Source organism: Lithobates pipiens, unplaced genomic scaffold, assembly GCF_037356315.1.
Source record: "Lithobates pipiens isolate NorthernLeopardFrog02 unplaced genomic scaffold, aLitPip1_a1.2 Scaffold_25, whole genome shotgun sequence".
In the NCBI taxonomy this organism is placed as follows: Eukaryota; Metazoa; Chordata; class Amphibia; order Anura; family Ranidae; genus Lithobates; species Lithobates pipiens.
In genome coordinates, this window is record NW_027507787.1 from 158,523,509 (window position 1) to 158,656,220 (window position 132,712).

Consider the following 132,712-nt stretch of genomic DNA (forward strand, 5'->3'; position numbering starts at 1 on the left):
ATATATATATATATATATATATAATATATATATATATAAATTGGTAATTAAATACCACCCAAAAAAATCTCTGTCTCAAAAATGATAACAATTTAAATTGGGTACAGTGTTGCATGACTAATTGTCATTCAAAGTGTGAGAGTGCTGAAAGCTGAAAAATGGCCTGGGCAGGAATGGAGTGAAAGTGCCTGGTCTTGGCGAATGATGCGGTTAAGTAAAATATCACCCTGACATTGGCCTATCCACAGAATGACCCTAAACACTGCCATACGCTACAATGTACAGAACATAAATTTGATTCAATATTTAACACTAGTGATTTCGCTTTTTTGTGCGACTCCAATTCAAGTTTTTGCAGAATACTGTTACAGTACAACTCCACCATTTTTTACTAAGTGATGCCCTCTAGTGGCTACAATCAATAACTACCTTTTTAGAGGAATTTCGCAGCATAAACACAGAAATTCTGACCTTTCCCCACTCTGTCCAAAACACACAAAAAAAAGTTTTGTGCAGTTTAAACCAGTGACTATTTTAAAGGAACAAAGCCTATGTACCAATTCTTGACCCCTTTCAGTAAATGCTACATCATTGGTTGTCATCAGTGGTGAAAGATCAGTCACAGATGCGTTCAGGTTTTGGCACTGGCAGGGCTGGTTCTAGACAGCCTCCTTTCTTATCCTTGAACTTAGCCTAAATATGGCAATGGCCAAACTCCTCAGTGCTCAGAAGGAGGGGGGGGGGGGGGCTATGCTCCCATGTAATGGACGCTGCAGTATTTCTTTGGATATCACTGGACATTCCTTTGGGATTGATAACGTATTCTGAATCTGAACCTGGAAGGTAAATATTAGTTAAAATTTGATTTAATAAAATGCTTTTTAAATAGTATGGTCTATTTTTTTTTAAATTACATTGGTCTAGTTAGGGGTTCAAGGTAATCACTCTCAAAAGCAGTCCCTCTTCCGGTGCTGAAAAACATATAGGCTGAAATCCAAATAGCTGAGGGCTTGCACATCATTTTCAAAAGGTTAAACAAAAAAAAAAAAAAAAGTTAACAAATAATTCATGATATATATATATATATATATATATATATATATTTATATATATATATATATATATTAGGGCTGTTACTGATTAAAATTTTCGTCATCTTTTTTTTTTTAATCGATTAATCGACTAATTTAAATTAATTATAACACACATTTTATCTGATCTCCTTGCATTGCAACTCTGCATTAGTCAGTGGTAAATGTGGTATACACTATATACAATCCCCCGACACTAGTTAGTTTCCACAATCCATGACTTAACTTCACAGTTCACACAGATACATTTTATATTCAAACTGTAGCACTGACGTAATTTTTTGGGGATTCTGTAGTTTGGAGATCCCTGAGAGTCATGGGTGGGACGAGATCTCAAACCCTGTGTCTGAGTCTTGAGGACAGCAAGCAGGGTGTGTGCCCAGCTGCACACAGCCCATATAACGAGGGGCTGGTGAGAGCAGAAGGTGGAAGGAAGGTGGAGTTGGAGCAGTGGCTCCTAGTGAGTGTCTCTGTGTTAAGACAAAAGCTGTGTGCATTGAGGGGCTTGAAGCCTGTGTGCGTTTAAGAAGCACGAAGCTATGTGCATCCAAGACCGTGGGCTTGGAAGAGCTGAAACAGTTTGCACAAGTCTGCCATCACCTTTGACCTTTGACATGAAAGGGGTGCCCTGGTCCGTCAGTATCTCTTTGGAACCCAATTCCTGAAAACATTTGAAACAACTCCTGGGAGATGGCTTTAGAGGAAGTTTTCCTTAAAGGGACCGCTTCAGGATACTTAGTTGCGTAATCCAGGACTACTAATATATATTGGTGTCCCCTGGCTGACTTTACTAAGGGCCCCACCAGACCCATAGCAATCCGTTTAAATGGCACCTTAATTATGGGTAGGGGTACCAGGGGGTTTCTGTAGTGGGACACTGGGGCAGTAAACTGGAAAGTGGGGCAGGATGCACAGTACCTCTTCATCTCAACCTTTACCCCTGGCCAGTAAAACCTGTCAGTTATCCTGGCTTCTATTTTTTCAGCATCCAGGTGTCCCCCCAGTGCATCTTTGTGGGCTAAATCAAGGAGCATCCGCCGATATGACTGGGGAACCAGCAACTGCTCCAGTTTCCCCTTGGCTTTCAGCTACTCCATAAAGCAAATCCCCATTCAATGCAAAGTGTGGAAACCTTTGTTCGGCACCAGGCACTAGATTAGAGGAAGTCTCCCCCTCATCCTCCTCAACCAAGGTCTGCAATGGGGAAGATTCCTCTTTGTCTTCCCCCAACATGACCTGTAGCAGAGAGATGCCTTTGGTGTGGGTTCCCGACGCTTGGCAGGCCTGAGCAGGTCCTCCACCACAATGTACCTTTCGACCAACTCTACCAACTGGTCAACAGTTGCAGGGTCTCCATGGCTTACCCAGCACTGTAGGTAATCTGGCAAGGACTGCAGGTACCCGTCCATCACCACCCGTTCTACCATTTGCGGGCCTGTCAACTTCTCTGGTTGCAGCCATTTTTTGACCAGCTGTACCAGTTCGTGCATTTGGGACCTGAGTGGTCGGTCAGGTTTATACCTCCAGTGGTGCACCTTTGAGCCTGGATGGCTGCGGTCACTCCCAGGCGGGCTAGGTTCTCTGCCTTCAGATGCTCATAGTCACTGATGTGCTCAGCCAGGAGGTCAAAGTAGGCCTTTTTCGGGTCACCGGTAAGCAAAAGGGGAGATAATGCCAGCCCATTGGTCATGGGCTTCCCCTCTCTCTCTCCGCTAACCTCTTAAAGGTAGTGAGAAAGGCATCTACATCATTGCTGGATGGCAATTTTTGCAAGAAATGCCTGGCCCTCACGGATACTTGCTTGCCAGCAATGACGACTGCTTGCTCCCACCTCGGAGCCAGGCGCTGCACTGCCTACTGCAAGGCAGCCACCTGTGCATGAGTGTAATCCTGCGCAGGAAACTGGCCGGCTAGCGACCGTGTGCTTTCCTGCTGGCAACTACAGCCTGTACCAGGGCCTGCTGCTGCTGAGCCATCGCTTGCTTGAGGCTTGCTGTTGGGTCACAGTGGCTTGCACCAATGCCTTGATGACCTCCTCCATGTATTTTTTCTCTGCTGTTTGTAGTGTCTGAGCTGATTTCACCCAAGACATACCATAGGTACACTGTCTCTTTAAATGTCAGTTTTCAGTTTTAAAAGGCTTTTGTGGCTGCAAATGCACTTCTCCACATCCAAGACACCAGTTGTAAAGTTTGGGGGATTGTAGCTGCAGAGGACCGAGTGCAAAGCCATTAAACTTTAAACAAAAAGGCTTTCATTTTCAGCAAGCAAATCAAAATAAGGCTTCCAGCAGCACACAAGCAAAAATGCAAAATAAAGTCCGCTTATTTTCAGCACAAAATTAAGAGAAAAAGGCACCTACATTTCGTGGATAGGTCTTTATCCCAAGATTTTAACAGGCCTTGATTATTTTAGTAGACTCCAGCAGATGCACGGCTTTCCAAGACAGGTGTATTCACCAACTCCTCCTCACCACCACACCTAGCACTGCTTCCTGTCTTTTAAGAGCTGTTTCCTGGAGGCTGCAATCACTGTAGTCAGGGATGGAGGCTCAGTCCCACCCGAATATCACTTCAGAGCCTCCGAAATTCCGGCTCCCAAATATCTCTTTATTAACACAAGTCAGTGCTCTCCTGATTAAAGCTATTCCCTGGGAATTCCTCACCCATCCTGCGTGACCCCTGAATACTGCCACACTTCCCTTAAAGGGACCATAACCCAAATATCGGTACTATGCTATATAGCACCCGTCCAGGACCCAACCTTGGCGTCCTGTACATATCACCCCCCCCCCCGCCTCAACGCGGAGGTGTTGGAGGCACCATTCAACACCATACGATACAAAGGGACCATAAGCCAAATATCAGTGCTAAATATCGGTGACTGTCTAGGACCCAACCTTGGCGTTCTGTACACTAGGAAGCTGAGAGTGGTGTTCGGGCCCTCTGTCTTGTCCTCCGCCAGCGGAATCTACCCGCCATGTGTTACCACGTGGATAACAGTACCGCACACACATTGAACGAAGGAGGACCCACGCAGAGGAAGTCATCCAAATAATGAATGACGGAATTAAGCCCTGAAACGTCCCGAACCACCCACTCTATAAAGGAGCTGAATGTTTCGAACATTGCACAGGAAATGGAGCAGCCCATTGGCAAGCAACAAACAACGTAAAATTCCCCTTGCCAGCACCACCCCAACAACCAAAAGCTGTTCGGATGGACTGGAAGCAAGTAGAATGCCGATTCTATGTCAGATTTGCCATTATCGCTCCCTTTCCGCAGCGGCGAACCCAACCCACTTCCACATAAAAAGGATGTGTAAGACACCGCGCACTCTTCCGGATATATCGAATCATTGACACTTATAAGGGCTAATTTTTGGGCACCACGCCCAGCAGGAAAACCACCAGCTCTGGAAGAGGCTGCTCCTGAAAAGGCCCGGCCATCCAACCCAATGCCATTTCCTTTCCCAATTTTTCCATGACCACCCCTGGATGAAGCAAGGCTGATCGCAAGTTCTTTCCACCAGTGGCACAGTAGAAAAGGAGCACGGGATACAAAAACCCTCAGAAAATCCCTCCCCCCATAGCCACCTAATCTGGGTACCCATTTCCCCCCTCACTCGTGTCATCCCTTTTGTTACTAAATTCCCCAGCACAGCCCTTGCCTTTTCTAAAACGGCAGGACATGGGATGAGAGCCGCCGCAACTGGAGCACTCATGTTTAAAAAGACATGTCCTCTGAATTTACAGGTTTCCTCCCTTCCTGTACTGCCAACAGACACCCCAGTTTTTGGCGGCCAGTTGTCCAGTAGAAGCTGAACCCTCGGGCATGGACCCTCGCCGAGGACATGAGCCTCATCCAGGGGCTGATGTCCTTGTGATCCCAACGCAAGGAGGGATGAACAGCCCTGTGCTGCCGGAATTGTTCATCATACCTTAGCCACGCAGATCCACCATAGACTCTGCAGGCCTCACCCACTGAGTCCATGTTAAAGAAAAGTGCCGAACAGTGCTCAGGGTTCTTTTCCCCTATAACACTCACCATGATGGCGAATGCTTGCTTTCCTTCATCCTCTTTCTTGCTATCATCAGGCTTAACCCTATCCAGGTTAAACTTTTCCAGGGGCAATAGGGAAAATATCTCCATGTACTCACTTTTGCTGATCTTCTCCCTGACTTCAGACGAGCTCCCGAGGGCCCCTCAAAGCATACGTACACCTCGCATTTTGCCACATCCACAATATGCAATAAATCCATCTTACCCGCACTTTCCTTAAACAACTCTATCTTCTCCCCTGCCATTGTACCTGCATGCCCTGGAGCCGGGGGCAACCCTGACAGACCTAATGTACTATCAGGCGCATTGGGGACCAAGATAGATGGGTGGGGGGAGGGGGATGGCCCACTAGACCCCGCCCCGTGCCGTCAACAGCTGACCCAATACCCGGAGGTACCCACGCTGCCACCTGTGGAGCCTGCAATCCTTTTTCTCCTGCAAATTGCTGTGCCAACTCCCGCATTCCCCCCAGCAAAGCTTGCAGCTGAACATCAGAACCCGCAAGGGTGGGTGTAGAGCCCTTCGCCCGAAGGTCCCCTGCTGGTGCAACCGTATGCTGTAGAGCCTTTCTTGCAGCCCCCCTATCCCTTGCAGCTGCCACCCCTAACAACCCACATAATCATAAGGCAGAACTAAAAGCCAGATTAAAATGGGAAGATGACTTACTGGGCTGACCGGGGGGATTTTGCAGCCGCTGTTTCAGAATCCCCTGGCGCTGGACAGTCTCATGTTTCCTCCACCTCAGAACCAGACAGCTCCCCCCTCGGATCAATCACCTGGCGACTGCTGCTGCAGATGCAGATGCCTGCCGCTGCTGACTATGCCTCCCGGCACTAGCTCCGCCCACTGACCTGGCCTTCTTCCGTACTTTGCGGCCTGGGCCTTGTGCCTCCACTGCATGTCCTCTGCCAGTGCCACTCTGATGCCTGACCTTTCTGGCAGTGGGCATTTCTGGTGACCCGGGGCTGCCGGCAAGGACTGGTAAAGGCCCGAACAGAACTCCTCTGCCCGAGCTTCGCCAGTGGTAAGGATTCCGTCCAGGCCCCATTACGGCACAAGCAGGCTGGGGTCCCGATCGGGGCTCCTACCATGGTGCGAAGCTCGGGGGGGAAGGTCCCAGGGAGAAACGCTCCAGAGGCCTAGACCTCAGAGCATATGGGAGCTCCTGCACCCCCGTTGCCAAGCCGGATGCCTGGTCACAGAGCAGTGGGGCCATCTGGCTGTGCAGCCACTCAGGGCCCCTGCCAGCGGCGGCTGCCCGGGGCTGGGCCAAGAGCAGGTCCATATCGGCCATGGCTGGTGAACTACAAGTGCCACTGCTCTAAGCTGCTATAGGACTCGGGAACGCGCCCACAAGGTAACCCCCTTGGGAGAGCACTTCCCAGAGGGGGTTATCAGAAGCGGGGAGGAGCCGAAACAGCCGCCGACGGACCCCAGAGGACGAGGATCAGGGCCACTCTGTGCAAAACTAGCTGCACAGTGGAGGTAAGTATGACATGTTTGTTATTTAAAAAAAAAAATTCAAACCTTTAGTGTCACTTTAACCCCTTAATGTCCCCTTCTCACTCCTGTCACGCCGGCCCTCTGCTAGCTCCATTACTCTCCACTCACTCCGGGCCACAGTAATAAGACTCTGGATCAAGGTTCACTGACAACTATCAGACAACAGGTATTTCTGCTACGAAGGATTAAAGTGCAAATCTCTTCTCTCCAAGCAGCTGAACACTGGGGTAGCAAAGCTACGAGACTCCTCAGTCAGGTAAGAAGAATAGATTTTGTGTGACCTGGCCAAACCCTAACTCCCCTGTAATCCTAAAACTATCCCTCCCTGTATCCATAACACTGAAACCCTCCATGTACCCCAAGACTAACCCCCCTGTACCCCTAACACTAACCCTGCCTGTACCCCAACACTGACTACCCTGTAATCCTAAGAACAACCCTCCCTATGCCCCTAACATCAACCCTCCTGTACCCAAACACTAACCCTCCCTGTACCCCAACAGTAACTCATCTGTAATCCTAACTGTAACGCTCCCTGTACCCATAACATTTACCCTCCCTGTACCCCAACAATAGCCCTCCCCGTACCCTTAACACTAACCCTCCCTGTACACCAACACCAAATCTTGCTGTATCCCTAACACCAACACTCCCTGTACCCCAACACTAACCCCTGTTATTCTAACACTATCCCTACCTGTACCTATAACACTAACCCTCCGTGTAATCCCAACACTAACCTTTCCTGTAATCCTAACACAACCCCCCTATGCTCCTAATATTAACCCTCTCTGTACCCTTAACACTAACCCTCCCTATACCTCAACAACAACCCTCCCTGTACCCCAACAACAAGTCTTGCTATATCCCTAACACCAACCCTCTCTGTACTCCAATACTAAACCCCTGTAATCCTAACACTAACCCTCCCTGTACCCCTAACATTATCCCTCCCTGTACCCCAACACTAGCCCTCCCTGTACCCTTAATACTAACCCTCCCTGTACCCCAACACTAGCCCTCCCTGTACCCCAACACCAAGTCTTCCTGTATCCCTAACACCAACCCTCCTGTACCCCAACACTAACCCCCCTGCTATCCCAACACTAACCCTCCCTGTAACCCAACACTAAAAATCCCTGTACCCCAACACTAACAATCCATGTACCCCAACACTAACCCTCCCTGTACCCCAACACTAACCCTCCTGATAACCCCAACACTAATCCACCCTGTAATACTAACACTGATCCAACACAATCCTTCCTGTACCCCAACACAAATGCTTCCTTTTAAGCCTAGTAAACGCAGGCCGAATGCCAGGCAACATTGACCAGTTCAATAAAAACAGGCCGACATTATGACAGTCGGTCTGACAGAAGTTGGCCATTGGCCGGCTTTTGTCCTCTGAGCATGCTGGAAAACAAGCAGCTGACCGGCTCCTGATCAGCGCTCTCAGGCAATGGCACGGAAGTCGCATCGTGGCAGCTCACAGGGTGGGCGGTAAATGTGGTCTGAGCTGCACATGTATGGCTCAGATCATATCACTCTCTGGCAGACGGGGGAGATTTATGACGGAAGAGACTTCTATAAAAACCCTGCCTGACAGTGATTTTTATAATTTTTATAACTACTCCATACTAGCATATTAGGTTAAACTTACCTTAAGCTTAGGTTTACACTGAATGCGGGTTTGAAATTATGCGAGTTCAGCTGAACCAGCATTTCAGTCTGACTTTGGGGGCGATTTGAGAGACATATATGCGGGTTCATGCACAGATGTCTATTGAAATTGCCCCCGAAGAAAAATATGGATTTATGGTGTTTCCGTTTTAGCAAATGAAGTCAGCCGACCCATATCCCTAAATTGTATGATAAATCACTGAAAAATGGTTTCCTCTAATTGGGACTTTGAACAGGATGCTGCTTCAGTAAAGTTATTGCTTATTTATTAAGTGCAGTAAAAGATATCACAATTGTGCAAGACATGAAAATACATGATGCAGAGGGACAGACACAGAGGTAAGAATGACAATGCATGTAAACCAATACTCAATTGAAACAATTATAACAAAAGAGATAACCCAACGCGTTTCGAATCCATCGTAATAGTTCTCTTCTTCAGGGTAAGGGCCGGTTCACACTGCAGGCGAGGCGAGGCGACTCCGACTTGCCTCGCCGCGACCTGCCGCGACCTCAGAGGCAACTTGCAGATGACTTCTGTATAGAAGTCAATGCAAGTCGCCCCGAGGTCGCCCAAAAGTAGTACAGGAACCTTTTTTCTGAGTCGGAGCGACTCGAGTCGCTCCTCTCAGAACGGTTCCATTGTACAGAACGGGGGCGACTTGCGAGAGCGAGGCGAGGCGAGTCGTGTCGCCTCGCATCGCCCGCTGTGTGAACCGGCTCTAAGGGGTTACATCTGCAATTGAAAAAACATGAGTGTAAAAATACATAAGCATGACATTGAAATGATAACAACAGAATCATTTGCTAGGTCTATATTCAAATATTGAACAAACACCGACCCTGCAAATTGCATGAAGATTTGCCACAACTTTTTGCATCCAGATTAAAAACTATTTGAGAAATGCTGCGGCCTTGAGGGCGACCATAGGAGCTCGGAAGGGATGGACACACTTCTGATGGAAAAGCCAGACTGCTCAGAGAAATCATCAATTCACAAAGGGCGCTCTGGGCAGCACCCCCTGGAGGACCCAGATACTAAGTCCTGTAGGCGGCCCAAAGTTGCTAACAATGGAGTAAATAACAATTGGGTAATTATTTGGTGTGGGTACCAGAGGATTACACAATGTGTCCCCATGAATGGGCATACATATACCTACCCGGCCAGACAGGCTGCGAGGTATGTGAGAGAGAGGGACCTGATTGCTATAGGATGAAGCAAAGCTTCAGAAAACAAAAGGTAGACTGTTCCCACTCTCTCAAGAAAGGACGGAACATTACCTCAATAAGAAGAAGAATCTACATAGGTCCATAACCCTCACAGTATGCCACATAAAAAGGACACCTTGTATTGTGTCTGCTTATATTGGTCTACCAGCCAATAAAGACCCTGTGAACCACCCCCCCCCCCCCCCAGAGTTCAATGGCGCATTGCGGCGTCTACGCCATGTTGCCTAGATGGAGTGAGAGAGGATCGGCATCCTGAGATGTCCACACCGCGTGGTGACTTCACGATGCTATGACGTGACCACAGCGAACGTGTAGGCTACACCGCCCCGTATCAGGGTCTCGCAGCGCAGGCCCGGCATCGTGGTAGCCATGGGAAATGGCTCCATAGATGCTGGAAATGGGAAGGCCAAACACATCAAACAGACATTATAACGGCTCCCCCTGCGCCGAGTGAATTGACAATGAGAGCTGGGAAATGGGTGTGAATATCCATCCAAAGTCGCCAAAAGTAGTGCAGGAACTGCCTTTGGGAATTGGTAAGGCGCTCCGCACTGATTTGGTTTGGACGGTGTCATTGCCGGCAATAGGCTCCTATTTGACATGCGATTTGACATGTCAAATCGGCCCGGTGTGAACGAGGGCTCAAACAAAGCTCTTCCAACACCGAGATGTCAGAGCTGCAGACGCTCCCATTTTTACGCGCCTTGCTTCCAGGTTCATGGAGTCCGGCTGTGTGACTCGCCGGAGTCGCTATAACGGCATACCTGCACATGCGCATGGAAGCCACCATTCACAGCACATGGATCTGAAGGAACGCCACGGGTAGCCGTTCCTTCAGACCTCATGTGCCAGTGATGTCACTGGCTACACGTACAGTATATATCTCCTAAATGGTGCACGTTTAGGAGACATTTACACTACTCAAAGTGCCTGTAAGCCTTATTTTAAGCTTATCTATAGGGAAAATTTAGTGATGGAAGTTTACTTTCACTTTCAATACCATGCCTGGGGGATGCCCTGAACCTACCTGTGAAGTGGCTGATCTGTATGATGTATTCAACCTACTGCAGCAGCACTGACCTTTAAGACCAGTTCACACAAGGAATAGCACCAAAAATCGCAGAAAAAACATTGCACCTGGTTCAGGGGCAAAATTTGGTCCTGGAGCTTCTTTTGGGCGACAAACATGCATCAGGCAGCCCATTCAAGTGAATGAGCAGCCATATGCATGTCACAGAGAATCCCATGGAAATCGTGCTCACAAAATTGCGAGAAGGAACGCTTTTTCCAGCTACAAGATATGTTAATGGGGCCCTATGCAGCTCATAGATTATTTAATTTTTTTGTTAAACCACTCTGCCCATCCATGGATCAAAATACAGCTGGCCCCTGCAGGACTGGTCAAACTTTGATCCATGTATGGTTGACTTTATCCTAGACGATCATCATAAATATATGCCAGGCCTTTATCCTCAATGAGGATTTTAGGGCTGAACACCAAGCCAAAAACTAGGGAAAAAAAGTGCGGGACCTCCCCGAAATCTATACCAGACTATTATCCAGCATGCAGCCTGCCAGGGCAGACAAAGGGTGAAGGCGAGCGTGCACCCTCCTTTCACTTGCATGGTGGTGGGACCTTGCCAAGGGGGACTGGCAATGTAACCCTAACACTAATCCTCCCAGGAACTCGGAAGGCCTGGTTCACACTAGTGCGATGCCAGACATTGCATGTGATTCACACCGCATTGCTGTGCAGATCTCATGCAATATCTGTGCGATGCGATTTTAGCCATACAAACTGCATGGCTGAAATTGCATTGCATTCGCACCAAAATGGTGCAGGACCCTTTTTTTGGTCTACACTGGAATCAGATCACATGAGTGTTCACACCCATGTGATCTGATTCCTGCACCATTTCAGAGTTTGCACTGCAATCTGCAAACCGATCTGGGGGTGTCATTATCATTACATTGATACCCCCAGCAGTCCACAGATCTTAGTGTGAACGACTGTGCGATTCAGGTGTGATGCGGGAACCTGCACCAGTGTGAACAGAGTCTAGGGCCACTTCACACAATAGAAATGCAGTCCGGATGCATTCCAGATGCTTTTCTGCATGCGCGTTTTTGATGTGTTTTTGGTGAGTTTTTGATGCAGTCCAGTGCATTTTTCCCCCCTCTTTTTTCTTAACCTAAAAATAAGGACATGTGTGTTCTCATGCGTTTTTCGTGCATTCTTGAGCATTTTTTATGCGTTTTACAGTGTTCCAGTACAGTGTAGGAAAATTCGGCATATTCTACTTTTTTTTCTGGAACGCACTGGAACTGCAAGCACTGATGTGAACTATGCCATTAAAAACCATATAACCCACTTTCCATGCGTTTTTAATGCAGAAAAAAATCCACTGAACTGCATATGGTGTGAAATTGCCCTAAGGCTGCCTTCACACTTGGCTTTTCCTGACAGCGCAAAAACCCCCCCACAAGAAATGCACGTCGTCCTTGCTGTATACGTTTTTTTGCATTCTCAGTCAGGTGGGTGTACGGTATTAAAAGAGAGGTAGGTAGACTAGATGATAATAGGTTCATGGTATTATTGCAGTCAGGTAGGTACAGGTATTATTGGAAAGGTAGGTCCATGGAAGTATTTTAGAGATAGGTAGATTGTATTGCTGTATAGCAGTTGGTACACATTATTATAGAGGTTGGTAATTGGTATCATTATAGAGTATAATATGGTATTATCGTAGAGATAGGTACACAATATCATTATAGAGGTAGGTAGATGGAATTATAGATTTAGGTACATATTATTATCAAAGTGGAAGGTACATGGTGTTATTATTGAGGTAGGTACACAGCATTAATACAGAGGTAGGTAGGTTGAATTATACATTTAGGTGAATTAGGTAGTATTATATGGTGTTATTGTAGAGTTAAGTGCGCTGTAGTATTATAGAGGTAGGTACACAGGTATTTCCAAATTGCTAGATACACAATACTAGACTAGAGGTAGGTTGATCGTATCATTATACAGGTAGGTACTTTGTATAATCAGAGGTAGGTGTGCACAGTAAATGATGATAAGTAACTTGAACACCACTCTATCATCTACGACTGGGAAGACTCAGCTGACTTCCCTGCCGTCACATGACATGGTGCTGACAGTCCGGGCTGGCCGCGGAGGATGCTGGGGTTGTAGTTCCTTGGGCTCGCTCTGCTCCTTCTCATGCGGTGTTAGGAGGAGGAGAGCGGACTACATTTCCCGGCACCCTCCGCGGCCCCGGCACTGATCGCTGGACAGAGTGCTGAGCACAGCACGCGAACACCCGGCGACGCTGACTGCACTGTATGGTAACAACCGGGACACACCACTGTACGCTATGGGGGGGAGGTGATAACTGGGGGAGACCACTGAACTCCAATAGGGGTATCTGTGTTATACTATATCTGGGACACACCACTGTATTGTATTGTGCGGATGAGGGGGATCCACCTCACTTCATGGGGTTGTTATATGGTAACCTAGGAAATGTCTGCACCATATGGGAGGGAGGTGTTCAGGGCTGCTTTAAGACAGTGTACAGAGAAGGGAGGTCAGGAGTATGTAGTGTACAGCATGATGTACGGAGGTCAGGCGTATGGAATGTACAGCATGATGTACGGAGGTCAGGGGTATGGAGTGTGCGGCACGACGTACGGAGGTCAGGGGTATGCAGTGTACGGCACGACGTACGGAGGTCAGGGGTATGCAGTGTACGGCACGACGTACGGAGGTCAGGGGTATGCAGTGTACGGCACGACGTACGGAGGTCAGGGGTATGCAGTGTACGGCACGACGTACGGAGGTCAGGGGTATGCAGTGTACGGCGCGGCGTACGGAGGTCAGGGGTATGCAGTGTACGGCGTGGCGTACGGAGGTCAGGGGGTATGGAGTGTACGGCGCGGCGTACGGAGGTCAGGGGTATGGAGTGTACGGCGCGGCGTACGGAGGTCAGGGGTATGGAGTGTACGGCGCGGCGTACGGAGGTCAGGGGTATGGAGTGTACGGCGCGGCGTACGGAGGTCAGGGGTATGGAGTGTACGGCGCGACGTACGGAGGTCAGGGGTATGGAGTGTACGGCGCGACGTACGGAGGTCAGGGGTATGGAGTGTACGGCGCGACGTACGGAGGTCAGGGGTATGGAGTGTACGGCGCGACGTACGGAGGTCAGGGGTATGGAGTGTACGGCGCGACGTACGGAGGTCAGGGGTATGGAGTGTACGGCGCGACGTACGGAGGTCAGGGGTATGGAGTGTACGGCGCGACGTACGGAGGTCAGGGGTATGGAGTGTACGGCACGACGTACGGAGGTCAGGGGTATGGAGTGTACGGAGGTCAGGCGTGTGCAGTGTACGGCACGACGTACGGAGGTCAGGCGTGTGCAGTGTACGGCACGACGTACGGAGGTCAGGCGTGTGCAGTGTACGGCACGACGTACGGAGGTCAGGCGTGTGCAGTGTACGGCACGACGTACGGAGGTCAGGAGTGTGCAGTGTACGGCATGACGTACGGGGGTCAGGAGTGTGCAGTGTACGGCACGACGTACGGAGGTCAGGAGTGTGCAGTGTACGGCACGACGTACGGAGGTCAGGAGTGTGCAGTGTACGGCACGACGTACGGAGGTCAGGAGTGTGCAGTGTACGGCACGACGTACGGAGGTCAGGAGTGTGCAGTGTACGGCACGACGTACGGAGGTCAGGAGTGTGCAGTGTACGGCACGACGTACGGAGGTCAGGAGTGTGCAGTGTACGGCACGACGTACGGAGGTCAGGCGACGTGCAGTGTACGGCACGACGTACGGAGGTCAGGCGACGTGCAGTGTACGGCACGACGTACGGAGGTCAGGCGACATGCAGTGTACGGTCAGGCGTGTGGAGTGTACGGCACAGGGTACAGATGGGGGGCAGTCAGGAGTATGTAATCTACAGCACAGCCTACAAAGTGTAACAATTGGGAATATGTAACATACAGTACAGAGTTGGGCTACCGCAGCTATGTATTGTATAACAGTGTGCAATCTTGGGTAGTCTAAATTATGTAGCACTAGTTACACAGTGAAGTGGTCAGGAGTAGGAAATGTACAGCACAAGGTAGACAGCAGAGTGGTTAGTTCTATAAATAGTACAGTGCAGTGGTCAGAAGTATGGATGATTGGGGCATTCAGGAGTAAGAATGGGCTCAGGCTTGTTCACAACTCCAGGCCCCCCCACGCCCGCCAGGAAGCTGACACTCCGCAGGCAGTGAGACATTTCCCGATCTATACAGCCGCGGATTGGGAAATGTCTCACCGCTTGTGGGAGTGTTAGCTTCCTGGGGGGCTTGGGCACATGGAGTTGCGGACACGCCTGAGCCCATCTTTAGTCAGGAGTATGTATTGTATAGCACAGTGTAGAGCAGCCAGTTGTAAGTAACTAACAGAGTGGGGCAGTAAGTAGTATGTAATGTACAGCACAGTGTACAGGGTTGACATGGTAAAAAGACCTTCAGCCTTTAGAACTTTCATTCTCTGCATTATTTTTTTTTTTTAAAAACACCCGTGGGCAGCCCCCCCCCCCCCTTACTTGAGCCCAATTTCAATCCAGCAATGTGTGGGAGAACGGTATCGCTTCTCCTCATTGGCACACAATAAATGAAGCATATACTGCTGCAAACACTGAAGGTAATATCGGGACCTTAGTATGATAAAATGTGCAAAATAAAGTGACCAAGTACAAAATACCAAATACTCATAGATAGAGGTGATGCCAGTAACTGATCAGCAATAGGTAACCTCAATTGTTGATAAAGGCAGCAGGTATACAGTACGGAAAGGTGTCGCATACTGTCCTAATTTTTCTCATATATGAAACAACAATAATAATATTAAGCATCACAAAAGTCAATGTAAATGTTGTATAATGCAAAATCCTCTTTTCATACAACTTGCACAAGTGAAATAAGGTGCTGATATATCCGTGTTAGTCCGTTTTTCTATAAAGTGCAAGGTAAAAAGTGATTGTATATTTTCAGTGTCAAACAATCATGTAAAGTGCTGGTGACCACTCTCTTGAATGGAGTGAAAATAATTCCACGGGTTGTTCCGTCCACAATTCTGCCCGCCCTGCTATCCAATGGCTGCACACAGCCCGACGCTGGCTTCACAGCGCCCAGGGAGGGAGGCGGGCAGAGAGCTGGCACCGGCACTGCTCAGATCCCACACAGGGAGGGAGGAGGAGAGGAAGTGAAGATGGCTGCTACAGGCCGATTGAATGGCTGTAAATCTCCCCCCTCCTCCGCATATATCAGCACTTTATTTCACTTGTGCACATTGTATGAAAAGAGGATTTCACATTATACAGCATTTTCATGGACTTTTGTTATGCTTGATATTGTTATTGTTTCATATATGAGATGAATGGGCATACAGAGCCGGCTCGGGAGTGATCCCGCACGAGTGCTCTCATAACAAGCGGGTTGCTATGGGGGCATTAAGGAAGGGGGAGGGGGCAGGAGCACCAGCAGGTGACCCCAGAAGAGGGGGATCGGGGCTGCTCTGTGCTAAATCAATACGCACAGCAGGTAAGTAGAATATGTTTGTTGTGTTTTTTTTTTTTTTACTTTCCACCTTTAGAATTTTTTCAAGACAGTTGGTGGTGTGCAATTCCTAGCAGTGTGCAGAGTGCGACAGGTAGTGTGTTATGTATAGCAGTGTATAGAGTTGTGATGGTAAGCATTATGCAACATAGTTGGTAGTATATAATATACAGCATAGTTTGCAGAGTGGGGCAGTCGGTAGTATGTAATGCACAGCATAGTGAGTCCATGTATAATATATCCTGATATTTAACAACACATCTGAGATCTCCCACCCTCTCTTGCCTATGACAGACTTGCTTGCAGGTCTCTACAAATCTTCCTCCTGAAAAAGGTAATTTGTCAGTTCTGTATATTGTAGAAAGTTTATATACTTCTCATTTATTTCTTTTCTAGGCAATAAGAATGGCACCAAAGATAACCACAGAGCTGCTGCGGCAACTGAGGCAGACCATGCGGTCCTCCCGCAGCGTGGTGGAACCCGTCCAGGCATACATTGTTCCTTCTGGAGACGCACACCAGGTATTGTGACTTAGATGTCACCTCCACGAGTCAGGCTTGACAACTAAGGGATCTGTTTTTTGTTTTGTTTTTTTGCTCATTCACAGGAGTGCAGAGAGCCATACGTCATGAAAAATGAGCCTCTCTCTGCACCCCAGGGTGACGGGCTTGTGTTTATGTATAAATCAATGACAGGCTGTGGTAGTATGATGATCACCGTATATCCTCTGGGACAGGGGAGCACGTCCATCCTTAAATAAGAGCTGCTTGATTCTGGCTAAAATGAGAATCACGTTTTTTCTTCTCTTACGATTCTCGCGGCGTAACATCATCTTTTACATTGTAAAAAAAAAAAAAAAAAAAGAAGTGTTTTGATTTTTAAAAATTCATTAAAGTGTATTTTTTCCAAAAATATTGTGTTTAAAAGACAGCTGCACAAATACAGTGTGACATAAAATATTGCAACAACTGCCGTTTTATTCTCTAGGGTCTTTGCTAAAAAATTATATATAATGTTTGGGGGTTCTAAGTAATTTTCTAGCAAAAAATTCTGATTTTACCTTGTAAGCAACAAGTGTCAGAAAAAGGTTTAGTCTTATACGCTGCTTTCACACTGAGGCGCTTTACAGGCGCTATAGTGCTAAAAATAGCGCCTGTAAGGAAACTCGCACTCCAGTGTAAACTGCAGCGGTGCGCTGCCAGGATGCCAAAAAAAAGCCCTGCAAGCTGTATCCTCTCAGCACTGTAGGTGTGGTGTATACACTGCTCTTAAAGCGCCCCTGCCCATTGATTTCACCACCAGTGCTTTGCAGGCAGTTTTAACCCTTTTTTGGCCGCTAGCGGGGTTAAAAAGTGCCCTGCTAGCAGCCAAAAACCTCTGCAAAAACGATGGTAAAGCGCCGCTAAAAATAGGGGGATGGGGGTAGAATCACAAAATTGATTCTTTAACGATTAATAGTGCATCTCTCCGACAAGTACTACAAATGCTTGGATGTGCAGTTACCAGATTATAGATGCAGCCTGCCATTGATTTGTACAGGTAGCTATATGTAAACACCTGTCACTCCGAGGTTCAGAGAAATTCTCATTTTCTTTTTATGGTGCATTCCTGTTAATAAGAATATGTAATGATTTTGACTATGATGATCTTATTTTAGCTCCCTTTTTTGTCAAAGAAAACTGGTGTGTGTGTATGTATGTGTGTGTATAATATATATATATATATAATGTAATTTTTTTTTCTCACAAAAGTGAGTACACCCCTCACATTTTTGTAAATATTTCATTATATCTTTTCATGTGACAACACTGAAGAAATGACACTTTGCTACAATGTAAAGTAGTGAGTGTACAGCTTGTATAACAGGGTCAATTTGCTGTTCCCTCAAAATAATTCAACACACAGCCATTAATGTCTAAACCGCTGGCAACAAAAGTGAGTACACCCCTAAGTGAAAATGCCCAAATTTGGCCCAATTAGCCGCTTTCCCTCCCCGGTGTCATGTGACTCGTTAGTGTTACAACGTCTCAGGTGTGAATGGGGAGTAGGTGTGTTCAATTTGGTGTTATGGCACTCATTGTCTCATACTGGTCACTGGAAGTTCAACTTGGAACCTCAGGGCAAAGAACTCTCTTTGGATCTGAAAAAAGAAAAAAAAAGAATTGTTGCTCTACATAAAGATGGCCTAGGCCAGTGATGGCGAACCTTGGCACCCCAGATGTTTTGGAACTACATTTCTCATGATGCTCATGCACTCTGCAGTATAGTTGAGAATCATGGGAAATGTAGTACCAAAACATCTGGGGTGCCAAGGTTCGCCATCACTGGCCTAGGCTTTAAGAAGATTGCCACGACCCTGAAACTGAGCTGCAGCACAGTGACCAAGACCATACAGCGGTTTAACAGGACAGGTTCCACTCAGAACAGGCCTTGCCATGGTCGACCAAAGAAGTTTAGTACACTTGCTCAGCATCATACTTTTTGGGTATAAGTCTATCAGCATGGCACATCTTGACTTAGCAATATTTGCCCACTCTTCTTTGCAAAAACACTCCAAATCTGCAAAAACATATTCAGATCACCCCACAGATTTTCAATCGGATTCAGGTTTGGGCTCTGCCCGGGCCATTCCAAATCTTTAATCTGCTGGTGAAACCATTCCTTTGTTGATTTGGATGTATACTTTGTGTCGTTGTCATGCTGAAAGATGAATATCCTCTTCATGTTCAGCTTTCTAGCAGAAGCCTGAAGGTTTTGTGCCAATATTGATTGGTATTTGGAACTGTACATAATTCCCTAATACCTTGATTAAGGTCCCTGTTCCAGCAGAAGAAAAACAACCCCAAAGCATGATTCTGCCACCACCATGCTTCATGGTGGGTATGGTGTTATTTTGGTGATGTGTAGTGTTTTTGCGCCAAACGTATCTTTTGGATTATGGCCAAAAAGTGCAACCTTGGTTTCATCAAACCATAGCACGTTTTTCCACGTGCTTTTGGGAGACTTCAGATGTGTTTTTGCAAAATTTAGCCAGGCTTGCATGTTTTTCTTTGTAAGAAAAGGCTTCTGTCTTGCCCCTCTATCCCATAGCCCAGACACATGAAGAATACAGGAGATTGTTGTCACATGTACCACACAGCCAGTATGTGCCAGATATTCCTGAAAAATGTTGCTGTAGGCCTCTTGGCAGCCTCCCTGACCAGTTTTCTTCTCGTCTTCTCATACATTTTTGAAGAGACGTCCTGTTCTTCGTAATGTCACAGTTGTGCCATATTTTCTCCACTTGATGATGACTATCTTCACTGTGTTCAATGGTATAGCTAATGCCTACAAATAATTTTGTACCTTTCTCCTGCCTGATACCTTTTTTGCAATGAGATCCCTCTGATGCTTTGGAATAAGGATGAACTCAAGCGTGTTTGCATACTCCACGTGCAGAGCTCGCCAGGAAGTCGGCGCAGCGCTGAGCTAATCACAGGCAGTGAGACATTGCCCCGATGCGTGGCTGCAGAGATCGGGCAATGTCTCACTGCCTGTAATTAGCGCAGTGCTGCACCGACTTCCTGGCGGGCTCTGCACGTGGAGTATGCAAACATGCCTGAGTTCATCCTTACTTTGGAAGCTCTTTGTGGACCATGTCTTTTGCTGTAGGATGTGACTAAGAAAATGTCAGGAAAGACCTACTAGAACAGCTGAACTTTATTTGGGGTTAATCGGAGGCACTTTAAAGCAGAGTTCCAGTAGTTTTTCTGTTATTAAAGGTCAGCAGCTACAAAAAGTGTAGCTGCTGACTTTTAATAAACACACACTTACCTGTTCCACGGTCCAGCGATGTGGCTGGCTGAAGCCTTGCTTCTCTCCCTCGTCTCTCCATGGCACTGGCAAAGCAAGTGTGGGCACCTGGCTATGACAGCTTGCGGCTTCACAGCCGGGTGTGCCCTGCGCATACACGAGTCACGCAGCGCCTCCCCATTGGTCGGGCAATTTTCTGGGACCTGTGACGTGTCCCAAAAGATTGCAAGGAGGGAGGGGGAGAGAATAACTTTGACTCGAGCTGCCTAGGCAGCTCGAGCGGAAGTGGGAGCAGGTACCCTTCAAAGCTAGGTACCTGCTGGCATATTTGGGGGGGGGGGGGGGAGAGAGAGAGGAGTGTTTAAATTGGAACTTTCCCTTCTCCACTTTAAATGATGGTAGTTGTGTACTGACTCCTATTTAACATGAGTTTGAATGTGATTTCTTAATGCTGAACACAGCTACGTGCACACTTATGCAACAACATTATTTTATTTTTTTCATTTTACTAAACGTGCACCGTTTAGGAAATAGTTACTGTAGATGCAGCCGGTGATGTCACAGTGCATGTGTTCTGAAGGAACATCATACGGCGCTGTTCCTTCATAGTCCTGTGTAACATCATCACAGCTCCGGTCACTCACACAGCCGGAGTCCGCAAACCCGAAACAAAAGAACGGGTAAAGATGGTAGAGACTTAGGCTGGATTCACACCTATGCATTTTTAGAGCTTTTTGCATTTTGCAGATTTGCACTACAGAACGTGTTCCATAGGAAACCATGGTAAATGGACTGTAGTGCAAATCTGCAAAATGCAAAAAGCACTAAAACTGCATAGGTGTGAATCCAGCCTTAAGCAGTGACAGTTTGCTGCTGGAGGGCTTAGTTCTAAGATGAGTTTCACATAACGTGCAAGCAGGTTTAAAAAAAAAAAGGCAGCAATTTACTACCCCTTTTAATGACATTGGCTGTATATTTGGGGTCATTATTCTGTTGCAGAATACATTGGGGGCCATTCACATGCCTCCCTGAAGGTATGGCACAATCTTCCTGTACTTCTCAGCATTGAGGACACCATTGGTACTGACCAAATCTCCAACTCCATTTGCAGAAATGCAGCCCCAAACTTGCAAGGAACCTCCACCATGCTTCGCTGTTGCCTGCAGACACTCATTATTGCACCGCTCTCCAGCCCTTTATCAACAAACTGCCTCCTGTTATAGCTAAATATTTCATATTTTGACTCATCAGCCCAGAGCACCTGCTGCCATTTTTCTGCACCCCAGTTCCTCTGATTTCCTACATAGTTGAGTTGCTTAGCCTTGTTTCCACATCTCAGGTATGGCTTTTGGGCCACAATTTTTCCATGAAGACCACTTCTAGCCAGACTTCTCTAGAAAGTAGAAGGGTGTACCTGGGTCCTACTGGTTTTTGCCAGTTCTGTGCTGGTGGCACTGTTGCACATCTTCTGATGTGGAAGGGAAGTAAGCATGATGTGTCTTTATTCCGCTGCATTAGGTTTCCTTGCATGACCACTGTTGCTTCAATAAAAGCTGGAACTCACTGATTTCTATTAACAATGGGATGCTATCAGCAAAGATGAAAAGGTTACAATGTATATCATGTGAAAAAGATACTAGAGTACCACTTGCTGGCTGTATAAGGGACTGCATACAATTTTACATACTTTTTACTTGCCTGTTTAAAAACAAAAAAACCCCCCACAAAACTAGATTTTATTACCGTTTGATGTGAAGCTGTGTTCTACTTAGGCAGGGTAAAGAAACCTGCTTACTTTAACTGCATCCTCACCAGCTGCACATACTAACCGTGCCTGCACTATCTTGCCCCTTCGTTTTCCACCGGGAATGAGGAGAGGAAGCATACGTAAGTCAGACCTTACTCGGGAATGATGACGGGTTCTTCAACACCTTTTTATCTTAGAGACCCTGTCACCTTGTGTATTCAAGGCATAGTGACAAAGCTTGCTTAAAGCCCGCACACCTGCTTATACTTATCTTTACACGCAACTCCTTCCTATATGGCTGCCACTGCCAATTACCAGATGATTCCAGCTGTAGGGGAGCATGTGATCCCCTTCAGCGATGCAGTGCTTAGACCTAGCAGCCAATTGTTAGACCCAAGCACAGTCACATATTATTGAGGGTTTGATGTCACCGGGTGACAGGGTCACTTTAAAGTGAATATGTACTCCCATTTTTAGACCCCTTTTACACCAAGGGTGTTTTGCAGGCACTATAGCATTAGAAATAGTGCCTGCAATCTGCCCTTAAACCGCTGCTCCGTTGTCCGAGGGCTTTCACACTGGAACAGTGCGCTGGCAGGACATCAGGAAAAGTCCTTCCAGCAGCTTCCTTGGAGCGGTGAAGGAGCGGTGTGTTTACAGCTCCTCCACCGCTGCTCCCCATTGAAATCAATGGGGCAGCTCTGCAATACCACCAGCAAAACGCCGCTATTGTGTTGTATTGCGGGCGGTTTTAACCCTTTCTCGGCCGCTAGCGGGGGTTAAAAGCGCCCCGCTAGCTGCCGAAATGCGCTGCAAATCCGACAATGTCCTCCATGTATGCATTATGGGTTCTCATGTAATTTTGTGTGTGTTGTCATCGGTTTGCAGAGTGAGTACATCGCCCCATGTGACTGCAGACGGGAATTTATATCTGGATTCAACGGTTCTGCCGGTGAGTACGGTGCTGGATTGTTTTTTTCCAGGAATGTGACTATAATTACGTTTATTCTTATATCATGTCAGATCAGGTGCTACATTATTTAGTTGGTTATTTTGGATGAAAGCTCTTCACTTGTGCATGAATGTTTATGTCATGGTCAGCCCCGCACTTGGGTGTCTTCAGGATCCTGGCTTTAGTTCCCACCAAGTCTCTATGTGCATGAAGTTTGTATGTTCTCTTGTGTGAGGTTCATTATGGGTGACTCAGTTTAATCCGACAGCACAATGTGAAGGGATATTAAAGCGGTATTAATATAATTGTGAAGTCTTGTATTTGTAATGTGTAACAACTTGCGTACCGGGCACTTATACCCCTTCCTGCCCCCAGGCCTTTTTTTTTGTCAATTTTTAGTGCTGACGCACTTTGACAATTGCACGGTCGTTTCTTTTAGTGCTATTTAATGGTATTTAACCCCTGGATTTTTTTATTTTTAGCTAAACAAACAAACAAAAAATGTTCTTTTCAAAAATATTTTGTTTTTTTTGTTTTGTTTTTAGCAAAAAAATTAAAAAACCCAGTGGTGATTAAATACCACCAAAAGAGAGCTCTATTTGCGAGGAGGAAAATTATAAAAAAGTTAGTTTGGGTACAGTGTTGTGTGACCGCACAATTGTCATTAATAGTGCGACAGCGCTGATAGCTGGAAATTGACCTGGGCCGGAAGGGGATAAAGTGGTTAAAAACAGAGCTTAGAGTGTTAGGCATTTCGTTGTCTGGTCACCCTTTAATTAGAGATATATACTTTGGAATTTATAGTGGGAACCCCCACTGAGGGGAACAGGAACACATCACTTTGGGGGTCTAGTAAACAGCTATTTGTAGAGGTTTTATGTCTGCTTTCACTGTTGTAGCTGGCTATTATCTGACTTTAGAATTTATGGAGTGGGCCTCATTATCCCGCGCTGTAATAAATCTACCCCCGGAATCTGTTTTTCTATGCTTGTCCGAGTTTTGGTACAAGCAGCAGAATGTGGCGCCACATTGAAAAACCTCAGTGTCTTTGTACAGCTGACACCTTAATGAGCTTGTGGAGTCATACGAGGACTAGGGTGTTCTTTGCAGATTATATTGAACATGTATATTATTAGACCAGCTGAGATCTCTGAAGACTGAGGGTGTCCAATCTTTCTAATCAATAAAAAATAACTCTAATGAGAGTAAACGAGGCCTCAGGCTTGGTGGGAGTAAAAAATTACATGGAGCCTATGAACAGTAGTTGGAGGAATCGTGCCCCATCATTGGTATTAGTGGGAGGAATTGTGCCCCATCATTGGTGTCGGTGGGATGGAATAGTGCCCCATCATTGGTGTCGGTGGGATGGAATAGTGCCCCATCATTGGTGTCGGTGGGATGGAATAGTGCCCCATCATTGGCGTCGGTGGGATGGAATAGTGCCCCATCATTGGCGTCGGTGGGATGGAATAGTGCCCCATCATTGGCGTCAGTGGGATGGAATAGTGCCCCATCATTGGCGTCAGTGGGATGGAATAGCTTATAATAAAACAGCACTACATGCATCACAAAGTCCCTGACTTCTTCAATTAATAAAAGTCCATAGCGAGATCTTTGTGATAGATGTGTGGAATCACTGTGGTGTGTCAGTTTTTGAAGCTTAGTGATTTTCATTCAACACAAAGATCTTCTCGCTATGGACTTTTATTAATTGAAGAAGTCAGGGACTTTGTGATGCATGTAGTGCTGTTTTATTAGAAGTTATAAACTATTTTTATTTATTGGTCGCAGCACTTTTCTTCTACTTCCATTGTGTGTGTGTGTGTGTGTATCCCACAGTGGAGCAGCAGCCTTGTGATTTTCAATATTCATTGTAATTTTTATTTTTTTATTAATGCTTATCTTACTCTTGATTTTGTATTGTTATATGTATTATTATTTTTAGGTCTCAGCGCGGTGTTACCCCCCCCCCCCCCCCCCCCCCCACGTTTTGAGTTTTCACCTTAATAACGGCTTTAATAGAAATCTCTCTATACATTCTAAGCTCCCGCAGATATAAACTTTAAATAAAGTTAGGGTCATCATTTTTTATTCCTTTTTAGATAGAGCAGAGAATGGTTAGAATCTCTGCCAGGTTTTTATTGCTGTATCCCTGCTGTGGGGATTCATATTTTACAAGGACTAAAAGTAATGGTAAAAATCTTCAACCTGTTCTGGTGACTACCGCCCTAATATGTCAATCCCTGGCTTTACTGACCAGTGTGTGAGATTTTGCACTGATGGCTTCTGGAGCAATAAATTGTTCTGCACCTGGTTTCCATTATTGCCTTTTTTTTTTTTTTTTTTTATAATTTTAAATCAAGTTGCTGCCTGGCCGGTCTCCTGGGTGCTGACAGGCAGATGGTTATATTGCATAAGGTGATTAAAACGCCATTCAGACTTCCACTTTGGCAGCAGAACAATGCTGACTCTTCAAGTCTATTTTTTTTGTCTTTTTTGTAGTTTGGTCACATGCTATAAAGTTTTCTTAGAATTGAAATTTAAAATGTCTTTGAAAACACAAACGCGTCTTTGCTCATCATGCGTTTTAGTACACTGATGTGGGAGGTATGCCTTGCCTGGCTCATGCTTAAGTTAGCCATATACTTTAAATAAAAGTTGGGTGAGTTCAGCCCTAGCCTGCAGTATAAACGGCTGTTGATCATCGTGAGCGGCTGTATGGCCGGTCCCGCCACCATCACAAATGCAGGCGCATTACTGTGCTCAGCTAAAGCGGAGTTCCACCCAAAAGTGGAACTTCCACTCATTTGTTTTCTCCCCCCTCCGGTGCCACTATTGACATTTTTCGGGGGGGGGGGGGGGGGGACAGGATACCTGTCTTAGCCCCTGTACACACGGTCGGAGATTCTACCAACCAAATCCGTCGGATTGTGTCCGAAACTGTTGCATGCACACGGTCGGACTAAGTTGTCAAAAAATCCGATCTTTCAGAACGTGATGACGTAATTTCGTTACGATGGGACTACATTCAGGCTAGTAGCCAATAGCTTTGATGTAGGAATTTGATCTGAGCATGCGTGGCACTTGGTCCGATCAAAATTCTCTACACATGATCGGAGTATGTCCAATCAGCCCAGTTGGTCGGGAAATATTTCCAACATGTTGGAAAATTGGGTCGGATGGAGATTCGGACGGAATCAGTCCGATGCATACCACACACAGTCGGATTATCCGACGACGCGGTCCGATAGGACACATTCCGATGGATTCTCCGACCGTGTGTACAAGGGCTTAGACACACATTCTGTTCCCTCTTCCGGGAGTCTGGGCTGCGGCCGTGTGACATCACTATGTGACTCCATTCTCCCTCCTCCTCTCCCTGTGGCCAGGCCAGTAGTAGAGAGGAGCAGGGCCTCCCGTATGTGCAGTAGTGTTCCCTGCTCGAAGCCAGGTACTCTCACCAACAATGGTGGCAGCTGCACCCGACAGCTAATGGAAACAGCTGTGGTGCTGACATCACGGGACTCCAGGACAGATCAGTGTCACATTATTAAAAGCCAGCAGCTGCAGTATGTGTAGCTGCTGGCTTTTAATTTTATCTTAATTTTTTTGCCGGAACACCGCTTTAATATACTGAGGGATAAGAATTTTTTTTCAAAAATGTGCGTGGATAGCTGAATTCTTTTATGATGATTTCCTTTGTGGTTGCAGGGACAGCAATAGTGACGGAGCAGAGCGCCGCTATGTGGACGGACGGACGCTACTTCCTGCAGGCTGCTCAGCAGATGGACAGCAACTGGACACTAATGAAGATGGGTGAGGTGGATCCCAGTTTGCTACATCTCAGACTAAAGTTGAACTCCAGGCAAACCACTAAATACACAGATGAGCATGCATATAAAAGAGCTATTCTACCTGCCAAAGGATTTGCATTTCTGTCCATCCAGTCCTTAAATGTACACAGCTCTGCCCTGTCTGGCAGGGAGGGGACCTGGTTTAGCTCTTCTACAGTTTCACTTTCTCTTACAAATCTCCTCCTCACTCCAACCTTGTTACTGGGCAGCAAAAGGAGACGCAGGACACTGATAAGCTCATTGTTTTCACTCTGCCCTCTCCTTATATGAGCATGTTCTGTGCACTGCAACACACCTGATTGGGTCTGTTTTCTTCCCCCTAGAAGCTTTGCTGTACTTTAAGTTGTTGATAACCAACTGAAATGTAAATTATTGCATTTCAAAACATACATTTAATGAGTACAGAGCTGCATTATATGTGTCTTTTATATCTGCCTGGAGTTCAGCTTTTTTCCCCTAACTTTTGTCAGGCTGTTTTATTTTATCACGGTGTTCCTGACAGACACCCCCTGTCCTGGGGTGAATGTACTCTACGTAGCAGCAGCGTTGTCACCCTATCCTCTTGCCGACTGCACTATAGCCAAATGACCGCTACAGCATGGGATGGCCAGTTAACAGAGCGGGCGGTGCGCTCTGGGATTGCAATGTCCTCGGGACACTGCTGATCACAGATTGAGATAAAGAGCCAATCAGCACCTCTTTACCATGGGATCAGCTGTGTCCAATCACAGCTGATCACAATGTAAACAAAAGCCGGTTATTAGCACTCATTTCCTTGTGCTGACAGCGGAGAGGAGAGCTGATAACTGGCTTGTGTAAAAGGGACACTGATAATTGGGGCATTGATTATCAGTGCAGTCTCAATGGAGGTCCGTGCCCATCAGTGCCTGCTCATCGTTGTCGCCCATCAGTGCAGCCTCAGCGGTGTACATCAGTGCTGCTGATCCGCAGTATCAATTCCGTCAATGAAAAAGTTTTCCTCCAAATTTTCATCAGTGGCATTTTTTCTGTGACGAAAACCAACAGTACACCACATTTTCGTCCACTGACGAAAACTGTGACAAATCAATTCTGTTTTTGTTAACGAACGAAAACAAAATGAAAATTTGAGGCAGGGACATTTATCCTCGTGAACTAACTTCAGGTTTCCTTGGAGCTCCGCCTGCTTCCGCTCCCAGCACGCAATCGTCTGTGCAGCCAGCAATACAGGCCTCCAAAACCGCAAACAACCGTCCAGAGCAGCACTGTGTATTACAGGTCTCCCGCGTCCCGAAGAGAGTCCAACTCCCGAGTCACAATGACGACCGTCCAGAGCAGAGAGCACCTGAGTGTGTACATTACAATTAGAGGCCTAGGGCCTTCCCTCAGACCACCATCCATCCAGAGCACTGTGTGTGCATTACAGGCCGCCTCTGACCACCGACATCCAGAGCACTGTGCAGCATTACAGGCCTCCTCTGACCAGTGACCACTGACCACCGGCATCCAGAGCACTGTGCATTACAGGCCATCCCTCAAACCTGAGACCACCATCCAGCGCTGTGTGCAGTAGTACAGACCTCCTTAGACCACCGTCTAGAGCACTGTGTGCATTACAAGCTTCCTCAGACCACCGTCCAGAGCACTGTGTGCATTACAGGCCTCCCAGACCATCCAGAGGGGCTAAATCTGTATCTGTGAGTTTGATCAAAACTTTAATACCATAAATAATAACCAATTCGATTTTCTTTTTCATACATCATGGGACACAGTCAGGCTACTATTCATTACCTACTGGGTTATACTCCATCTCAGGTGAATGGACACTGGTAGACCAAAGGTCTTCAGACAGGAAGTGATCCCCTATGTAACCCCTCCCACACAGGAAGCACTTCAGTTTTTTACCAGTGTCTGCAAGGTGGATGGCATGGTTTGTTTTGAGCTCTCTGAGCTCCAGGTCTCTAGTCCCACAAACGGTTCTTAAATTAATCAAGGTATTGACCGATCCGATCCATTTGACACAGGCTTTATATGCTTAGATAAATGGTACCCAAGCCTCGCAAAGAAGACACAAGATCCTGCAAGTTTTTGCCTGTAATGTGGCCTCCAGGGCGCTGGACCCTGGGAAGTGGAATCCTGGACACCACAGCGCAAAGCCATTCCAGCAGGGTGCTGTACAGGTCCAAGGGAGTGTACCCTACACATGAAAAGGGTACCCAGTCCTTGAAGGTCCTCAAGTGACAGGAACCCATTGTGAAGACTGGGCTCTTAGTTTCTAAGCTGCCCTGCACTTGGACAGGTAAGTGAAACCCCTTTACTTATTATTGTGGGGTGTCAGTCAGTCAAGCTAGCTAGAGACTGGACACCTGTGTGCGGTGACCAGACGGGGGAGTTTTGGGCTAGCTGTGGGTGTTTGCAAAGTGTACCTTTTTTTTTTTTTTGCTTGTCTGGCAGTTTTTTTACCTGTATAATGGCGCATGACTGTGCGCCATTTCGCCTTGGTTCACCAGGGCGCCCATACGTTCCCAAGAGTGCCGCTATGCTCAGTTAGCAGTTTGTTTGGCGGCTTCGCCGCACATGCGCAGTGGCCTTTTATCTGGACGCACGAGGATTCGCATCATATGCGGATACAGCCATGCCTGTTTGCCGGGAGCACACAGAGAATGTTCCGGTACACACACCCAGCTTATTTAAGATGCGTAGGCCACACATTCAGTGCTTCCTGAAGGCAGCTGTGGGACACAGAGCAGGCTCGGAACAGACACTTACAGCGCTTAATTTTTCCTTACCTGGGTCACGTGAGTCACCAAGTGTTGCTTGGCTGGCAGGCTAAAAAGTCTCCCTTCTGAGGTGTTTTAATACTACACCCAAGTACTCTCTTTTTGTGGCTGGTAAATGTCTTCAAAAAAGACAAGCGGGACCAGCACTACAGGGAAGGGCACACCGATGTCATCAGTAGTTCGTGACGAACCTAGTCATATCCCTAGTGTTGTATCCCCTGAAAGACCAGAGGCTTCCTGGCAATCTGAGCTGCTACGCCTATCTGGTATTGTGCCTACAGTAAATGCTACTACTTGACCTTTTTATCACTGAGGATGAACTGTCCTCGGCCCTAGCTGGCTTAGAGCACAGGATTGCTGGCATGATTCCCTCCATCTTGCAGGGTGGCAAGAAGAGTGACAGATCCTCCTCCTGGAAACTCCTAGTCTGGAGAAGGAATGGGTTGACGATGGGGAAGAGCTTAAAGCTCAGGACTCTGTGGAGGGCACGGCAGATGAGCCTGCTTCCAAGCAATATGGACAAGAAGATATCCAATTGATGTCTGCCTCTCATTCGCAGAGGCTTTTGATCCTGACTCCGACTGAATTGGTTCGTTCTGCCTTTAAGTTGCATTTCCAGTCCTTAAAGGATCAGGTCAAATGGCCTGATAGGCCTAACCAGGAGGATGATCTGCCTGAAAGTAAGACCAATATTTCTCAAGTGCTGTGTTTTGCTATTGACGCCTTAAAGGATTCAATACAGCAGGTTTCTCGTTTTGGCTCTCTCGTCTGTACATATGTGCATACTCTTGTGGCTTAAGAACTGGTCAGCCGAGCTTACTTGTAAAAAGTTATTGGCAGGTTTCCCTTTTCGTGGTGAACGTTTATTTGGTGATCACTTGGACAAATATATCCAAAAGATTTCCGGAGGGAAGAGTTCTCTACTTCCTGTGATGAAAAGCACCAGACATCCCTCATTTAAAACCACAGGGACTGCTTCCTCAAATGTCTTGCCGTCAAGGCGGTTCCACCACAAACAGGGCGCTAGGGTCAGGGCCAAGCCGCAGGGCCAGGGCCAGATAAAGCCCTCGGTCCAAGATTCTACGAAACCCAGCACCAAGCCCTCCTTTTGAGGGGACGTCCCCACTCCATCGAGTGGGTGGAAGGCTGCTGCACTTTGCGGACATTTGAAGAACAATAATTCAGGATGAGTGGGTCTCCTCAATTATATCTCAGGGTTACAAGCTGGAGTTAAATGTGTAGAAACAGAACGAAACTCTGGATAGCCGCACTCCGGATTGTGTAAAAATTAGATGCTTTTATTTCTTCAAGTGAGAGTGCAAAACTCCATTGAACAAAACATCACAGCAAAAAGGGAACAAAAAAGGATTTTAGGACAAAGTTTTCTGACGCGTTTCACGCTACAAACAGCGCTTACTCATAGCTCACGGTTACAAGCTGGAGTTGTGGGAGGTTCCCCCTTAGAGCTTTTTAAGATCCAGTGTTCCCTCGGATCCTCCAAAAAGAAACTTATTGCTTCAGGCACTACATCTAGTGCATCAAGGAGTGATTGTAGAGGTTTCTGTATCCGAAAGGGGCACAGGGTTTTACTCAAACCTCTTTACGGTTTAGAAACAAAATGGGGACACAAGGCCCATTTTGGACCTAAAGATGCCGGAACAAGTACCTACTGATACAGTCCTTTCGGATGGAGTCTGTCCGCTCAGTAGTAGCCTCACACCAGAGGTGAGACTTTCTAGCTATCAATATAAAAGATGCGTATTTACACATACCTATCTTTCAGCCCCCATCAGAGGTGCCTACATTTTGCAGTAGAGGAATGTCCTTTTTAGTTTGTGGCTCTAACCTTCGGGCTGGCTACAGCTTCCCGGGTGTTCACAAAGGTCCTAGCACCAGTATTGGGTCTTTTAGGGGCCCAAGACATCCTAGTGCTTGGGTATCTGGACGACCTCCTACTCTGAGATCACTCATTACAGGCTCTAGAACCGAGTGCGGTATTTGAAAAGCTTAGGCTTGATCATAAATACCAAAAAATCAGCCTTGAAACCAGCTCAAAGTCTAAAGTATTTAGGTCTGATCCTAGATATGGTTCAAGCAAGAGTATTCTTGCCACCTGTAAGGATCTGTGCTCTGAAGGTTCAGGTTCGTCAGATAAGGGGAACTAGACAACACTCCATTTGGCTCTGTATGAGTCTTCTAGGGAGGATGGTATCTTCCGAGTCAGTGCCTTATGCCAAGTTCCATTCCAGGGCTTTACAACAAGACATCTTGTTGGCCTGGATCAGAAGAGGAATAACCCTGGATTATCCAATGTGCTTATCTCCTCGGGCATGCTTAAGCCTAAACTGGTGGTTGCATGATCAGAACCTGTGAAAGGGAAAATCCTTTCACCTGGTAAATTGGAGAGTATTGATTACAGATGCCAGTCTCTCAGGCTGATGAGCGACCCTAGAAGGGCTCACAGCTCAGAGGAAATGGTCAGGGACAGAACAGATCCTGCCCATCAACGCCCTGGAATTATGGGCAGTACGTCTGGCCCTACAGTCCTGGATGGGAGAGTTTCAGGACTGCTCTATCAGGGTTCAATCCGACAGTGCCACTGCAGTGGCCTATATAAACCACTAAGGCAGTACCAGGAGTCGTTCAGCTCTGAAGGAGGTGAACCACATACTAGCCTGTCCCAATTTATATCTGCAGTCCATATCACGGGAGTAGAGAACTGGAAGGCAGATTATCTCAGTCGCTAGCAGATCTGCCCAGGGAATGGTCCCTCCACCCAGGGCTATTGCAGCAAATTTGCCAGCGTTGGGGATGGCCAGAGGTCAACCTATTTGCATCCAGGTTCAACAACAAGCTATAGCTATTTGTGTCCCGAACAAGGGACCCTCTGGCAATCTGAGCAGATGCACTGATAGTTCCATGGAGACATTACTCCCTGGTTTATGCTTTCCCTCCAATCCCTCTCCTTCCACATTTGTTGCGCAGGATTCGGAAATAGGGAGTTCCAGTCATTCTGGTGGCATCAACCTGAGCCAGAAGGCCCTGGTTCCCAGAGATAGTGAGACTGACAATATACAGGCCATGGACGCTTTCACGTCGCCCTGATCTACTGCCTCAAGGTCCTATATTCCATCCCAATTTACAGTCTCTAAAGTTGATGGCATGGCCATTGAAGCCAGGGTGTTAAAGGACCATTGCATCTCGGGAACAGTAGTGTCTACCTTAGTGAATGCTAGAAAAGCTGTCACTAGGAAAGTTTTACCATAAGGTCTGGAAGACTTGTATTGCTTGGTGTGAAGCCAGAAAATGGCATCCTCGGAAATACGTGATTGGAGAAATCTCTTTTCTACAGTCAACTGTGGAAATAAAATTGGTACAATCAGAGGTCAAGTTTCGGCCCTATCAGTATCCTTCCAAAGGCCTTTAGCCTCCCATTCGATAATCCAAACCTCTATTCAGGGGCCAACTCGCTTGCTTCCCCCCATTAGGTCACCTATGTGTCCTTGGGACTTGAACTTGGTGCTGTCTGTGTTACAGAAACAACCATTTGAACCTGTCAAGGAAAATCAATTAGACTTGCTGTCACGAAAGCTAGCCTTCCTGATGGCCATCACCTCGGCTATAAAGGTGTCGGAGTGGGTGGCCCTTTCACGCAGGGAACCATACTTAATCCTTCACCATGACAGAGTTGTGTTACGACCTGTTCTATCACTTTTGCCAAAGGTGGTGTTGGCCTTTCATTTAAATCAGGACATTATTTTGCCTTCTTTTTTCTCTCAGCCTCGCTCGGCAGAAGAGAGACAACTGCATTCATTGGACGTTGTCTGGGCAGTCAAGGTTTATTTGTCTAGATCTGCAGAGATCCGAGGATCAGACTCCTTTTTTGTTTTACCAAAAGGACCCAAGAAGTGGCAGGCAGCTTCCAAGGCTTCCATTGCCAATTGGGTCTGTTAATGGATCATTCAGGCCTATGGTCTGAAACATGAAGCTTCTCCCTTTAAGGTGAGAGCTCATTCTACCAGGTGTGTAGGAACCTCCTGGGCTTTTCGACGTCAGATATCTGTGGCTGAGATTTGTAAGGCTCCTACCTGGTCTTCATTGCATACATTCACAAAATGTTGTCAAGTGGATGTTCGCGCAGCTGAGGATTCGGCTTTTGTCCGCAGTGTGATGCGGGCTGCCGTATAAGTTCTGATGGCTATTTTTTGGCAGGGTGTCTCCCTCCCCTCTTGGTCTGGGACGTCCCAGTAGGTTTTCATCATATTTACCTGTAAAATCCTTTTCTTTCAGTACATCATGGGACACAGCGATCCCTCCCCTCTTTTTTGAGGATTCAGTGCTTGCTACAAAACTGAAGTGCTTCCTGTATGGGAGAGATTCTATAGGGGATCACTTCCTGTCGGAAGACCTTTGGTCTACCAGTGTCCATTCACCTGGAGATGGAGTATAACCCAGTAGGCAATGAATATTACCCTGATTCTGTGTCCCATGATGTACTCAAGGAAAGGGATTTTACAGGTAAGTATGATGAAAAAATCCTATTTTTTTTTTTTTTTTTTTTTTTACTCCAGGAGTATATAATGAGTTTGGAAATTCTTAAATAATGCATTACTATTTAACTTGACGCATTTGATTTTAGTTGACTGAAATTAATTTATTCAACTAAATTACTAGAGATTTTACTCGACTAAAACATTTAGCAGATAACTAAAATGACATTTTAGTCAAAAGACTATAAAACGAAATCAAAATTCAATACCAAAATTAACACTGCCTATCAGTGCACATCAGAGCAGCCTCATCAGCGAAGGAGAAAAATTACCTGTTTGCAAAATTATATAACAGACGTTTATTTAGCAAAAAATAAGAAAACCCAGTGGTCATTAAATACCACTAAAATAAAGCTCTATTTTAAAAAAATATATATATAAAACTTTCATATGGGTACAGTGTAATGTGACCGCACAAATGTTATTCAAATTATGACAGCTCTGAAAGCTGAACGTTGGGTCTGGGCAGGAAGGGGGTAAAAGTGCCCAGTAGGTAAGTGGTTATTAAACCCAAAACCAAAAATATAATATGTTGCAGCTTACCAATCATTAGATGTGGTGGTTGCATTTTTTTTTTTTTTTATTTTTTTTTTCATTTATTGGCTTGAGTAAGTATCAAAACACAGACTAGTAGTCAAAGTGGCCCAGAGGGCCTCAAACAAGTGCCAAAAGGGCTGCAGGTTGGGCACCAGAGCTGTAAGTGAAGGGAAGACTCTTTAATAAAGCCCTGGAAAGCAGGAAACGCTGGTGTTCTCATCATTTCCAACTCTACTAAAAAAAGCAAATAACCCCACAAAATCTTGGCTAGACATAACATGTTCTTTCTTGTTACAGGTCTAAAGGACACGCCCACACAGGAAGACTGGCTAATCAGTGTGCTTCCTGAAGGCTCACGGGTCGCTGTAGATCCTTTTATTATTCAAACAGGTAACATGTTTTTCCAAATGTTACTGGTGATGCCAGTCCTCCGATACACTGGTAGTAGGCTTGCCACCTTTCGGTTTGCCCCTTGGCATCCACTGACTTGCTGGCAGGTAACCTACGTAAAATTTGTACATATCCAGAAACTCAGCACAAGGATAGTAGGAACCGCAATAATAGGTGCAGCAGGGGTACAGATTTGGAAAATAGGTGCAGGGATGGTGGAACCACTTATGAGAACAGTAGGTATGTGGACCCAGGAATGCAGTGCAAGGATGGTGGACAACTCTCATAATGGGCATAGCTGATGTGCAGACCAGGGAACTCAGCAAAGGGAAGGGGGGAACTCCTCATAATGGGCAAAACAGAGGTGTAGACCCTGGAATAGTGGGAACCTTTCATAATGGGCACAGCAGGTGTGCACACCTGGGAACCCAGTGCAGAGATTGTGGCTATAATGGGCACAGCATGTGTACAGACCCAGGAACTCGCAAATAGTCTTCGACCGATATGAGGTTTATTTTTTCATCTATCGGACACTAAAACTGGCCTTAGCTGGATCGAGTCTCAGCTGGTTCAGCAGGGACCAGCAAAATTTCCATCCATCTATGGCCAGGCTGGTTGTACTGAGGATGATTCATTGATTTGACTTCAGTACAACCAGCATGCCAGTTTTTTTTTGGATGCAATCACTGCTGGTGGCTATAGCCGCTAACAGGGAACATTGTGTTCTGCTGGCAGGGAAGGGCCCCCCACTGGTAGAACACGATAGTGCTGTAGGTCAGATGCCCCCATCAACACTGGCTGTGTTGATGGGAGAATTGAGTGATTTTGCAGGAAAGAAAATGGCATAAGCTATGGCTTGCTTGGATATCACTTTTGGAGAGGCTATCCCTTTAAGTTCAAATCAATGTGTAGAATGGAAGCTTGTGTTTAGGATGAAGCCTCAGGGGGCAAAAAATTCAGTTTCTTTTAGTTTATATCCTTAGTGGAGTGTCCTTTTAACATGGGATGTGGGTGGAGCTTATTGGAAGTATATTAAATGAACGTTGCGCGTATATTATTGCTATTATTATTATTATTATGTGTTTTTTTTTCCATCTTTGTTTAGACCAGTGGAAGAGTATGTCCATGGCATTGAAGAACGCTGGACATCTCCTTGTACCTGTGCAGGAAAACCTCATAGATGCCATCTGGACAGACCGCCCAGAAAGGCCGTGTCAGCCGCTGATAACATTGGGTCTGAACTACACAGGTTCGTGTTATTGCCTTCACTATTCCAATTCTAGGCCGCTGAACTTAAAGGGTAAAGCCCCATACACACTATCAGATTTTCTGCTGAGTTTTGTCTTCAGATTTACCAAAACCATATAATAGGAGGTCAAACCTTAGGAGTTTAAATGTGTATGCAATCAGGCAGGCCCTCGCACTACATGGTTTTGGTAAACCTGAAGGAAAAACTCAGCAGAAAAACTGATAGTGTTGTATGGGGCTTTAGTTTACCTTTTCATGAAAAAACGGAAAGGCTAACTCACTCCAAATATCCCAGCCACTTCTAGGCTTCTCTGCACAGTGTCCATAATGTCCCGTCCTGCCTGTACACCACTATACACAGCCCCGGAGGGAGTATTTATCATAATGTTAACAATGACAAGTTTTCAGAAAAGATAGGAGGAGAGGTGGGTAAGAAAGTAGGAAAAAGGGGAGGAGGTGGGGAAAGAGATGTGGTGGTTGCATTACTTTTTAGGCTTTTTTGCTTTATTTTCACCTTGTAATCCTGACAGTAACTCCCTGTGCTAGGGTGACAACGCTCACTCAATGTACTGCATCTCTGGAGGACAGCTTTGTCACCTTTTGGCTGCTCTCCTGATTATGACAAAAAAAATCTCTTCCTCTACTTATATAGAGAGCATTGCTTTGCAGTTAAAGAAGGTATTCAAGGATAAACACTTCTCCCCATGCGGTAGGGCTTTGCAGTGAAAGGGTTGCTTACTCTTCACCCTTAGACAAAAACGAGAGCAAAGATATACAGTGCCTTGAAAATGTATTCGTACCCCTTGAAATTTTATAGTTTTGTCATTTTACGAACAAAAATGTAAATGTATTTTATTGGGATTATATGTGATAGGCCAACACAAAGTGGTACATAGTTGTTAAGTGGAAGGAAAATGATAAATGGTTTTCAACATTTTTTTTTACAAATATGTGAAAAGTGTGGCGTGCATTTGTATTCGGCCCCCTTTACTCTGATACCACTAACTAAAATCTAATGGAACCGATTGCCTTCAGAAGTCACCTAATTAGTAAGTAGAGTCCATCTGTGTGTAATTTATTCTCAGTATAAATACAGCTGTTCTTTGAAGCCCTCAGAGGTTTGTTAGAACAGTGGTCATCAACCCTGTCCTCAGGGCCCACTAACAGGCCATGTTTGCAAGATAACTGAAATACATCACAGGTGACATTATTTGCTGCTCGGTGATTGCAGTATTGTAGTCTGCATCTCCCCAAGGTTATACATAAAACCTGGCCTGTTAGTGGGCCCTGAGGACATGGTTGATGACCACTGTGTTAGAGAACCTTAGTGAACAAACAGCACCATGAAGGCCAAGAAACACACCCAGACAGATCAGGGATAATGTTGTGGGGAAGTTTAAAGCAGGGTTAGGGTTTAAAAAAAATATCCTAAGCTTTAAACTGCTCACTGAGCACTGTTCAGTCCATCATATTAAAATATAAAGAGTATGGCACAACTGCAAACCTTCTAAGACGTGGCTGTCCAGCTAAACTGACAGGCCAGGCAAGGAGAGCATTAATCAGAAAAACAGCCAAGAGGCCCCTGGTAACTCTGGATGAGCAGAAGAGATCCTCAGCTCAGGTGGGAGAATCTGTCCACAGGACAACTATTCGTTGTGCACTCCATAAATCTGGCCTTTATGGAAGAGTGGCAAGTAGAAAGCCATTGTTAAAAGAGGAAGTCCTGCTTTGTTTGCGAGAAGCCATGTGGGGGACACAGCAAACATGTGGAAGAAGGTGCTCTGGTCAGATGAGACCAAAATTGAACTTTTTGGCCTAAAAGCAAAATGCTATGTGTGGCAGAAAACTAACACTGCGCATCACCCAGAACACACAATCCCCACCGGGAAACGTGATGGTGGCAACATCATGTTGTGGGGATGCTTTTATTTAGCAGGGACAGGGAAGCTGGTCAGAGTTGATGGGAAGATGGATGGAGCCAAATACAGTGCAATCTTAGAAGAAAACCTGTTAGAATTTGAAAAAGACTTGAGACTGGGGCGGAGGTTCACCTTCCAGCAGCACAATGACCCTAAACATACAGCCAAAGCTACAATGGAATGGTTTAGATCAAAGCATATTCATGTGTTAGAATGGGCCAGTCAAAGTCCAGACCTAAAGCCAACTGAGAATCTGTGGCAAGATTGGAAAATTGCTGTTCACAGACTGAAATCTAATCTGACAGAGCTTGAGCTGTTTTGCAAAAAAGGACGGGCAACAATTTCACTCTTTAGATGTGCAAAGCTGGCAGAGACATAGCCAGAAAGACTTGCAGCTGTAATTGCAGTAAAAGGTGGTTCTACAAAGTATTGACTCAGGGGCTGAATACAAATGCACGCTACACTTCTCGGATATTTATTTGTAGGGATGAGCCAAATGCTCCCCGATTCAGCAGAACATACGAACAGGCCAAAAATTTGTTCGAGCACAGTTAGTCTATGGGACACGAACGTGAAAAATCAAAAGTGCTAATTTGAAAGGCTTATATGTAAGTTATTGCCATAAAAAGTGTTTGGGGACCTGGGTCCTGCCCCAGGGGATATGTAGCAATACCAAAAAAAAAGTTTTAAAGAGGTTGTTTTTTTGGGAGCAGTGATTTTAATAATGCTTAAAATAAAACAATAAAAATGAAATATTAATTTAAATATCGTGCCTTGGGGATGTCCTTAGTATGTCTGAAAAGTAGCGCATCTTTCCTATGTTTATAACCGTACCACAGCAAAATTACATTTCTAAAGGAAACATTTTTAATTAAAACTGCTCGCGGTTGTAATGTATTGTCGGATCCCAAGAATATAGATAAAAATGCCAAAAATACCCAATAAAATGGCGTGGATGTCACCCTCAAAATCCATACCAGGCCCTGTTATGGGTATTAAGGGGAACCCCGCACTCAAATTTTTTAGAAAATGGTGTGGGGGTTCCCCAGACACTAAATACTCTGAACAGCAGTATATATACTATATGGCCTGCCCTATATACTCTGCTGAAAATTGGGCATTAGGTGTTAGGTGGTACCTGAACATTGTAAGCTCTGTTACTCTTGTTGGGTGCAGGAACGGGCCCTGCTTTGAAATATTATATCAAAAATTGTTATTACATGCCCCTGTTAAACAGGGGCATAAAAATTGGGCCTTGGGTGATGGTGGTGGTGCCCTAAACCAAAAATATCGTTGGAAGCTAGCATCATCAAGATTGAGGAGGAATAGGATAGTCAGCGTAGGCAGTCTTCAAGGGATCCCACATCCATAGCAAATTCAATCAGTTACATCAGCATCAGGTGCTTGATAGCTACTGATTAATTTTTATGAATGTGAGCCTATCAACGGAGTCCGTGGACAGGCGCACTCTTTGATCCATTACAAACCCACCAGCAGCACTGAATGTGCATTCAGAAAGCACGCTGGATGCAGGACAGGCCAGTAGCTCAATTGCATATTGAGCAAGTTTTGCCCAGTGGTCCATCCTCGAGACCCAGTAACCCAGTGGATGCTCTGTTGGAAAGGTCTCCAAGTCTGCTCTTGCTCCTAGATCTTCCTGCACCATGTAATGCAGACGCTGGTGATGGTTGCTTGAACCGATCAGACCTTTGCGCTGAGGACTGAAAAATTAGAGTTACGCTTACCGGTAACGTCTTTTCCAGTAGTCTTTCAGGACAGCCACTATGAGAGATAGACTCCTCCTCTTCCTCTGGAAACACTGCGCCAGCCCATAAATTCTTACTTCCCCTGCCGGACCTCAGTTTATATCGAGATTCCCTCCGGCCAGCTGGGGAGACACAAGAACACATTAATAACATATTTATCAAATACCATTATCTTGCTGCGCTCTGGTCTTTTGTAAGACTCCCCCCCAATTTTCGGGTGGGAACTAGGGCTGTCCTGAAAGACTACTGGAAAAGACGTTACCGGTAAGCGTAACTCTAATTTTCCCTAATCGTCTTTCAGGACAGCCACTATGAGAAGATAAGCGAGCACTTACCAGTTAGGGTGGGACTACAGCTTGCAAAACCTTTCGCCCAAAGGTCTGCTCACCTGCCGACACCAGATCCACTCTGTAGTGTTTTACGAAAGTGGAATAGCTGGACCATGTTGCTGCTCTGCAAATCTGCTCTGGCGTTGCTCCCGCTCTTTTTGCCTGGGAGGCTGCCATAGCTCTAGTGGAGTGTGATTTAATACCCACTGGGATTTCTTTCCCTGCAACTGAATAAGCCTGCTCGATGGCTACTCTGAGCCATCTAGCAATAGTGCGTCGGGACGCTTTACAACCTTTTCTGGCCCCGGAAAACAAAACAAATAAGGAATCTGACCTTCTGAATGTCTTGGTCAGTTCCAGATAGTGTAGGATACATCTCCTAACATCCAAATAATGAAATTTTAGTTCCTTCTCACCGGAGGGATTGGGACAAAAAAAAGAGGGCAAAACAATTTCCTGGCTTCTATGAAAGCTGGATGCCACTTTCGGCAAAAAGGCTGGATCGGTCTTTAAAACTATCCGGTCCGGAAAAATAACGCAAAAGGGAGCCCTGACTGATAAGGCCTCCATCTCACTGACCCTCCTGGCAGTTGTTACTGCTACCAGAAACACTGTCTTCAGAGTAAGCTCTCTCAGAAAACACTCCTTTAAAGGCGCAAAGGGGGGTCCAGTTAAGCTCTGTAAAACTAAAGATAAATCCCATCTGGGAAAGGACAGACCCTGGACCGGTCTCTGTCTGGACAGGGCCCTAAAGAACCTGACTACCCATGGGTTGGCAGCCAAATGATCTTCCAAATAAACACTGAGGGCTGATACTTGACCCCTAAGGGTACTAATGGATAAGCCCTTATCTGCCCCACATTGTAAAAATTCCAAAACTGCGGAGGAGCTCCGTACTGGGAAAGAGCTCTCTGCGCACCACTTGTTGAAACGTAACCAGACCTTTTCATAGATCTGGCGAGTTTCCTTCTTCCTACTGTCCAGGAGGGTAGAAACTAGTCTCTCTGAAAATCCTTTAGATTTTAATAAACCTTCCTCAGTAGCCAGGCCGCTAACTTCCACTGGCGTACTCGTGGGCAGAGGACTGGCCCCTGAGAGAGGAGATCGTCCCGAGGGGGCAAGAGTAGGGGAGGTTCTACCGCCAACTGCTTTAGCATTGAGAACCATGCTCTCTTAGGCAAATGTGGAGCCACCAGAATCAGAGATGTGCTTTCCATTTGAAACTTTCTCAGAACTGCTGGCAACAACGCTGGAGGTGGGAAGGCATAGCAAGTTCTGAAGTGCCAATTCTGGTTCAAGGCGTCCACACCTAAGGCTCCCTCTCCCCTTTTTAGGGAGAAAAAACAGGGGGTTTTTGCATTGTTTTTGGACGCGAACAGGTCCACCTCTGGAGACCCCCATCTCTTTATTATGAGATTGAAGACCTCCTGGTTGAGAACCCAATCGCCCTCCCTCAGCCTCTTTCGGCTGAGAAAGTCTGCTACCACGTTTTTCTCTCCCCTCAGGAAAACTGCTGAGAGCGAAAGGGTGTAGGTTTCGGCCCAGGACAGGATCTCTGTCGCTAAAGACAACAGGGCTCCGCTTCTCGTGCCACCCTGCTTGTTTAAATAGGCCACTACGGAAGAGTTGTCCGACCGCACCTGAATGTGGTGACCCCGGAGCTCTTTTTTGAAGAATCTGAGGGCTAGTCCCACTGCCCTTAATTCTTTCCAGTTGGACGATCGAGTCAACTCGCCGTCCTCCCAAGTGCCCTGGGCTAGGAGGGAACCCAAATGTGCCCCCCAACCTTTTCCACTTGCATCTGTGGTCACTACCCGAGAAACCGGGATGAGCCACAGACGCCCCTGCGACAGATTCGTCATTTTCCTCCACCACCAGAGGGATCTCTTTACCTGGTGTGGAATATGTACTAGGGTGTCTAGAGCCTCCTGACTGTGGTCCCACACCCCTAGGATGAAGGTCTGTAGGGGACGAAAATGTAGCCCTGCCCACTGCACTGCTGGGAGGGTAGATGTAAGGAGACCCAATACTGACATCAGAACCCTTATGGAAACCAGCTGGTTGCTCTGAAGAGAGGCCACCGCTCTGTCCAGCTTTTGTACCTTTTCTCTTGGTAGAAAAACTCTCAACAGTGTTGAGTCCAACAGGAAACCTAGATAGGAGATCTGTTGTGAGGGGATCAGGTTGGACTTTTCCAAGTTCAGAAGCCACCCCAGGTCTGTAAGGACCCCTTTGGTTAGATCGAGATCCTTGACCAACTGTGTTGGGGATGCTGCAAATAAAAGCAGGTCGTTCAGGTAGGCTATTATACATATCCCCTGGAGCTGAAGAAAGGCCATGGCTTCTGCCAGGACCTTGGTAAAAATGCGGGGTGCAGAGGATAGCCCGAATGGCAGGGCCTGAAACTGAAAATGTACTGTTTCTCCCCCTAAATCTATGGCAAGGCGTAGAAACTTCTGCGAGGCCTCCGCTATAGGGATGTGTAAATACGCGTCCCTTAGGTCCAGAGATACCATGAAACAGTGGCGGGGCAGAAGAGCCCTTACTGAAAAGATCGACTCCATGCGGAATCTTTTGTATGTCACTGAAGCATTCAGGGGCTTTAAGTTCAGAATCAATCTGAACCTTCCAGAGGGTTTTTTCACTACGAAGATGTGAGAATAAAACCCCCTTCCCTCTTCTGCTTTTGGGACCCTGAGAATAACATCCTGATTCTCCAATTCCCTCAGAGCTTCTAGCAAGGCCTCGGCCTTTACCATGCACCTGGGTAGATGGGTGACAAGGAGCCTTTGAGGGGGTGGTCTTAAGAATTCCAAGAGGTACCCCCTTATTACCCCTAAAATAAATTGATTGGGGGATATTGTCTCCCACTGTGGTAGAAAGGCCCCCAGTCTTCCTCCCACTGTAGCTGGAATGTCACTGGGTTTTACGGGGCTGGACAGGAGGGTGAAAAATCGCCCCTCCTATACATCTGCCTTTTTGGGGCCAGGTTTTCTTTTTCCCCTCTGGTTTAGGGGTTTCCCTACGTCCTTGCAGACGAAACCCCTTTTTAGTTTGTACGGGGGTTTTCCGTTTAAGAGGAAAGGATTTTTTCCTGTCCGCTGTCCGGTCTAGAACAGTCTCTAGCCCTGGGCCAAAAAGGAGGTCCCCCGTCAGGGGTATCCCACACAGTTTTATCTTTTAGGCATTATCCCCTGGCCATGTTTTTAACCAGAGGGCCCTTCTGGCCGAATTGGCTAGAGCCGCCGTTCTGCCCGACATGCGGACGGACTCAGCAGAGGCATCTGCTATGTAAGTGATCCCTCGCAGCATAGTAGGGAAGGATGGCAGAATGGTTTCCTTATCTGTGCCTGCCTCAATATGTTGTTGGATCTGTGAGAGCCAGTGCTCTAAATTGCGAGCCACAACTGTAACTGCCATTTCAGGCTTTAGATTGCCGATAGCCGAGTCCCACGTTTTTTTAAGCAGAGAGTCAATCCTTTTGTCCATGACATCTGCCAAGGCCCCCATGTCTTCAAACGCCAAATCTGTGTGTCTGGAGACCTGGGAGAAAGCGGCATCCAATTTGGGATTTTTATTCCAAAGGCATGCCGGGTCCTCTGAAAATGGGAACCTTCTTTTGAGGGATCTAGATAAAAAGGGTTTTCTCTCCGGATCCTGCCACTCCTTTTTAACTGTTTCCATTAAAACTTCGTGCACTGGAAACACCCTTCTTTTTGGTTCCCCCAAACCTGAATACATTTGGTCATGCAGGGTTAGGGGCTTTTTATCCGTCTGGATACCGAGGGTTGCATAAATTGCCTTTAAGAGGTCCTCTACCTCATCAAGGGATAATTTATATCTGGAGGCTTTCCTGGACCCCCCGTCCTGGTCCTCCCCCTCTGAACCCTCCTGGGAATCGGAAGAGGAACTGTCTGGAAGTTCCCTACCTGTCCCTGAAGGGCCTGCAACCTCTGTCCCCCCTGTACTAGCAGGTTGGACCGGAGCAGAACTCTGTGCTAGAGGTGGGGTTGTATCCTGGGGAGATGGACCCGTGGGAAGCTGAAATTTTTCAAAAAGGGACCTAAAAAGAAGAGAAGGTGGACGAGAGCTCTTTGACTGAAGCTGCTAGTCCTGACTCCTGTTCAGATTCCCTTTCCCTAACGAGGGAGTCAATACAGCCTTTGCACAACACTTTGGTCCAAGATTCCCCTAAAATGTCCCTACAGGAGGCACACTTCTTTTTAGAGCTATGCGTAGACCTAGTTTTTTCCGTAGCTTTCTAAAAAAAAAAGGAAAAAAGAAAAAACAGAAAAAGACAAAGTCAATCCAAAGCTCGGGATACAACCCTGGGAGTGCACTAGACCCTTTTTTAAAAGAAGGAATCTGAGCCTCCCCTCCCCCCTGGCCACCCAGGGGGTCTGCCCCCCCCATGATAGAACCATACATTGGGGTGGGGGGATCCTAGATAGAGAGTACCCCTCCCCAGGGTGCTCTTACCTTAGGAATGCTGGAGATAGAGTCTGTTGTTTGAGCCTCAGCTTCCGACATGACTGCAGGTGGCTGCTTACTACAGAGTTCCACGCTGCCTGTGCGCGTTCCGAACTCATCTCCAGCTTGTGCCCGGCCCTCCTATCAGCTCCACGACCCGGAACCGGAAGTCGATCGTATTCGAGGTCAAGCCTTCGTTTCCGCCGGATATGACGTCGCCCGTCGTTCGGCCCGCTCGGTTCAAAGAAAAAAAGGGGCGGACTGTACCCTTGTACAGGGAAATCTTTCGAACGGCTTGCCAGCTGCGTCCCTGTAGACGCGATAGGAGTCCCCCATGACCTGAAGCCGCGCTCGACTCGGAAGGGGTGTCAGTACCTGGTGAGGTAAGTAAACCGTTCGACCCGCCCGACATGCGGACGTTGTTTTTTTTCGAACAGTTTGAACCCAGCTTTCTCCAAACGAAGCCCCTGCTTCTTTCAACCGGGTTCTTTAACGACAAAATGGCCACAGCCTCCCCGACTGATCGGCCTGGTTCCTTGCACAGTGTCTCCCCGCCGGAGGAAACACTAATAACTGAGGTCCGGCAGGGGAAGTAAGAATTTATGGGCTGGCGCAGTGTTTCCAGAGGAAGAGGAGGAGTCTATCTCTCATAGTGGCTGTCCTGAAAGACGATTAGGGAAAATTGTTTAAAGGCATCGGTCAGCTGGCCACCTTCTCTGCCGCTCTTCCTCTGACTGAATGAAGCCTCAGCACCAGGAAATTGTAACCTCCCAGGTTCTAGAAATGCGTTGCACAAACCTTTCTTCAAGGCCTCTTGAAGACGTTTCGTCCTCTGCTCCCTCTGTGAAGGCAGGAGGAGTTCTGCAACCTTACCCTTGTAACTTTGATCAAGAAGGGTTGCCAGCCACTAATGGTCCCTCTCCTTGATACCACAGATTCTAGGGTCCTTTTGTAGGCTTTGCAGAATCAGGGAGGCCATGCAGCATAAGTTTGCAGAGGCGTTCGATTCTGAGTCCTCTGAGTCACTAAGGATCACATGGTGCGTAACTACCTCCTCCCAGCCACGTACAACTCCCTCTGTTTCTGGGGACTTAAAGCCCTCCATTGAAGCCGGCTGTTGAGCGTTATCCTCTACATCCATGCTGACACAGTCCTCCTCCTCCTCCTCCTCCTCCTCCTCCTCCTCCTCCTCCTTCTTCTTCCTGTGCGTTTGGTGTGCCCACAGGAATGTTATGTGGATAAAAGGGGCCTTGAGAGGAAAGGAAGTCCTCCTCTTCCTCCCACTGTTCTGTCTTAAGTGCCCTGTCCACGACTCACACAGGTACTCATTGATGGCCCTCTGCTGTGTGTGTAGCCGCTGCAGCATTGCCAACATTGAGTACCACCTGGTGAGCATGTCACAAATGAGGCAGTTGGTGGGCAGGTTGCATTCCCTTTGAATGTCAGCCAGCCGGGCACTGGCATTGTATGATCGGTGGAAAGGACTACAGACCCTTCTGCCTCAGGAGATCCTGTAAGCCTGGGTACCTGCTCAAGATCCGCTGCACCACCGAATACAGGACATGTGTCAAACATTAAACATGGGTCAAGTGTCCCTGGCAGAGAGAAGGTTGGTGCCATTGTCGCATACAACCATTTCTGGCTGAAGCTGGCGTGGCGTCAACCACCTCTGAGCCTGCTCCTTCAGAGCTGACAGATTCTCTGCTCCTGTGTGGCTCCTGTCCCCTAGGCAGACCAACTCAAGCACCACATGGCATCTTTTAGCCTGACTGCTTGCGTAGCCCCTTGCACGCTTACAGAGCACCACTGGTTCAGAGGACAAATCTGCAGAAGAATCCTTAGAGGAAGAAAAAAAGGATGAGGTGGAGGAGAGAGCTGTGACCACAAGCATTTTGGAGGTGTGGTGGCAGAACAAACTCCAACAACACTGAACCCTGTCCTGCATCCTTCCCAGCTGCCAGAAGAGTTACCCAATGCGCCGTGAAGGAAAGGTAACATCCCTGTCCATGCCTGCCATGCCTGCATTACCATGAGTCAGTGGTAATATGAACCTTATTGCTGACCGTCCTGTCCAACGAGGCCAAAACATTGCCTTCCGCATGCTGGTAGAGAGCCGTAACAGCCTTCAATGAAAAGAAGTAACGTTTTGGAACCTGCCACTGAGATACAGGACATTCCACAAATTCACAAAAGGGGGTTGAGTCTACCAGCTGAAAAGGCAGTGCTAGCAATTTGGCCAAGCTAGCATTTAGACGCTGAGCATGTGGATGGCTGGGACCAAATTCCTTTTTACGGTTCAGCAACAGAGGTAGGTAAATTTTGCCTGCTAAAATCAAATGATGGTGTACTGCTAGCAGATTGGCTGCAAGTACTTGGGACACCTATTGCTATATTCCTCTCAGTGCAGGTTTTTGAGAGGACTGGAGGCATAGTAGAGTTGAAGATCTCAGATGAGGAGCGAGGAGAAGTCTGCCTTTTTCTTTTATGTGGGTCTTTCAAGTGCTGTTGCCAACGGACTGCATGGCAGGTCATCATATTTCTGGTCAAGCATGTGGTGCCCAAGCGGCTGCTCTTCTGACCACGCTTGATCCGCTTCACACATTGGTTGCAAACAGCAACGGTGCAATCTGCTGCACACGTGTCGAAAAAGGCCCACACCAAGGAACTTTTAAAAGTCAGCGGGGAGTCAGCAGCACCTGCGGAGTGATGCAATAGGGTGGCTCCTCTTAAGCTGCCCCCTAGAAGACATCCTGCCTCATTGGAATTGTTCCTCCTTCCCCCTCCTCCTCACCCAAGTACAGTCAATGACCTCATCATCCCCTCCCTCCTCGTCATTGGCTCATACGTGGCAGTATGCTGCAGCTGGGGCAACTTGACTGCCAGTTTCTTGTCCTTCTTGGGCACCCCCCAGGCTCACGTTGCTCCCTTCCTCAACCTGGAAACCAACATCGGAGCCTTCAAATCGCTGTATTATAGAGAGAGAGAGAGAGATATCTCTCTGCACTGACTGAATATCGAGTAAATACTGAATTTATAGTCTATGCTAAATGCAGAGTGTGTATGTGTGATAGCGATATCTCGCTCTCTCTATCTATTTATCTATATATATGTATATTCTCAAATACACTGCCACTAACTGAATAACCTGCCTGCTTAATCTAAATCAAGCTATCTCTCTGTCCACGACAACACTACACACTGACGCCATGTAAGCAGCCTCATATAGTGTGGCCCCCCTGAGCCATGATTGGCCAAAGACACCCTGCCTTTGGCCAATTATGGCTCTCTTAGCAGAACGGGCTGTGATTGGCCAAAGCATGCAGGTCAGGTGCATGCTTTAGCCAATCATCATACAGCAATGCACTGCGATCTCGCAGTGCATTATGGGGCGGTCCGCAGCACTTGAATTTTCCGCGAACGCCCCATAATGTTCTCCGTTTGGCGAGTGGGCGAACACCTGATGTTCGAGTTGAACTTATCTCTTACTTATCGAGCTCATCGCTATTTATTTGTAAGGAAATTGGAAAACCATTTATCATTTTCCTTCCACTTAACAATTTTATGTGCCTCTTTGGGTCTATCACATGAAATCCCAATAAAATACATTTTTGTTTGACAAAATGTGGAAAATTTCAAGGGGTGTGAACACTTTTTCAAGGCACTATACATACTGTACCTAATCTGTCCCTGCTGACGTGTGAACCTTACAATGAACATGGTGCTATATGTGATTTTACATTTTATGTACAATACATTTTGTGTTTTAATATAAATGTCCATGTAGTGTCATTTCTATATGCCCTATATAAAAAGGCCATGGCTACAACTCTGATGTGATGCAGGTTTTTTTTCCCCCTGTTTTTGCCATAAATGTCCTTAGCATTAAAAAAAAAAAAAAAAAAAAAATCCTGCCTAAGAGACCATGCAGCTGTAATGTAATCGAGGTTATGCCCTGCCTGCCTTACGTTCCACTGTCCAATGGGAGTTCTCCAGTTACCAAAAAGGATGCTGATGTTGCTATAGGACAGGAGATGGCAGGTGAGTAAAGCCTGTCCCCGAAGTCAGGGAATTCAAGCCGGCCATAAAGTGTTTGAATCCTGGCCAGTTCAGCGAGGACTGGCTGAGATTTGAAGCATGAATGGGAGGCTGATTGCTGGATCAACTTGGGGACAACCAGCCTGTCAGATTTTACATGCGATTATGCTAGCAGCTGTTATAGTGGTTAGCAATAATCATTGTGTTCCCCCAGCATGGATGACTTCACCCCCCCCCCCCCCCCCCCCCCCCCCCCCGGGCAAACACAATGGCTCCGCGGGAGGGATTCCCCATTAACACTGACCTGTGGTTGCAGGATAGGAAATTGCTCTGTCCACCTTAGAAGTGAAATCAATTTTAACAGGGCTCACAGAGCTCTCTGGCTAATAAAGAAAATAGCAGGTACATTGCAGTATCTACTCTAAGGCAGCCCATACGTTTGTTTTTTTTTTTGTTTGTTTTTTTCTTTATTCAACCAGTGGGTTGAATGGAAAAAGATTCACGTTCAATGTGGGGTATCCTCCCACTGTACTATTGTGTTCTAACATTGGAAAGCTTTCCTCATTATCCAAATGCAATGATCAGTGCCGCTAGCTATAGCCAGGATCACTGATCGGTATATTAAATTCTGTATAAGCAGAGTGCCCCTACATGGATTGAAATTCGATCAGTTCCTGCTGAACAGGCTGAATTTCGATCCATGCATTGTTGGCTTTGGACAGGACTCTGTTTTGCCTGTTATATGATGATCCTGGAACACATCTGCTGGTGATGCTAGAACACCCTCCATGATGTCTCTCACACACAGGAGAAAAACAACCACATACTAAGAAGTTTTGCACTGTTATTACAGGTGTGTCGTGGCAGGATAAGATTGTGGCGCTTCGGGCCAAGATGGCAGAGAGAAAAACTTCATGGATCGTCCTGACTGCACTGGATGAGGTTGCATGTAAGAGATGTTTGTCCTCTCATATGGTAGATCTTACTAGGCATACACACAAGATCTTCCAGCAGTGCCATCTCTGATGTTGAAGGCAGATGTCTGACGTCAATACATGCAGTATAAAATGAAAATAGAAGGTCATCCAAAAAATATCTATGCTGTAGTTAGGTTCTGCACCCTCGCCCCTTTTTTTTTTTTTTTTTAATATAAATTCTCTTTTTTTTTTTTAAGAGTTTTTCTATGTTCTAAGGTTTAGTTTGTAGGTAACAATTGGCATGCAATATGACTAATATGTCTGAAAGTGACAGTGAGGGAGGGAGATGGTGTTTTTATTGCGGTATTATAATTGCCCCGTTAATGAGGGGGAGGACCTGGCAGTTGTGAGAATATACTTGATGACGCTGGGGTTAGGTGGAGATTCCAGGAATCTACTTGTGATTCTTCCACTTTGGTCAATGCAGGATTTGGACAGTCAAACCTTAGTCCAGGGGTCTCCAAACTTTTCAATACGACGGTCACATCATAAATGTTACAATATTTGCTGGTTAAAAGTAGGGATGCACTGATACCATTTTTTTTTAAATTTATTTATTTATTTATTTATTTATTTTTTACGAGTACCGATACTTTTTTTTTTTTTTTTTTTTAGTACTCGCTGTTACTAATTACCAATACCTACCACAACTGTTTCACTTTAGCTGTCAGCAATGGTACAAAGCATTGAAAAGTTATTAATAAATGGATTTTTTATTTTATTTTTTATTTTGCGGTATTTCAATGTGAAATTTATAAATATATGTGTAAAAATATTCACCAACAAAGCAAACAAAAAAAAATGTTTTAATTGTTTATATCGTTTATAAAATAGACGTGAACAAAAAAAGCAGGAAAATAATAATTAAATGGAGGAGAATAGGGAGTTAATTAAGGCTGATTACAGTAAATTTAAGGTTAATAAAAGGTTAAACAGAGGAACATTTGTTCATCCCTTTTTGAACTGCAGATGAAGAAACAGGAAGATACAAACAGAAACAACAATGTTTCTTTTTATTTTAGTGTTTCAGCGGCTGAGCAATGTTGTTAATAAACATTGCCGGCTGCTTTATTTGAATTTTTTTTTTTTATAGCTCCAATTACTGGACTTCTTTAACACTGTCAACAGGGGAGACCTACTGACAGCTCCAAGCCTGAAAGTATCTGTTTCAGGTATCAGTGCACTTTCACGAGTACCGATATTTGTGCAAATACTCAGTATCTGTACTGATACTAGTATTGGTGCAACCCTAGTAAAAAGTCCCCATTGCCCCCCCCCCCCCCCCCCCTTTTGCATAAGGTTCACCATCCAAGTCATTCCTCATTCAGATCCCTCCCCCTTGACATCACGTTACGCATCCGAGCCCCCCCCCCCCCAACCATTCCCTTACATCAGGTTCCCCATCAGAGTCTGTTCCCCCCCCCCCCCCACATGAGGTTCCCCATTAGAGTTTTAAACATAACCCCACTTACATCAGGTTCCCCTTTAAAGTCCCGTCCCCCCCCCCACTTCAGGATCGCTAGCAAAAGTCCCCCCAACATCAGAAGCAGGCACAGTAAGCAGCTTCTACTGACCTTAATCTTCAATCAATGCACACTACTGACCCTAGCTGCAGGATGTGGCCCTTGGTTCATAGTTTGGAGGCCCCTGCCTTAGAGGGGTTTTGAGTTGGTCACCTTCTGCTGTTGTAGGACAAATGTAGTACAGGATTGACCAGGGATGTCCAGCAAGTATCTGCGTTGGTGAATATGTTTATGGCTGCTGTTCCAGTAGCTGGAATTTGACTCCGCACAAAAACGTTAACACCCTGATAGAGGTAAACTAGTATATTTAGTGATATGTGTGTCTCCTGATTAAGGTTTTTAGCATGTGTTCACTTCTCTCTGATTAGGGTTGTTTAATCTCAGAGGCTCTGATGTGGAGTATAACCCAGTGTTCTTCACTTATGCCATTGTGGGAGCAGAAGCAATCAGGTGAGACTGAGCTTTGATTGTTTTTTTATGTGGAGACACCTTTTAAGATGGTATACCAGTTCATCGGGAACCAGATGAAATTCGCTCAGTGGGAGGCCCTGCTTCATTCAACAAAAGCTAGATCATTTGACTTTTATAGAAGCAGCCTGCTGTAAAAACACTGTCCAAACAGTAGCTGTGTCCAATAAGATGCAGCCACTGGTTGGGTATTCTTAGAGCTATCGGAAACTGTCAGAATACAATTTGTCGATCTTCACTGTTTAGCGTGGATGGAGGAATCTGTTAACTTCCTTTTATTCAAGGAATCCACTACTCTCCTAGTAAAATAAGGTTAGTTGTGCCAAGTAAGTTGTTTGAACTTTGCTCCTGATATTTTGAGGTCATGTCCCTTTGTTCCATCCTCTCCCACCACCACCTCTGCCACTTACTGATCCCATCCCCCACCACCACTGATCTCATCCCTACCCTATCCCCCCTATCACTTCTGTTGTAGAAGTGATGGTGGGTGGGTAGGGATGGGATCAGTAAGAAGCAGAGGTGGTGGAGAACTTGGGATAGATCGATTGCACTTCAATTAGAATCATCAGTCACTTACTTGAATGCCTCCAGGGAAGCCTTTCCTCATGGGGAGAGAGAGACCCTCCCCTTCACTCGATTGGTGTCAGCTGACTTAATTTTTCAGTGTCTGCCCCACCTCCCTACATTCTCTCTCTGGATAGGTGTGGCGGGATGGGTCGGTCCAGACAGTCTCAGCCTCTTCTCAGCTCAGTGGGCGAAAGCCCCCCTCCCCGCGGCAGAATGAACGGCCAGGCAGCGCGGCCACGGTGGGCCTCCTGGGAGGTAGATATAATTGAGGTAACTCTGCCCAAGTAATGAGAAGTGAGTTACCATGAGGGGAAGAGTAATCAGTTAGATTACTCGTTACCCTCTAAAGTAACTCCGTTTAACTTAGTTACTTACATCACTGGATATCCGTCCCCAAAGTATGGATGTACATCGGCGTGCGGCGGTCGGTAAGTGGTTAAAAATGAAATATTTGACCAAAATAATGTCTGTAACCTTGTCTAATAGCACCTTTGCATTAAGCTACAGCTCTGATCTATTGGTGTGAACCCTTCATTACTGGGTCCGGCTTTCATAAATATATTACAATGGCTTGTTTTCTATCATGCTGTTTGTGTAAGAACTCCAGTTTCGTGTTTCAAGAAGACCACTTTTTCCTGGCAAAATTATATTTTCTCATTGATCTGTTGTTAGTTTTAGCTAGATAACACAAGTCCTTGGTTTCCATCTTACATTATTTTCCTGATGTCATAACATAATAAATAATCACAATACCCTGCGGTCATGCAGAGATGTCCAATAAATCCAAAGTATTCTTCTGCTTATACCGCTGCACTTACAAGGAAAATGGGCACATCATTTCACAACCCACACATTCTGCTTTGGATTTCAAAAATAATAAATAAAAACAAAAGGACCAACAATCTGTATATGACAGAACAGAAAGCGCTCAGCCAGATCAAAAAATATACAATTGGCTGCAGGTGGGATCTATCCTAACAGAGTGTGTGGACTTGATATGATGGGGCTGTTATATTTAAATTTGATTTATTATTGCGCTTGCATCATGGACCGCACATCAAGTTATTATCGGACCTTTAGATATCATCTTTGTAGAAAAACGTCTTATTTATCCCATCCATCTTGGCTTTGTTAAATGTTTTGGCAGTAGTTATTAATTTGGAACCACTAATCAATATGAGGATAGGAGTTGCCTATCTATAAATTCCCATGTCAATATTAAGTTCCTGAAGGCGCTCTCAATATATTTTATCCCCCAGACTTTCACCATTTTTGTTGCCCATCTCTGGACTGTCCTTCCTTATGAATATCTCTTTTGTAGGTGAGGTCTCCAGAACTGGACACAGTAGTCTAAAGGAGGTCTAACTAAAGATCTGTATAGAGTAATCGGGACCTCCTTCCCCCTGCTGGTGATCCCTCTAGTAATATAAAAATTAGAGGTGCACCAAATGGAAATTTTGGTACCCAAAATGACAGTTTAAAAAAAAAATGTTCTACATAAAATGGTATACAACTTTTTAATTAATATCAATTTAAATAAATATGAATTTATTGTCGGCCATTATTGGCACTTTTAGCACAAGAAAAGCTCAATAAAAATGTATAGTATTAAATTCCATATATGTCTTCACAGTGGTCCATTGCGCTTCCATTGTGGTGTTAAAAATCCAGTTTGCATCTTTTGGTCAGTTAAAAATACGCACCTTCCAGTTCAAATGCATTGAAAATGCAGCAAGAGAGCTTCATAACACAACTGTGTTACGTTTTTGATGCAGTTTTTGAGTCACATGACCTATGAAAAACTCACCATAAGGCACAGTAATCATGGTAAAGCTGGCCTAAAATCGTTGTGAATTCGCTATAAAATCGCGGGAAAAATTCGCATTTTCAGTGCCATTATTGCCACATTTTCTATTACGGGCATTCTATGAAATTACGGTGCATCTTTAATAAAAATCTCTATAGGGGAATCAGTACCTTCTTCCTCCTGCTGGTGACCCCTCTATTGATATAAAAATTTAGAGGTGCACTGAATGGAAATTTTGTTGTATATAGAGGAATCGGGACCTTCTTTGTCCTGTTGATGATCCCTCTAGTGATAAGTAAAGCTCTATAAAGAAGAGCCATCTGGTGATGCACTCCAATAAATTCACAGTTTGCTCATTTTGCAATCATCTGAAAAAAAAAAGCCTAAATAATTTAGTGTACTCTATCAGAGAATTATTTTTCCCTAATTGCATTATTTTGTATTTAGATATGTTGTGCTTTGGCATTTGATCTTCCATCATGTTCTATGTTGTGCCCTATTTTTTTTTTCCACAGGCTTTTTATTGACGGTGAGCGTCTGGCTGACCCAGCAGTCCGGGCGCACTTACAGCTGGACTCGTCTCCAGCCGCTGAGTACAGGATCCAGCTGGAGCCATACGGGTCAATTCTGAGCGCTCTGCAGGGTGTTTGCACTGGGCTCTCCCCCAAGGAGAAGGTGTGGATTAGTGACAAGGCTAGCTATGCACTATCTGAAGCTATTCCCAAGGTACATGCTAAATTCTACAAGGGCATATGTATGGCCAACTGTCCCTTATCTATAATCTCTGTATTTAATACTAATTTTTATTTTTTCATGTGTTTTGAAATACTCAGACTCAAAGGTACCTGTCGCAGTACACGCCGATATGTCTAGCAAAGGCTGTGAAAAACTCTGCAGAGATTGAAGGAATGCGGAGAGCTCATGTAAGTCTTCTTTGACGAATGTTAGGAACAAGTACCAGGAACCGTTAAAGTCCAAGTCTTGCACCTTGACACACAATGAGGTTAATTTCCTAAAACTGGAGAGTGCAAAATCTGGTGCAGCAGTGCAAGGTAGCCAATCAGCTTCTAACTGCAGCTTCTTCAATTAAGCTTCAACAAAAAAAACTTGGAATCTGATTGGTTTCTATGCAGAGCTGCACCAGATTTTGCACTCTCCAGTTTTAGTAAATCAACCCCAGCGAGTCACCTTCTTCCATTGTCCACATCGCTGCTTGGATGACATGGACATGTCCTATTGGCTGTCCAGCTGCAGGGTTGTCTTAGGCACAGAATGATGTCACTAAGCTAGGGATGGTCAGTAACGGTACACATTGCAGCACTGGATTACCGGCATCCACTCCTGAAAGCTAGTATGGCAAAGTTTACGTACGACAGACTGAGGGAAGGAAAAATGCTATTAGGGCCAGTTCACACCACATGCAGTGCGTTTTTTTTTTTTTTCTTTTTTTTTTCCTGCATCAAAAACGCATAGAAAGTAGGTTATATGGTTTCCAATGACATAGTCCACACCAGTGTAGTCAGTTTCAGGGCTTTCCAGTTCTAGGAAAAAAAGTAGAACATGCTGCATTTTTTTCTGCACTGGATTGTACTGGGACGCGGTAAAACACTTCAAAAATTCACCAGACCCCAGTACAGTGAAAAAAACAGGAAGAAAAAAAGCATCTGGAAAACATCCGGAAACACACAGGAAACACGCCAAAAATGCGTTAAAAAACTTACATACATAGATGGAATGGATCTGGAGTGTGTTTTTGCATTGTGAACCAGCCCTTAGGGTTTTTTTTTTTTTATAAATGGGTGGGAAAGGAGGGGCTTTGTGTGTTGCTGGAGATGGGCTCTAATGTGAATCTGACACGTTTGGAACATGCAGTAAAAGCTTTTTAATACAAGCCCTCATTCACCCCTGTAGCTATAGATATTGTAGAGAAATGCACAAAAGAAACCCTGGTATGGGGATACATGCAACTAACCCCCTTCCTCCTAGGATACAGTGCTTAGGCTGCAGTGGCCATTCTCCAAGCCCAAACACTGTTGCGTTGTTTGGATTTCCAGCCCTGTAGGAGAACTGTGGTATAATTGGTGGGTAGGGGGGGTTATTCTTTCAAGAGAACCTTTTCAAGGAGATCATACTACCATCAGGAACTTTTATTATAATTTTAGGCCTCATGCACATGGGCAACTGGAGCTGTATGATGTGAAATACGGGTGTATTCCCCAGCATGGAGTTGCAGGTGGTGCATAAAGCTGCCCATAGAAATAAATGGCTGTACGCTAGTATACTCCAATATGTGTGGAAACGCATTCATGTCTCATGCATACAAATGTACAGCCATGGATGCAGTGTAAGTGATTGTGAACATTTTTCGTCTATATTAAAATAGTCAATGTTGATTAAAAAAGGGAAGTTTCTACTTTAAAGGCGTTGTAAAGGCAGAAGGTTTTATTATCTTAATGTATTTTATGCGTTAAGATAAAAAAAACTTTGTGTGTAGCAGCCCCCTTAATTACTTACCCGAGCCCCATTTTTCTCCAGCGATGTCCACGAATGTCTAAGCTGTCTGTGACAATTCTGATTGGCTAAGACACAGCAGTGGTGCAATTGGCTCCTATGGCTGTCAATCAAAGTCGGTCAGCCAATCAGGGAAAGAGAAGCGGCGGTGCTGGGTCAGGGCTACGTGTATGAATGGACACAAAGAGCTGTGACTCTGCTCCAGTGCCCCCCATAGGAATCTGCTGACTATGGGGGCACTCGATAGGAGGGAGGAGTCAGGAACAGCGAAGAGGGACCCGATAAGAGGAAGATTGGGGCTGCTCTGTGCAAATCCACTGCATAGAGGATGTAAGTATAACATGTTTGTTTTAAAAACAAACCTTTAAATCACAGTTCCCCTCACAGTCTCCCTTACATCAGTTTCCCATCAGAGTCCCTCAAATCAGTTCCCCCTTAAATTAGGGTCCCCATCAGAGCGAAGACTATGCACATCAACTGCGGGCCAGATGGAATTGTCGCAGGCTGCGGTTTGGAGACCCTTGGCATAATTTAAAATTTTATAAATTATTGAAATCATTTGTTATTGTAATAAATCAAATACAAAATATAATAAAATATAATTTTGATTTTAACTGTTCTACTTTGTGCTGAAGGTAGTGACAGAGAGAGCACAAAAAAAAAGTCTCAATTCTTGTACGTATAACCTCGGTATTGTTGCTTAGTTTGTGCCATTAGGATATCACTTGTCTGTGTTTTAGATTAAGGACGCCGTGGCCCTCTGTGAGCTGTTCTGCTGGCTGGAGAAAGAGGTAAGAATACTAATACTGGGAATGTGATCATCCTCCCTCCTCTATGGGAAATCATTGTGTTATTGTTGATGTTTGTTTTCTGTTACAGATCCACAGTGACAGTATTACAGAGATAGGAGCTGCGGATAAAGCAGAAGAATTCCGAAGGTAAAATCCCATAATCACAGCTACATTTCTTCTTGAGGAGGAACTTCAGTCCCCTGTAATTTAGCCCACCTTCCCCCTTCAGTGCCACAATTTTTAAAGATCTGTGTTCACGGGCTCTGTTTGGTCCTCAGGATCTTGAAGAGACCTGCGGCACATCTGGGGAAGGGGTTCCTGCACCCTGATAATTGTGTCATCTTAGACCCAATACAAACTTAGATTTTCTGCAGATTTTTGTCTTCAGAGTTATCAAAACCATATAATATGAGGTCAAACCTTAAGAGTTTCAGTTTGTATGCAATCAGGCAGGCCCTTGCACTACATGGTTTTGGTAAATCTGAAGACAAAAATCATCAGAAAATCTAATAGTGTGTATGGGGTCTTAGTCATGTCCTGAAGTTCTGCAGCACATCCTGTGCATGCGTGAAATCCAGAACACAACATCATTCTTCCTTAGTTCAGGAGTGTTACAACGCTTTAAAAATAAGAATCATTTTTTAAATCTAAATATGGAAGAATAAGGGGGGAGGAGCCAGGTTTAAATATGTCGCTTTATTGGGTTAAAGCGGAACTTCACTCTCATAATCAGAACTATTTTTCTTATGCTGCTAGCATTAGTAAATAGATAGGAAGGTATATCATACTTAATTATTTTAACCAGTTCCGGACTGCCCCATCAGATATACTGCCCCAGCAGATATACTGCTAAAGGGCGGCCCTCCTAGGCAGGATTACGTGTAAGATAGATATATATATATATATATATATATATATATATATATATATATATATATATATATATATATATATATATAATATATATCTATCTAATATTCTGCACTTCTGCCAACGAGGGGGGTGGGGGGGGGGGCGCGCGTAGTATCTGCCTATGTAAACAAGAGATCTCCATTCTGATGAGGGTAAGTGATGGACAGTGCATATAGCACTGTTCACTGTATTAGGCCACTTTCACACTTGTACGACCTGAAAGTCGCGCATCTTTGACACGACTCTGCCACAACTTCAACGTGACTTGAAGCAATACCAAGTTTTGGGATAAGTGGCACAAGTGTGAAAGGGGCCTTCGTGTTACTGGTTCCCACAAAGTGTCAAACATCCTGCTATAAGTCACTAATGTCAATGGATGCGCAAATAGGAGCAGTAGTCAGTGGATCTTACCATCTACTACGCATGTTTCGGAGACTCATCCCTTTTATCCCAAAGAATGACAAAGCAGTGGTAGTTGGAACAATCATTAATTCACGACTGGACTACGCAAATTCGCTTTACATAGGATTACCACAATATCAACTTGCGCGATTACAACTGATCCAAAACACGGCGGCAAGGCTGATAACAGGAAAAAGACCCTGGGAATCCATCGCTCCTTCGCTGAGGAGCTTACATTGGCTAACGGTAAAAAATTGGATCACGTTCAAGACCCTTTGCCTCACCCACAAATGCATGCATAGAGAAGCTCCGCAATACCTAATGGAGAAAATAAATCCTTACACACCAAACCGCAGTCTTCGATCAGCCAACAAAAACCTCCTCGTGCCCAAAGCCCGGTATAAATCCAAGGGAGATCGGACATTCGCTGTCCAAGGTCCTCGGCTATGGAATGCTCTACCAACCAACATCCGCCTGGAAGAAAACCACCTGGCTTTTAGGAAAAAACTCAAGACCTTCCTCTTCTAGATGATGATCAAAGCTCTTCACAGCTCCTTGAGGCGATTCAGTTCGCATTATGCGCTATACAAGTATTTCATTCATTCATTCATTCACTAATCAGTACCATTATTTAAAAAAAAAAAAAAATCCATAAAAATATACCCTAGTTTGTAGACGCTATAGAGTTTGCGTATTGGCCTAAATTTATGAATAAATTCGATTTTTTTTTTTTCCTAAATTTATTGGATGTGTTTTTAGCAGAAAATAAACAAAAAGAATTATTTTTTTTTCAAAATTGATGCTTTTTTTGTTTATAGCGCAAAAAGTAAGAAATGCATTGGTGATCAAATACCACCAAAAGAAAGCTCTATTTATGGGGAAAAATGTTGTTCAATTTTGTAAATGTCAGTTAAAGTAACGCAGTGCCATATCAAAAAAATGGCCATGAAAGGGGATAAATCTTCCGGAGTTCAAATCAAAGGGGGGCTGAGCGAGAAGGGGCTAATATGGACTAACCTATTACACACGTTTTATTTTATTTTGCTAATTTCTTTTTCATTTTACTTAATGTGTATATATTGTCACAGCAGAGAGAAGAATGTCATGCTGCTTTTTTTTTTTTTTTTCTAGCCAACAACATGACTTCAAAGAGCTCAGCTTTCCCACCATCTCCAGTACGGGACCGAACGGGGCAATCATTCATTACAAGTAAGATCTGCTTTGCTTCAATTTCTTGATGGTTACGAGAGATTTGTACCGAAAATATACAAACTGCCATTGCTTTCCTTGCTCTGGATCAGTAGCTCAGAAGGAATTAGAGCCAGTCAATTGGCATTTTCATAGGGAGGTCAGCGATGGCAGCACCTGTATTAAATTTACAGCAAAGGCCGCCTTATAAATGGGCATCCAGTGCAGCTCAGCACAGCAAACACCATACCTGCAGCCCAAAGGAAACGGAAAATATGCTTTCATAATATCATGTTCTGTACACTGGTGTATTTTTTTTAATTTTTATTGTTGGGTAAAGATTTCTTTATATTTGCAGGGTTATCTTGGTTAACTCCTTCCTGCCGAGTGTATGCACATATGCAGCCTCAATGAAGTGGGTCGTCTTCTATGAGGCTACTTATGTGCACTGCTCTGTTTGTGCTGGGAGTGCGCAGCTCAGTGCTCACCCAACACAGAGACCCAGCTGTCACTGACAGATCCAGGTCTCGTACTAATGATCCTGAGGCAGGAGGACTGGCTCTCAATCACATGACCTTGCACTACATGGTTTTGGTAAATCTGAAGACAAAAATCAGCAGAAAATCTTATAGTGTATATGGGGCTTTCTTTTTATTTGCTATCAGTTTTAGCTGGCATCCCTGTGTTTCAGGTACAATAAAAAAAAAAAAAAAAAAAAGAGAGCAAGATGCACACTATTGTTTCCGGGCTCTAGTTACAGGTAGCAAACAACAAATACCATCCACATATGTTTTATTGCCGCAATTGTCAGAAGTGGGATCCTTTATTTTGGTTTGTGTTTTGGTGGTAAAAGTTACAGTTACAATGAAATACTTTTTGGGCCAGTTTTCTTTGGATGATAATAAAAAATAAAAAAAAGAGTTTTACCATTTACTACAAAATGAAAGCCCAATTTGTCGTGTAGAAAACAACGCGGTATGTTTCACCTGGGTATAATAGGTAGCTTTGGTGATATATTTAGTTTTACTAACACAATGCAAGGTTGCAAAACTGGGTTCCGGCATTAGGAATTGTTTTTATGTTTAAGTACATTTTTATTGAAGTTGGTTCAGGAATCACAATTACAAACATAAAGAGAACATTTAGTCTCACAGATACATATGGGGGTTGATTTACTACAACTGGAGAGTGCAAAATATCATACAGCTGTAGATGGTAGCCAATCAGCTTCTAACTTGAGCTTGTTTATTTAAAGAGGAGCTCCAGTCTGGAAAAAATAATTAACAGTCAGCGGCTACAAATACTGTAGCTGCTGACTTTTTTAATATAAGGACACTTACCTGTCCAGGGATCCCGCAATGTCAGCACTTGAAGCCGATTTGTCTATCTTCTTCGGGTCCAGGCGCCAGCATTGTAAGTAAGGAAATGGGCGATAATGCCTTCAGGCTTCACAGCCAGTTTCATACTGTGCGTTTTGCGAGTCACCCTGTGCTTTCTATATGGTCCCGTCGTCGTCTGGGACCTGTGTGTGTGTCCCAGAAGGCGACAGGAGGGAAGGAGGAGGGACCGGATATGCTCAGAGATTGCCACAGCGAATAGGGTGGCACGGTGGGGAATAGGGTACAAACAAGCAGAGCTTCCCCTTTTTGGGTTGAGCTCCGCTTTAAGCTTTTGACCAAAAAAAACACTGGAAGTTGATTGGTTTCTATGCAGAGCTGCACCAGATTTTGCACTCGACAGTATTAGTAAATTAACTCCATACTGTCACACAGGCATTAAGAATTTTACCTTTGTACTGAAGGGGTTAATAAAAGGCAAAGGTTATAAAGATAAATGGTAGAAATTTTTGGTTGAGCAGAAGGCGGAACAAAATCCCTTGTGCTACTGCGACTAATTGTACCTCTTGTCAGGGAGGAATATTTTTTTTTTTTCCACTCAACACAAAGACAGTAGGATTAAAGGCCCAGATCAAAACATTCTCTTTTTTTATTCTTTAGTTCCTATACTTGTGGGATACCTCTGTGTTTTGATGCAGAGAGCGGAAATGCAGAGAGCAGCTCAGGGGTGATGCACTGAAAGGAGAGGGGATTCTGCTGTGGGTTACAAGTTGCTGAGTTGCCAGAAGTGGTATTCCAGACTATACCTAGCTAATCTTGAAAAATGCTCCCTTGCCCCTCTTATTACGTGTGCTGACTAATCTGTATAAGAAAGATGTATATACTTACCTATTTACATGCTTCTCTGGCTTGATAATGTTGTCGTCTCTCCCGTGTAAGTCTGCAGGGGAGAGGAGGGAGCACTCGCATCAAATGGGCCATACGAGCCTATGGGTGATGTCACCAATCCTGGGCATTACTAGCCATTGTTCCTTCCTCTCCCCTGCAGCTGCCACTGGCTGAAATTTGGGATTGCATGACCAGACAAGAGCGGCCTGAAGATAGCTAAGTATAAGCATCTTTCTTACACAGGTTAGTCCGCATAGTTGGGAAGAGCGAGGGAGCGTTTTAAGATTCGTTGCCTGGGATTTTACTTTAAATTGGTTGCTCTCTGCATCAGTATTGTCTCTGTATCATCCTGGACCGGCCAACCACGGGAGAAAACTGAACAGGATTCAGAGCAGCAGCGCATGACAAGCCAGAGGACATCAGAAAAAGGTAAGTATAAAATAAATAAAAAAATACTGCTAGGGGAAGGGGGTGCTTTAGGTCAGTGTTTTTCAACATTTGTGATAGTAGGGCCTAGTAGAGCCTGTAGTTATCATTTATGTGTGTCCGCCTTATATGCATACTAACTGCTTTCCCACCTGTAGGACTGCAGCTTGACTGCTAAAGCTGTTAGTCTCTGCAGAGCTGGTGCGGATTGTTAAGTGTGCTTGCCTGGTAGGTAGGTAGGTAGCAGTTAAATGCTGATTTAGAAACTATCATATAGGAGTACAATGATCTTGTTAACCTGCTCTTCAGCCTCATTTGATAGGCGGTCTTTGAGATAGGCACCACCTACCCACCAGGAAAGGATACTTCACAGTAAGAGCTATGAAAATGTGTCATTGACTTCTACAGGATCTACTTTTTGCCATCTATATCCAGCCGTGGCCAAAAGGTTTGACAATGATACAAAAATGATTTTCTCAAATTCTACTGCCTCAGATTTATGATGGCAATTTGCATATACTCCAGAATGTTATGAAGAGTGATCAGATGAATTGCAAGTAATTTCAAAGTCCCTATTTGCCATGAAAAATTAACTTGATCCCATCAAAGAATTTCCACTGCATTTGTGAAGAAGGCTTCAGGGTGCCAAAGAAAGTCCAGCAAGCACCAGGATTGTCTCCTACAGTTGATTCAGCTGCAAGATCGGAGCACCACCAGTGCATAGCTTGCATAGCAGTGGGCAGATGTGAGTCCATCTGCATGCACAGTGAGGAGAAGACTTTTGGAGGCTGGCCTGGTGTCAAGAAGGGTAGTAAAGATGCCACTTCTCTCCTGGAAAAACACCAAGGACAGACTGATCTTCTGCAAAATTTACAGGAATTGGACTGCTGAGGACTGGGGTAAAGTCATCTTCTCTGATGACTCTGATGTTTGGGGCATCCGGAAAATGCCTTGTCTGGAGAAAAAAAGGTGAGCGCTACCATCAGTCCTGTGTCATGCCAACAGTAAAGCAGCCTGAGACCATTCATGTGTGGGGTTGCTTCTGAGCCGAGGGAGTGGGCTCACTCACACTTTTGCCTAAAAACACAGCCATGAATAAAGAATGGTACAAAAACATCCTCTGAGAGCAACTTCTCCCAACCATCCAAGAACAGTTTGAGGAAAAATGCATTTTCTGGCAAGATTGAGCACCTTGCCATAAGGCAGAAGTGATAGATAAGCGTTTTGGGGAGAAAAACCTTGAAATCTTGGGTCCATGAATAGGAAACTCCCCAGACCTTAATTCCGTTGAGAGCTTGTGGTCAATCCTTAAGAGGCGGTGAACAAAAAAACCCACAAATTCTGACAAACTCCAAACATTGATTATACAAGAATGGGGAAGTCATATTGAACATGGTGCCACTGTCATTTTCTCCGTAAAGTCAGAAATCAAATAGTCATATTTAAATCTTATGCCTGTGGTGGAGAGAAGCACACATTATCCGTAACTGTAAGAGTGTGTAAAGTCTCTTAATGCAACCCTGTTGTAAATGACATGTTGTAAACCTGTCTAGTAAAGAAATAAACATTTATAAATCTGGATTTTGTCCTGAGATCAAACTTCCAGATCCAAACTCTAGACGTAATCCATAATTCCTGCTTTGATGGAGGTACGTTCATATCATGTGGAAAATAACAATCGGACACAAAACACGCCTGTTATATAGGGTGGGGAAGAGGTACCGTCAGTTTTGCTGTACTATTAACTAGCAATTATAGACCCTTGTCCGGAAAATCTGAATTTTCTTCTCAACAAAAAAAGAACTGCTTATATGAGGAATAGAAGATGAGAAACAACAAGGTGCTCTGACGAAGTGCAGTATTTTGAAATAAACAGATTTTATGGGTATAGTCAGCCAAATGGCTACTCACATGACAGCTGTGAGGAAACGGGCATGGGTATCTCTGTATAGGATATATAGTCACTGTAGGGTCCGGAACTCCATCCAGGCTGCTGTCCCAGTGAGCTGCAGCAATGCGTTGGCAGGAGGATCAAGGAGATGGAGCAGGCCGCCCCGATTCCTGCTCGGCGGCAGCGTGCTCAGTTTCTGAACCGGAAGTGACGATGGGGCGTGTCAGATGGCGCTTTTTGAAAACTACCGATTTTTTCCTAAGATCTGATCAATTTTCATCATTATTACTGATGTTGCTATAACTTGTGTTCATAGTTTTTAATATCTTTTGATATTGTATATGTATTGTGTGGTTTTAGTTTACTCGTCTCATAACGCAGTGTTTGCCCCTATCTTTGCACCATCTTTCCTTTTCCAGTTAGATGCGGAATAGAACTGATGTGTATGCAATGGCTAGTTTTATGTCCCATAACATAAAAAGAGGGTGTTGTCATGCGTAGGTTTTTAATACAAAAATGTGTGGTGCTGTTACTTTAAGTGAATAACATTTCAAATTAATATTACTGAAAGTGCATATCACAATTACGATTAAAGGCCACCAAGGATAAACACCACTGCTTAACAGAAAGCTAGACTCCAGATGCAGGGAGGTCTAACAGCACTTTAAGGGAAAAAACCCAGCTCCAGGTTCAGTTCGGCATAGGTTGCCAGTCAGAGTATTAACCAATTCCACAAAGGAAAGGGGAAGGGGAATCGCTATAGTGCAGTATAAAAACACAATTTATTACAGGGGGCTAAGAATATTCATGCATCATACATACTAGGAGGAGTACAACTGGGGGAATCCATAGGGGAGAAGGATCTGGGGGTTTTGGTAGATCATAAGTTCAATGCCATGCACGCAATGCCAAGCTGTGCGTGCATGGCATTGATAAATGATATCTCGGAGAGAGAGATATCATTTTGCCCCTGCACAAATCATTAGTAAGACCTCATCTGGAATATGTAGTCCAGTTTTGGGCACCAGTTCTCAAAAAGGATATCAGGGAACTGGAGAAAGTGCAGAGAAGGGCAACCAAACTGATGTGGCATGGAGGAGCTCAGCTATGAGGAAAGATTAGAGGAACTGAATCTATTCTCTCTTGAGAAGAGGAGAATAAGGGGGAATATGATCAACGAACAAATACATAAGTGGTCCTTATAGTGAACTTGATGTTGAGTTATTCACTTTAAGGTCATCACAGAGGACAAGGGGGCACTCTTTACGCCTAGAAGAAAAGAGATTTCATCTCCAAATATGGAAAGGTTTCTTTACAGTAATAACTGTGAAAATGTGTAATAGACTCTCTCCAGAGGTGGTTCTGGCAAACTTAGTAGATTGCTTTAAAAAAGTCCTGGATTCTTTCCTAAATGTACACAATATAACTGGGTACCGACATTTATAGATAAAGTTGATGCAGGGAAAATCTGATTGCCTCTCAAGGGATCAGGAAGGAATTTTTCCCCGCTGTAGCAAATTGGATCATGCTTGCTAGGTTTTTTCGCCTTCTCTGGATCAACTGTGGTTATAGGATATTGTATATGGGATTGTATTTTGTTATTTGGTTGAACTTGATTGTGTCTTTTTTTTCAACCTGACTATGTAAAACAAGACGTGTTCTCGCATATAAGCAAATGAACACAGCATATCAAAAGCCATCTGCCAAAACACCCTTGTAGGCATGATGACTTAATAATAATAATAATAATAATAGCTCCTCCCTATGCATTTCGCCCAAAAACACGTCTTCACAGGGGCTTTTGGAGATCAGTGGGCTTTTTTTTCTGTTGCAGTCCAAGCAAAGGGGTCAAATAGGGTTCCCTATTTTACCAGGAATGTACATTATCATCCTAAGTTTGAGTTGCAGAGTTGTTGTTGGTAATAGTGGTTCTGTAGCATTTAAAGTCAGATATGAATTGGACAGAGAGGCTGCTAGTGTGTCATTTACTGAATTTGTTTCTCAACAGCATTTCTAAAGAGTAGCAACAAATAATGACCTTTTATTATACACTGATCTCAGTGCTTCAGTTTAAAATGTAAGCTCTCAGGGGGCAGAGCCGCCTCACCCTCATGTCTCCCTTTGTATTGTAAAGTGGTGTGCAGACTGTTGGCACTATATAAATCCTGTATATTATTAATATAGAACTAATTTTTATAATATATATTTTTTTCTTTTAGACCGGATGCTGAGACAAATAGAAAATTGTGTGTTAATGAAGTTTTCCTCTTGGATTCTGGTGCCCAGTACAAGTAAGAGGATGTTTTTATGTTTCTACAGGTTTTTGTTAGATGCTTTGATGGGATTAGCATCCTAAAAAAAAAAAATACACTATAAGGCAAAGTGTTTGACACCTGACCATCACATTTACCTACATAGAGCAAAAAGAAAAGCAGAGGTGATCAAATGCCACCAAAAGAAAACTCTATTTGTGGGGTAAAAAAATGACATACATTTTATTTGGGTACAGTATTGTCAATTAAAGTAACGCAGTGCCGTGTCCCAAAAAATGACGTAGTCATGAAGGAGAGTAAATCTTCCAGAGGTCAAGTAGTTAATTGAAGAAGCTGAACTTAGAAGCTGATTGGCTACCAAACGCAGCTGCACCAGTTTCTGAGCACACCACTCTTACCCTCTGTTCACACTTATGTGTTTTTTAGTGCGTTTTACAGTTTGCAGAAACTCATTACAGTCGATTTAACATGGTTTTCTATGGTACACGTGCACATCTATTTGTTTTGTGGCCGGTACGTTTTTGGAAAGGGTCAGGAACTTTGTTGCGCGTAATAGACTTGGAATGGAATGGCGCCAAAAAATGCAAGTGTTGTGTAATGTGATTTTTGATGTGTTTTGGTCTTTTATTTTTCTGTTTAAACGCTGTAAGTAGCTGGTTGCTAAGGAGGGGGCTGGGAAGCCGGCCGCTGCGACCTTAACCAATAAGTCATCAGCTGTCAGTGGGGTTCCCCGCTGACAGCTGAATGTAAAAAAATTAAATAAATTGGCTGCAAAAAAAAAAAAACACATGGGGTACCAAAAGACAGCTCTGTTTGTGGGTAAAAAAGACATTAATTTTGTTTTGGTACAGCGTTGCATGACCGTGCATTTGTCAGTTAAAGTGACGCAGAGCCGTATCTCAAATGACCTGGTCAGGAAGGGGGTAAATTCTTCCGGTGCTGAAGTGGTTAAAGAGGGGGGGAAAAAAACATAAAATGCAAAAACGCATAAAAAAAAAATGAGTTTCAAAACGCGCTGCAAAACCTTCCTGAAAAGTGCATCAAGCGTCATAGATGTGAACCTAGCGTTAGGCTCCATTCACACTTGAGCAATCTACAGCTCCCTTTTTTTTTTCTTTAGTGGAGCATTTTTGGAGCGGCATCATTCGTTTGAATGGTCCTCCCTCCACTCCTGAAATGCTTAATTTCCAGAAGCTCATGTACCAGATCTTGGCACAGAGCCATGTGCATTTGTATTTTATTTTGTCACTCAACAATATCGGCAAATTTGCAGCGCGTTTGGGGTGCCGTTAAGAAATAGTGGCATCGCAAGCACGTTCTGTGTTTTGCTGCAATTCTGGCATCGTGGCGATTCCACCAGTGATTCAGAACGCTCATTTGTGAATGGAGCCTCACTTTCATCTGACAGAGGATCCCCAGTTGTGTAAAAATATACCAGGGATATGACCCCTATCTGCTGCCATAACCCCAAAGTATAACGTCAAAGTAATGACATGCAAATATACAGTGGGCGGTCCGGAAGTGGTTAATGCATTCTATGGAAGAAGGTAAAAACCTTCTGCATGCAGCTCTCTCGAAATACTTACCTGAGCCTGATCTTGATCAAGCGATGTGCATGAGAGCAGTGACTTGCTCTCTCTCCTCATTGGATAGGGAGGCAGCAGCGGGAGCCATTGGCTCCTGCTGCTGTCAATCGCAGCCAGTGAGGAGGGAGCAGGAGGCGGTCCTGTGCCATGTTCTGTTTGTCAATGGACACACTCAGCATGGCTTAGGTGTAAGCGCACACGAGTGCTCTGCGGGCACTTGGCAGAGGTAAGAGCCAGGAGTGTCAGCATGGGACCCGGGAAGAGGAAGACCAGTGCTGCTCTTGTGCATATATATATATATATATATATATATATATAATATTTAAGTTATAAAACATTTTATAATTTTTAGTGAGTTTTAAAAGAGAATCTGTTTATCTCTGCCTTTGTTGATTATTAGGGACGGTACGACAGATGTGACCAGAACGATGCATTTCGGAACTCCATTGGAATACGAGAAGGTAAGGGATATCTTCCTCCTCACAATGATGGCGGAAGCGTTCATTGACAGCTGTGTGCTCCTTGGCTGTTATTGAACACAGATTGTTCCTTTCTGCCCATGTTTATGGTAGGTTTCCCTGCTTTTCTCTGATCACAGTTTTTTCTTATGTTGTTTGTCTATAGGAATGTTTCACATATGTTCTGAAAGGCCACATAGCCGTCAGCTCTGCTATTTTCCCTAATGGGACAAAAGGTAGGTACTTTGCTGTCTTAAAAGAAAAATTGAGTGCATTTCTCTGTATGGGCTCAGTTGGAGTTATGGTAACATTTGCCTGAATATATTTGCATGTTATTATTGTGCAGACTGGAGAGGGGGGCTCATATGGGGCTTCTGTACTAAGCATTACAGTTATTGTTTAGAACTCCATCTAAGTTTATTATGGCTGTGTGACCCCCATTGGTTTACATAGTGGGGAATCGGCATCTGATACACCTAAAAGTGTTGTCAGATGCTGGAGATTCTTTATCCGGTTTAACTTTCAAGAGAAGGAAGTTTCGAGGCACAGGTGGCAGGACAAGTAAGTGTTGCTAATCTTCTTTTGCAGGGACCCTTTTTTTTAAAGTTTTTAAAGGGATTGTAAAGTAAGAAGGTTTTTAATCTTCATGCATTCTATGCATTAAGAGACAAAGCCTTCTGTGTGCAGCAGCCCCATAACACTTACCCGAGGCCCTCTCTGTCCAGCGATGTCAATGAGTGTCTCAGTCATCTGAGATTCTCCCTCCCGATTGGCTGGGACACAGCAGCAGCGCCATTGATTGCCGCTGCTGTCAATCACAGTGAGTGAACTAGCCAATCAGGGAAGAGCTGGGGCAGGACTTTGTGTTTCAATGGACACAGGGAGCTGTGGCTAGGCTTGGGTGCCCCCATAGCAAGCTGATTGCAGTAGGGGCAATGAACTTGAGGAGGGGCCAGGATTACAGAAGAGGGACCCGAGAAGAGGTGGATCCAGGCTGCTCTGTGCAAATCCACTGCAACAAAGCAGGTAAGTATAACTTTTGATTGTAAAGTCTTGTTATAAAAATAACACTTTTAACATGGCAGCAAAGTCACTTTAATGCCTAACTAAACTTTCAATATAAAACAACTAAATAATTTCCAGGTGCATTGAAACTTTTAGAGCTCCCCCTCTCAGTAGAGGTCATTACATTCTCTCTGCTCAAGCAACGAAAAAAGACATTATCCTTTTTCACAATTCTTTAATAAGTAAAAACGGTAAGTATACTCACAATTAAAAGCAACTGTTACAGCTTTTCATAAATAGGCAGCAGCTTTAAGATCCACGATAAAACGTGTCACACAACAGATGCAGTTCAACAATACAGCAGGCTCACTCGTTTCAAGGCCTTTTCCTCAGAGCCAACCTCCACTGAGTCAGATCAGAAAAGCTCATTCCCCCAGCTGATTGGAAAGTTCTAGCTCTCAGGGGGTGTGACTAGTCGCTGCAGAGAGACAAAGAGCAAGGGTCCTTCTCCTGCAGCAATGCTGGCAGGAGAACAGGCTTTTCTACTCTGTGGCTACTTTTCTAAAGGAAACAAACTCAAAGTTCAGTTGGTCTTAAAGATCTTTTTTCCGTGTAAACAGCAGGTTGAACAAAAATAACGGAATCAATTTGCCCATTCATATACTCCATGGGTTTGGGGGAATCCTCACTCACCCCGGTGTGGACGGGGGGGAATCGTCACTCACCCCGGTGTGGAAGGGGGGGGAATCGTCACTCACCCCGGTGTGGAAGGGGGGGAATCGTCACTCACCCCGGTGTGGAAGGGGGGGGAATCGTCACTCACCCCGGTGTGGACGGGGGGGGGGAATCGTCACTCACCCCGGTGTGGATGGGGGGGGGAATCGTCACTCACCCCGGTGTGGACGGGGTGGGAATCGTCACTCACCCCGGTGTGGACGGGGTGGAATCGTCACTCACCCCGGTGTGGACGGGGGGGGAATCGTCACTCACCCCGGTGTGGACGGGGGGGGAATCGTCACTCACCCCGGTGTGGACGGGGGGGGGAATCGTCACTCACCCCGGTGTGGACGGGGGGGGGGAATCGTCACTCACCCCGGTGTGGACGGGGGGGGGAATCGTCACTCACCCCGGTGTGGACGGGGGGGGGGAATCGTCACTCACCCCGGTGTGGACGGGGGGGGGGGATCGTCACTCACCCCGGTGTGGACGGGGGGGGAATCGTCACTCACCCCGGTGTGGACGGGGGGGGGGAATCGTCACTCACCCCGGTGTGGACGGGGGGGGGAATCGTCACTCACCCCGGTGTGGACGGGGGGGGGGAATCGTCACTCACCCCGGTGTGGACGGGGGGGGGAATCGTCACTCACCCTGGTGTGGACGGGGAATCGTCACTCACCCTGGTGTGGACGGGGGGGGAATCGTCACTCACCCCGGTGTGGACGGGGGGGGGAATCGTCACTCACCCCGGTGTGGACGGGGGGGGGGGAATCGTCACTCACCCCGGTGTGGACGGGGGGGGGGGGGAATCGTCACTCACCCCGGTGGTGGACGGGGGGGGGGGGGAATCGTCGCTCACCCCGGTGTGGATGGGGGGGGAATCGTCACTCACCCCGGTGTGGACGGGGTGGGAATCGTCACTCACCCCGGTGTGGACGGGGTGGGAATCGTCACTCACCCCGGTGTGGACGGGGGGGGGGGGGGGAATCGTCACTCACCCCGGTGTGGACGGGGGGGGGGAATCGTCACTCACCCCGGTGTGGACGGGGGGGGGGGAATCGTCACTCACCCCGGTGTGGACGGGGGGGGAATCGTCACTCACCCCGGTGTGGACGGGGGGGGAATCGTCACTCACCCCGGTGTGGACGGGGGGGGGGATCGTCACTCACCCCGGTGTGGACGGGGGGGGGGAATCGTCACTCACCCCGGTGTGGACGGGGGGGGGGAATCGTCACTCACCCCGGTGTGGACGGGGGGGGGGGAATCGTCACTCACCCCGGTGTGGACGGGGGGGGGGAATCGTCACTCACCCCGGTGTGGACGGGGGGGGGAATCGTCACTCACCCCGGTGTGGACGGGGGGGGATCGTCACTCACCCCGGTGTGGACGGGGGGGGGGGGGGGAATCGTCACTCACCCCGGTGTGGACGGGGGGGGAATCGTCACTCACCCCGGTGTGGACGGGGGGGGGAATCGTCACTCACCCCGGTGTGGACGGGGGGGGCGGAATCGTCACTCACCCCGGTGTGGACGGGGGGGGGGGAATCGTCACTCACCCCGGTGTGGACGGGGGGGGGGGGAATCGTCACTCACCCCGGTGTGGACGGGGGGGGGGGAATCGTCACTCACCCCGGTGTGGACGGGGGGGGGGGGGGGAATCGTCGCTCACCCCGGTGTGGACGGGGGGGGGGAATCGTCACTCACCCCGGTGTGGACGGGGGGGAATCGTCACTCACCCCGGTGTGGACGGGGGGGAATCGTCACTCACCCCGGTGTGGACGGGGGGGAATCGTCACTCACCCCGGTGTGGACGGGGGGGAATCGTCACTCACCCCGGTGTGCACGGGGGGGAATCGTCACTCACCCCGGTGTGGACGGGGGGAATCGTCACTCACCCCGGTGTGCACGGGGGGGAATCGTCACTCACCCCGGTGTGCACGGGGGGGAATCGTCACTCACCCCGGTGTGGACGGGGGGGGAATCGTCACTCACACCGGTGTGCACGGGGGGAATCGTCACTCACCCCGGTGTGGACGGGGGGGGGGGGAATCGTCACTCACCCCGGTGTGGACGGGGGGGGGAATCGTCACTCACCCCGGTGTGGACGGGGGGGGGAATCGTCACTCACCCCGGTGTGGACGGGGGGGGGAATCGTCACTCACCCCGGTGTGGACGGGGGGGGGAATCGTCACTCACCCCGGTGTGGACGGGGGGGGAATCGTCACTCACCCCGGTGTGGACGGGGGGGGGGAATCGTCACTCACCCCGGTGTGGACGGGGGGGGGAATCGTCACTCACCCCGGTGTGGACGGGGGGGGGGGAATCGTCACTCACCCCTGGTGTGGACGGGGAATCGTCACTCACCCTGGTGTGGACGGGGGGGGAATCGTCACTCACCCCGGTGTGGACGGGGGGGGGGGAATCGTCACTCACCCCGGTGTGGACGGGGGGGGGGAATCGTCACTCACCCCGGTGTGGACGGGGGGGGGGGGGGAATCGTCACTCACCCCGGTGGTGGACGGGGGGGGGGGAATCGTCGCTCACCCCGGTGTGGATGGGGGGGGAATCGTCACTCACCCCGGTGTGGACGGGGTGGGAATCGTCACTCACCCCGGTGTGGACGGGGTGGGAATCGTCACTCACCCCGGTGTGGACGGGGGGGGGGGGGAATCGTCACTCACCCCGGTGTGGACGGGGGGGGGAATCGTCACTCACCCCGGTGTGGACGGGGGGGGGGAGGAATCGTCACTCACCCCGGTGTGGACGGGGGGGGGGGGGAATCGTCACTCACCCCGGTGTGGACGGGGGGGGGGGAATCGTCACTCACCCCGGTGTGGACGGGGGGGGGGGAATCGTCACTCACCCCGGTGTGGACGGGGGGGGGAATCGTCACTCACCCCGGTGTGGACGGGGGGGGAATCGTCACTCACCCCGGTGTGGACGGGGGGGGAATCGTCACTCACCCCGGTGTGGACGGGGGGGGAATCGTCACTCACCCCGTGTGGGGACGGGGGGGAATCGTCACTCACCCCGGTGTGGACGGGGGGGGGGGGGGGGGGGGGGAATCGTCACTCACCCCGGTGTGGACGGGGGGGGAATCGTCACTCACCCCGGTGTGGACGGGGGGGGAATCGTCACTCACCCCGGTGTGGACGGGGGGGGGGGGGGAATCGTCACTCACCCCGGTGTGGACGGGGGGGGGGGGAATCGTCACTCACCCCGGTGTGGACGGGGGGGGGGGGGAATCGTCACTCACCCCGGTGTGGACGGGGGGGGGGGAATCGTCACTCACCCCGGTGTGGACGGGGGGGGGGAATCGTCACTCACCCCGGTGTGGACGGGGGGGGGGGGAATCGTCGCTCACCCCGGTGTGGACGGGGGGGGGGAATCGTCACTCACCCCGGTGTGGACGGGGGGGGGAATCGTCACTCACCCCGGTGTGGACGGGGGGGAATCGTCACTCACCCCGGTGTGGACGGGGGGGGAATCGTCACTCACCCCGGTGTGGACGGGGGGGGAATCGTCACTCACCCCGGTGTGCACGGGGGGGAATCGTCACTCACCCCGGTGTGCACGGGGGGGAATCGTCACTCACCCCGGTGTGGACGGGGGGGAATCGTCACTCACACCGGTGTGCACGGGGGGAATCGTCACTCACCCCGGTGTGGACGGGGGGGGGGGGGGAAATCGTCACTCACCCCGGTGTGGACGGGGGGGGGGGAAATCGTCACTCACCCCGGTGTGGACGGGGGGGGGGGGGAAATCGTCACTCACCCCGGTGTGGACGGGGGGGGGGGGAAATCGTCACTCACCCCGGTGTGGACGGGGGGGGGGGGGGGAAATCGTCACTCACCCCGGTGTGGACGGGGGGGGGGGGGGAATCGTCACTCACCCCGGTGTGGATGGGGGGGGAATCGTCACTCACCCCGGTGTGGACGGGGGGGGGGGAATCGTCACTCACCCCGGTGTGGACGGGGGGGGGGGGGGGGAATCGTCGCTCACCCCGGTGTGGACGGGGGGGGGGGGGAATCGTCGCTCACCCCGGTGTGGACGGGGGGGGGGGGGGGGGAATCGTCACTCACCCCGGTGTGGACGGGGGGGGGGAATCGTCACTCACCCCGGTGTGGACGGGGGGGGGGGGGAATCCTCACTGATGAGCTTTTTTATTCTTACAGTGTGGAGACTTCCCTGGCGTCCGAATACACTAAGTGTTGCAGGCTATAGTTTGCAGCACTGATAGTGCATACATTTGACAAAGTGCTTGGTCAATCGACTTCTGTACAACCACCTTGACATACATAGATTGAAATTGGGACAGTTTCTGCTGCCTTTTGCCCAATGTTATATGCTACGCCCATATTTTGGATGAAACAAATGGGACCCCCTAGTGACAGCATGCAAGGGTTCATCTCCCCCGCAGCAGCTGTCACTTTTGAAATCGTCAGGCTCTGCCTTTTAAAGTGATTGTAAACCCTTACAAACCACTTTGACCTACAGGTAAGCCTAGATTAAGGTTTACCTGTAGGTCCAAGAAATATCTCCTAAACCTACACGGTTTTAGGAGATATTTACTAAAAGACATTGACAGCGTAGACAGCGGCACGCAGGCGCACTATCGCCGTTAGCAGCATGCCACTGCTAACGGCGATATGCCGTTAGTTGCAGCTCCCGTGCGAATGCGCAGGAGTGACATCATCGCTGCTCCGGCGCTGTGAGTGGCCGGAGCAGCGATACCCGGAAGAAGATGGACGCTCCGGACTACAGGGGACAGCGGTGGCTTCGCTGGCTCCTGTGTCAGCTAAGTGACACATAATGGGCTACTATGTGATGCATATTAGTCCATTATGCTTTACCTTTGCAGGGAGACAAAGTTTACTTCCGCTTTAAATCCACCTCATTCATTTAAAGAGATCTGTGAATGAAAGAACTACAAGTCCCACCACAGTGGCAGACAGACTTGTAGTTCTCAATGGATCACAAGTGTGGTAATCACCATCGACTCTTCCTCCAGCTCTCCAACTGGAAGCCTCTACTTCAGTACAGACCTAGAGCTGGAGAAATACTCTGTCTGCCATTGCACCCGCTATACACTGATCAGGGTGCAATACTTTGCAGGCTCCAATGCAAAAAACAATAAATGCACATTTTGTTCCTGCAAACATATGTGCATTAATTATTTATATTTCCTAAAAGGTGTGTTTTAATAAGACACTCAGTGGAATAAAATACAAATTGGAGTGTACGAGCAATGTTCCTTACCCAAATTTTGCCTTCAGGTGAAAAACCAGTGACTGAGACGAAGGTTAATATACGGTATTCAGTTTCAGTACTTTGAGTCTTCTGTATCATGTTTCCTAGAGGAACTAATTTAAAATGTAGGCGGAAGATTCAGTCTACAGAACAGTGGCTTTATTGGCAGTTATTATAAGGCTAATTTATTTTACTAGAATTGTCACACTTGGTGATCTGTAGCGTATTGCTGGGAATGTAGTGAGTCTAATTAGTCCTGTGGCACATTCTCTCCTACACATTATATCTCTATCCCAATACCAAACATTATCCTTCGGTGGGAGGAGATCCTATGTTAAAGTTCTACTTTCCCTGCTAGATTTATATATTTAACATGTTAAAGTCCAACTCCAACACAGACACTCGTTTATTGTGGATAGAGTAAGGAAGGGGTAGAGTCTCCATTAGGTCTTTATTGCTCAGATGAAGGAAGGAGGATGCCATACACATTATATTGTCAAAAGTATTAGGACATCTGCCTTTACATGAATTCTAATGGCATCCCAGTCTTAGGACGTAGGGTTCAATATTGAGTTGGCCCACCCTTTGCAGTTATGACAGCTTCAACTCCTCTGGGAAGGCTGTCCACAAGGTTTAGGAGTGTGTCTATGGGAATGTTTGACCATTCTTCCAGATGCGCATTTGTGAGGTCCAGCACTGATGTTGGACAAGAAGGCCTGGCTTGCAGTCCCCACTATAATTTTTCCCAAAGGTTTTCTGTTGGTTTGAGGTCAGGACTCTGTGCAGGCCAGTCAAGTTCCTCCACCCCAAACTCGCTCATCCATGTCTTTATGGACCTTGTTTTGTGCACTGGTGTGTGGTCATGTTGGAATAGGAAGGGACCATCCCCAAACTTCTCCCCCATGTTGGGAGTTATGCTGATGTCCTTCGCTGGAACTAAGGGGCCAAGTCCGACCCCTTAAAAACAACCCCACACAATAATCCCCCCTCTACCAAATGATTTGGAAGAGTGCACAAAGCAAGGTCCATAAAGATGTGGATGAGCGAGTTTGGGGTGGAGGAACTTCACTGGCCTGCAGAGTCCTGACCTCAACCCGATGGAACACCTTTGAGATGAATTAGAGCCAGGCCTTCTCGTCCAGCATCAGTGCCTAACCTCACAAATGCACTTCTGGAAGAATGGTCAAACATTCTCATAGACACACTCCTAAACCTTGTGGACAGCCTTCCCAGAAGAGTTGAAGCGGTTATAGTTGTTATATGCGTCCAAAGGCAGGTGTCCCAATACTTTTAGAAATATAGCGTTTCTGAAGTATATTCCCAGTCTTCAACAATTCTTATAGCATAATCACAGTCTCTGATCATCCTTTGTATCATGTGCACAATCACTGACCAGCATCTGTATTATGGCCATTTCTTGTATCCTGCCCATAGTCTGTCTATATCCTGTTGTGTGTCTGCTGGAATGAATTGGAGCAGAGAGTGCGAGCCAGGCCTTCTCATCCAACATCAGTGCCTGATTTTACAAATGTGCTTCTGGAAGAATGGTCAAGCATTCCCATAGACACACTCCTAAACATTATGGACAGCCTTCCCAGAAGAGTTGGAGCTGTTAAAGCTGCAATGGGTGGGCCAACTCGAGTTTGAACCGTACAGACTAAGACTGGGATGCCATTAAAGTTCATATAAAGGCAGACGTACCAATACCTTTGACAATAAATAGTGTAGCTATAAAAGGAGATTTCAGTACAGCTTAGCCCCGCTGTACGCACTGATTGGTGGAGACCTCTTTTGTTTCATCCTCGCAGACCAATGAATCATCTGTTTGCGTAGCTGTGTGCATCACCTGCCAATGCAGGGAAGAGGATAGGGAAAGAGGCCTGGCGTTGGGGGTCCTCGCACCCTCCTCTTTCTTTTCCTAATGCTGAAGGCTTAAAGTGTCTGGGATAAACCGCAAGACATCGTCAACATTAAAGAACAAGATCAGTTAAATGGGACTAATAACTACTAGCTACCCAAATCCACATATAATTTATTAGTAGCATTTGTAAAATGTAGTATTTACAAGCCTTTATAGGTGATTGCAACATACCAGGGGTCTCCAAACGATTGCCCATGGGTCAAATACGGCCCACTACATGATTTTTTCATGCCCTCTGATGTAGCAGGGGACTCTGATTGGGGACTCAATGGTGTTCAGCTACAGTGACTTTTACAGCTTTTAGTGGGATCCCACAGGTATGGTCCGCCCCCTAGCTGATTGACTTCTGCCCTATACTGACAGGGGTCCAGGAACTTCCTACATCTCCTCCAGCCCTGTGAGCACTGCAAGCAGCGGTGTTGTGATAAAACATTTTAATAAACTGTTTCCTGCTCAAATTGCATACAATTCTTTGCAATGCGAGTTGAGCCCATTCATTTTGTATGGGCTCAAATCGTACCACATCGGTGAGTACTTGAGCAGAAGTATTGGTACTCGGACTCGCCATAAAAAAAAAAAAGTGACAGTGATTGGTGATGGTGTTCTATGGCTCTTCCAAGATATAGTACCCAGCACTGCTATTACAGAGATCTCTGCCAGCTTCGGGGTCCTGTGCCGATTGGCTGCCCTGCTGCATTGTGAACACAGGAGGTTGCCCACTTTGCACAAACATCACTTGGAGAGTACTTTGCTTTTTCTCCTTGACATGCAAAGCATTCTCTGATTGGATAAGGTAGGGAGGCCGCACTCTCAACCTCATCTATGTAGGGAATACATTGCATTTATTGAGAAAATGCAAATGTTTTCTGAAATGCCCCATGCAGAGCGGGCAACCTCCTGTGTTTAAAGTGGTTGTAAACCCAATAAAAAAAAAAAATAAAAAAAAAAAAGACCGGCAAGACAAAAGCATAATGAGATGGTATGCATAGCATACTGGCTCATTATGTAATACTTGCCTGAGATCGATCGAAGTCCCCCCGCTGCGTTGCCTGTACACAGCACCGGCCGGCGACATTATTCCCTGGAGTTACTTCTGGGTATCGCGGCTCCGGCACTGTGATTGGCCGGAGCCGCGATGACGTCACTCCCATGTATGTGCGTGAGAGCCACCGGTAACGGCACACTCACTGAAGCAAACGGCACGTCTGTGCCATTGCTTCAGTGCGCATGTGCCGATAGCGTCGGCACAAAAAGATACAGGGGGATACCTCCTAAACCGTGCAGGTTTTGGAGATATCCATGGTAGCTACAGTTAAGCATTAGTATAGGCTTACCTGTAAGCAAAAGTGGTCTGTAAGGGTTTTTAACCACTATAATTCAGCAGGGCAGCCAATGGACACAGGACTCAAAGGCTAGGGAAGATCACTCTAGTAGTAGTAGTGCCTAGTACAATGATTTCCAGCTTCCAGAGGGATCCCGCAGGAATGGTATATACATAGTTCAGTGTTGCCAACAGTCAGTATTTTCTCTTATATTCACCGACCAACACAGCTCCTCTCTTAGCCATTGGGTTGTTATGCCCATTACTAGGAGGATACTAGGCATTAGTTGTAATACAACACTCAGAACTCATAGTTCCGCCCAGAGGGTGGTCCCTTGGGCAACAACCCTCCAGCCTTCTATGCAGTCATCAGTTTTATTTTGCCTAGTGAAGGAGAAGGACCTAGGAACCCTGCGGGCCCATCGGTCCATGCTTTTTTGTACAGAAGCGTGACTTTTTGCGCAAGATGATTGATCCTGTAATCTACTATCAACAGCTGGCTGGGTGACAGGCTGGATACTCTTATCCTTGTAGTCTCCCCAGTCCGGCCATCGAGCGTGTGCAGGCCGCAGCTACGCGCTAGGCAGGCCACGATGAAACCTCAGCTCCAGAGGTGGTCGGTGCGCTTTTATGCTCCGGGGCGCACATATGACCGGGCTACTGTCCCACCCCTCATTTGGCACTGCTTGGGGACGTCCCAATGGCTAAGAGAGGAGCTGTGTCGGTGAATATAAGAGAAAAATTTGATTTTTATATACAGCTTACCTGTAAAATCCTTTTCTTGAGAGTACATCACGGGACACAGGAGCTTCATTACATAGTGGGTTATATAGGCACCTCTGGTGATTGGACACTGGTTGACCCCAATTAAGGAGAATTCCTCCCCTATATAACCCATCCCATCTGGGAGGCACCTCAGTTTTGTAGCAAAGCAATAAGAAACCTCGTAAAACCCAAAAGGGGCGGGAGCTCTGTGTCCCGTGATGTACTCTCAAGAAAAGGATTTTACAGGTAATAAGCTGTATATAAAAATCCCATTTTCTTGATCATACATCACGGGACACAGGAGCTTCATTACATAGTGGGATGTCCCATAGCAATGCTCAGATTGAGGAGAGGGAGACACAGATCATAATTATAGACCGCCAGGGACCGGAGGACCTAAACTGCAGCCTGCAGTACGCTGCGCCCGAAGGCGATATCCTCTTGCCCTCTGACATCCACCTGATAGAATCTGGTGAATGTGTGGACTGATGACCAAGTTGCAGCCTTACAGATCTGAGCCAGGGAGGCCTGGTGATGCACTGCCCAAGAAGCACTAACAGCCCTAGTAGAGTGTGCTTTCACTTGAAAAGGTGGAATCTTCCCCTTTACACTATAGGCCTGAGAAATAACCTGTCTAATCCACCTTGAGAGAGTGGATTTTGACGCCGCCTGGCCCTTCCTAGGGCCTTCCGGCAAAATAAATAAGCAATCAGTTTTCTTTATCTGAGCAGTTGCTTGAAGATAAATACTGATTGCTCTAACCACATCCAAAGTGTGCAAAGATTCTTCTTCTGCGGACTGTGGGTCCGGATAAAAGGATGGTAGGATTAGATCTTGATTCAGATGGAATCCCGAAACCACCTTAGGTAGAAAGGACCTGTTGGGATGCATGACCACCCGGTCCTTATGAATAATTAGATACGGCTCCTTGCTGGAAAGAGCTGCCAGCTCTGATACTCTTCTAGCCGTGGATATGGCTACCAAGAAGACCAATTTTTTTAGTCAGGAGAACTAATGAAGCCAGATGCAAAGGTTCAAATGGTTGCCCCTGCAAAGCTGAGAGAACCAAATTCAGATCCCAAGGGCATACCGGAGGTTTGACTGGCGGTCTTATCCGCATGGCCCCCTGGATAAAAGCCCGTACCAGGGAATGCGATGCAAGTGGCTTTCGAAAAAACACTGACAGGGCTGAAATCAGCACCTTGATGGTGCTTATGGCCAAATTCATTTCTAGGCCTGACTGGAGAAAGGCCAAGATCCTGCTAATGACATACCTTCTAGGATGCCATTTCCTGAGTTCACACCAGGAAACATATGCCCTCCAGATTTTGTAATAAATAAGCCTGGAGGCCGGCTTTCTGGCATTGACCAGAGTAGAAAGGACTGGCCCTGAAAGGCCACAGTCTCTTAGAATGTGGGTCTCAGCAGCCAAACCGTCAAATTCAGACTGCGTAAAGCAGGATGGTAGATTGGACCCTGTGAGAGCAGGTCTGGCCGGAGAGGGAGGATCCATGGCCTGCCTACTGCGAACTTCATGATCTCCGCGTACCATGGTCGCCTGGGCCAAGCCGGGGCCACCAAAAGGACCGACTTTGTCTCCCTCTTGACTCTTCCCAGGAACCGTGACAGAAGCGGGCTCGGGGGGAAGGCATAGATCAGATTGTACTGATCCCAGGGAACTGTCAGAGCATCTGACCCCTGAGCAAGTGTATCTCTTGTCCTTGACACAAAATTGTCCAGTTTCCTGTTGAACCTGGATGCAAACAGATCTACGTCTGGAGTACCCCACCTGTGACATATGCTCCGAAACACGTCGGGGTACAGAGCCCATTCTCCTCGGCACAACTGCTGGCGGCTCAGAAAATCCGCCTCCCAATTTTCCACTCCTGGAATGAAGACTGCAGAAAGACACGGAACATGCTTTTCTGCCCAGACAAGTATGCGATTCACCTCTTTTTGGGCCACCAGACTCCTGTTACCGCCCTAGTGATTGATATAAGCCACTGCTGTGGCATTGTCGGACTGAACCCGAACCGGGAGACCTCGTAGTCTGTAAGACCACTTTATGACAGCCATGTAAACTGCCCGGATCTCCAAGATATTTATGGGCAATAGCTTCTTGATTGCAGACCATTTCCCCTGCCAGCACGTCTCCTCCAATACTGCTCCCCAGCCTGTCAGGCTGGCATCTGTTGTGATAATCTTCCATGGAAGAGGAAGAAAAGTTTTGCCCTTCAGCAAATTCTTGGTTTGTAACCACCAGACGAGACTCTTGCATGTCCCTGGGGATAGACGCATAGGAAGATCCAAGGCTTGGGGCTTCCTGTTCCAAGCCGCAAGGATGCATCTTTGCAGAGGCCTTGAGTGGAACTGGGCGAATGGGATGGCCTCGAAGGAGGCGACCATTTTCCCTAACAGTCTCATGCACAACCGAATGGGGGAAGATCTTCTGCCCAGAATTAGGCGCACCAGATCCCCAATGGCCAAGGCCTTTGGCCTTGGAAGAAACACCTTGCCCTGAGCGGTGTTAATGATCATGCCCAGGTATTCCAACCTGGTGGCAGGCTGTAGGGACGACTTTTCTAGGTTTATGATCCAACCTAGGCGTTCCAGGTGTTCTAGCGTTCTGGTGACGCTGTGATTCAGGAACGCTGCTGTTTTCTCCATGAGAAGCAAATCGTCTAGATAAGCCATGAGGGCTATACCCTGAGCTCTTAGGTCTAAGAGAGGGTCCAGAATCTTTGTGAAGACTCGAGGGGCCGTAGCAAGCCCGAATGGCAAGGCCACAAATTGAAAATGGCGCCGCTCTACCCCGACCCTTAGAAATTTTTGGTGTGCGGGAAAAATTGGCACATGGAGATATGCATCTTTGATATCTATTGATGCCATAAATTCTCCCCCTTGCAGGGAGGAGACCACAGTGCTAATTGACTGCATTCGGAAGGACCGGATGCGTAAAAACCGGTTCAGATCCAGGATAGGTCTGACACTTCCATTTGGCTTCGGAACGGTGAAGAGATTTGAGTAAAATCCTGAACCCTGTTCTTTTGGGTCCACTTCTACTATCACCCCCTGGGATAAGTAAGTGATCTAAGGCCAGAAATAGCGGTTTTTGCTTTACTGGATCCCTGGGGATCCTTGACCTTAGGAAACGAGAAGGTGGAATCTCCTGAAACTCTAGCTTGTAGCCCAGAGATACCGAAGAGATCACCCACTTGTCCTGGATCTCTTCCCGCCAGGCTCCTGCAAACTACAGGAGCCTTCCCCCCACTAGGCCGAGTGGGGGCGCCCCTTCACAAGGAAGCTTTTGGGCTCTGCTTGGCAGGCTTTCGCCCCCAAGTCTTTTTCTGCCCCTGGGCTCGGCCCTGAGCCTTTCCAGTAGAGGAGGGCTGAGAAGGCCGTCGCTACTGCTTAGAGCTTGATGCTCCGGGAGAGAGAGCACGCCTGAATGAAGGACGCTTGCTCCTTTTGACTGGAAGGAGAGTAGATTTACCTCCTGAGATTTTTTGGACGAATTTATCTAATTCTTCTCCAAACAAACGTTCCTCTTTGAACGGGAACCCAATCAAATGCTTCTTGCATGACAGCTCAGCTGCCCAATTCTTTAGCCATAGGGCCCTTCGCATGTGAACCAACATGAGAGACAAACGTGATGCTTGTTGGACAGAATCCAAAATCGCATCAATCATGAAACACAGAATGTGAGGCAATTCTGCATAATTTTCTACTTCCTCACTGGGAAGGAGCCCAAGCATCTGCTTAACCTGTTCCTTGAGGAACTGACACAACCCCACGGCTGCGACTGTAGGTTGCACCACAGTGCTAGCCATAGAAAAGGAGGCTTTTAATAAGGTTTCCAGCTTTTTATCAGTTGGATCTTTAAATACCTGCGCATTATCCAATGGACAAGTCAGGTTTTTATTCACGCAAGAAACAGCCGCATCGACAGATGGGACCCCCCCACTTCTTGGTGAAACTTTCCTCCAGAGGATAATGCACAGAAAACCTTTTAGGAGGAGCAAACAGTTTATCGGGATGTCCCCAATCCTCATACATCAATTTATCCATTAAGGGATGAATTGGGAAGGAATAGGCAGTCTGTGGGGCTTTCCTGACTCCCAGGGAAGAAACAGAGGACGTAGCGACTTCAGCAGCAGGCATTCTGAATGTGGTACGCACCAATTCAGTATAATACTGCACCTGTTTTCTGAGTGCCTGGGAGGAGGGGACTCTTTCCTCTTCCTCTGACTCATCCGACTGCTCATGATCCCTATCCCAAGATCGGGATCTCTCCTCATTTTCAGACGAATCATCTGAGAGAGGGATTTCAGCAGAGGGAGGGGATCTACCCCTTTTCCTGCTATCTTTCAGAGAAGCAGAAATAAAATTCATGATTCTCCCTTCAAAACCCTCCAATGTAGCCTTAAGGAGTCCTCAGTGACATAAACTGGGGCTGGGACATTAGGAGAGGCTGCAAAACCTGACAGGGGCACTGACTCGTCTTGAGAGGCTGGCTCCAGTCTTGCAGGGGGGGATGGTAACTTACAGGCACTTTTAGAGCCCCTGGACCTAGGCGGTGATTTACCAGTGCCTTTGCTACCTCCCCCTGAGACCCTCTTACGAGGAGACATAGTCCTAAGCTACAAAGCAGAGGTACTAGTACAAGTGCAATCACTGTTGTGCTTAAAGTCTCACAATAAATATAAATGCTTAAACTGCACAACCTGATGCTGAGTAGGTGTCTAAGGTTTGCCTGGATCCAATCCCCACGGATGCTTACTGCCCACAGCTCCTGTGTCTCCAATTACAGCACCCTGATGCTCTGGGCTTTTGAAATCTGCCGCCTGGCGCCTGCACAGTACAGCGCCGTGCACTCTGACGTGCACGGCTCACAACCACACTCCCCCCTCCTCCATTAGGCCGGGAACCTGCCTGGTGCGCATGCACGAGGACCGCGGGATCCAGGGGGGGAAAGGAGAACCCCACCGGAGCTGCGTGGGACCCCCAGACTACGTGGGACCCCTTTGTTTACCTTGATGTGGCAGGGACTGCAATGGAGACGTGAGACAGCTGGAGAACCAGGCTTCACTGAGCGTGTGTACTGAAAGGCATGTAAGTATGCATCAGGCTGCTCTTACTCCCTCTAGTGGTGGAAACCAGGTAAGACACACAGCTACTCACAATGAAGAAATCCATCATATAATTATATATATATATATATATATATATATATATATATATATATATATATATATATATATATATAGGATTAACTTCCCTTACCTGTTCTCGCCGCAGGAATTGCTGAACCAGACAAATTCCAGCCTTCACCCATCACGGCGGGTATTGTTAGCCAACCTTCAAGTTTATCTGGGGCTTTTTCTCGGAAGAGCCTCCTACCTGGACCATGTAAAAAGCTCTGCCAGAAACTTTCGTGCGCTCTGTATAAACAGTACACCAAGTCTGGTTTTCCCAGGGCCCAGTCTTCCAATTGAAGAGGACTTACAGGCCAAACCTCGCTTCTTCGGCTGACGAGGCCCGGGTACCATACCATCTTGGGAGTCAAATATCGGCCCGAGGTATGGATCCGGTTTTGTTGTAGCCCTTAGGCCCTCGCAGGGACCTGCATAGAGCTAATGTTTTACGTGACCAACCACCATAGACACTGGCGAAAAAACTGAGGTGCCTCCCAGATGGGAGGGGTTATATAGGGGAGGAATTCTCCTTAATTGGGGTCAACCAGTGTCCAATCACCAGAGGTGCCTATATAACCCACTATGTAATGAAGCTCCTGTGTCCTGTGATGTATGATCAAGAAATAGGATTTTTTGTACTCACCGTAAAATTCTTTTCTCTGTAATTCACCGACCGACACAGCACCTGCCCCCCTCCTTTTTCTCTTTGTTATACTGCTTGTTGACGTACTGATGAATGCATGGCAGGCTGGAGGGTTGTTGCCCAAGGGACCGCCCCCTGGGCAGAACTAAAGCGTTCTGAGTGTTGTATTACAACTAATGCCTAGTATTCTCCTAGTAATGGGCATAACAACCTAATGGCTAAGAGAGAAGCTGTGTCGGTCGGTGAATTACAGAGAGAGGGATTTTACGGCGAGTACAAAAAAATCCTTTTTTTACTGGCAGCCAGTAAAAAAAACAGGCAACATTCTCCTGTCAGTAAATGCCAGTAAAAGTAAAAGGTTGCCAGTAAAAAATATGGCTGTGACGCTCAGCTTGGTCCACAGCCAGCTGAGACCATCCGGGTTTCTGCTACAGTCTGATTGGGCGACTCTGGCGGAGGCGGTGCTTGAGCATGTCCTGTGATGTCATGGTTCAATAGAGCCAAGCAGAGCAACCAGAGCCCCATGTTGCGGGTCTGCAGTATGGGAGCAAGGCAGGCTGGGACCGGGAGCGTCAGTGCTGTTTAGACTGGCGTGGACTGAAGGGACTACTTGGCTTGGAGAGAGACTTTCACTGTGACTCAGGAGGGGGACATGTCGTGTCAGTGAGAATTCAGCATCATCTGTGCTCCTGCACACTGCTGTCAGTGTCACTGTGAGAGTCAATTTTATGTGTATGTGCCGCCCATTCTAATTTCTTGCCCTCCTGAGTCCTGTCCCTGAGCTACTTACTATATTGAAAATAAAATAAGAAATATGTTTTTTGCCCTAATATCTATCTTAAATCACATTGCTAATTGCATATTGTACTTGTTTGTAGCCTAAATACTAAAATTTGCACTTAAAACTGCAATGTTGTAACTTTTGGAATTGCCAGTAAAAACTTAACTGTGCCAGTAAATTTTGGGTGTTGTGTCAGTAAATTTCAACCTGGTAGGTTGACAACACTGACATAGTTGCATTGGTCCAAACTGGGCCATTATGCCTTTGTATATTCAGCTGTTCAAATTTGTCAGAGTGACCAAATCAGACCACAAGGGTGTGACTGTCTCTTGGGAAATGTGTCACATCTTTTTTATTTCTTTTTTTTCTGTCATCTTTTAGGACATCTTTTGGACTCCTTTGCTCGCTCAGCATTATGGGAGTCTGGACTGGATTATCTACATGGAACGGGCCATGGTGTGGGATCCTTTCTTAATGTCCACGAAGGTCCTTGTGGGATCAGCTACAAAACATTTGCAGATGAACCCTTGGAAGCCGGGATGATTCTGTCTGATGGTATTGAACCCCCCTGTCTAACTCTAATAATGTTTTGTAATGTGGCAAACCTTCCTCCTTTGTTTTCTGGATGCTCCCTCATCTAGCATAGGCACCCATTATGGTAACAACCCTTGGCCCCTGTCTACCAATTGTTCTCCTACGTTTGTCATCCTTTCACATGGTTCTTCTGATGAAGACTACAAGTGGGCATGGTCCACTGTTGTCACAACCAGGATAATCACCCAGAGACATGTCATGTAGCCATTGGTAGAGTACATTTAGATGGGACATGCATGCAAGAGATCAGTAGCATTGAGATATAACAAAGGATATGAAAAAAAGTGAAACCGACGGTCTTATTTAAATTGTTCACCTTTTCAGAAAATAATGAAAAGGTATACTAATGCCCCGTACACACGAGAGGACTTATGTCCGACAGACCTCCAAAGGAGTTCCGACGGAGTTCTGGCGGAGTTCTGGCGGACTTTTCGACCGAACGGACTTGGACACACACCATCACACCAAACTCCGACGGAGTCGAACGTGATGACGTACGACTGGATTCGAATAAGGAAGTTCATAGCCAGTAGCCAATAGCTGCCCTAGCGTCGGTTTTAGTCCGTCGGAGTAGCATACACACGAGCGGATTTTTCGAAGGGGACCGGGTCCGGCGGAGTTCCATCGGGAAAATTTGAAGCATGCTTCATTTCTAAAGTCCGTCAGACTTTGGCGAATCAAAAGTCCGTTGCAGCCCACACACGATCGAATAGTCTGACGGACTCAGTCCGTCGGAGTTTGGATGTTGAAAAGTCCGCTCGTGTGTACGGGGCATTACACTGTACCCCCACCCCACCGCCCTGGTCCCTTCTATAACCCACAGTTTGTTCGGCTCAAGCTCTGTGGGAATTAGTGTGGGTGTTAGTTCACCTCTTAGCTTTTTTTCTGAAAAGGTGAACTAATACTTTAAACAAAATGAGAATGGTTTATAATACACAATGCACAGAGCAAACCAAATCTCCTTCATTTATGGGTTACATTTTCTTTAAAGTAAACCTGCCATTTTGTTTTATGTGCTTGTACATAAAAATATAAGCACTTACCGACCCGCTGCAGTACATTTACTGAAGCAGGTCAGCTCATACAGGCACTAATTGCATACCTGTACGTCACAGCTTTCTTCCAGGGCTGCTTGTGCATGTGCGTGCGCACCTAGATGCTAGAGCTGCCATTCAGTGCAACACAAGCTGTTCAGCGAGTCCAAGTAAATGGTTTATGGTCAGCACCTTTTGATCAGCTGAGCAAATGACAGAAGAGAGCCATGTGTGGGTAAACATAGCGCTCTCTACAAACAGCACAGATGTACTTTATTTTTCTCCCTGCAAAACAGGGAGTAAAAAACCAAGCCAGTATCATTAGTACAGTGACAGTATATTATTAACACTGATCACTGTATCAAGCTTGATTCACACCTATGCATTTTAAGTGCTTTTTGCATTTTTCAGATTTCCACTACAGAACATGTTCCTTAGGAAACCATGTTGTGGACTATAGTACAAATCTGCAGAAAGCACAAAAAATGCATAGGTGTGAATCAGGCCTTATTGTCATTTAGATGTCAGTGGCAGTTAGGCTCTATTCACATCTATGCATGTTGCTTATCAGAGTTTCTGCAGTGCTTTTTGCTGTGTTTTTGCTGCGATTTGCTTTTTTTTTCTCCTTTTTACACTGCATATAGCTGGTTGCTAAGGAGGGGGCCGGGAAGCCAGCTGCCACATCCTTAACAAATGATGAGCCATCAGTGGGCGCTTCCGTGCTGACCTCTGAATATATAAAAAAATAAAAATAATTGTGAAAAAAAGTGGGGTCCCCCCAGCCCATACCAGGTACTTTGTCTCGTATGGGTTCAGAGGGGACCCCATACCCCCCCATGGAAAAATGAACAAAAAAAATGGTGTAGGCCCCCCCCGCAAAATTCAAAACCAGACCCTTATCTGAACGTGCAGCCCAGCAACATGGTGGTGGGTGCTTTGTTGATGGGGACAAGGGCCACTTCCCGACAACCCTGGCTGGTGGTTGTCGGGGTATATGGCCGGGGGGCCCCCTTGCCTTTGTGACATCACCGCCCAGGGCGTCACCAGGGGGCACAAAGCACCCACTCATCCCCTCCCTTTCCTGACCTACCGAGCTGCATGCTCGGATAAGGGTCTGGTATGGATTTTGGGGGGGAGGGGGCACACCATTTTCTTTTTCACATTTTGACATGAGGGGGACCCCCTCCGAATCCATGCTAGACCAGCCGCCGTTTCTTTTTTCAAATTTTTTTATTTTTTTTTTTCCCGGCAATTCGACTTGCCAAAAACGCAGAGGCACAGAAATGCATTGATGTGAATGTGTTCCATATTAATTCATGTTAAAAAAAAAAAAATAATTTCTGCAAAATGCATGAAAAAACGCAGTGTGTGAATTGAGCGTCAGATTGCCTGCCATATTTTCACAGTCCCTCTATAAGTTGCTAATCACTGCCTTTACTAGTATATAAAAAAAAAAATCTTTTATATATATTTACCATAGTTTGTAGACTCTAACTTTCATGCTGTAACTTTCATTAATGTACACAGAATACATTTTTTCCTAAACTTATGACGAAATTCACGTTTTAATTTTTTTTTTTATTAGATATGTTTTATGGCAGAAAGTAAAAAAATATTTTTTTTCCAAAATTCTCTTTTTTTTTTGTTTGTTGCAAAAAATAAAAAACCCAGAAGTGATCAAATACCACCAAACGAAAGCTCTATTTGCGTAAAAATAAATATTTAAATTTCGTTTGAGTACAGCGTTGCATGACCGTGCAATTACCAGTTAAAATAGCAAAAAGTAGCCTGGTCTTAAAGGGGGTCAAATCTTCAAGCACTCAAGTGGTTAAAGGTACACTCCAGTCATAATTGAAAATAATTAAATCCAGAAATGCATTTTGGGAGCCAAACTCAGCTGTTGGGTCTTTCATTTTCTCATCCAGTTAATGCTCTACCCTGTGCCCACATTTCAACCATGCTTTGCAGGCCTCATCCACCAGTTTATACATAGGACTGTACCAACATTTTAGAGACACTAACATGATTATATATTGTATTTTTCAGAGCCGGGTTATTATGAAGATGGATCATTTGGGATCAGAATTGAGAATTTAGTCCTGGTGATCCCTGCTAAAACCAAGGTGAGCATGGTAAAGACTGAACTCAACAGGTATAAAATACAGAAATGAATGCAGCTTGATATTCATTATTACATCAATAAAGAGGACCTGTCATGTGAAAGCTATACCAAAAGAGGACAAAGGACTAGTCACCAGCATTGTCTGTGGTCTCCCTGCAGGTGATCTTTTCCCTATTACTGACTTACCATGTCTATTCCTGTGCTGTGTCTCATAGTCATTGTGGTAGGAGCAAGGTTTTGCCTCCTTGTGTCATCGTTGCCCCCGTGATCACTGGGAAGCAGCAGGCGGAAGCATAGATCCCCAAAATAAATTAAACTGGGAGAATCTTGCAATGCAGGTCTTCAGCTACAGCTTTCTCTCCAACAAGGATAACAGTGGGCAACGCAATAGTGACTGCACCAAATCTCACTGGTGAGACTAGCAGACAGAGGCAGCAGTATCTTAGATAATCTCACAGTGTAGATATTATTATTAATATACAGGGTTTATATAGCGCCAACAGTTTGAGCAGCGCTATACAACATGGGGGCAGACAGAACAGATACAGTGCAAACAGATACATTAATACAGGAGGGATCAGAGGGCCCTGCTCGTTAGACCCCTTTCACGCTTGGGCGCTTTGCAGGTGCTATAATGCTAAAAATAGCACCTTCAAAGCGCCCATAAAGAGCCGCTGCTGTCTCTCCAATGTGAAAGCCCTGATGACTTTTACACTGGAGCAGTGCGCTGGCAGGACGCTAAAAAAAGTCCTGCTAACAGCATCTTTTGGAGCGGTGAAAGAGCGGTGTATACGCCGCTCCTGGCCATTGAAATCAATGCTGCAGCAGTACTTTGCGTTTTTTTTAACCCTTTCTCGGCCACTAGTGGGGGGTAAAAGTGCCTTGCTAGTGGCCGAATTGCACCGCAAAATTGACGGTAAAGCATTGCTAAAAATAGCAGCATTTTACCGCCGACGCACCCACTGCCCCAGTGTGAAAGGGGCCTTAGAGCTTACAATCCAGAAGGGAGGGTCAAGTGGAACAAAAGGTAACTGCTGTGGGGGATGATCAGATGGAAAAAATGAAAATATCCAGCTATAAAGCCACAAAATAGGAGTGTCTGGCACAGGAAGTACATGTTTATTTTTTAGGAGGAATTTGAAACAAAAGATTTTTAAGGGTACTGCTTAGACCAGTGATGGCGAACCTTGGCACTCCAGATGTTTTGGAACTACATTTCCCATGATGCCCCACTACACTGCAGTGTAGTGGAGCATCATGGGAAATGTAGTTCCAAAACATCTGGAGTGCCAAGGTTCCCCATCACTGGCTTAGACACAATAATTCTAGATGTTTCCTTTAAAGTGGTTGTATCTCCTTCCATATAAACCAGTGAAGGGTCTGGCTTCAGGTCATACACAGTGATTAAACCAACCCTCCTACATAAATCGTGTCTGTTTATCTACAGTCTTCTCTTCTTCCACTTAAAGTCCAGAATGTATAAAGCTTATCTGAGCTGTAAGAAAAAAGGGGGCAGAGAGCTGACATCACACTCTGCAGAGCTCAGTGTGCTGATCAGAGGGAAGGGACACACCCCCCTTCACACAGCATGTAGGAACAGAGCTGAGGCTGTCAATCGGCTGTCAATCCCCTGTCACCATTTTTCTCTCCGTCTCAGGAAAACTTTCTGATAGCAGAGAAACGAAGAAGCAGACAGAAACTACACTCGGTGCTCTGGAATGAGACAAGTACACACTATAGAGGGATATGCTTTGCTCATACTTCATGTCTGACATTTACAACCACTTTAAAGTGATTGTAAAGGTTAGTTTTTTTTTAAATAACATGTTCTACTTACTTGCTCTGTGTAAGGGTTTTGCACAGAGCAGCCCTGATCCTCCTCATTGTGTGCCCCCATGGAGAGCCACTTTCCATGCGGGCACCCGTGTGGGCATGCTCACAAGTCCCGCTGCTGCGTCCATTGACACAGACAGCAGGACTCGGCATAGAATGCATTACGGTGAATAACCTTAAGAATTTACAACCCCTTTAAGCCTACCATACTTACTGTATGTCGGTAAGGAGCCAATTAAGCACTTCGCATCCAGGCCAATTATGACATTTCTCTCCTACATGTAAAATTCATAATTTTTTTGCTAGAAAATTACATAGAACCCCCAAACATTATATATGTTTTTTTTAGCAAAGACCCTAGAGCAGTGATGGCAAACCTTGGCACCCCAGATGTTTTGGAACTACATTTCCCATGATGCTCCACTACACTGCAGAGTGCATGAGTATCATGGGAAATGTAGTTCTAAAACATCTGGGGTGCCAAGGTTCGCCATCACTGCCCTAGAGAATACAATGGCGGTCGTTGCAATTTTTTATCTCGCATTGTATTTACGCAGCAATTTTTCATGCTTTAAAAAAAAAAAAAACGGTAAATAGATACCCAACATGTCACGCTTCAAAATTGCACACGCTCGTGGAATGGCGCCAAACTTTGGTATTTAAAAATCCCCATAGGCGACGCTTTAAATTTTTTTACTGGTTACATGTTTTGAGTTAGAGGAGGTCTAGGGCTAGAATTATTGCTCTCGCTCTAACGTTCGCGGCGATACCTAACATTTGTGGTTTGAACACCGTTTTTTCATGTGTGGGCGGGACTTATGTATGCGTTCGCTTCTGCGTAGTTGTGTGGTTAAAGACCAGCATGTTACATAGTAAGGTTGAATAAAGACACCAGTCCATCCAGTTCAACCTGAGTGAGTGTCTACAATCCTTGTTCCTATCCCTGTACATTGCTCACTCACATCGGTCCCTACCCTCAAGGAGCCCACACTCCAAGGTCCCCATTCATATACTAGGGCCAATTTTGGACAGAAGCCAATTAACCTACCTGCATGTCTTTGAAGCGTGGGAGGAAACCGGAGTACCAGGGGAAACCAGCACGAGAAGAACATGCAGATGGTGTCCTGCCAGAATACTAACCTAGATAAAAAGCAACAAGGGTTAAATGCTCATTAAATCTAGAGGTAGAGGAATAAGATACAATATTTTATTCATCACTGCGGCTCTTCTCTCCAACACTCAGGGTTGTATGCAGGCCCTCACCGTCCTCAACATACAATGCAGGACTGTTGGTCCTACATTGTACTTGACGATATCTTCAATAACTTGATGATAGGGGTCAGAATACAGCACAGAGTGAACCTGCCAGAGCAAGGAATATTATTATAAGTATTATAGCCTATTCCTTTACCCCTAATCCTATTGAGCTTTTAACCCTTTCAGAGCAGGGGCCCCCACTGCAAGGGCATTATTTTATTTGTATTTATGTTTTAATTCCCAGAGTTCAGCTTTAAATAAATTGACTTGTGGTCAGCAAATGTTAAATAGGATTGCATGTGTGAAAGACCAGCTTTATGTCTACAGAAGGGCTAAGTCACACATTACCTAGAAGAGTATTTCCACATTGATGTATTGTTCTTTTCTTATCTTCCAGTATCCTCCTGCTTGTCAGTAAGGCCTAATGAGGCACAATCTATCCCAAACAGACTCTTGAAGGTTTATAGACCATGGCGGTTTAGTCTGTATCATTACCGTTGGCTGGTCTCAGGAGAGGCCTATTCATATATATATATTACCCCAAAATGAGATTGAATCTGCAGCCCTAAATAAATACTAATGAGTTTCTAACCTTCCGGAATATGCCGGGATAGCTGGAATTGGCTGTTTAAGGCTTATTATGTTGCTCCTCAGGGTGGAAGACTCTTAAAACAATTTACTTTCCACTTTTTTAATGTAGCATTAAGCGGTCTTCCCCAGGTAGCGGTCTGTTTTTGCAGCTGCTTCTCACTCTTTTTTTTTTTTCTTTCTTGTATTGGATAGAAACTGAGTTATTTGCCAGGAATGATGGTAAATGGCTCTTTTGTGCTTTTTCTTTTTTAGTACAACTTCCGAGATCGGGGAAGTCTGACCTTCGAGCCTATTACACTGGTTCCTATACAGAGCAAAATGATCAATGTCGACCTGCTGACACAGAAAGAGGTAAGTGTCCAATGTCATTGGATGGTGTTCAAAGGGCAACAGACCCCTGTTTATATACATAGCAGCTGCAGGGAGGAAGACAGACAGACAGACAGACTGATGAATGGATAGATAAATAAATAGACTAATGTACAGATAGAGGGATGGGTAGGCAAATAGACTGACGGACAGCTAGGTGGGGGGATAGACTCATAGAAAAACATTTAATTGTATACAAGACTCATAAGTAAATGGATGTTAAAAAGTGGACTGACGCAGTAGTAATGGTGCCTTCTGGGGTGGAAAGTGGTGGATCAGTGTTGCGGCTTCTTTTACTTTCAAAATGGATGCATATTGGGACAGACAAGATGATGGACAAATTGGGGGGAGATTTACTAAAACTAGTGTGCACAGAATCTGGTGCATCCCTGCATAGAAACCAATTGGCTTCCAGGTTTTATTGTCAAAGCTTAATTTAACAAGCTGAAATTAGAAGCTGATTGGCTACCGTGCACAGCTGCACTAGATTCTGTATGCACCAGTTTTAGTAAATATCCCCCATAGAATGATAGATGGATGAATAAACTGATGCAGAGAGATGAATAGACTGAGGATGGAGGGAGATGGAAGGATAGACAGATGAATTGTGGCGTTTCTTTAACATAAAGTTCAAAGGTTTTGGTTCAGTTTCATGCTAGTACATATATTTTTTTCACCCTCTAGGTCTGGGGGTAGAGGAATGACATGTAAGGCCCCATTCACACGGGGCGCAGACACGCATCTCCCGTGCAGGGTCCCCTTTTACTAGCACAGGGATGCACATCTGTTGCATTCATACCCATGCCAGTGTCCCATTCATTTCTATTGGGACACATGGCTGTACAGGCACAGCCAATGTGTCCTAGTATAACATGCGGATGGGTGCGGGTCCCCAAACACATACAGGGTATACATGTTTTAATTGTTAACCCTGAACTTAATAAGAACATACAAAAAGGCACTGGGGTTGATTTACTAAAGGAAAATATACTGCAAGTAGTTGCTCCAGAGCTCGGTAAATGAGGTAAAGCTTTCACGTTGCAAAGAATACCCAATCACATGCAAGGAAAATATTAAAAAAAAACAAAAAAAAAACAGCATTATTGCTTGCACATGATTGGATGATAAAAATCAGCAGAGCTTCCCTCATTTACTAGGATCTAGAGCATGGGTGTCCAACCCTGTGGCCCTCCAGCTGTTGTGGAACTACAGGACCCATGAGGCATTGCAAGGCTGACAGTTGCAAGCTTGACTCACAAAGGCCGAGGCATGATGGGACTTGTACTTCTGCAACAGCTGGAGGGCAGCAGGTTGGACAACCATGATCTAGAGAAACTACGCAGTCTATTTGCCTTTAATAAATCCACCCCACTGTAAATTCCTTTCTTTTTTTTTTTTTTTCATCAAAAAAGGTTTTATTGAACAAAATCATACAAGTAGACGAGAGCATATAAGTTACATTGTCAATCGTGTGTATGCTACATGCTTGTATGGAAACATAGACAAAACAGACATAATCGGAGGCATCGGTGCCACCAACCAAGACAAGCAGATTGCTCCCCAATGGGTGCTATATAATTATATATGTAAGCAGCATCATAATGCAACATATTAGCTTCCTGCTACTGTTTCGGGAGCCTTCAACCACCTCTCCCATATTTTATCAAATTTAGAGGGAGAAGAGTCTCGTGTAGGAATGTTCTTGTGAATTTGTTCAATTCTGATTCTGGAAAAATTCCTAGTAAGCAGGCCTTAGGCTGTACTGTTATTGGAGAGCCCATGGTGTCATGCAAGAATCATACAAACTGCGTCCAATACACCTGTATTTTGGGGCATTGCCATAGGAGATGGTAGAATGAGCACATAGCTTGGTTACACATTGGGCAGCTTGAGGGCTGGTCGGGCCTGTACCTGGCTCTCCTGAGGGGTGTTGGATATGATTTATGTATTATGAAAATCTGAGTGAGACGATCTGAAAGCCTAGGAGAGACTAGCTTGCATGCATCAAGGGCCTCACTCCATTCCTCGTCCTCTATAGGTCCCAGTCAGCTCTCCCTCCAATCTAGTTTTTAATTCATAAGCTGATGCAGTAGCCTGTGGGAGCGTCAACATGCTGTAGAACTGTGAGATCAGTTAGGGGATTGTTAGCTAGAGGTGTGCTATTGGTTGGAAACTGGGCACGGTACCCATGGCGCAGTTGCAGGTTCCTACATTTTGGTTCGGTAGTTCAAAATCAGTCCTCAACTTATCAAAGGATTTAAGTGTTCCATCAGTAACTATGTGCGAAAGATAAAATATGCCTTTGGAGCTCCATGTGTTACAATCTGGGATTGAATTAAATTCAGGCAGAGCAGTATTGTGCCGTAGAGGGGTGAATTCCTGAAGTCTTGGTATGTTGAGCCTAGTGGAGGCCATCTCCCATATTTTTTTTATAGTGGTATAGCAAAGACTTTCGTTCGCCCTCTCCACCCATTTCCCCCCGTTTTGCCCAAAACTGCCGCGAGGGGATCTTTGGTGGATTGTATCCACCCCGGGCAAAGGAGGCATAGGAATCTCTCCCTATCGACCTTATCTATATGAAAGAGTTGGGAGAGTTGAGCTGCCAGGTAGTATAGATTAAAATCAAGCAAGGCTGTTCCTGCAAGGTCCGTGGGAGTTTTAAGTCTATGCCAAGGTAGTTTATGCCTATTTTTACCCCAGACAAAGGGCTTTAGAATGGTCTCCATCAATCTGACATGCCTTAGTATTAAATATACCGGTGAGATCCACAATATGTAGAGGATTTTTGGTAGCAGGACCATTTTTATGAGATTTATCTGTCCCATAACCCCCAAAGGGAGACAGGCCCAGGTTTGAGTTTTTTCCTTAAGCATTGCATAGAGTGGAGTGACATTCAAAGCTATATAGTCATTTGGGTCTCTAGTGGTCCGGATGCCAAAGTATTTTATATTGTTAACTCTTTGTAAGGGAAGTTCAGCTCTGTCCCTAGGAGGTGGGTAGCTGTCAAGTGGTAGTACTTGGGACTTGTCCCAGTTAATGCGGAGTCCAGAAAAAGTTCCGAAGCGCTCCATTAAGGTCAAGACCATAGGGAGCAAGGTCTCAGAATCATCCAGATATAATGGCGTGTCATCTGCATAAGTACTAATTGTTTCGGTCACCTCTCCCTTGCTAAGACCCACTATACCTGGATGTGAGCGTATAGCCGCTGCCAGGGCATAGAGCAGTGGCGACAAGGGACATCCCTGTCTCGTGCCCCTGGAAAGGGGGAAGTGCTCAGATGGCCATCCATTAGCGATCACCTTTGCCAACTGTACATTCCTTTTAACACTGTCCTTTGCTTTCCAGGTGGATTGGGTAAATGATTACCACAAGAAGTGTCGGGAGGTAGTCGGTGGTGAGCTGGAGAAGCAAGGACGCCACGAGGCCCTCCAGTGGCTGATACAGGAAACACAGCCCATATGCAAATCCCATTAACCCTTTTTTCTATAATGTGTTTTTTTTTTTTTTTTTTAACTTCAGCGTTGTCATTTTGTGCAGCGCATGCTGGGGGCTGCCTGTGCCAAGGCATCAAGTTTGACCTCTACAGCCGGGTCTTTTTATGTGGCAAATTAAATGGCGTGTTTTAACGGCTCACTGAGCGGGAGGGGCAGGTGACAATTGAACCCAGAATGATATAATGATCTGGAATTTATATAAACAAGAATCACAGTGCAGACAATTAAATGAAAGCAAATGATTTCTGTGTTCTTTTTTTATTGCTTATTATTGGGAGAAGCTGTGCACCGTGAGTTACTTTTGAGCAATGAATAACATAGTAAGTAATGAGGATCAGCCTACCCACTACTGTGTGCTCATCTGAAATATAGTGCAACCTTGGATTACGAGTATAATCCGTTCCAAGAGAATTTTTGTAATCCAAAGCACTCGCATATCAAAGCGAGTTTCCCCATAGAAGTCAATGGAAACAAAGCTAATTTGTTCCGCATTGACTTATATTACATGCAATACTGCATGTGGCCAGAGGTGGGGGGTCACCGGAGAGCCTCGGAAATACTCGGGGACAGCTCAGAAAGCCTCAGAAACACTTGGGAACGGAGCATTTCCGAGTCATTACAAGTATTTCCGAATGGCTCCGAACCGTTCCACTGTACTCTGTGCTGCTGCAGGGCTGAACTGCCCAGGGATTGTGGGGTGTTAGAAGCCAGAAAGGCATTCCTATGAGAACGTACACAACTTAGAGCTTTCACAAGGCTGAAAAATGTATTTTTACTCATGTGACCCCCAAAGTCCCCAAAGACAAATGGATACTCGCAAGTGATTAAAAACAGCAGGCTTATAACAAATAAATGTCTGCCTTGGGCAATGTGTCCTATCCTAAGACCATTTGATAGCTCAGAAATGCGTTAGCTTTCCTAAGCTCTCAGTAAGGGGGTTTGACTCCCAAACTGCTTTCCTATCAGATGGTCCTAGGATGTGACTCATTGTCCAAGGTTGATGATGTTATATGCCTGCTGTTTTTAATCGCTTGCGAATCTCCATTTGTCTTTGGGGACTCAATAAATTGTATGGTGGTAATGCACGAGGAGTTGCGCCCTCTTGTGTGTTATTACAGTTGACTGGAGAGTTCCTGATCTGTGTAGGCCTTCACCTTAAGAAGCATTGCACACCTAAGTACCCTTTGGAACACCTTGCATTGAGTGTTTTTAATTGAATCAGAAAAGGGCTGGCGACTTGGATGCTCTTTAATCAAATTCCTTTATTTGGTTACATGAGTATAGGCTACGCTGACGCGTTTTGGCTAAGAGGTCTTCGTCAAATCAATCTTTGAAGGCTTCTTAGCCGAAACGCGTCAGAATAGCCTGTACTCATGTAACCAAATAAAGGACTTTTATTCAAGAGCATCCGAGTCGCCAGCCCTTTTCTGATTCAAGTACTGCATTTTGGGGCCTGAACGTGTCCTGGATAGAGAACCGGTCCACAGTTCATAGATCATATTGGCAGTGGAGCTGGGGCATCATTTTGCTTCTGGAGTGTTTTTAATGGTTCAGTGAGCCAATCACCAAGAACTAGTGCTGTCTCCAGGGGGAGGAGGGAGTAAGTCACAAGTCCCCCTGCCCTGTTCCTGGAAGTAATTAGGTGTTTTTGTCTTTGCTCTTCGCTCACTTGGGAAGGGTGACAATTGCCTCAATCCATTTTTTTTTTTTTTTTTTTTTTATGTTGCAGTCTAGTATAATTACATTTTTGCTTCCCTGGTTCTTCCACTCTCTCCCATCACCCAAACACATCGCTCTTCAGAGACCAACACAAATATGAATGAGCCCTTAGTGGTTGCATCACCAGGTTAAAACGGATGTTAAAAAGCCTACAAAATAAAAACCATTGCAGCCACCACATCTAAGGATTGGTAAGCTGCAATATATTATTTTGGGTTTAATACCACTTCTAAGATCTCCCCTCTTCATCAGGGTTCAGAGAATGTACACTCACTGGCCACTCTATTAGGTACACCTTGCTGGTACCGGTTTGACCCCCTGCCTAAATTCTTTGTGGCATAGATTCAACAAGGTGCTGGAAACATTCCTCAGAGATTTTGGTCCATATTGACATGATAGCATCACACAGTTGCTGCAGATTTGTTGGCTGCACAACTATGATGTGAATCTCCCATTCCATCACATCCCAAAGGTGCTCTATTTGATCTGGTGACTGTAGAGGCCATTGGAGTACAGTGACCTCATTGTCCTGTTCAAGAAACCAGTGGTGAGATTATTTGAGCTTTGTGACATGGTGCATTATCCTGGTGGAAGGAGCCATCAGAAGATAGGCACACTGTAGTTATAAAGGGATGGACATGGTCCGCAACAATACTCAGGTAGGTCGTTGCGTTTAAACGATACTCAATTGGTACTAAGGGGACCAAAGCGTGGCAAGAAAATATCCCCCACACCATTAAACCACCAGCCTGAACAGGAAGGACGGATCGATGCTTTCATGATGTTTATGCCAAAATCTGACCCTACCATATGAATGTCGCAGCTGAAATCCAGACTTGTCATACCAGGATTTTTTTTTACAATCTTCTATTGTCCAATTTTTGCTGAGTCTGTGCAAATTGCAGTCTCAGATCCCTGTTCTTAGCTGACAAGAGTGGCACCTGGTGTGGTTTTCTGCTACTGTAGCCCATCTGATTCAATGTGTTGTGTGTTCAGAGATGGTATTTTGTATACCTTGGATGTAATGAGTGGTTATTTGAGGTACTGTTGCATTTTTATCATCTCACACCAGCCTGCCCATTCTCCTCTGACATCAAGAAGGCATTTTCCTCCACACAACTTCCGCTCACTGGATATTTTCCCTTTTTGGACCATTCTCTGTAAACCCGAGACATGGTGTGAAAATCCCAGTAGATCAGCAGTTTTTGAAATACTCAGACCAGCCCATCTGGCACCTACAACCATGCAAAGTCGCTTAAATCCCCTTTCTTTCCCATTCTGATGCTTGGTTTGAATTTTAGCACGTCATCGTCACCACGTCTAGATGCCTAAATGCATTGAGTTGCTGCCATGTGATTGGCTGATTATCAATTTGTGTTACCAAGCCATTGAACAGGTGTACCTAATAAAGTGACCAGTAACTGTATATAGTTAAGAAAGTCAGTGTACAGGATTGAGAAATATGGCATTTCACTGTTTTTCACCCTGTAAATTGTATAATTTCAGTTTGTCCTGGAAATGAAGGGTCTGGTGGCAGGGCCTCCTCAGAGTAAACCGTCCAGCTGGTTGTGTATGAGATTTAGTATTTAGTAAACTCATATGCTAGTTGACTAATGGCGGCAAGCAGGGCTACCCCTCGAAATTGTCAGAATTGCCCCACTAGGTGAGAAGCACTGGCTTGCAGCATTCCACATTGATTTGCGGAATTGCGCCGTCAGACGTAGAACACACAAGGGTTTAGGATGACGCCGCTGGACTTTGCATCTTTGGGGATGACAGGTGGAGCTTTTTCTTCCGGAGGTCTCTCCTGGTCCTCACTAGCCATGGCTAAGTTGCTGTAGATGAAGTAGACCTGCGGGCTGTGCTTCTCTTGTTTCCTCATTAGAATTATGGATTTGTGGCTGTTGATGAGCCGCCTCATGCTGGACATGGTGACGGGGGAGCTACTGGAACTGACTTTGACGCTGGCCTCATACTCCCGGGCTCGTCGGTACTGCCTGCACAGAGCAAAGAGAGGTGATGAGAAATCTGACCCGGTTTTAGGCTTCAAAATAGGTCCCTGGTGCCCAAACTGCGGCCCTTTTTGTGCGGCCCTTAAGTCCTCTGCTAATCTGCGTTTCCCCATTACCCTGTTTAAAATAGTGATTTCTAGCAGTCTCGTGTAATACACTGTCTTATCAAAAGTATTGGGACACCTGCCTTTACACGCACATGAACTTTAATGGCATCCCAGCCTTACTCCATAGGGATCAATATTGAGTTGGCCCACCTTTGCAGCTATAAGAGCTTCAACTCTTCTGGGAAGGCTGTCCACAAGGTTTAGGAGTATCTATGGCTGGAATATGCAATTAGCGGACCTCCAGCTGTTACAAAACTACAAACACCCATCATGCCTCTGGGTGTCATGCTTGTGGCTGTCAGTGTATTGCTATGCCTCATGGGCAGTGGCGTAACTAGAACCTTCAGGGCCCCGATGCAAGAAACCATGAAGGCCCCCCCTGAACCCCAGCCAGGGCCCTTCCCCCCGAGTCCGGCGGTGGAACTCCAGGGCGTGGTCACAGGTATGACCTTTGTGAGCCCTGTAGTTCCACCACTGGTATCAGTAGTTTTTTTTCAATTATTTTTATTTTTTATTTTTAGGTGCCCCATTGGGGGACTGTCCCTAGGCAGGATGGGGTCCCCGTCCCCAGAAGAGATGAGGTCCTTTTCTCTAGGGCAGATGAAGTTACTGCCCCCAGGTGAGAAGGGGTCCCTGTCCCCAGGGGAGGTGGGTGTCCCTGTCCCCATGTGAGAAGGGGTCCCTGTCCCCAGGGGGAGATGGAGGGGGTCCTCTCAGGGGGGGGCAGGACTCTGGCTGGGGAGAACAGACATCGGACTGAGCGGCAATGCATGGAGCAGGAGAGGGGTACTCTGAGGAGCCGGCCGAGGACACAGGTTATGCGGGAATGCACAACTAAAGAGCAGCCAGTTCGATAGTCGAGCATGGAGCTCTGCTAGTCACCCTCCACCTCCAGCCACCCGTGTGCATGGTGCACTGGTACCCCTAGCTGCCTATGCTGCTGCCGGCCATATGTAGAGGGTGCTGCATGGGCCCCCTGCATCACAGGGCCCAGTTGCGTTTGCAACTGCTGCACCCCCTATAGTTACGCCCCTGCTCATGGGATTTGTAGTTCTGCAACAGCTGGAGGTTCGCTAATTGCATATCCCTGATCTATGGGAATGTTTGACCATTCTTCCAGAAGTGCATTTGTGAGGTCATGCATTGATGTTGGATGAGAAGGCCTGGCTCACAGACTCCACTCTAATTCATCCCAAAGGTGTTCTATCGGGTTGAGGTCAGGACTCGCTGTAGGCCAGTCAGGTTCCTCCACCCCCCAACTTCACTTAACTATGTCTTTATGGACCTTGCTTTCTGCACTGGTCCAAATCATTTGGTGGAGGGGGGATTGTGGTGTAGGGATGTTTTTCAGGGGTTGGGCTTGGCCCCTTAATTTCAGTGAAGGGAATTCTTAAGGTGTCCGCATACCAAGACAATTTCCTGCTCCCAGCTTCGTGGGAACGGCCCCTTCCTGTTCCAAAAGCTGTTATATGTGTGTAAAGGCAGGTGTCCCAATATTTTTGGTAAAATAGTCGTTGAGTTACTAAAACTGGAGAGTGCAAAATCTGGTGCAGCACTGCATAGAAACCAATCGGCTTGACTCTATCCTTTTGTGTGTCTGCTGTCTCCCTGACACTGACTTCTCACTGGATTTTATATCCCTTTGGCGCACTTGAAGCGCCCCATATCTAGAAAGTTCACCACCACTGAACTAGATGGAACCCAATCACTAATCCCTCCTCACCAACATGCCAATGATAATTTTAAATAAAACTCTCCCGTATTCAGTACAGATCTAGTTTTAGACCCAATGACGGGCGCTCTTCTTCTCTTTGTAATGCGGGCAGATCATGGCCGGCAGGACGCTGTACTTGGCTTCCTGGAAAAAATCACAGCACCCTCCTGCCATACTCCTCTCAGGAGCCCTCAGCCCTGATGCAAGCAGTGGACTGGCACTTGAGAGGAGATATGTAAAATAAAAATGCCTTGATGGGTGGATGTCAGTCTGGAGAAATGGGTTTTCCTAGGCATGTTCCCGTTTGCATGCCAATCATCTACATGTGATGCCAAAGCTTCGTACACACGATCCGATTGTTGGCAGGGGATTGTGTGATGACAGATTGTTGGTCTAAAATCCGACCAATAGTACGCTCCTTCAGACAATTGTTGTCCCACTTTCAGCCAACAAATGTTGGATGGCAGGCTAGTAAATTTCTGTGTACAATGGTCTGTTGTCAGATTTTCCTATCGTGCGTACACAAGTCCATCACAAAAAATACCAAACACGCATGCTCCGAATCAATGCTCACCAAACAAGATATTAGCAGAAGGTGCCCTAAGGGTGGTGCTCAAGAGCTGAAATTCCACGTAGTACATCACTATGTTCGTGGTTGTTGGCCGACAGTTGTGTGCCGGTAGTATAGCAAAAGTCTGATGCTCTGTTGGCCAACAATTCAATTGTGTGTACGAGGCTTTAGCCTCCATGATTGCAAAAACTCAAATCCAATAAATGAAAGAGAGTGGCTGGGGAAATAAGAACTAGATGATGCTGGATGTCCTCCAGTCAGGAAATATGATACTAAAGGTGATACACAAAACAGCTTACAGCCACAGCACCATGAATGCACGTAATCTCGTACCATACAAAAAACTACTGACAAGGTGGGGATTGTTCAAGAAGAATTAATGTGACTTACCTGCTGTGCTTGTGCCAGGCTCTGGTGCATATGATGGCAGTGATGATTAATATCACAGCGGCAAAGGACATCAATGTGATGGTAAAGACATTGAGCACTGCAATGGAAAAAAAAGGAAAGTCTTTGAATTGATCAATCCAGTACAGGCAGTTGTTGCCAGGGGGGTTCAGCATTGAGAAGGTACCTGGATACAGCATAGACTCTGCATTGCCTTGAAGTTGGCATCCATGCATACCACACTATGCACAGGTAACATAAAAATGCCAACTCTTCACTTAGTCTTACTGTCTTGTTGAAGAGACCCTGTCACTATCTCCAAAGATTGCATATAAAATACAGAAAAATCTGGCATTACACCGTACTTGCAGCATTTTTCTTTCCATAAATACTTAAACAAAAACATCATATGCAGCCTTGCTGTGCCCATCATATGCAGCCAACTGTGACACCCGCCCGCTGTCTGCCTGGAACCCCATTGTGGGGGCGGGTCAGGCAGCGGATGACAGTGGCAAGCTGGGATGGGTAGCGTGGGTCAGGTGGTGGCTCCTGTGTCTCTTCCCGCCTCTTCCTGCTAGGCGGCCAATGGGATTGCTTGTGCCTGCACCCAATCAGGTGACGGGTATTAGACCTCCTGATTGGCGGAAAGGCGGTTCAATGTTCTTTCAATATTCTTTCGCTTTTCCAACACATCTGGGTGGACTGCAAAAGCAATGCATTGTGCTTGTAGTCCACTTTTTTTGAAGCTTATTAGAGCCTATGGCTCTAATCGGGTGCCTCAAAACACCCCCGCCGCTGTAATTCAGGCGCCCGGCATCCGTAAAGGGGCTGGATGCCTGAATAGGGGGTGGCAGCGGCGGCCATGGATAGATTCATGCAATGCATGAATCTATCCATGATACATATAGGGGCGTGGCTGGAGAGAGGGGGGCGGCACCCAAGCGCCCTTATTGGACGCACCGCTGCTGACTATAAGGCAGGGGTCTCCAAACTATGGCCACATCTATAAGATTTTATCTGGCCCCCTAGTTGCTGATCTGTGTATCATAATATGAGGACTGGCACATCCACTGACAGCCAGCCAGGACCCTCCCCCAGCCCCCCCCCCCCCCCCCCCAAATGTTTACTCCTGGATGTAGGAGGGAATATGATACCCACACCTGAGATAAGAGGGAACTCTGACAGGTATTCCTGGATATAAGGCACTTCTGGCTGTAAGGGGGGCTTTGATAGACAATCTTAAATGGAAGAGGGACACTGATGGGCACTCCTGGCTGTAAGGGGCTTACTTCAATGGGCAGTTCTGAACATAAGGGGGCATATAATAGGCACTCCTGGATATAAGGGGATGGCTTTAATGGGCACTCCTGAACTTAAGGGGGAGGGGCACTAATGGGTGCTCCTGGATGTAAGGGGGTAGCTCTGATAGGCAGTCCTGAATGTAAGGGGGGACACTGATGAGCACTCCTGAAAGTAAGGGGGAGTCTTTCTTATAGGCACTCCTGGATGTTAGGGGGGACAATGATGGGCACTCCTGGAAGTAAGGGGGAGCACTTCTGGATATTACATTGTATATCCCTGTATGTTGCAGTTGTTCAGCTGCTTATCTAATAGTTTTTTTTAAGCCATTGATGCCCCCCGCTGAGACCACCGCCTGTGGAAGGGAATTCCAAATCCTTGCTGCTCTTACAGTAAAGAACCCTCTACATACTTTAACCACTTGGGATCCGCGCTATTGCCGAATGACGGCATTAGCGCGGACCTAGATTGCCGGGACTACGTCTATTGACGTCGTCCCGGTTACGAGCGGCCTGCGCGCCCCCTGAGGGGCGCGCGCGGCGCGCTCTGTGATCGGCGAGTCCGTGAGACTCGCCTGATCACCGATCCGTGTAAGGGGTCGATCCCGACCCCTTATCACGTGATCAGCTGTCAGCCAATGACAGCTGATCATGTGATAAAACGGAGCCGGTAATCGGCTAGTATTCCTCCTCGCACTGACAGCGCGAGGAGAAAAAAAAAAAGCCGATCGCCGGCGGCCGTGTTCGGGACATCAGTCACGATCACGGCCAGCAATTCAAGCGGACACCTGCCCCCTGCCAGTGCCCACCTGCCACCCGCAGTGCCATCCTGAAATAAAGTAAGTGCCCCCCTGTCAGTGCCACCCAGCACTGCCCATAGTGCCCACAGTGCCACCCACAGTGCCACCCACAGTGCCACCCAGCAGTGCCACCCACAGTGCCACCCAAAATCTGCCTCAAAGGTGCTGCACCCCAGTGCCGCCCAGCAGTGCCGCCCAGCAGTGCCGCCCATCAGTGCCCAGCAGTGCCACCTATCAGAGCCACCTATCAGTGCCACCTATCAGTGCCCATCAGTCCCATCTATCTGTGGTACCTATCAGTGCCCATCCGTGCCACCCATCCGTGCCACTTATCCGTGCCACCCATCCGTGCCATCTTATCTGTGCCCATCTTTGCCCATCAGTGCCGCCTTATCTGTGCCCATCGGTGCCGCCTTATCTATGCCTATCAGTGCCCACCAGTGCAGCCTATCAGTGCCCACCAATGCAGCCCATCAGTGCCCACCAATGCAGCCCATCAGTGCCCACCAATGCAGCCTATCAGTGCCGCCTAATCAGCGCACTTCAATGAAGGAGAAAAATGACCCGTTTGCAAAATTTTATAACAAACTATTAAAACATGATTTTTTTTTTTGCATCTTTTTTTGTTTGTTTAGCAAAAAATAAAACTCCGAGCTGTAACTAAATACCACCAAAAGAAAGCTCTATTTGTGGGAAAAAAATGATAAAAATTTCATTTGGGTACAGTGTTGTATGCCCGCGTAATTGTCACTCAAAGTGCATCAGCGCTGAAAGCTGAAAATTGGTCTGGGACTGAGGGGGGTTTAAGTGCCCAGTAAGCAAGTGGTTAAGGTTAAACCTCTTTTCTTCTAATATTAATGAGTGGCCACGTTTCTTGTTGAACTCCCTTCAGTGAAAAAGTTTTATCCCTATTGTCGGGTCACCAGTACGATATTTGTGAATTAAAATCATATCCCCTCTCAAATGTCTCTTCTCCAGAGAGAATAAGTTCAGTGCTTGCAACCTTTCCTCATAACTAATATCCTCCAGACCCTTTATTAGCTGTGTTGCCTTCTTTGTACTCGCTCCATTTCCAGCACATCCTTCCTGAGGACTGCTGCCCAGAACTGGACAGCATACTCCAGGTGCAGCCAGACCAGAGTCTTGTAGAGCGGGAGAATTATCGTTTTATCTCTGGAATTAATCCCTTTTTTAATGCATGCCAATATTCTGTTTGCTTTGTTAGCACCAGCTTGGCATTGCATGCCATTGCTCAGCCTATCATCTACTAGGACCCCCAGGTCCTTTTCCATCCTAGATTCCCCCAGAGGTTGTCCCCCAGTGTATAGATTGCATTCATATTTTTGCACCCAAATGCATTCTTTTACAATTTTCTACATTAAACCTCATTTTCCATGTAGTTGCCCACCCCATTAATTTGTTCAGATCTTCTTGCAAGGTTTCCACCTCCTGCGGAGAAGTTATTGTCCTGCTTAGCTTAGTATCGTCCGCAAATACAGAGATTAAACTGTTTACCCCATCCTCCAGGGCATTTATGAACAAATTAAATAGGATTATTCCCAGCACAGAACCCTGGGGGACCCCACTACCCACCCCTGACCATTCCGGGTATTCCCCATTTATCACCACCCTCTGAACTCGCCCTTGTAGCCAGTTTTCATATATAAGATATAAGGAGGTGGCCCTGATGGGCACCCCATTGATAGGAGGGGGGATGTTGATGGGCACTCCTGGAAATAAGGGGGTGGTCCTGATGGGTACTCCTGGATGTAAGGGGGGGGGGGCTGGTGGTGGACACTCCTGGAAGTAAGAGGGTGGCTCTGATAGGCTATCCTGAATGTAAGATGGGACTGTGATGGGCATTTCTGGGACGAATGGGAACTCTGATAGGCACTCCTGGAAGTAAAGGGGGGTGTGGGGGGGGGGGTGCGGTGGGCCCAGGCAGCCTTACAGGTGATCTGGGGGCAGTTACAAACACAGTTCTCCCTGTGTGACTTTCAATAAAGCAACTGACAGCCGCTTCTCTTCCTCTCCCTCTTACGGCTCCCAACTGCTTTATTGAAAGCTATACAGGGAGATTGGTGCTTGTAATGCTTGTAACTGCCCCCATTGCCACAACGATCAACCCGGACTGTCCCCCTGTGACCTCTTTTAGCTCATACTCCTGTCCCCCCTCATCCCAGATCTGTCAGGATGGAAAGCGGAAGGAAGGAGCCAGTAAATCTGTTATTTAACAGCAACTTCCTTTTCTGAATGCACAGTCCGTGAACTCTGCCTGTCCATTCATTACTGAGCATTGTAAACTGCGTTTACTCTGCTTCAGTTTATGAATAAACGGGAGCCTCTGTCTCCTGTCCATTCATTTTCAGTGAAGCTGAGGCTGCTGAGAAAGGGACTGGGGAAGCTGTGTCCTTAGTCCCTTTCACTGTCTCAAAAGTCAGGGCTGATTAAAAAGAGAATTATAATATTTAAAGGTTAAATTGTAAAAATTACCCCTTCAGATCCGCGCTATAGCCGAATGACGGCTACAGCACAGACCTACTTTGCCAGGAGGCCGTCAATAGACTTCCTGCCCTTTGCATGCGCCCTGCACTGTGATCACCGAGTCAATGAGAGGGCAAAAAGTTTCCTTCTTATTTATACCCTTCAGGTCTGGTATGCATTTGTAAGACAGACCCCATACAAAAAACAAAAGTGTTTGGATTCCTTGGGGGGTTTAAAAAAAATTTGACTAAACATTTTCTTTCAATTTCTTCTGTTTTTAAACACAATCTTGTACACATACCTCATTGTATTCAAGTGGTTATACCGGGGCCATGGCGGCAGCTGTCAGCCATAACACCGGTATTAACTGGGGGGGGGGGTGTTATCTGTTCCCGCAGCTCTCTAGTGCCTTTTTCTTGTTTTCCAGGCCTACCTGTCCCACCGCGGAGTGCAGGATACGATCCTGCGGTTGATGTGGATGGCTATAGAGTTCATCAAAGACCAGAACGTCCCCAATCATCTCCATGGTCTAGGACAGGGTTTCTCAACTCCGGTCCTCAAGGCGCCCCAACAGGTCATGTTTTCAGGCTTTCCTTTATTTTGCACAGGCGATTTGATCAGTTTCACTACCTTAGTAATTACCACAGCTGTTTCATCTGAGGGAAATCCTGAAAACATGACCTGTTGGGGCGCCTTAAGGGCTGGAGTTGAGAAACACTAGTCTAGGACAGTGGTCTCCAAACTGTTGCCCAAGGGCCGGATGCAGCCCTTTGCTTGACTTTATCTGGCCTTTGTGGCACTATTCCTTCCACTGATACTAGACACTATTCTGCCAACTGACATCAACAATGGGGCACTATTCTTCCACCTTATACCAAGTGTGGTGTAAGTTTGGAGACCCCTGGTCTAGGAGACCAGAAGCAATGAGCATTTTTATCACTTTTGATTAGGTTAGGGAGATCAATGTTTTTCTATTTTTTTCTTTATCTGATGCTTTCATGGGTAGAGCAGAGACCCCATATGTCTCCAAAAAAAGGGCCTGTCATGCTTTATTGTTATCTTGTTATCATAATTGACATGTCTTAGGGCAGCAATAAAAGTTAAAAAAAAAAAACATATTAACCACTTGCTTACAGGGCACTTAAACACCCTTCCTGCCCAGACCAATTTTCAGCTTTCGGTGCTCTCACACTTTGAATGACAATTACTCAGTCATGCAACACTGTACTCAAATGAATTTTTTGTCCTTTTTTTCCCACAAATAGAGCTTTCTTTTGGTGGTATTTGATCACCTCTGGGGTTTTTATTTTTTGCGCTATAAATGAAAAAAGACCGAAAATTTGGAAAAAAAACGCATATTTCTTTGTTTCTGTGACAAAATTATGCAAATTATACATTTTTCATCATAAATTTTGGCCACAATTTATACTGCTACACATCTTTGGTAAAAATAACCCAAATTAGTGGATATTATTTGGTCTTTGTGAAAGTTAGAGTCTCTACAAGCTGTGGTGCAAATCGCACAAAATTGATCACACCTGATGTACTGGTGGCCTATCTCACTTCTTGTGACCCAAACAAGCAAGGAAAGTACAAATACCCCCCAAATGACCCCTTTTTGGAAAATAGACATTCCAAGGTATTTAGTAAGAGGCATGGTGAGCTTTTTGATGTTGTCATTTTTTTCCCACCATTCTTTGCAAAATTAAGATTTTTTATTTTTTTTATTTTTTTCCCACAAAATTGTCATTGTAATAGGTTATTTTTCTCACATGGCATGTGTATACCACAAATGACACCCCCCAAAAAATTCTGCTACTCCTCCTGAGTATTACAATACCACATGTGTGGGACTTTTTCACAGCCTGGCCACGTAGAGAGGCCCAACATGCAGGGAGCGCCAGCAGGTGTTCTAGGAGCATAAATTACACATCTAACTTGTTGACTACCTATTACACTTTTGAAGGCCCTGGAGCACCAGGACAATGACATGTGACACTGATGACAGATGGCACTGATACGTGGCAATGATGACACTTATACGTGGCACTGATGACACATGGCACTAATACGTGGCACCGATGACAGATGGCACTAATACGTGGCACCGATGACGCGTGACACTGATGACTGATGGCACTGATAAGTGGCATTGATGACCCGTGACACTGACAACAGATGGCACGTGGCACTGATGACAAATGGCACTGGTACGTGGCACTGATGACAGATGGCACTAATATGTGACACTGATGACAGATGGCACTATGTGGCACTGATGACACGTGGCACTGATGACAGATGGCACTGGGGACAAATGGCACTGACAACAGGTGGCACTGGGGACAGATGGCACTAACAGGTGGCACTGGGGACAGATGGCACTAACAGGTGGCACTGGGGACAATTAGCACTAACAGGTGGCACTGGGGGCAGGTGGCACTGGGGCGGATGGCACTTTTTTTAACTTTTTTTTTTTCACTTACGGCCACTGCAGCCGTTCATCTCTCCCCTCTCACACGCTGTCTGTGTGAGGAGGGAGAGCGGCACTGAGAGATGATCTCATATGTTTACATATGAGATCATCTCACATTGGACACGCCGATCGCGTTGTAAACGGCCGCTGTGATTGGCAGTTTACAGCGATCTGTGTTTGCCTGTCTCCGGGGGAGACAGCGGAAGTAAACACGAGGATGTCCAGGGAAGGCCTCCCGGACGAAAGCGCCTGCTCTATTTAACCACTTCCCACCCGGCCAATGCACATATACGGCCGGGTGGGAGCCGCCTACTCCTGATATGACGTTCAGGAACGTCATTCAGGAGTAGCGGGATCGCGCGCGCGCGCGCCCGCGCAGCGGCGCGATCCCGATGCGCCCGTGTCACCCAGACACGGCGCATCTCAGATCGGCAGGAGGGCTCTGTGATTGGCCCTCCTGATCACATGACGGCCGTGTCCAATCACGGCCGTCATGTGATGTAAACAAACAGCCGGTTGCTAGGCAATCGGCTCCTCCTCTCCTCACACAGAAGTCATCGCTGAGGAGAGGAGAGCAGATCGCTGCAGCCGGCTGCTGATCAGTGAGTATGAGCTGCTTTTTACAGCTTTTTACTCACTGATCACCAGTCTAGTGTACACAGTAAACACACCACACAGTAAACACATCACACAGTATAAACACAATGTCCCCACACATGTCCCCAAAACATACATGTCCCCAAATAATAAAAACACATGTCCCTAATAATAAAAACATGTCCCCCACATATGTCCCACTAAAATCACATGTCCCAATGATTATCTGCACACATATGTACGTGATCACCTGCACACATATGTACATGATCATTTGCGTACATATGTCCGTGATCACACAAACCAATTATTATACACTTAACCGATTTTTTTTTACCAAAAACATGTAGCAGAATACATTTTGGCTTAAATTTATGACAAAATTTGATTTTATTGGATTTTTATTGAAGTAGAAAAAAGAAAATATTGTTTTTTTTTTCCAAATTTCCGCTTTTTTGCGCTTATATCGCAAAAAATAAAAAACGGAGTCGTGAATAAATACCACCAAAATAAAGCTCTATTTGTGCGAACAAAATGATAAAAATTTCATTTGGGTACAGTGTAGCATGACCGCGCAATTGTCACTGAAAGCGCTAGAGCGCTGAAAGCTGAAAATTGGGCTGGGAAGGAAGGGGGCGAAAGTGCCCTGTATTGAAGTGGTTAAAGTGCCCCCATGCTCGTGCTCATAGGCGAACGTAAACATAGGTTGCACACACGTATGTAGATGTGTTCGCACCACACATGATACAGTGGTGTGAAAAAGTGTTTGCCCCCTTCCTCATTTCCTGTTCCTTTGCATGTTTGTCACACTTAAGTGTTTCGGAACATCAAACCAATTTAAACAATAGTCAAGGACAACACAAGTAAACACAAAATGCAATTTGTAAATGAAGGTGTTTATTATTAAAGGTGAAAAAAAATCCAAACCATCATGGCCCTGTGTGAAAAAGTGATTGCCCCCTAAACCTAATAACTGGTTGGGCCACCCTTAGCAGCAACAACTGCAACCAAGCGTTTGCGATAACGTGCAATGAGGCTTTTACAGCGTCCTGGAGGAATTTTGGCCCACTCATCTTTGCAAAATTGTCCTAATTCAGTTACATTAGAGGGTTTTCGAGCATGAACGGCCTTTTTAAGGTCATACCACAACATCTCAATAGGATTCAGGTCAGGACTTTGGCTAGGCCACTCCAAAGTCTTCATTTTGTTTTTCTTCAGCCATTCGGTGGTGGACTTGCTGGTGTGTTTAGGATCATTGTCCTGCTGCAGAACCCAAGTTCGTTTCAGCTTGAGTATACGAACAGATGGTCGGACATTCTCCTTCAGGATCTCTTGGTAGACGGCAGAATTCATAGTTCCTTTTATCACGGCAAGTCTTCCAGGTCCTGAAGCAGCAAAACAGCCCCAGACCATCACACTACCACCACCATATTTTACTGTTGGTATAATGTTCTTTTTATGAAATGCAGTGTTCCTTCTACGTCAGATATACTTGGACACACACCTTCCAAAGAGTTCCACTTTTGTCTCATCGGTCCACAGAATGTTGTCCCAAAAGTCTTGGGGATCATCAAGATGTGTTGTGGAGAAATTGAGACGAGCTTTGATGTTCTTTTTGCTCAGCAGTGGTTTTCTCCTTGGAACTCTGCCATGCAGGCCATTTTTGCCCAGTCTTTTCCTGATGGTGGAGGCATGAACGCTGACCTTAACTGAGGCAAGTGAGGCCTGCAGTTCCTTGGACGTTGTTGTGGGGTCTTTTGTGACCTCTTGGATGAGTCGTCACTGCGCTCTTGGGGTAATTTTGGGCGGCCGGCCACTCCTGGGAAGGTTCACCACTGTTCCATGTCTTCGCCATTTGTGGATAATGGCTCTCACTGTGGTTCGCTGGATTCCCAAAGCTTTGGAAATGGCTTTATAACCCTTTCCAGACTGATAGATCTCAATTACTTTCTTTCTCAATTGTTCCTGAATTTCTTTGGGTCTCGGCATGATGTGTAGCTTTTAAGGATCTTCTGGTGGACCTTACTGTGTCAAGCAGCTCCTATTTAAGTGATGCCTTGATTGTGAACAGGTGTGGCAATAATCAGGCCTGGGTGTGGCTAGAGAAATTGAACTCAGGTGTGGACAACCACAGTTATAGTATGTTTTAACAAGGGGGGCAATCACTTTTTCACACAGGGCCATGATGGTTTGGATTTTTTTTCACCTTTAATAATAAACACCTTCATTTACAAATTGCATTTTGTGTTTACTTGTGTTGTCCTTGACTATTGTTTAAATTGGTTTGATGTTCCGAAACACTTAAGTGTGACAAACATGCAAAGGAACAGGAAATGAGGAAGGGGGCAAACACTTTTTCACACCACTGTATGTATGGTATCACTGCAAACCTTATAGTGAGAGCAATAATTCTAGTAGACCCCCTTTGTAACTCTAAACTGGTAATCTGTTAAAATTCGTTTGTCATCATTCCACAAGGGTGCACAATTTTAAAGCGTGACATGTTAAGTATTTATTTACTCGGCATAACATCATCCTTTATATTTTACCAAAAATTGGGGTGTATATATATATATATATATATATATATATATATTTATTTTTTTGCAATAAAATTCATTAAAGTGTATTTAAAAAAAAATTAAAAATTGCATTTATTTACTTATAGGGTTCTCTGTTAAAAAAATATATGTTTGGGGTTGGAAGTAAATTTCTAGAAAAAAATTACAGTTTTTTTACTTGCAAACACAAGGTGTCAGAAAGGGCCTGGTCTTCAAGTGATTAAACTTTCTCAAACTCTCTTTCCAATTTCTGAAAATATTGTGGAGGTCATATAGGCCTATGATTGTTTAGCACCACCCCTGTGACATGATGACAGGCATGATAAGATGCCAAATGAACACCAAGCTGAGCTTTATTTAAATTGCTGAAAATGCCATTCCTTCTCTAAATGAGAACTATCTGGCTATCTCTGTAGTCACTGATCTGGAACAAGCATGCAGCAAATCTGAATTAATTCACAATCTCCGTATGGGCCCCGTTTAAACCGTGCGGATGCTGAAATCCCCCCTGTGCAGTCCCCAGGCTGTAGAGTTGGCGGCCGCGCTCCCGGGAATAGCTGCATAATTAATTTGAGGCGCTCAATAAAATACAAAACACTGAAGGGATCCGCTTTTGTCTACAACTTGGCAAAAGTTTTAAAGCAAAGTTTTTACTTCTTCGTGTATTTTTCTTCTCGTTAATTTTTTTTCTTACCGAGTGTCCCGCTGTTTGTCTCGGGGTCTCCTCCGTCTGTCCTATTACCAGCCAGTACATGCAGACCGGCTGAGCTGTTAGCATCCATACCGGGGACTCTCTCCATTTAAAACTATACGCAGCCAAGTCACATGACTTGATCTGGTCAAATACGGTCTCTATGGCAGCAGCTTTGTTTTAAAGTTCAGTGTCGCTTTTTTTTTTTTTCCCCTTTCCTCTTTTTCTTCCCATTATAGCAGAACTCGAGACAGATATAAAAGATACAATTTAATGCAACTCTGTAATCAATAAGGCCCCGAAAACGCGTGTCGCTCTTGCAGTGACATTATTTCTTAACGACATCCACGGCTAATCAATGAAGTTTGGAGGAGAATCAGTTTAACCTTAACCACTTAAGCTCTGGAAGGTTATACCCCCTTCCTGACCAGGCCATTTTTTGCTATTTATTACTGTGCTACTTTAACTTGTAATTGCATCGTCATGTCACACTGTACCCAACCAAAATTTACATGATTTTTTTGCACAGAAACCTTTGGTGGTATTTGGTTACCACTGTTTTTTTTTTATTATTAGTATATAAAAAGGAAAAAAGACAGAAAACTTTGGAAAAAAAACCCAATATTTTCTACATTCTGCTATAAATCATTAAAAAAAAAAAATGTAATTTCATCATATATTTTGGCCAAACTGTATTCTGCTACATGTCTTTGATAAAAAATAAATAAATCATAAGTATTTATTGGCCTATAATATGCACTTTTTCCCCTCAAAATCAGAGGAAAATTGTGGGTGCGCGTTATATGCCAATCCTCCGCTGATTGTGAGTGGAGGAGCGAGCGCCGCCAATATAAACACATAGCTGAGTGTACTTTGCTAGGCTTGCCTCCTCTCAACTCCGCTCACAATCCCACCCAGTCCCGCCCTTTGATGGACACACAGGGACTGGGCGAGACTGTGAGCAGAGCCGAGAGGAGCTGAGCCTAGCAGAGTACACTCGGCTATGTGTATTTCGGCGGTGCTCGGCTCCGCTCACAGTCACGCCCAGTAACGCTATTGGACCTGTGTTATGTCCATCATAGGGTGGGACTGGGCGCGACTGCGAGAGGAGCTGACATACACAGGACCGGCTCTGTGTATCTCGTCGGCGCCATATTTAAACATGAAGTGACACTGACAAGGCATCAATGCCACTGGACAAGGCTGCATTGATGGGCATTTAAATGTAAGTTTTTTCCTTAAGTTTTTCTCTTTAAAATTCCCTCCTAAACTTGGGTGCGTGTTATACACCAATAAATTCGGTACATATTGGTTGGTTTGCGTGAAAATTATAGTGCCTAAAAACTATGGTATACAGTGCCTTGCGAAAGTATTCGGCCCCCTTGAACTTTTCAACCTTTTTCCACATTTCAGGCTTCAAACATAAAGATATAAAATTTTAATTTTTTGTGAAGAATCACCAACAAGTGGGACACAATTGTGAAGTGGAACGAAATCTATTGGATAATTTAAACTTTTTTAGCAAATAAAAAACAGAAAAGTGGTGCGTGCAAAATTATTCGGCCCCTTTACTTTCAGTGCAGCAAACTCACTCCAGAAGTTCAGCGAGGATCTCTGAATGATCCAATGTTGTCCTAAATGACTGATGGTGATAAATAGAATCCACCTGTGTGTAATCAAGTCTCTGTATAAATGCACCTGCTCTGTGATAGTCTCAGGGTTCTGTTGAAAGCGCAGAGAGCATCATGAAGACCAAGGAACACACCAGGCAGGTCCGTAATACTGTTGTGGAGAAGTTTAAAGCCGGATTTGGATACAAAAAGATTTCCCAAGCTTTAAACATCCCAAGGAGCACTGTGCAAGCAATCATTTTGAAATGGAAGGAATATCAGACCACTGCAAATCTACCAAGACCTGGGCGTCCCTCTAAACTTTCAGCTCAGACAAGGAGAAGACTGATCAGAGATGCAGCCAAGAGGCCCATGATCACTCTGGATGAACTGCAGAGAACTACAGCTGAGGTGGGAGAGTCTGTCCATAGGACAACAATCAGTCGTACACTGCACAAATCTGGTCTTTATGGAAAAGTGGCAAGAAGAAAGCCATTTCTCAAAGATATCCATAAAAAGTCTCGTCTAAAGTTTGCCACAAGCCACCTGGGAGACACACCAAACATGTGGAAGAAGGTGCTCTGGTCAGATGAAACCAAAATCGAACTTTTTGCCCACAATGCAAAACTATATGTTTGGCGTAAAAGCAACACAGCTCATCACCCTCAACACACCATCCCCACTGTCAAACATGGTGGTGGCAGCATCATGGTTTGGGCCTGCTTTTCTTCAGCAGGGACAGGGAAGATGGTTAAAATTGAGGGGAAGATGGATGCAGTCAAATACAGGACCATTCTGGATGAAAACCTGTTGGAGTCTGCAAAAGACCTGAAACTGGGACGGAGATTTATCTTCCAACAAGACAATGATCCCAAACATACAGCAAAATCTACAAAGGAATGGTTCACAAATAAACGTATCCAGGTGTTAGAATGGCCAAGTCAAAGTCCAGACCTGAATCCAATCGAGAATCTGTGGAAATAGCTGAAAACTGCTGTTCACAAACGCTCTCCATCCAACCTCACTGAGCTCAAGCTATTTTACAAGGAAAAATGGGCAAGAATTCCAGTCTCTCGATGTGCAAAACTGATAGAGACATACCCCAAGCAACTTGCAGCTGTAATCGCAGCAAAAGGTGGCTCTACAAAGTATTAACGCAAGGGGGTCAATTTTGCACGCCCCACTTTTCATTTTTTTATTAGTTAAAAAAAGTTTCAAAAATCCAATAGATTTCGTTCCACTTCACAATTGTGTCCCACTTGGTGATTCTTCACAAAAAATAAAAATGTTATATCTTTATGTTTGAAGCCTGAAATGTGGCAAAAGTTTGAAAAGTTCAAGGGGGCCGAATACTTTCGCAAGGCACTGTATATACTGGATTTATTTATTCATGTTATACTAGTAATTGCGGTGATCAGCGACTTATAATGGGACTATAATAGTGCGACGGAAAATCTGACACTGACGCGGGGGTGTCACCAGTGACATTTTTATAGTGATCAGTGCTATTACTATACACTGTCTCTGTACTAATTACACTGGGAAGTGGTTAACATCTAGAGAGATCAAGGGGTTCAATGTGTGCCTAACAATGAGTAATGTGTGTTCTATGTGCTGCTTTTTATAAAAAAAGCAAAAAACAAAACAAAACTCTTTGTTTCTGATCCCCACATTGCAGGGATCAGAAAAGGAGAGATCATTCCCTCTGTACAGAGCCCTGTGTTTATCAACATAGGGCTTTGGGCTGTGACTGAACACAGCTGATCGGTAGGTCCCAGCCATAAATCATTGGCTGTGGTCTGCTGAAAGACTCCCGTTGTGTACAATCACAGCAGGTGTCAATGGGGCACGTCCCTTCCACAACTGGTGGTGTCACTGGGAAGTGTTGATATTTAAAAAAAAAAAAAACTCTTAGATGGGCATCTTAACAAATGCAATATACAGAGATAATGGAAATGCTTTTGATATAAATACACACACTTAGGTTCAACTGGATGGACTGCTGTCTTTATTGAACCTTACCAGCTATGTAACGCAAGGCACCATAATATTAACATAACATTAAGGCACCATAACATCATTACAAAAAACATTGCCAAAAAAAGGCGCAGGAACTACTTAGGTGTGTTTGCTGTGTGTAGGACATCCCATTCAAGTGAACAGGCTGCCTTTTTTGTTGCTTGACAAACACGCAAGCAAAAAAAACAAAAAAGCTCATAAGCATGTTGTGCAGGAGTGAATGGGGGGCACAGTACATCATCAAATGTATTTTTGAAATGCAGCCACATGAGGTCGGTGGTGAGCAGAGCCGGGCAGCAACAAAAGGGGCAGGTTTTCTTGCTTCTCTCTCTCACCGCCCTCTATGCAATGAGTCACACCAAGTAGATAAGCAGCAGCGCGAGAGGCGGGACTGAGGAGACGGGGGGGTGGGGGGGGGGGGACTGCAATTTTCTTCTCTTTCACCTCCTGAAATGCAATGAGTCACACAAGGTGAGCGGAGACAGGCAGGTACAGAGAATCCCCCTACTTCTCTGTCACCGCCCACTTTGCAAGTTTGGTGGTGGCCGGAGCTTTTTTTTTGTAGAGGAAGCGCCACCTATATACTTTCTTGCCTGAGCTTCGGGGCCCATTAGGGGGGCTGGTTGTAAAACCCTGAAAGAGTGAGTTTCCCAATGATACAAGCAAAGAATATGGTGACATATGGCCTTCAGATGAGTACCAGGTAAGAAGGGAAAGAAAATCAATTATAGAAGGGGGTTGTTCTGTACTCCTTGTGTGTATTTTTCTTGTGTTGTATCGAACTGCATTGTTATTTTTCTGTAGTATGCTGACATCTAGTGGTGGTATAGAGACACTAAAATGTTTACTTATGGGACTTGGTATCTTCCTCAGTCCTCTTCTTCTGTTTAGTGCTAGTTCGTTCAGTCCTAGCTCGTGCAGTGCTCAGTCCCCCAATGGCCACCGATTTGCCACAGGTTTCTTTCCCTAGTGTAACGGCAGCCAGGCACAGAGCAGCAGTCACTCTTTTTGGCTCAGCAAACAGTCTAGGGGGTTGCTTCTTTTTGTATTTATTGCTAAATGAACTTGGATAGGGCATAGGGAGCTGTAGGATACTCCATTTGCACTGAACAGTAATGAGAGGACACCCTGTTGATAATCCCTAGGACAGTCGCGGAAAATGGACAGCATTGAGACACCATTAGAAATATCTTAGACCAGGCAAGCACTAGCAACAGTCACCAGGATCCTGCACTCAGGCCTGAACTCACAATGTCCCTGGATACTTGGATGCCTCCTTCCAATATCAGTCAAAATTTTCCCCAGGGAACTCTCCAGATCAGATCCCCTGTGACATTCCGTGATTAGTTCTAGAGATTTTCAGCAAAAATGCTCCCCAGCTTTAGCATAGTTGGGACCTCAATGAGCACAGGTAGAATTTCAGCTGGGCTGCTTACAAGGGCAGTAACTTCAGGCTGGGAACTTCTCCTCCTGGACAAAAACCCAGTAACTTCAGACCCCACTCCCCAGCCAGCTTCCAGGCACCCTCCCTCAGGGGTTTACTGAGACAGTATAAATATTCAGGTTGCTGATTTACCTTTCCAGCCCATTACATTGTAGAATCCTCAAGGCGGCAGAGCCTAGAATAGCCCAAAGCAATTGCAAGCTGCTCCACTGATTACAGAGGAGCCAAAAAAAATAAAAATTACCTAACCATCCTAACAACCTGTCTGGGAGGATGCTACACTAGACCCTCCCTATTTCTTCCATGTTCCCATAGTCAGTGTTAGCATACCTCCCACCTTTTTGAGATGGGAACAAGGGACACCTATTAGAAAAAGTATGTAGGCTTAGGACATCCTCTGCCATGCCCCCTAAAGGAGAATAATACAAAACAGAGTTAAACCCACAAGTGCTTTTTTTTTTAACTACTACTCCTTTATACTGGCTTTTGAAATGTACAGATGCAACAATTTAGAATATGGTTGAAAGGTTTAGCACTGGGAAAAACTTTTTGAAAGGTAATAAGTGCATTTTATATACAACTATATAGGTCAGACAAAAATGAGGAACCAATAAGAAGGAAAGAGGGTCAGAGGGGCTTTGTTCCAAATCAGGGACAGTCCCTCAAAATCAGCGACAGTTGGGAGCTATTATCACGTACCTGGGGAAGACTGGAATGTTGTGGAAGCCTCTCACCTCCTGTACAACACTCCTGAAGATGGAGACAGAGTGTGAAAGGGCAAGGAGTGGCATGAGTGCCATAGCAGCTAGCTGGTGATGTCCACTCTGTAGTTGGGTAGAGCTGGTAGTCCTCGGAACAGGATGAAGGAGCAGCTTGGCACCAGAGTGCGGGATGGAAGCAGGGCCAGGAGACAAGCAGCAGTCAGTGGCAACAGGGCAGTGAGGCACCGAATCAGCAGGCAAAGCCAGAAGATAAGCCAAGGTCATTAACAGCCAGGCAATGCGGTACAGAGTCAGCAGGCAGATCAGATGCAATAAACAAGCCAAGGTCAGAGTAGCAGAGTAGTAGTAGGTATTGGAAGCGAATTTAAAAGGCAAGCCGGGTCATACACAAGTAAGCAGGTAAAGCAGATCAGGTCTTGGGAACACAGGACGTTGCTGAGGACCATTCAGCAACTGCTCATAGTAATAGACTAGTTTAAATGGGCCACTGGGTGGCAGGTGCTAATTGGTATGCGCACTTGCTTGTGCATGAATGCACAATAAACATGAACCGACACTGCATAAGTAACATTGGTCTTTTGCTCATTAATATTAGCATGTGTGCAATGTGCACAAACATGAGCATGAATCCGCACTGGTTGTTTGATGCTAGAAATCCAGTTTACCTTACAGCTATGGTGTTAGTACTTCGCAGAGACAGGTTTTAGCAAAGTCATTGCCAAAAGACTGGAAAAACATCCTCCGTACTGCAATTAGCTGAAGTAAAATTGTGTTGAATTCAACTTCTGTGTTTTATTGAGTTAAGCTGCCTGCAGATGGCGCCAAGTCAGTAGGTCAGCAGAATTTGAAACAGAACAGCGGTCAAGTTCCAAAGTCTGGATGTTACAGGAGTGTTCGCGTCAATGCAGTAGATTAAAAAAAAACTTCAAGGGGCATTAAAGGGGACTGGTCTCGTTCTGTCCATGCAGCAATCACAGGTGTCTGGTCCCCTGCACAGGAAATTCTGCAGTTGAAGCTTCTAAAAGTTTACTTTAGCAGAAAATGTCAAACCAAACAAGAAGAAAATACACTATATTACCAAAAGTACTGGGACACCTGCCTTTACACGCACATGAACTTTAATGGCATCCCAGTCTTAGTCCGTATGGTTCAATATTGTGTTGGCCCACCCTTTGTAGCTATAACAGCTTCAGCTCTTCTGGGAAGGCTGTCCACAAGGTTTAGGAGTGTGTTTATGGGAATGTTTGACCATGCTTTGTGCATGGGTCAAAATCATTTGGTGGATGGGGATTGTTTTTCAGGGGTTGGGCTTAGCCCCTTAGTTCCAGTGAATGGAACCCTTAAGGCGTCAGCATAACTAGACAATTTCATGCTCCTAACTTTGTGGGAACAGTTTGGGGATGGCCCTTTCCTATTCTAACATGACTGTGCAACAGGGCACAAGGCAAGATCCATAAAGACATGGATGAGCGAGTTAGGGGTGGAGGAACTTGACTGGCCTGCACAGAGTCTTGACCTCAACCCAATAGAACTCCTTTGGGATGAATTAGAATGGGGACTGTGAGCCAGGCCTTGTCATCCAACATCAGTTCCTGACCTAAAAAATGCACTTCTGGAAGAATGGTCAAACATTCCCATAGACACACTCCTAAACCTTGTGGACAGCCTTCCCAGAAGAGTTGAAGCTGTTATAGCTGTAAAGGATGGGCCAACTCAATATTGAACCCTACGGACTAAGACTGGGATGCCATTAAAGTTAATGTGCGTGTGAAGGCAGGCGTCCAAATACTTTTTGCAATATAGTGTAATTTGTCCGAGCTCTTAGGGCAGAAAAAGGTAATATATTACTGACAAATGTTGAAAATTACTTTTCCCTGGAGATGGGCTTTATTGTCTCCAACAGAAGTGTTTGGAAGTTTGCTGGAGAATTTTTTGAAGAGAACAGAAGAGGCAAAAATGGACTAATAACTTCATAAGTTTTTAAACTTTATTTTATTGTTCGTGGTTTGTGTTGCTGAAACATGAATGATTAAACATCATAGAAGTCAATATTTTCAAGTTGTCATTCATCCCAGAAATTGCAGAGCCCTCGCCGCTTGTACGGTGGCAGCAAATCCCACCGGCTTTAATGGGAACATTCAGTTGGGGCGGTTGTGCCAGTGCGAGTGCTGCAGTGTGCTGGTGAGCTGTGGAGATTTTGATGAATTGTCATTTCTCTGTAATGTGATTATCATACAAGTCAAGAACAAACCTGGAGGCTTCTGCAAATGGTCATATCCTAAAGCTCCATTCCGGAGCGCAACTAATGGTGCCCCAGAGGTAATAAAGGGCCGGGCGGGGCAGTGAGCAAATACTGGCCAGCATCCAATCATTCATCAATTGAGGATTTCCCAAGAATAAAACTTCAGAGAGAATTCCAATTTCTAAAGTTTTCTATAACTCAAGCAGATGAAGAATACCCAATTCCCCCCCTCTCCCCCCCCCCCCCCCCCCGCTCATGTGGCTGGCTACCTCTCTTGGCTTTTCCTAAATATCTCTTTTGCTCCCAGGGCCATTTTTTCAACTTTTCCAATGCGTTTAAAAAAGGTAAAAATTATTTAAGACCCCTTTCACACTGTGCCGCCCATAGCGTCGGCAGTAAAATGCCGCTATTTGTAGCGGTGTTTTACCATCGGATTTGCGGTGCATTTTGGCCGCTAGCAGGACGCTTTTAACCCCCGCTAGCGGCCGATAAAGGGTTAAAACTGCCCGCCATGTGCCGCAATAGTGACGTTTTGCTGACGGTACAACCGCGCGGCCCCATTGATTTCAGTGGGGAGCAGCGGTGGAGGAGCGGTAAACACACCGCTCCAAAGAAGCTGCTGGCAGGACTTTTCCACAATGGAGCAGCTGTTTGAGGGCAGATTGCAGGCGCTATTTTTAACGCTATAGCGCCTGCAAAACGCCCTCAGTGTGAAAGCGGTTTTAAATCTGAAAATTATATAAAACTCCCAAACATTATATATTTTCTGAAAGCAGGCACCCCAGAGAATAAAATAGTGGTAGTTTCAATTGTTAGATCACGCGATATTAGCGTAATGATTTATGAAATGCAAAATTTCTGTAGAAAATACACTAACAATAATTTTAGGGCACACAAATGCAATATATTAACCAATTTTTGGTAAAAATATAAAAGATTAGGCTGTGCCGAGTAAGCAGATACCCAACATGTCAGGAATTGTGTGCACCTGTGAAACAGATCATCAGTTTTCCATGAATATTGGTCCAGTTGAGGGGCAGTAAAAACCATTAGGCCACAATTTTACTGTTCCTCATCCACCCCCCCCCTCCCCCCTTTTAGTTGCAGAGGCAGCTGCCAGGGATGTACACGTGCCATAGCCGCAGCAGGCATCCTGCAACTACGTACAATGCACATGATTGCTGTGAACTAGTGCCGCAATCAAAGGGTTAAAACTAGCGGTGAGGAGACAATAGTAACTGAAAAGAGATTTGTAAAGGGCATAAGCACCCTAAACATACCCAGGTACAAAAAAAGGGGACACTGGTGCAACTGCCATAAACAAAAAAAAAAGACAAACATATGAAAGGAGTTTTTTTATTCCTTGAGAAAAGTCCATAAAAAGTTATGAAGTTCACATTATGGCAGCTTCAGCAGTCTCTCTTCCAAGCAGGATCTGGGGAGGCTCCCACCAGCAAACCATGTATAAACAGAAAAAGAAGAGAAAAGCGCCACTACCTAAGCCCCCGCTCCCACCATAACATGCGATTTACAAATCATACCTGAAGTCGCATCTAATGTAATTCTCTGGCACCATCTTAATAGGTACAATTTGAAGTAGCGCGATTTACAAAATAGTTCCTGCACTATTTTTGGCGATTTTATGTGTGACTTTTATGCATGAAGTCGCACAGATGTCGGCAAGCCGCAGATAAAATCGCAATGTCCTGCAGCTTCGAAATTGCACTGAAGTAGCACGATTCCAAAGTCACATTCTGTGTGAATGGGGGGTTAAGCCTTGTACAAATGTTGAAAATATCAGATTAATGATATAGTTTCAGATAGTTTAGGAGGAACGGCGTGCTGACGTCACCACGTTCTACGCCAGTCCCGGAACTACGGGCGGTAGTAGGGAGCCGGCCGGCTCGTTCTTTTTAATCGCTCTATGTACAGTCGGAACATGTGAGTTTATTTGCAATTTTTATTTAATAAAGTCTAAAGGGTTTTACGCTATGCGAGTGTTCCCTTGTTTTTCATACGGATTGATTTATCGTGGCTTGAACATCCTGAGGATTGGGAGAGAGAGGTTCCTGCCTGGTTTCCCTTGAGGGTCTACCCTGGTCACTTTTCCATGCGATTTTTGGTCCCATTGAACAGGGATCTATCGTTCCGGTAAGCGGCCATAATTAGCTATTGGTGGCGGCATTCTTTTGGTCTTCATAGCACTCATTTTCATTTGTGTTCGATTCTACTCAACACTGGATTTTTCACGATTCTTTTACACGTGGAATCTGCTGGGATTTCTCTTTGGACTATTTTTATAAAAATATGAATTATTGTTCATTATATGTTGTACACTAATTTATGTGTTATAAGTTATTTCAACAACTTTATATTGATTTGATTCATATTTATTTCATTTTAGTATGGATTCATTTTTCATTTTTATTTATTTAAATTAATTTTGTGTTTACATATTGGTGGCAGAGCACTACTGTATTTATATCTTATTTATTTAATTTATTTTGTGTTTACATATTTTATTGGCAGAGCACTATTGTATTCACATCTTATTGATTGTATCAATGCATTTTGGATTTTTAATTAATGGATTTAGGATTTCCAATCACTAAATTAAGTGCATTTAGCGCAGCTCCTTATGGTATATAGTTTCATACTGAAAATGAAGAGATTACTGTCAGGGTTATGCAATAGTTTGTCTGTTTACCTGTCTCCATGTGTTCATCTCTAGAGACCAGCCGACCCTCACCTGACTGCTTTTGTAATCCATCCTCTGGCATGGCTCCACCCTAGCTCCTATCAGAGAACTCTATATTAACCTGTGCACTGCAGGCCAACCCTGCTGATCAACCTTTGTGTGTTTGGCTTCCTGTTACCTGCCGTGTGCTCTTCTGTTGTTCTGTTACCGACCTTGGCGTGTCCTTGACTATCCCTGTTTGCCTGTGATCCTGACCTATTGGCGTGTTCCTGACTATTCCTGTCTGCTTGTGGCCCCGACCTTGGCTTTATCCCTCACTATCCCTATCCTCCTGTTGCCTACTGTGAGTGTGAGCTGGGCGACCCTGGGGGTCGCAACCTGGAGCCAGTTGCAGCCCAGTCCATCCTCACCACTAGAGGCTCTGGTGAACACCTGCTGGCTCTTAGACTCCGCGCCCCAGGGAATCTTATGCTCTAACCCCCAGTGGGATCTGTCTTGGTGTTCCGGCGGCCCTGCCTTCTTTATCACCTTGACTCCCGTCCGCAGCAGTCAGCCGTAGGGTCCACAACCTTGCGGTGCACTCCTGATCCCTACGGTGTGCATCTGTCACCTGGCCTCAAGGTGACCTGACAATTACTAAATTTGTGACAATCTTCGTATGACAGAATACGACTTCGGAAGTGATCTAATGTATTGTATTGTAATGTATTCTTTTGTTTCCGAGCATTTCTGGTCTTGTTCTTATGATTTTTTTTTTTTCAGACAAAAAGTGTACTGATTAAATGAAAACCGTACAAGAAAACTGACAGAGGGAACTGACAGGCAGGAAGGAGGGGGTGAGGGGGGAGAGAGGAGAGCAGAGGGGACAGCAGCGCATGATGCAGGGACGTACACTGATTTTCATGGTCAGCACAGAGGGCATAGAGGAAGTGGCAGATTCAGGGAGGTTTTTTTTCACAGTTTAGAGGGGGCAGATTACACAGCACAAGCTCTGTGCTTTGTAATCTGCTTTACGGAATCAGGATTTGTATTTTTTGGGGGTTAACAAACACTTTAACCACTTCAATTCAGGGGACTTTCGCACCTTCTTGCCCAGGCCAATTTTCAGCTTTCAGTGCTGTCACTTTTTAAATGACAATTGTGTGGCCATGGTAAAACAAGGAGTCCTGCGCAAATCATGCCACTCATATAATATAATAGAAAATATAAAGATAATAAAAACGTAAAACAGTCAATATATGTAAAAGAAGAAAAAAATGTCCAAAAAAAGCACACAAATGGATAAGGATAAAATGTGGAAAAAGGGGACCAATGATGCAAAGTCCACTAGTCCAGGCTCTCAGAACTCTCACCTTGAGATAGAATAAACAAGCAGATCAAATATAACCCCAGGAATCTCTCATTTGGTTCACTGTATTAAGCCACTAAGGAAATGCAGGTGAGGGATGTAATACAAAACTTCCGCCACTAGAGGGCCAATCCCAGCATATAGGCTTTGCACTGTAGATTCTCCAATCTATTCCGTAGTATATGGCTCAAAAACAAGAGGGAGAGGGGAAGGAGAGAGAGAGAGAGAGGACTCCAATGGTGTAGTAATTTGAGATAAGCAGATATATTTATTAAAATAATATCCAAGACTCTCACATTTAAAATAAAATAAAAATCACAGTGAGGAAGATGGTTATCTGGCGTCTTCCGCCAGTCTTACTCTACTTCCGGTTTGTCCTACGGCCACTCCCTTGTGTGGCCATGCTACACTGTACCCAAACAAAATTTGTATAATTTTGTTCCCATAAATAGAGCTTTCTTTTGGTGGTATTTTATCACCTCTGCAGTTTTTCTTTTTTGCTAAATGAATAAAAAAATTACAAAAATTTTGAAAAAACGTTTTTCTTTGTTTTTGTTATAAAAGTTTGTAAATGAGTAAGTTTTCTCCTTCACTTATGGGCACTGGTAAGCTGCACTGATGGGCACTGATAGGCAGCATTGATAAGTGGCACTGATGGGCACTCATGGGCACGGATTGGCACTTATAGGTAACACTGATGGGCACTGAAAGGCTGCACTGATGGGTACTTACGGGTGGCACTGATAGACGCACTGCTGGGCACTGATAGGTGGCACTGAAAGTCATCATTGATGGGCACTGATAGATTTAACTAATAAGCATCACTGGTGTCACTGGCAGGCATTTTGATTTGGCACTGATTGGCATTTTCCTGGTGGTCTAGGGTGGCATATCTGGTGGTCCAGTGTGATAGCCATCTCTGGTGGTCCTGGCGGCATCCAGGTGGTCCTGGATGGGCATCCAAGCGGGGGCTGCGCTGATAAACAATCAGCACAGACCTCCCCATTGTTTGCATTAAAGCGGGACTGCACTGCGGAAAAAAATATTAAAAGCCAGCAGCGACAAATACTGCAGCTGCTGACTTTTAATAAATGGACACTCGCCTGTCCCGGGGTCCAGCGATGCCGAGGCCGATCGATCGCTCGGCTCTCTGCTGCTGCCGCCACCATTCTAGGTGAGGGAATCAGGAAGTGAAGCAAAGCGGCTTCACTTCCCGGTTCCCTACTGCGCATGCGCGAATCGCGCAGCGCAATAGGAATTGTCCGCGCTGTCTCTGGGACCTGTATGTGTCCCAGCAGACAGCGCGCAGGGACAGGAAGAAGCGTAGACTTCCGTGGGAGTCTATGCCCGGAAGTGGGTGTAAATACCTGTCTTTGACAGGTATCTGCACCCCCCTCCCCCTGAAAGGTGCCAATTGTGACACCGGAGTGGGGGGGGGGGGGGGGGGGGTTCCGATCAGCGGAAGTTCCACTTTAGGGTGGAACCCCGCTTTAAGGTAAAAACCGTTTTCAATTTCCCTGTATGAAGGGGAAGAGAGGGAGAAGAGATCAGCACTGTGCACGGCTGCATCTATTCTCCCCTTTATTCCTCTTCACACTGCATTTGAAAAGCATCAGGAGCCATTGGCTCTTGCTGTTGTCAATAAAATGCAATGAAGAGGATGTGGGGGGGGGCTGTGTAAGTCTATGGATGGAGCGTGGTGTTTCTCCCCATAGCCAGCAGCTGGCTATGGTGGACATAAAAGGAAGGGGAGGAGCCAAGATCACCGCCAGGGACCCCAGAAGAGGAGGATCAGGTCCACTCTGTGCAATACCACTGCACAGAACATGTAAGTATAACATGTTTGTTATTCTATCTAAAAAAAAATCTGACTTTAGTAACACTTTAAAGGGGAAATGCAGTCTGCTTACATAATTTGTAATAAAAACAAGTTTGCATTTCTGAAGCTTCCCTCCAATGGCACTTTTCATATTATATATATACTGTGATTCTGTATTTGCCAGTTGCCACATGTGCTGCAGAAATCTCCCTCTACTAAGTCTGGCTGCAGTAATTTGAACTGTGGGCAGCTGAAATTTACACAGACACACAGAGGCACACCTCCAGCGCTGCAGCTCTCATTGACCCTCTTATGACTCACTCCCTCCCTCCCTTCCTGGCAAGCTGTCACGAGAGTGAGAGAGAGAGAGCTGTGCATGATGTCATAATCCTAGGCTTTTTTCCAGACAGGAAACAGGAAGTGGGCTATACAAAAAAATGTTTTACTATCCAAAGTTAAAACAACAAGACCAGAAGATTTAATAGATTGAAGGTTGAAAAAAATGACTGAAGTTCCCCTTTAAGTGTAGAATTTATTAAAAACTATTTTTGAATTGAAAAAAAATTAAATATGCACTCACATTTAAAAGACATTAAAAAGTGTATCAATAAGTCTAGAGCAGGTGGCGACCTTCCAAGGTGTCAATGGTGAGCCATTGGTGGACAAGTGTGTATATCACATGGATGAGAACCACTGTGGACAGCAGGGAAAGTGATGATGTCATATGTGATGTCGATGGGTGTGGTTGTGCATTTGGGGGGGTGGCCCCTGTTGTCAAACCTAAGGTTTGGCAAAGGGGGCTACCCCCCCAAAATACATAATCACGGCCGTTTTGTGGGCTTGCAACACTTCACTGCTCTCCACAGTGGTCTTCATGCATATAATATTCACATTCGGTCTGCTGCTTTTACTGGCTCTTCCTCTTGTTTCTCCTGGTCAACTTCCTTTAACAAATGCTACACTTGGGTAGTGGCACTTTTCTCTCCTTTTTTCTGTTTATACATGATGAGGAGACAATACAACTTCTCTCCGCCTCTCAAATGCTCTCAGAAGATCAATCTGAATTCAGATCGCCCTTCAGAGATCAAAGCACGTGTGAACAAGCCCTACTGTAGACTGAGATAAAAAATCCCAGATTATAAAGACGTTTGTATTAGGGGTTATTGAGCAATTGTTTGCAGGAGCACTAATCATTTAATGCAGGGATGTCCAAACTTTTTTCAAAGAGGGCCAGATTTGATGAACTGAACATGCGCGAGGGCCGACCATTTTGCCTGACATTCTTTGAACCATTAAAATTCGGTCTAAGTGTGTCCATCCGAGCACTAATACACTTCCCCACAAGAATTCTCTTGCCTTTGTGGCTGTGTGTGGTGAATAGATGAGCTCAAGTGTATTATTTGGATACACCATATTTATTGACGTATAACACGCACCTTCACTTTAAGAAAACTTCAGGAAATTTTTTTTTTAAATTTTAAATAAAGAACTGTGAAGCAAAACAAGGATCAGTGTCTATCTGCAGACCCACAATTGCTAGGAATGCAGCGCTCACCTTTGCTAGGAATGCAGCGGCCACCATTGCCAGGGATGCACCCACCATTGCCAGGGAATTCACCCACCATTGCCAGGGATGCACCCACCATTGCCAGGGAATTCACCCACCATTGCCAGGGAATTCACCCACCATTGCCAGGGAATTCACCCACCATTGCCAGGGAATTCACTCACCATTGCCGGGAATTCACTCACCATTGCCGGGAATTCACTCACCATTGCCGGGAATGCTGCCACCATTGCCGGGAATTCAGCCACCATTGCCAGGGATTCAATCACCATTGCCGGGAATGCAGCCACCATTGCCGGGAATGCAGCCACCATTGCCAGGAATGCAGCCACCATTGCCAGGGATTCACTCCCCATTGCCGGGAATGCAGCCACCATTGCCGGGAATGCAGCCACCATTGCCGGGAATGCAGCCACCATTGCCAGGAATGCAGCCACCATTGCCAGGAATGCAGCCACCATTGCCAGGGATTCACCTGCCATTGCCAGGGATTCACTCCCCATTGCCGGGAATGCAGCCACCATTGCCGGGAATGCAGCCACCATTGCCAGAAATTCACTCACCATTGCCGGGAATGCAGCCACCATTGCCAGGAATGCAGGCACCATTGCCAGGAATGCACCCACCATTGATAGGAATGCACCCACCATTGCCAGGAATGCACCCGCCAATGCCAGGAATTGACTCACCATTGCCGGGAATGCTGCCACCATTGCCGGGAATGCTGCCACCATTGCCGGGAATGCTGCCACCATTGCCAGGAATGCATCCACCAATGCCAGAAATGCAGCCACCATTGCTAGGAATGCAGCCACCATTGCCAGGAATTTCACCCACCATTGCCAGGAATTTCACCCACCATTGTCAGGAATGCAGCCACCATTGCCAGGAATTTTACCCACCATTGCCAGGAATTTCACCCACCATTGCCAGGAATTTCACCCACCATTGCCAGGAATGCAGCCACCATTGCCAGGAATGCAGCCACCATTGCTAGTAATTCACTCACCATTACCAGGAATGCAGCTCCACAATTGCAATTGCCAGGAATGCAGCCACCATTACCAGCAGTGCAGCCATGGAGGGCAGGACGAGTGCCAAAGACATCTTACAGGAGAATCTCCTGTTTACACAACGGCCTCTTTAAGAGAAAGTCCCGCCTCCTTTGATGGACAGCACAGTCGTCCAATGGCAGAGACGGGACTTCCTATTACAGCTGCCGTGTAAACAGGAAGTTCTCCTCCTGTGTGCACGGCACTCGTACCGCCTCCTCCCTCCGAGGCAGCCGGACTATACATCTTTTGTGGCCCCGGCGCTGGGAGATCGCCGGGGGCCACAAAAGATATATATGTTTAAACAACCAGGCGGGCCGTTCAAAACCGGACCGCGGGCCGCAATTGGCCCGCGGGCCGGACTTTGGACATGCCTGATTTAATGATATACAATATTGTAATGGCTATTATTACTGCTACTACAATACTACACCACCTCTTGCTTGCTGTAGTGGACGGGCTTAGAATTTACACCAAGGCCCTGAGATCCAACAGGCTGAAAAGTCTGGTGAGCTACTAAGGTCGGAGTAGTTAGCTGGAGAATAAATGTAAAATTTATAGTGTTACTAAACCCAGGACCATGCATTCACTATATCTGGTCTCCCACAGTACACAGAATATGGAAATGCAATTATTTGAGTAAATATAAACAGTTAAACACCTTTTCTCATCAGCAGTACATAGCACTCATGTGACTTCTGTCAGTGTCTGGTTAAAGCTTGTAGGAGGAGTTTTCATTCTGCTCTGACTGTCTTATAGGCTGCATGATCCCTGACCCCCTGTCTGGACAGTGCTGATTGGCTCTGTGGCGATCACATGCACCCTCCCAAGAAAGAAACAAAACTCTCTGAAGGGCCAGAAATGCTGGAACCTGCCTAACTAACCGGACTTTATAGGCTCAGCATAGGAGACATCAAATTCATAATATATAGTCTTTATTGTAGAACATTCATAAAACCAGAGGCCAAAAAGCCTAAAACTGATCCACAAATAAATGTTGCAAAATACACTCTACTCTGGTATGACTCAAAATATGTAGATATCAGTACGTATAACAACACTTGTAGACATCCTTCTGGTAGCCTAATCTGCCAGGTCAAAGTTTCTCCAGTAGCACGACTTCTTCAGGACCCAATATGGCAATGTAGAGCAACAAATATTGCAGTAGATCATGCAATAAGGTACAGCCTGGAGGCATGGGGCACCAGGACCCACCGCCAGCAGCCAGAGCTCCTCTGGGGCAGAAACGTAAGGGTATGCTATATGATTTGGTTATCAAAGATAGGGCCATTAGCAATGATCTTGCATACTATTTACAGTGAGGTATAGGCGACAGAGCCAGGCA

At 45.9% G+C, this 132,712-nt stretch overlaps 2 protein-coding genes across 5 annotated transcripts; one reads left to right on the forward strand and one right to left on the reverse strand.

The window, feature by feature from the left end:
- The first annotated feature begins 6,760 nt into the window (after nt 1–6,760).
- XPNPEP1 (X-prolyl aminopeptidase 1) lies at nt 6,761–97,671 on the forward strand. 4 transcript variants are annotated; one of them, XM_077455076.1, is made up of 20 exons: nt 6,761–6,911; nt 16,581–16,706; nt 22,613–22,676; nt 26,388–26,492; nt 34,674–34,766; nt 35,872–36,015; nt 49,387–49,482; nt 51,402–51,483; nt 54,391–54,601; nt 54,709–54,798; nt 57,127–57,177; nt 57,266–57,324; nt 59,623–59,700; nt 66,441–66,512; nt 68,481–68,541; nt 68,705–68,774; nt 86,517–86,690; nt 89,810–89,886; nt 93,819–93,917; nt 97,281–97,671. In XM_077455076.1, the coding sequence occupies exons 2-20, from the start codon at nt 16,590–16,592 to the stop codon at nt 97,407–97,409; spliced, it is 1,872 nt and encodes a 623-aa protein (XP_077311202.1). In that variant the 5' UTR covers nt 6,761–6,911; nt 16,581–16,589; the 3' UTR covers nt 97,410–97,671. The 4 variants fall into 4 exon arrangements, with proteins under 4 accessions (XP_077311202.1, XP_077311203.1, XP_077311201.1 ...); XM_077455077.1 differs by lacking the exon at nt 6,761–6,911 and adding an exon at nt 12,775–12,917; XM_077455075.1 differs by lacking the exon at nt 6,761–6,911 and adding an exon at nt 12,780–12,922.
- Nucleotides 97,672–98,799: 1,128 nt separating this feature from the next.
- On the reverse strand, nt 98,800–114,946 carry LOC143930598 (uncharacterized). Its single transcript, XM_077455079.1, has 3 exons — nt 114,850–114,946; nt 103,943–104,039; nt 98,800–101,145 (listed from the first exon to the last, which is right to left on the reverse strand). The coding sequence occupies exons 1-3, from the start codon at nt 114,935–114,937 to the stop codon at nt 100,863–100,865; spliced, it is 468 nt and encodes a 155-aa protein (XP_077311205.1). The 5' UTR covers nt 114,938–114,946; the 3' UTR covers nt 98,800–100,862.
- Between the last annotated feature and the right edge of the window lie 17,766 nt (nt 114,947–132,712).

Excerpts from the sequence above, each read along its gene's own strand:
- XPNPEP1 (XM_077455075.1), top strand. Across the intron at positions 26,493-34,673 it reads CTGGACACTAATGAAGATGG|GTCTAAAGGACACGCCCACA; the intron begins GTGAGGTGGATC and ends TTCTTGTTACAG. Across the intron at positions 59,701-66,440 it reads GGGGCAATCATTCATTACAA|ACCGGATGCTGAGACAAATA; the intron begins GTAAGATCTGCT and ends TTTTTCTTTTAG.
- LOC143930598 (XM_077455079.1), bottom strand. The coding sequence starts at position 114,937 with ATGGATGCTAACAGCTCAGCCGGTCTGCATGTACTGGCTGGTAATAGG. Across the intron at positions 104,040-114,849 it reads GACAAACAGCGGGACACTCG|TGCTCAATGTCTTTACCATC; the intron begins GTAAGAAAAAAA and ends TTTCCATTGCAG. Across the intron at positions 101,146-103,942 it reads GCCTGGCACAAGCACAGCAG|GCAGTACCGACGAGCCCGGG; the intron begins GTAAGTCACATT and ends TGCTCTGTGCAG.